This window comes from Mytilus trossulus, chromosome 7 (genome assembly GCF_036588685.1).
Source record: "Mytilus trossulus isolate FHL-02 chromosome 7, PNRI_Mtr1.1.1.hap1, whole genome shotgun sequence".
NCBI lineage: Eukaryota > Metazoa > Mollusca > Bivalvia > Mytilida > Mytilidae > Mytilus > Mytilus trossulus.
In genome coordinates, this window is record NC_086379.1 from 43,764,993 (window position 1) to 43,909,171 (window position 144,179).

At 31.9% G+C, this 144,179-nt stretch overlaps 1 protein-coding gene across 2 annotated transcripts; it reads right to left on the bottom strand.

Moving 5' to 3' along the window:
- Window positions 1-26,088: 26,088 nt before the first annotated feature.
- On the bottom strand, window positions 26,089-89,648 carry LOC134725121 (QRFP-like peptide receptor). 2 transcript variants are annotated; one of them, XM_063588674.1, is made up of 6 exons: window positions 88,690-89,648; window positions 42,887-43,332; window positions 42,239-42,340; window positions 37,201-37,309; window positions 29,561-29,658; window positions 26,089-26,634 (listed from the first exon to the last, which is right to left on the bottom strand). In XM_063588674.1, the coding sequence occupies exons 1-6, from the start codon at window positions 89,123-89,125 to the stop codon at window positions 26,533-26,535; spliced, it is 1,293 nt and encodes a 430-aa protein (XP_063444744.1). In that variant the 5' UTR covers window positions 89,126-89,648; the 3' UTR covers window positions 26,089-26,532. The 2 variants fall into 2 exon arrangements, with proteins under 2 accessions (XP_063444744.1, XP_063444745.1); XM_063588675.1 differs by having other exon boundaries at window positions 26,505-26,634; window positions 29,537-29,658.
- Window positions 89,649-144,179: the final 54,531 nt, after the last annotated feature.

Below are 144,179 nucleotides of genomic sequence, written 5' to 3' on the forward strand. Positions count from 1 at the left end.
CAAGTTTATAGTTGTAAAGGACATACCGATAGGTAATTATTTTGGAAATTAAATATTGTAACTTATTACCATAAATAACCACATGTAGGGAAATTCTACTGAACCTGTCGGAACAACTAAAATCATCTGGTGTTTGCTGAGGATCGTATTGATCGGTGTTCAATCTGACCATGTAGGAGTTTGTATACTGTCTTCTTATTTCAGCCATGTTTTTTTTTAGTTCCATCGACATGCGTTTTGATTGTGATTCGACAACCACCGCTTCTCTATGAAAGAAATTTAATAGCAAATTTTGAACAAGACAGCCAAACGACAAGGAAAAGACTTTAATATGAATAAAATTAAGGGTAGATGTCTTTGACGCTTCAGAATCTACGCCATTTTTGACATATCTTCCTTTATTTTAAGAGGTGTTTTTTTTTCTCTCTCATTTAGTTATTTTTCAATATTTTTGTCAAATTAAAAAGAAGGTCCTTAATCACATAGCACAATCAAAAGAATGGATAACAACTGTCATATGCCTGACTATGTACAGGCATGTTCTTATGTAGAACAAAGTGGAATGAACCTGGTTTATACTGTAGCTTGCTAAACATCTCACTTATATGACAGCCGCATCAAATTTCAGTATGTTGACAACGATGCGTAAACATAACAAACAGACATAATAGGTAAAAATATCAAAAATACAGCAGTCAACATTGTGTTATAAGTGTAGGGACCAAATTTATGTTTAAAGACAGCTGTTGTTGGATTGCTGTTCAATTTCAGTCTTATCCACACCTTTCTACATTGTGCCTTAAGGTGCAATATCTACATTTTTTTAATAAATAATTAGTCATATTCCAAACTTTTATAGTGGTAAAAAAGGGACGAAAGATACCAGAGGAACAGTCAAACTCATAAATCGAAAATAAACTGAAAACGCCATGGCTAAAAATGAAAAAAGACAAACAATCTATCACTTGTCTTTCTTTCACTTTTGGCCATGGCGTTGTCAGTTTATTTTCGATTTATGAGTTTGACTGTCCCTTTGGTATCTTTCTCAGTTTTCAATTATTTTGTTTGGATCATTACTGCAGTTCGGCCGCTCTTATTCTGTTTGTTTTCCCTTTCATTGTTAAATTTAGGTATAATTATAGTTTTTAATAAAAGAACATTTATAATAGTTCATGTTTTAACCCAAATATTCATTTGAACGTCTTCAATATCACTGGGGTAAAGCTGATGACCGTAACTGCATTCACGGTCATCCCAAGATGTCGGATGAAAAATTAGGTCAGTTTTTTTATTGTCTGTTAAGGTGTTTCTACATCATTTTCTTTACAAAGCATACTTTGATACGATGTAAATTTATAAAAGATTCACACGGAAGTCACAAATCTCTACCGAGGAACGTGTATAAAACGGGAATTCGGATTTGAAAAATTCGCTAGGATGACCGTAAATTGTAATCGAGATGACCGTAACAGGATTAGCAATTCATAACAAGGCTGACCGTAATTGGTTAAAAGATGACCGTAAATTAATAAGGATGACCGTAATTTATAAAGAATGACTAAATTTAAAAGGATAACCGTCAATTGAAAGTAAAATCCATATTTGTATGCATTGTTTTTTGTTGAGTTTGTCGCAATAGGGGCTCGGTTAGTTCTTTTTAACTATTTGGCGTATTTAGAGTTTATATGAAAATGATAGTAAATAGTATAATCGATGTTGTGAGTAGTTTTGATTTAAATGGACACTATAGACAATAGACACCTGCAAACAATAGGTGATTTTAACTGTGATACTGAGTGGAGCGTATCAAATGAAACTCGTATGTCTGTTTATTTTGCTATCTTCTGCATATTTAAAAAAAAATGCAACTCAAAACCCAGGAAAGTTAGCTTTTTTTTCTCAAACATAGACTTTAAATAACTTTTACATATCTAAAGGTCCTGCCATGCTTTAAGGTTTATGTACCCTTCTGTAGCCATTTTTGTACGATTTGTTTGAACATCAATTGTATCAAAACTACAGATATAATGAATAATAGATACAGTCCATTTTAAACATATACTAGGGGAAAACTTGATGCAAAGCATTATTATTTACTGTTGCCTAGCATTTAATAGAAAAAGAGTACTTTGTGGCAAATAAACCAAGATTTTTATAGAAAATCCACAGCCTTAAATAAAAAGATTTTTGTTATAAAATTTGAAACATAGATTACTCACTTGCTTTTCTATGATGTGCTTGTGTTTATTTTTTACAAAAAGTTCTAACCAACCTGTAAATTTCAAAATACCTCGTGTAGAGTAACTAAATTCGAGCGCACCCTAAAAAGTGTACTTGATTTGGTCGATATTTTTATTTGTTCTAACCAATAACTACATTAATAAACTTGTTTTAAGATAATCAATGCTAGTACTGCATGCAATAATTCTATATCTATCGGTCATCAAATTGCCAAATATGATAGAACAAGGATAAAAGCTGTGGATTTTCTATAAAATTTCCATATGTTTAGCATTGAAGCAACACGAAGGGTACATAATCCTTAATACTTTCCTAGATGCATCAGTTTGTCTGTTCTCTTAATAGAAATGTGTCTGTAAAAATGGCCATATTTTTCAATTCATTCAGATGAACCTTAAACATTATGAATATCCGGTAATTGAGCCCATGTGTATGGGTCCAGAGGAGCAGAATAAAATCTTGATTTGTCTTGATATATAAAAAAACCAATTCTGTTTTCTGTTTGTACAATTTACAAGGCTCCCCTTTGAAATTCGCTATTCCTACAAGACTATTTTAGGATCTATTTTGCTGGAGCTCACCTTAACTAGTTTGGTCGGAGTATTTTAAAAACATGTTTTTCTAAATTCATATTTGGGTTATAACATGTATAACCTTTTCCTAACATCATTTTAAGTTTTGTGACTTCAGCTCCGAAATGTACGGACCGATATGCAGTATGACCAGTGTTTTCATCAAAAACTTTCTTCCTAAAACTAAATGTTTGTGGACCAACATGATTGTCTATAATGTGTATTAAAATGCTGTCTACATTAGATGAGGTGAACTTGCAAGTGGAAAATTGATAACTGAAATTAAAAAAAAAACAACATCTGCAATGGTAGTTGAAACGATATAAATAAATGGCTGTACATCCTTTGCCTTTTTGGCATTTTTAAAAAGCTGTATTTATTATATAAAATTAATAGGAATCTCAGAAATCAAAAATCTTTTGGCTTGTAGTTGGATGCTACATATGACGAACCATGTATTTGAAGCACGTCTTATTTTTGTCTACCTTTATGACAATGTTGTCTTATTAATACGTCTTACCCAAACACGATTAACTATTTGAAACAAAAAAGGTAATACAAATACGGATATTTCTTAGAAATGACGGTTATACTTTGAAAGTTACGGTCATCCTTTATAAATTACGGTCATCCTTTCGAAATTACGGTCATCATTTTACCAATCACGGTCATCCTTATTATATGTTACGGTCATCTTGAAAATATTTTAAAGATGATTTACGGTCATCTTAGCAAATTTTTCAAATCCAATTTCCCGTTCTATACACGTTCCTCGGTAGAGATTTGTGACTTCCGTGTGAATCTTTTATAAATTAACATCGTACCAATGTATGCTTTGTAAAGAAAATGATGTAGAAACACCTTAACAGACAGTACAAATACTGACCTAATTTTTCGTCCGACATCTTGGGATGACCGTGAATGCAGTTACGGTCATCAGCTTTACCCCAGTGAATATAGCTTTTACACTTATATGTTTATCTTTTGTTAAAATCAGCTGACCCATCATTTTCAGTTTGAGATTATTTTTAGCGTAGGAATAAATATTACTAGTTTCAGAAAAAAAAATTAGGTTAATCAGATTATATTAACGCGTTGTGCTATGTATGAAGTATAGGTTTCAAATTCATTTTGGAAATTCAGTAATTGTTAAATTTAATTGTTAAATTCTCTGTCTATTTTGGAAGGTTTGAATTGTTTTTTATGACTTCTTTTCGATAGCAAATCATGGATTTACGTATAAATTAAGGATAACTACGTTATGTAAAGTATGAAGAGACCATATATTTACAAAAATGAAACTGAAGGGCGACATATACATTTGCTAAGACATATACAGAAAGTAGTGTTCTCATACTGAAAAAGGGTCACTCATCTTTTCCCTTCGGTATGTATATAATAGCACACAAATTGTCTCCATTTACATTTATTTCAACTGTACAAAAATAAAACCAAAACCAGACTTGATGTCTTTACCGGACAATTTTGGACAATAAGGACACATTAAGGAATGAACATGTTTGAAAGTCAGGTTTTTATTGTAGCTTTTATGTTGTACTAGTATACCACTCTGGAAACAAGTTTAATCCTGCAACATTATGTATGTGCTTCTCTATCCTTTATGTTCTCCTATTTATTTGGATTGAAGTCCTGTAATGGATTGCTGTCATTTTAAAGTTATATTTAATTGGTTATCAAAGGTACCAGGATTTTGATATAGTACGCCATACGCGCGTTTCGTCTACATTAGACTTATCAGTGATGCTCATATCAAAATATTTATAAAGCCAAACAAGTACAAGGTTGAAGAGCATTGAGGATCCAAAATAAAAAAAATCCTAAGTTTTTTCAAAAAAATCAACGTCTTGTAAACGGGAAGTTTATAAAAATGACCACATAATTGATATTCATGTCAACACCGAAGTGTTGACTTCTGGGCTGGTGATACCCTCGGAGGACAAAAACGTCCACCAGCAGTGGCATCGACCAAGTGGTGTAAATAGTTATGAAAGGTACCAGGATTATAATTTAGTACGCCACACGCGCGTTTCGTCTACATAAGACTCATCAGTGAAGCTCATATCAAAATATTTATAAAGCCAAACAAGTACAAAATTGAAGAGCATTGAAGAACATCGTCATCAAAGCGGGAGGTTTGGCATGCCGCAAAACCAGGTTTCATCCACCATTTTTTTCTTTAAATGTCCTGTATTAAGTTCGGAAAATGGCAACTGTTAAATTATAGTCCGTTTCAGTGTGTGGTACTATTTTAATGGTGTGTTTCTGTTGTGTCGTAGTTCTCTTATATTTGGTGTGTTTTCTTCAGTTTTAGTTTGTAACCCGGATTTGGTTTTTTCTCGATCGACCTATGAATTTCGAACAGCGGTATGCTACTATTGCCTTTATGATTTTTATCATAGGTAGCTTACCAAGTCAGGGAAATGGTCATTGTAATATATTAGTTCGTTTCTATGTGTGTTACATTTTAATGTTGTGTCGTAGTTATCTTATATTTGATGCGTTTCCATCAGTTTTAGTTTGTAACCCGGATTTGTTTTTCTCTCAATCGATTTATGAATTTTGAACAGCGGTATACTACTGTTGCCTTCAAGGATAGCTTGTAATAATCTAAAACCAATTTGCTTTATTGATATTCATTTTAGATGACCTTTGCATTAGCAAGAGGAAACACATGTGGTTTCCTGCCAAACCCATACCTTTCTTTTTATTTTGACTACTGTCTTTATATTTGTTTTAACAATGTCTAATAGGAAACATATATTACATTATTGTAGTATTTTTCCTCGGAGTCGATACATATGAAATGTCTTTTAAAATGGTTTATTACTACAATATTGTCTTTTTGTCCATTTTGTTTTGTTTTCTATGGCATACACAGCTCAATTGTTTGAATTTGCGTTTGAATATCCATGTGGAATCTAATGAAATTTCGTTCTAGATAAAGTTTAGTCACCGGTAGTTCGTCCATCTATATTGTTTTGTTAAACTATGTATACTATATATAATATTCTTGTAGAAATTATTCTGCAGAAAGACTTGATTTTGTTTTATTGTTAAATTATGAGATTCAATGTAATCAATATGTAATCACATGTATAAAATTGAACTAATTGTACTGCTCAAAATATTGGGCGTCAAAATTGACAATAAAAAACTTTGTATTGTAATGTATTGTGTCTCTCTTGTCTTTTTTTATAATTGACAGAAAACAGGTTGCAGCTGCCTGATGATTACTAAAGCACCTCATAGATACTTTTTTAAATATGAAATATAATTCATTTAAGAAGTTCATGAGTAAAGTGTAATAAAACAATTGTTGGTGGTATAAATAAAACAGATTAATGTAATAATGCCCCACTTATAGAGATCGGATAGGTATACTTTACATGGTTGTGGTCGGATAATCAATATAACTGACGAATAGTGACATGGAAAACGTATACTCGAAAAAGTTTTACCATCTCCCTTGATATACTAATTAGTTATCAAAAGTACCAGGATTATAATTTTATACGCCAGACGCGCGTTTCGTCTACATAAGACTCATCAGTGACGCTCAGATCAAAATAGTTAAAAAGCCAAACAAATACAAAGTTGAAGAGCATTGAGGACGTTTTTCATATGATAAAAAACATAAGAAACCATATGTCCTGAAACACATGGTGTTCATATGTTGCACAAAAGATAAGAAAATCACATGAAGTTCATACACAGAGGAAAAAGTGATCAGTTTATTGGAGTTTCTTATCGACAACATATTTGTAGAATTCGGTGGTAGACTTTTTCAACGAATTGTCGGCATTCCGATGGAAACGGACTGTGCTTCTGTCCTTGTCGACCTTTTCTTATTTTCGTTTTTGATTGGTTTCCATTGATATATCCCCAAGAACTAGGAATTAAAGAAACAGACACGGCTTCATCTGCAGAATTTTGAATTTGACATACACGGTCATCTCAGTACAAGAATCTATAAGAAAACGAGACGATTTAAATTTTGAAATTTTCAATATCCCCAACCTCAGTAGCTTTATACCAACTTTTTCTGCATATGGTTAATAGATTTCACAACTTATTTTTTATGAAGACCTTGCAACACCAATCAGACTTTGAAAAACGTCTCCAGTGTCTAAGCAGAAAGTTGATGAAACGGGAGTATGTCAAAGTAAGTTTCGTCCTTCTAAAAAAACATTCAACAGAAAGGTATTAAGACCTTGTTGATAAATACTCCGAATACACTCCACAAATGATACACAATGGTCTCCAAATATAGTTTCTTTGTACTCGCGCTGTTTGTCATCTTAATAACGTGGCTCTATATTTATACATCCCGTAAAATTATAACGCAATAAGGACTGTGTACCCTAATTTTTGACATTTTTACCTTTTATGTTTTTAGTTTCGTTCACACATCGTTGTCAATGTAATGGAATTTGATGCGACTGTAGAAAAAGTGAGCGATTTAACTAGTTGTAATACAAGGCTTAATACACCATTTTCACATAAGAAAATGTTTGTACTAATTCAGAAATATGACCGTTATTATATATCCGATGTGATCAGTCGTTTTTGATGTGTTTTGTTATTTGATTTTGCCATGTGGTTTAAGGAGTTTACGATTTGATTTTCTTTTAAGTTCATTTTTTGGTGATTTTACTTTTAAGCTTATGATATTGCCATTTGTTTTGGACTTTCCTTCCTTAGTTTTCCTCGGAGTTTCGTATTTCTGTGATTTTACATTTTTCATGTCTTTCATATGGAAACCCCATGTTGCAATTTTTTCTGTGAAGAAGTATTGAAATTTTAAGAAATAAGACAAAACCAAATAAATAGGATATTGCAAAAATATTTACACTTGCGTCATCCCTACGATCTAAACTTATTCATACAATGAAAAGTGTATCAAAATTAAAACATACACTTTTGAAAAATTTAGGTGTGACGTTTCAGAATTTTCTAATGATGTACACTATCGTAGGTATGCTTGAATAGAACAAATTCAACTGAACACGCTGTTTGACTTGCACAAATGTACGAGAGTTTGAATATCCAGCTGGTATCCTTCGCCTCATTTTAATTATGAAATGTTAACATGTCACTCGATAGCTTTAATATTTATACTTTTGAAAGACCAAATCAACAACAACGATCGATTGATTGTTTGTTGGTTCCTTAAAGATATCACATGAACCGATACTCAATAGGAAAAGAATTTTTCTCTTGGAACAGGCCACCTTTTGACTACAATTTCATCACAATTTAAACACGCTACATCTAATAAACTTCACCATATTGACATAATGTAGCTGCGTACATGTACATCTAGCAAGGGTTATACAGTTGCGGACGGATTTAAAACTTTTCATCTCAGGGGAACCCTCTGACTAACCTGAGGGGGGACCGCTCCAGTCATGCTTCACTGATTCCCTTTATAATCAACCAAATTTTTCCCACAAAAGGGGGGACGCCCCTTCCCCCTGGATCCGCATATGGCTGATCATAAGACCTGATTGATTGTTTGTTGGTTCCTTAAAGATATCACATGAACCCCTGTGATACTCAATAGGGAAAGAATTTTTCTCTTGGAACAGGCCACCTTTTGACTACAATTTCATCACAATTTCAACACGCTACATCTAATAAACTTCACCATATTGACCTAATGTGGCTGCGTACTTGTACATCTAGCACAGTGAAATTGACGGTCCACTTAAGCAAGGGTTATACAGTTGCGGAAGGGGGACGGCTGCAGTCATGCTTCAATGATTCCCTATATCATCAACCAAATTCATCCCACAAAAGGGGGCGCCCTTTCCCCCCTGGATCCGCCTATGGCTGATCATATGACCTGTAATGCTAAACGGACGTCCCACTTTGGCAAAGGTTATTCTTCTGGTCAGAGGACCTGCAGTGACAGTCCTTAATTCTCGAAAATGTAGGCACAACTGTCTTTTTTGAGGTCGAATGCTACATAGATTTTTACCTTCTTGTAAATACAATGTATATGTATCGTTAATACATCAATGGCTTTCACAAGTTCAGATTTGATGCATAATATTATTCAAAATGAGATTCTGACGTGCAACATTTATTAAGTATTATTTTAATTTGTTAGCTATTTACTCATTATAATTCTTTTAAAAAACTGACCAGTTCAGCTTTTTAACGCTCATTTATGTTTAAAATGTATTTGCAAGAAGAGCACATGACGATAAACTATATAGAGCAACACTACAATATTAATGGAAATTAATAATTGTAAACCTTTTGGTTTAAACCACCGAATTAATTTGTTGTGCCTAACAAACTAAGTGTGTTTTTTTTCTCTCTCCACTCTTAAGGTATTTTACAGATCCCGACACAGATCCCGACATCAATAACCAGTCAGCATATACATTTTTTTTCTCACTTAAAAGGTTTTTTTCCTATCCCCCCCCCCCCCCCCCCCCCCAAAAAAAAAGAAAGAACTATCAGCGTATACTAAATTGTACAATAATTCCTACCTTATACTGAACATATCAATATTTCAGGGAGTAATATATTCAAACGTAAAATAACACAAATACTGAACTTTGACGAAAATTGAAAGTCCCTAATCAAATGGCATAATCGAACGCTCAAACGATTCATGACTTGTGCAGGCATTTTTTATGTAGGAAACAGTGGATTGAACCTGGTTTATACATGTATCTAGCTAACGCTCTCATTTTAATGACAAATCTCTTCAAAAAATACAGCAGCTAACATTGTGTTCTAATTTTAATCACTATATAAACCATGATAGTACAATAATATAATAACGGGGTTTTAAGTACAGAGCCATGTAATATAAATGTCACAAAGAAATATTAAAAGGCACATAAACAAAGCACATAGCAAATATGAAAGACTAACATCAAACATTCTACAATTGCACAATAACGGGATTTGTAAGTACAGAGCCACGCTATATAAATATCGAAGTAACAACAAAAGACATATAGACAAAGCACATAGACTAAAATGAAGGACAAAGAATACCAGAATCTCATAAGCAATAATGACCGGATGTACAAGTACCACAAGTATCGTAATCACAATTATAACAAAAGTACTGAGACTGAATGGTTAGATTTACACTGACTCTCACGTAGAATTGCGTGTTTGACATCAGAAGGTAAACTTCACATTTGTATGCCCCATTTATGGGCATTATGTTTTCTGGTCTGTTGGTCCGGTCGTTCGTCCGTTCGTCCCGCTTCAGGTTAAAGTTTTTGGTCGAGGTAGTTTTTGATGAAGTTGAAGTCCAATCAACTTGAAACTCTGTACACATGTTCCTAATGAGATGATCTTTCTAGTTTAAATGCTTAACTATAAATTTTGCTATAGAATATGATAGTGCAGATGGGGCATCCGTGTACTATGAAGACATTCTTGTTTTATATTTATATTGATATATTGCAATTACCATCAACAATTCAAACAAACACAAATATGTTCTATTATCATTTTTATATTCTTGCATTCAGGAATTGAATAACCTTGGTATTCTATATGCATTCTGCTTTACAAAGAAACTGTGTTATATTTCAAATGCTTATTTATAGCATAAAGCTTTTAACGCCTAAGTGTCACCCATTAAACATGTTCGAGTTCAGGGAAAATATAATGTTGTTCATATCACAATAAAGTAATTACTTGAGCGATCTCAGCGTGTTTATTTTTGAAATAAAATATTGTCAAGGTTGATTGTGCAGAAGGAAAAAAATGTCATCAGATTATCTCCCGAGGAACTTCTTTGTCAATTGCAGTGCTTTGAATTTATAGTTACACAAATTTTTAAGCTTAATGTTTGGATTTAAACTAATTAATTTTTGACGAAGATACAAAATACTGAATCACTGTTTATGATATGCACTGGTCTATTGTCAACATGTTTCTGTCAAAAATTGATAATTATAGGTTTCATAACGACTTAGAATGGAATATCGCCTAAAAAAAACCGCATGTTATTAAATTTCAATATAATACTAAACGAGTTGATATCGAGCGATATCCAATATCCACAATTTATTCAACCTTTCCCTCTTATGGTCAACACTATCAATGTGTGAATTAAACATTCCACCAAATCATGAATAAATGAAGGCAACAGTAACATACCGCTTTTCGAAATTCATAAATCGATTGAGAAATTCGGTTACAAACTAGAACTGAGGGAAACACACACTGAATACAAGAGGAGAACTACGACACATTGAAATGTAACACACACGGAAGCTAACTATAATATTACAAAAGTTAATTTCCTGACTAGGAACAGGACATTTGTTGCATGCCAAACCTCCCGCTTTTATGGCAATGTTACATATAACATTAAAATGACAACATTACATGACAGGACTACAATACAAATAAATTGGACAACATGTAAGACAGAAAAACACACCAATAAAAGCTAACAAAAGGTACCAGGTTTAAAATTTAATACGTCAGACGCGCATATTTTAAAGGATTATGCAAAATATATAGTCTTTGGCATATTCCTGTATGAAGTCATATCTCTGAACGTCATGTGCCTTTTCCGGTGTCAATCTTTAAAATCAGTCATTTTAAAGACTTTTTGTATGCTTCATAGTGTAATAAAATAGAACAAAAGGATAATTGTCTGTTTAAATGTTTAAGTATTTTCTATATTATTGAGGAACTCACATATTTCCGTTGCTATAAACGAAATGTACATCGCCTTAACCAATGATCTAAAAATCTTCTAACTTCAAAGTCGGTAATGGTTTTATTTTCTCCAATTTTGATGAGAAAAAATATAACAGATTTCCCTCTTACCTTGATGTTGTAAAATTGTGTTTACGCGATATGATTTTCAATTCGATTTTAAACAGATTTGAGCATGTATTTTTATTTTTCTAAACGCCATAACTTGATTATATATACGGCATGTAGTCGGCAATTATCTTATAAAAAAATGAACAAATATAATTGAATTAATGATTGGTGATAGGCAAATGAATTTTAAACAGAGGCTCAATATAGCCTCTAATCGGCCATCTGATTCGCGTCTGGCGTATTCAATCATAATGTTGGAACCATTGATATCTTTATTGCAGAAACTATTTATACCACATGGGTCGATGCCACTGCTGGTAAACGTTTCGTCCCCGATCGAGATATCAACAGCCCAGTAGTCAGCACTTCAGTGTTGACATGAATATCAATTATATAGTCATTTTTATAAATTTTCTGTAACAAAACTAAATTTTTCGAATAACTAAGGAGAACTCAGAAGTAGATTACCTAAGCCGTATTTTGCACAACTTTTTAGGAATTTTAAGTTCTTCATGCTCTTCAAAAAAACTCATCATAGATACCAGGACTTAATTTAGAATATACGCCATACGCAACTTTGTATTTGTTTGGCTTTATAACCTTTTTGATCTGAGCGTCACAGATGAGTCTTATGTAGACCAAACGCGCGGCTGGCGTATTCAATTAAAATCCTGGTACCTTTAGATCTGATAACTATAAACATAAGCCAAGAAAATTGTAAAAAAACCACTTTCAAACTGAAAAATTGACAACTGAAAAACTAAATAAACATTGTCATTGTCTAATGAATGTCAAAAACCGTTTACAAGGAATTTTCACCAAAGTATGGTTCCGTCTTGCCCAGTTGTTTCAATCAAGAAGACTGACTATATGTGAAATGTGGAAAGACGGATGACGGTGAAAAATAGTAGTAATAGTTCGCATGACGTTTTGGGGACAGGTGAACCCGGGTCCGTTCACCCTAAAAAAACGTTCGCACCCTTTCACTTTCGCAACTTTTTTATTGATTTTTTCAAAGACTAAATAGTAAATAAACTCATCATAGATACCAGGACTAAATTTAGTATATACGCCAGACGCGTTTCGTGTACAAAAGACTCATCAGTGACGCTCGAATTCAAAAAGTAAGACAGTCTGTATTAAATAATTTTGTAATGGAGTTTTAACCCCTTGAGTGCCAGGAATGTTTTTTATTACCCCCTTGGGTGGCAAAAATCGGCCCAACAAAAAGTTTTTTCGTGTCAATGTGATTCACGTTATTTTTATACAACGTCATAAACGTTAATGGAATCAATGTGTTCTGTGGACGGGCATTTCTTAAAACCAGGAGACAGATAAAAGACAAGAGTTCACTTGTTCACGATTTAAACATGCAAACAGATATCTGACTGTTCGAAAAAATATGCGTGTTTGTTTTTATAATTTCTTCGGTTTAGATTGTGTACTTCCGAATCATTTTGAGTTCTCAGGGAAGGACCGTTTAACTTAGAAAACATATTTTATTTAATTTATCGGAACATCAATGGCCTTTGCATTTATGGTATAATGTAGCTTTTTTTCTCGTTTAGCTTTTCAATAATTAAAAAGAGGAGTTGAATCTCTAGCTCGCATCCTGATTGGTCCAAACGCACCTCCTTGAAACGGCATATCTCGCTCTGCCTCGGGTGGAAACAAAAAAATCAAATTGGTTAATCCCCCGGGGCGGCCATTTTTTTTACAGCATCGGTTGACGTAGTTTTGGCTATGACGCCACATTCTTTGTGACGTTATACCAAATTCAAAATTTAGGCTGTCGATCTTTGACACTCAAAGGAAACATAACAAGATCGACCAAAGCGGCTCTCCACATAGGAGGTTAACTCAATCTTAATCATGTTTTGGTTAGGGTATATCTATAAATATTTTTTATAATTGTTTTAAAATGAAATGACCATCTGACGGGTTTTTTTTTGTGTTGAAGTCTTAATGGTATTTTGGAAAGTGAATTGTTCTCCTCACACCAAGCTAAGTACATGCAGTATTTACATCAGATTAAGTTTAACAACAATCAAGTTTTCCAAGCACAAAACAATAATACCATTTAGCTGTGAAAAATACCACTTAGCAATTAATAAACATAATTAACATAAAATAATTAATCATCAAATAAATAAACAGAAAGCATCTAACAATTCCTCAATTATTATTCAGGAAATTAAAAAAAAAACATTTTGTATATATATATAAAAAAAAACTCTGATATTGATTCAACTGGAATTTGAATAAAAATTGAATGCGAACATGCGAGGTGCAAAAATGAATTTGGCGCGAACGAACCTGATACCGGGACAGGTGAACTAAGAAATAGAACTACAAGTATTTCCGTGACCGTCTCATCACACAAGTTATGTCATACTTTTAAAATCATTATTACGCCATGAATTAATGAACATCACGTCACTTTTCATCATTTTCAAATACGAAAAGTTACAATATGAAAAGTATGAAGAAGAGAACCCTGAGAAACATTATTGCTGCTATTGCCGCTAAAAAACGAACAATGTTGGGAACATAGTTTTGTGCTGTTGTGCTTTGCATAATGTTTCACGTCTAGAAGCTCAGACGGCAAATGATGCAGAGAATGAACAGGATATTGGAACAGGGCTATTGAAAGTTACTCATGGAGGAAGTCGTTACTATGTCAATGAAACAAATTCGAAGAATTAAAAGAGTACTTTTGTACTATATGACAGGTTCATGGCAATGAAATGCTGTAATATAGATAAAAATATATTTCATAAATTTCTTTAATGATATCTTTGCCATTAAACGGGAAGACCTCATTTTGTGTATCGCTTCTCTTCTCTTCCTTCCACAATATAAATTTATCATTATGCCTCAATGTCTTGAAGGTTATTTGCATAGTCGCATTTGTTAATCGGACGGTCTTTTAATCTCTCTCTCTCTCTCTCTCGAGCATTGGTTTCTTAGGGGTTGAGATAGTGGTTTCCATCTAAGTATTGAGTGTAGCAAAGATTTTAGAATTGGCTATTATTCATTAGATACTAATACATATCTCTTGGCACTTGCTGGGCTTGACGAGGTACTTTTGGGATTGAATACGAGTTTCTTGGTGCTGAGAAGAAATTTGGTATTGCTGGTAAAGGTTTAAAATTTTGAATTCACAACCAAAATTTTAAATGTTACTGCCATGACAAAGGTGGTGTTCCAAAATATTTTCTGAAAAATGTATCATTGAAATGTTCTTCAGGTGTATTCAGTGTGTCAATTGTTTTTCGTTAAAGCAAATCAGGTTTATGACCATAGACATTTGTTTTCTCTAAGAAAGTATGGAACTTGTGGATACATTTGTTGTTACAGAACAAAGTGACAAATCTTTTAAGCTTTCAATAAAATTGAGAATGGAAATGGGAATGTGTCATAGAGACAACAACCCGACCAAATAAAAAAACAACAGCAGAAGGTCACCAACAGGTCTACAATGTAGCGAGAAATTCCCGCACCCGGAGGCGTCCTTCAGCTGACCCCTAAACAAATATATACTAGTTCACTGTCATTTTCAAAACATCTTCGTTATTTGAAGACAACAGCAACAGTAGTATACCGTTGTTCAAAAGTCATAAATCGATATATAGAATTCAAATCTAAGTTACAAACTAAAACCGAGGGAAACACATCATCTATACATGTTAGAATACAACGAAACAGAAACACTGAAATGTAACAAAAAAACAAACGACAATGCAACACACACAGAATCGGACTTATAGATTATAACTGTCATGTTCCTGACTTGATACAGGATATTTCAAGAGACATTTTTGGGGTTGAACCCGGTTTTGTGGCTAGAAAAACCTCGCGCAATGTTAATTATACCACTCCATTACAACATTACATGACAGGAATACAGTACATTTAAACATGATAAATGCAAGAACATAACTTGTCATTATGGACAGAAAAATACACAAGTAAACAATACAATAGTATTTCGACATGCTAACCACAGATAAACAACGAACATGTACGGGATTTATAAGAACAGAGCAATGTCATATTTAACAAAGAAACAAAAATAAGGCTTATAGACCAAAGCACACCGGCAAAAATGAAAAACATTAATACAAGCGTAATCTTCAATTATGGTAATACTTGTCACATATTAAAATTATATAATGCAACGGGATTATTGTTCCCTAGTTCCTGAGTGTATTTCAACGGTGTACCAATACTTCTGAAAAGAGATTTAACAAATAATTCGAATGGAATTGTTTCTGCAGATTTATTGAGATCAGAAAGCATACTAAAACAGTTATTTATCGTCTCTTTTTCGTTTTCAATTTTTCCAGCTGAGTAACCGCTATTAGAGAAATGCATAAAATTACAGAATTATCCTACATAAAGTTTTAACAAGTTTATTTGTATAAATTCATTCCCTGGAAACCCGAGTCTTAAATACAAAGAGCATTGACAGGTTATTGACACAAGTACTTCTGTATGTAAAAAAAGTAAAACAGCATGCAAATGGTTTTTATTCTCCGCATGATTAGTAACAACTTTTGATTGAAAAAATCGGGTCATACAGATGATTAGAATGAAAAAAAAGTCTTGAGTCCAATGTTTCCCCGTTAATTATTGAATTGGTACCATCGAAAAAAAATGAATATTAACTTTCGCGCGAGAACAAATTCGGACTCCGACCCCCCCCCCCCCCCCCCCCCCCTTTTTACGTAAAAATGACTTTCTTAAAGGAGCAACCACTTTACGTTAATTATTGAATTGGTACCATCGAAAAAAAAAATGAATATTAACTTTAAAGTAAAGTGGTTGCTCCTTTAAGAAAGTCATTTTGGATGATTTGCAGTAGTTTAAAGATGTTTCGACTACGCACTAAAAATGTAGGCTGCATCAGCGTGCTTATAGACAAAGAAAAAGAATTGCGATGTTAAGGATCACTATATTCTATCTTTTCTGTTTGTTTCAAATGGTATTGTTTCTACAAGCTTGTTTTTTTTTTGGCAAAAGGAGAGGGTGATATATTATTTTTTTATTTCTAATTGTATTTAAACGGATCTGAGATTCTAAACAAACAAACAATTAACCTCACCCTTTTTCAGTAATGCATTTATGAGTGAATCGTTGTTTGAGTAAAGACCAGTGGCAAATATTTCTGTCAATGTGTACGTCCAGTCGATTCGGGAAGACCTTTTCTGAGGAATTATGTGTACGGCAATGATAGTGGATGAGTTTTGATAAGGGGTTAATAAGGCTTCGTAAAGTGTTTTATAACAAATAAATATATCAAGTTCAAACAAATATTTCTGTATTAATTATATCTTAATTAATAAGTGTTATAAGTATCAATTTCATATGAAAATCGTTTCTTTTTTACATATAAATGGAAAAATTACAGTTCGGAATGTCTAGTTTTGTGTACATTCAATCTACACAAGGCCTACATCGACTATCGACTGCATGTAGACAAAACATGATTTAAACTACATGTAAACATAGAGTTTTATCAATGGGAACGTAATTATGTTTAGTTTATGTGTGAGTTACACTAACACAACACCGAGTTTAGGTCAATGTGAACACGACCTTAAATTGTATATACATCAAAATTTAGGTAAACTGCACTTCATGTCCTAATAGATCAACAACAATGTTCGACGATAAGCAAAATAGTACTATATATGGCAAGTTTTGATTAATAATTCAGGATTATGGGACTTTCACATTGAAAATCAACGGCCTCCCTCTAATACTCTTTATATTTGACAACTTAATGTTATGCTGAAGTGCATGCAGTGCTTTCAATGATTTCCCTAAAAACAATTGTATAAATTCAGATAATGGTTTATAAAACAAATATGAATGCCACCTGAAGTAAACCGTTAAGCTCAACTTGAGGGACTCAGCACGAGGTTGTTTATGATTTGTTGTAAAAAAAAAAGGGACGAAAGATACCAAAGGGACAGTCAAACTCATAAATCTAAAACAAACTGACAACGCCATTGCTAAAAATTAAAAAGACAAACAGAAAAACAATAGTACACATGACACAACGTAGAAAACTAAAGAATAAACGACACGAACCCCAACAAAAACTAGGGGTGATCTCAGGTGCTTCGGAATGGTAAGCAAATAAGGAGCAACGATTTGAAGTTATAGAAAGGTGAGATTATGTTATGTCCGAGAAAGAACATTGGTTTTAGTTTTTCGACGTTATCAATCAAATAATTTTTATTAAAGTTTTACACTAAGGTATGGGGAAAATCAGAATTCAGAATCTTTTGTTTTGTCATCAATTTGTCCGTCATATTTTATCATCAAATTTTATCCGCCATTGAGACAACTCTCCATTGGAGACCAAATGACACAAACATTTACTATATCAACAATGAGCAAAGCCCATACCACATAAAAAAAGTAGTTTATGTGCCAAAAAAACCCCAACATTTCCGTATTATTTTAAAGGTGTGTAGATAATTTGCAAATTTGCCACGCAATCCAAATATTCTGTTTAATACAATAAAATATATATCGTCACTGATTGATGTCCCCCCTTTGTATATTGAAAAGTAAAAATCACAAACATACTAAACTCCGAGGAAAACTCAATCGTTAAGTCCCTTAATTTCAGTCTATAAATTTACAAAACAGTTAATATCTTTTATATTGCAAAAAGGTATTTGGATAGCATCATTACTATTAAGGTACGATAGTTTGGGTTACTATTGCTATCAAGGTACATGTATGCAAAGTAAAATTAAGTAAGATACCAGGACTAAATTTAGTAAAAACGCCAGACGCGCGTTTCGTCTACAAAAGACTCATCAGTGACGCTCGAATCCAAAAAAGTAAAAAATGCCAAATCAAGTACGAAGTTGAAGAGCATTGAGAACCAAAATTCCTTAAAGTTTTGCCAAATACAGCTAAGGCAATAGAACTATGGCAAATCCTGGTGTTTTTTCTGGCCGGCAGTTGAATCCTAGCCAAAGCTGGAAGTCCGTATTGGCTGTTAGGGAAGAACAAGTACTTAGTCACGTCTGGTCAGAATGGGGACGTTAAATCCTATACCTTGTGTAAACATTTGTATTCTATAGCTATTTCGAATACATTAATATGATGTTTAATATGATATAAATTGTTTATTGTGTACATAGATATAAGAAGATGAGGTATGAGTGTCGATAAGACGAGTTGAACTCTCCATCCAATGTCAAAGTAGATCATTATAGGTCTAAACACGTACGTATACACCGAACGGCAATCTATAAAGCCCCCCTAAAAAATAATAATAAAATAAATAAAAGTGTTAAACCATTCGAACGGGAAAACCAACGGTCTAATCTAGATTATAAACGAGAAACACGTATGAACTATATCAACGAACGACAACTACTGAAAATAGTATGTGTTCTGTCTTGGTTATATGACTTCAACCACTAGGACCTAAATTTGCATTTCATTAACAAACAAATAAAGATATTAATTGGTCAAATGGGTAAGGCAAATTAACGAAGAGATTAAGTGTAGTTTATATATAGAGATCACCAGATAGTTCAAGGTGGTGGCCAATTTTGTACCTTAGAGGAAACACATTGTTGACAGATAGAAAAAAAGGGGGTGAAGAAGTCGCATTGATTGTTCATTTTTATCTGTTAGAAAGCATGAATTTTTCCACTTTTGAACACCAATGTGTCCTGCAGTTGCATATTGTGGAATATTCATTTTCATTCTTTTTAGGGCAAAAACTGAAAACAACACGTTTAACAATTTCTTGCGACCGATGCGATTTTCTGGATTTACTTTCATCAGGAACGCCTAAAGCCAAACATTTGAAATCCGAAGATGTATAAGTACCGAACCCGTTGAAGAGCTATATGTCAAAAACACCTATAATAAATAGCCAAATTCATCTAAAGCCAACTTTGCCTTAGGGAGTTGAAACTTTAGTGTATCAATAATTTTTAAATTTATATACGGACACTTTTACTAAAGTTTGGTAAATCGTGTCAGTACCGAAATACTGACTACTGAGCTGATGATACCCTCGGGGACTGATAGCCAACCAGCAGAGTTTATTATTAATAGCTCATACAAGCCCCATAAGACCAAATGGTCTCTAAATGAATCTAAAATGAAAACCAGCAGTACGACTGCAACACACGTCGGCATTTAAAAGGAAAACACAAAAGATAAGCTTGCACTGGATTGTTGGCATATGATAAGCAATTAACAAGGGTTCAAGTATATCAATAATTTGATAAAAATTAAATGCTACGATGTCGAATTATCAATTGGCAACTACTTGTATAATAATTACCTATTGTTCAGAGAGATGCTTTCGAAAAGTTAAGTTTCATCAATGTATTTCAAGCATTTACGTGAAAGATATAGATTACATTCTCCTGCAATTGGGTGTCTTACTATACAGAAACTGCCCTACAAATATATTACTCGGCTATAAATCGGAGTAACAGCTCGCTATGGCTCGCATTGCACCTGTTTTATTTCCCTAAACCAAGGTATACCTCCTTCATCAAGATTGCACTTGTGAGTTTTAAAAAAAAACAATACATGGCTTGGAGCGCTCAGAAGGTGAAGCGATTACACCCGTCAATCAAACTGAAACCATGCTCTATGTAAATGGAGTAATCAAGCTTATTAAAATAAAGCCGACAACAAGTAGTTCGTTCGCTGAATTTACATAAATGACTGTTCAAATGTAATGTGTTGCTGTCAAATATCCATTTTATGTTGTATGTCATGTAGTGCAATGGGATTATGTAAATGGAATTAGAAATAAAGAAATTGATCTTTAAAAGATAGTAATTGGTCCCTAGATTTGTGGTAATAATCTTAAATCCATATAGGCTTTAGAATACGAATGAACATTTGATCAAACTATATGACAAAGGAAAAAAGTCTGCAATAAAGACGTCTTTGGATAAACTTTAATCAAGTTTGAGACTCAATAAGACACATCTTCAAAGTGTAAATGTATCATTTCGTATAATCAGTTTTAAACAGTTTGAAAAAATTTCAATATAAATTCTAAACATGCTTTCATCAGATTAAGTAGGTCTGCGGTCATTTTTTTATAGTCCGTCAAAGGAATAGGATTAATTAATCGATTAAATCGTTAAAGTGAACGATCACGAATTTGCTTTGTCTGAAGTGCTTTCATGCAATATTTATTATTCGGAATAGACGCATTTTCAAAGCGCAAGAAATTTAAGTCAACACAGTTATTTCGTAGTCTTTTATGGCTGACTAAGCGGTATGGTGTTTTTTTATTGTTGAAGACCGTACGGTTACCTAAAATTGTTAATTTCTGTGTCATTTTGGTCTCTTGTGGACAGTTGTCTCATTGACAATCATACCACATCTTCTTTTTTATATGCACAGGGTAATTCCATATAAAAGTTAAACTAAACGTTAGAAAATAGCTTAGGTTGTCTACGAACAAGTTTGTATGATCGTTTTTTACATTCCGAGTACTTAACGCGAACAGAAAGTTCGAGAACCGGAAACTCAAATGTTTCTTTTTGTAATCTATAAGCCACATATTAACAGGAAAACTTTGATCAACTCAGAAGTAGAATATTGTGTTCAGATAAAGTGTCATTTTTCTGGTAAACTGCAAATGCACGAACACCCTTAATTCTCAAACGGGGTTTAAATGTTAACCCCGCCACATTATTTATGTATGTGCCTGTCCCATGTCGGGAGCCTGTATCTGTGGTTGTCGTTTGTTTATGTGTTATATAAAATTGAGAATGGAAATGGGGAATGTGTCAAAGAGACAACAACCCGACCATATAACAGACAACAACAGAAGGTCGCCAACAGGTTTTCAATGCAGCGAGAAATTCCAGCAACCGGAGACGTCCTTCAGCTGGCCCCTAAACAAATATATATACTAGTTCAGTATTAATGAACGCCATACAAAACTCCAAATTGTACACAAGAAACTAAAATTAAAAATAATAGACTGACAAAGGCTAGAGGCTTGATGCTCTTGACTTGGGACAGGCGCAACAATGCGGCGGGGTTAAACATGTTTATGATAGCTCAACCCTCTCTCTATACCTCTAGCCAATGTAGAGAAGTAAATGCATAACAGTAACGCACATTAAAATTCATTCCGATTCTGATGTCAGAAGATGTAACCAAAGAAAATAAACAAAATGCATATAATACATAAATAACAACAGCATACTAGCAGTTAACTGGCGCGCCAGCCTTCAGTTAAACTGATTGAAAGATTATATCACGCACAATCCTTCCCGTTAGAGGAAACATAACCCGTGTCATGCCAACAACTGTTTTTTTAAATAAATCTTTTACATTGTCATAACGGGGCCTTTTATAGCGGACTTTGCGGTATGTGCTCTTGTTGAAAGAATTTAAAAAATTTAAGTATTGAGTTCGACATTAGTGATTTATGAATTAATTGGATAGACCTAGGGAAGAATTCGTAATAGTCTGTATTTATGAATTAACGAACTAAGTGTTTACAATGTATGACTCGCGTTGGCAACCCAACGTAATCTTGAGATCAATATTTTGTTTTAGTAATGTATATTTGTGAGAGGAAGATCTTTATCATTTTTGATGTTGGTGCAGTTTTGTTATTCAAGTTTTATAAATCACAAAATGACATCCACAATGAAGAAATTATGACCTGAAGATCTTCTGCAGTTGCCTAAGTCTGCTTTCAACATACAAATTCCATGGAAACAAGGTTTGTTTTATGTAGTCGTTAAGTTTCTCAACATATGTTCAAAAAGCGAAGATACCTTCAGTTTGTATCATTAAGTTGTTCGAATACCAAAGTAGCTCTGGATGCAATTGAATTTAGATATAGGGGATAATTAATAACATTATTTTTGTTTTCGCTCCAGCAGCAGTTAAGAGTAGTATCTTTTACAGAGATATAGATCCAAGCATAGCCAAACATCAAGATATCTAGAACTGAATATTTATCTTGATACTACTGGAATCCACAAGCTTTATAGGACTACGAATATTTTGAAATCATCACCGGTGAGGATGTGCATAGATTTCTGTTATTCATAAATGTAAAAGTCAGAAAGAGCGCCCAAAAGTGAAGAAGGTGACTGATGGTTTGAGATGACCAACAAGACAGATTTTACTGCTTTCAGGTTGGAAATGTGTTATGCACAAACTAGCGCCGCAGGCTATTTCATTGTGCAATTTAGCGGCACAGGCCAAATGAAAGTACAAAAAAGTTTCTAGTCAGTAATCATCTTACATATTCTTGTTGTCTTTGTTGATTTGAAGACGGGAATGTGGACGTTAAATACTTCAAAATCGACGAAAAGCAATACATTTCTTCAAAATATACTTGGCTTGAATTGATGAAGACATGCGAGAACCGGCTAGAATACGAAAAACAGTTGACATGCACTTTTAAAGCTACGAGAATATAGTTATAGAATCATTCCCACTGAGAAAATAACAATAAGACCAATTCTGTTAATGATTTAGTTAACGTGTTAGTTCATTTAGTTTTCTAACATTGTTGTCTATTTTAATACTTATTGAGAAATAGTAACCAATTCTGATAATGTAGCACTTGCTTAGTTATTGCAGACCGTTCCATAAAGGCAACAGTAGTAAACCGATGTTCAAAACTCATACATCGATAGACGAAAACAAATACCTTTATTTAAGCGTAGACTTGCAACTAAGCATCATGAAGCCATGATTCTCGTATTACATTGATTGTGGATAACGTGATACTTCATTCGTATGTCGATCCAATTTTTAGTGATACTAAAGGTAAAAGTTCCAAGCAAGATTGTTTATTTTTGCGACATTAGGAAAAATGATAGCCAAGTTTGTCTCAAGTTAATATCGAGGTGTGTCATTGCTTAGTAATATTTCATTCTTGATTTCTCCTGTATTTACTCCTTTGAACCAAAATATTGGTTGCTTATCAAATTATGGTGTCTTAAATGTCATTGACGTTATCACTGCTAACCGCTTCATTATTTGGTGCTGTTAATAATTTTGCCTTAACGATTCATATGGGAACCAACTGTGCTTAAGTCCTGGGTGACTTTTTTAAATTTGCAGGAATCCATTTTCCTTCAAAGACTTACAAGACAAAACCAAGAAGCCCGTAGAGAATGGACCATGTTTGCATTTATAGCTAAAATAACGAGGTCCAATTTGTCAGCCGTCATTGGATCAAAAAGACAAATCAAAGAATTCAACTTTATATATAGCTAAGATAGGACAATGGTGTTGATTCAAAATTACACCACTAGACTCTTTTGTTTTCCACATAGTTAATATTGTCAAAAATTAACAAGTTGCGAATCAAAACCGATACCGATACCAATAGTATATTAATCTGTTTCTATTACCTTATATGTACGTTCCGCATCTGACAGGCGCACCACCAAACGGTGTATTTATGATTCTGCTGTATACACGGTGAAAATCACAGGGTTGACACTACTCAATTCAATCATTGTCACATTGTTTTCTTTTGTAGTATTTTAATCAGTATGACTTTCTAAGATGACAATACGAAAACTAAAAATCTGGACTTAATATAAGGCGTATAGGTACAGTTTTTAATTTGGGTAGCCGGCATGACGTAAAATAGCGAATCGAAGAATTCAACTTTATTTATAACTAATATAGAACAATGCTGTTAATTAAAAAAAAATCCATTGCAGGCCCTTTTGTTTTCCAAATAACTTATATTACCAATAATTGGTAGGTTCCATGTCGACGGGTTCAAACAAAAAGATTTTTAAAGCAGAGAAAACTGTACATCTTATAATCGGCATGACTTCACCAGATGACAATACCAATACTAAAATAAGGCATACCCATAGTTATATACTTTAATTCAGTCACGGACCTGCAATATTATAGGTGTGTTTTAGTACTATATATATTTAGTACAGTACCAGTATATTGATGATGTTTTTTTCTAAAAAAAGAAAATCCAAACTTTTCTGAATGGGTGCCATTAACCGTTTCGCAGATGATATTGATATGTTTCTTATGTCGTAGCTACAATCCACCTACCTTTTCGATCACCACGAATGTGATCTACCGAATTAGACTTTTTAGCGGGTTTGTAATAACATTAGCACCACGACGGGTGCCACATGTAGACCAGGATCTGCTTACCTTGCCGGAGCACCCGAGTGCACCCCCAGTTTTTTGTAGAGTTCGTATTGCGTAGTCTGAAGTTTTATTTGTTGTGTTTTGTCTTTTTTTTTTAGCCATGACGTTGTCAGTTTATTTTCGATCTATGAGTTTGACTGTCTCTCTGGTATTTTTCACCACTATTTTAAGACATTCTATCCGAATTTGGCAAAAATCTCTGTATCAGATTCTTTTATGTCAACCGAGACTGTTTCAATTTAGAATTTTTCCTTCATCTTTGCAGCAGTATACCAACTTAGTAAACCTTACTAAACTCGAACGAAATCTAATTATGACAGATAATACCCTTTCTCTAATTCTATGGAAATTTATCCCTTTTCGAACCCATTGTATAAAAAAATTTAATCAACGTGTGGTTGCTGGTGATCTCAGAAGATCATTGGTTGATTTTTAGGGTCATGACCTTTTTGGCTGACTGGATGAACCAAAATAAGATAACAGGTGTTAATGAAATTGACAACTTCGTGCAATGTGAAAGGCACTCGAAGGGGATTTTCGGTAAACAAAAAAAGAAAATGTCTTTTTAATCATTAGAGAAACAGATTCTTACATAGTTACTCGTGGATTATCGGATTTATCCAATCGAGATAGTTAAATTATCAATTTTAAAGTTCGAGCCGCCTCGGCGAGTACTTTAAAATTTATAATTTAACTATCGAGAAGATAATCCACTGGTATCAATGTAAGAATCTATATTTATCTGTCATTTTATCAAGAAAGTGTATTTACCATTTTTTTAATTGGCGTCTTGGTCAATTTACTATAAAATCAAACTAAGATTACCGATAGTACTTTCAACACAGCGGTAGAGTAAATAACCGCACACTGAGACGGGCTATATTTATAAACAACTTTCACATAACAAAATAAAAATGGAGGGAAAACTATAAGAGGAACACTGAATTGCAACTAAAACAAACCCCAACATTCACAGAAAGGAACTATTGGATGACAACTGCCATATTCCTTATAAAATACACAAACTTAAAGTCAAACATTTACCAGACAGTCTACGAAAGCAACGCAAACAACTTTTTAATCGAATCATGATAGACTAGACGTGCAAGACAGAAACTGTTTCTTGCATTGAAATTGTTTATACATTACTAAAATGACGATCTACAGTACAAATAACAGTCATTTATCATCTGTCGAGAAAAACAACTCGTAAAATGTTATTAACATATATTTACAACATATATTCCAGAAACATCTACATAACAAAACGTATAGAAATTTACAATATGTAAAATTAAATATTTCCGATACCTCAATGCATGTGGTAATGCCGAAAAACTTATATACAATTACATGTATGCTATAAAATGGCATAACACCTCTTAAAATACATTTTGAATTTTCGCTTGTTTGTCTGGGAGTAATCAACATTTTGTTACGATCCAAAATTGAAAAGCACATTCTATTTACAGGTCTCACTTTGTTATCATATTGTCAAAATGCAGCTTGCAAACAATCTGTTTCGATTTTTATTGGCATCATTAAAATATGCAACGTATTATTTGACTTCAATGTAGTATTTCACTCCTGTAATGATCTTCAATGAATGTCACAAGTGAATCGGCATGTACTTTTTATTTTAAAACTTTTTTGCGATTACCTAAAGGGTTCTGTTTCCATAACATACATGTAGCTACGTTGCAACTGTCATTTTTTTATGGTCTCGACTTTCATGGAAATTATTTCGTATTAATGAAGTCTCCTGGACTGACAACTTTTTCTTTTTGTTGAATATCTGAAAAGAAAATATCAAAATGTATATTTGTCAATAAAACATTAGAAGTATAATAAACATACAGTTACTAACATAAATGAACTAGGATAAGTATAATGAACATATTCTAAATTAAGCCCTTTTCTTTTGGTTTTAAATTCAACATTGTTTAAAGCATCAGAAAAGAAAACGGGTAGATTTTTTCAAAAGAAAGAAACATTCGTTAGGTCACATGACTAAAGATAGCGCAATACGAACTCTCCCTTTTCGAAAAGAATAAGCAATATTCTCCCTATCTACACACAAATATCAATACTGGGTTTGAATATGCAGCACCAAGTTGATTTTATTACCACGGCATAATTACGTAGAATTTATTTGTTTTTAAACCATTGAATGCATTTAGGGGTCAATCCTCAATAGGTATAGACAATGGAACCTAATATTCATTAACATGAAAGTATCCATCTTTCAAAAAAGTGTATCGCACAAGTCTGTCAAATATGAATGAGATGAGGTTGATCGACATAATTCAATGTTTTATCTCAGATTGATCCTTAGATCTGGAGAATCACGAGTTTATTTAAAATGTGTAAATAGGGATGCATACTGAGTGGTTATTTTTCTGTGTAGTGACAATTCATTTAAAGCGTCTATTTTCTTTTACTTTTATGGTGTTGCATTTTTCTTTTGCAATTTGTTTTTATTGTCCCTTGATAAATTTGATTTTGTACTATTATATCTTTATTGTCATCCAACGCAAAGACAGGTCTCTGTAGATACATTTATTGGAAAAAAACATAAATCAACAAGGTCGAAGACATCTCCATCAATTGTTTTCGAAGAAGAATATGATCAAGTTACGACATAGACAAAAAGTTGTCTGAAACCGCATATTGTTTCGTAATTGTGTCGATAATTTTGCTGCAGAAGTACATTATATGAATTATGAAGTTTAAATTATGACGCATCATGCTGTTATATATCAGAGAGTGCATGTAGCACTGATTTGTTTGGGGGAAAGCAAAAGAACTTAAATAAGTCAATGTACAAGTGTTAAACTAAATAATAAGGCCATAAAGAGACGACGTAGTAGTTAAGACGTTTATGGCAACCATTTAAATATATTAAATGAATGTATTTCTGTATAATGATCAGTGTAAATAAGTTGGAAGCAAAATATGATTCGGGTTTTCGCTGCTTAAGGAGTTGGAAATATTATGACAGGTGGCATATGTGGAGCAGGATCTGCCTACCCTTAAAATGCACACGAGAACAACAACGGATTTCGGAGCGGTTCGTGTTGCTCAATCTGTATTTTGCTATGTTGTGTGTTGTATAATTTAATGTTATTTATCCCATTTTTTGCCTGGGTGTTGTCGGTTCATTTTCGATTAGTGACCTTGCATTTTCCTTTAGTATATTTCCCCCATCTTTATAAACATGCTGCTTAAAAAGATCAAATAAAAATTATATTTCAAATCAACTAAAAACAAAAACGAACTGATTATAATAGGTATGAAAATTTAAAGAATATTAAAGCAAGAGCATCAGAGAGAAATACACATTCACAAAAGGCATACTTTAGCCAAAGAAAAATTATTTAAGAAAAATATGACATATTAAAAGTTTTTACATAATCACCTGTATAGCCAGTTTCTGATCACAGAATACTAAATAGAAATTATTGTCACATGCAAATTTCTAAACAATTGAAATATAAATAATCGGGCAGTTATTTTTTTCTAAATTAAGTATTTTAATTGAAATATATTCCGAAGTCGAGTTTTTATTTGAAATAACCTTTAGGTTAAAAAATAAAAGAAAAAAATGCTGCAGATTATTTATATTTGAATTGTTTAGAAATTTGACACACTTAGCGTAATATAAAGTTCCACTTTCTATTAAATATTTGAAAATTAGGTTTACTTGTTCAATGTTAGAATAAAACAGAGACATTATATATTGTCCTTTTTGGTTAGTTTGATGATAATGCCATGCTTCGCACACACTTATTTCTATTTAGTATTCTATGATCAGAGACTGGCTATACAAGTGATTATGTAATAATTTTTAATATGTCATTTTTATTTTAATTATATAAGAGCAGACATTTTTTCTCCAATACAGACTGGTGAAAAAGGATTTCTGTAAAGGCAATTATTTTTATGCTAAACGTGACATTATGTTTTTCGTCCGGACCGTCTGTCACGCTTCAGGGTAAATTTTTTGATGAATTGAAGTCCAATCAACCTTAAACATAGTTCCCTATAATATAATCGTTTTAATTCAAATGCCAAATTTAGAGTTTTGACCCTACTGAACGTAGAAAAGATGGTGCAAGTTGAGCATCCGTGTACTATGGGCATATTCTCGTTTGTTTGTTTTTTATGCCCCACCTATGATGTCGGAGGGGCATAATGTATTCTGGTCTGTGCTTTCGTTCCTCTGTCCGTTTGTCTCACTTCGGGTTGAAGGTTTTGGTCAAGGTAATGTTTGATGAAGTGGAAAGTCAAATCAACTTGAAACTTAGAACACAAGTTTACTATTATATGAACTTTAAATGCCAAATTCGATTTTAAATTGGTTAAATAAGTAATCTCTGAAGTCGCAAATCATTGAAGTGTGTCAATTTGTTCGCTTGAACATACAATATAGAAAGTAATATCAGAAGTAAAAAGAAAAGAGTGACTTAACGGCATACAATTATCATTCATATATTTTGAGTCTATAATAAACCACGATTTTTCAATATGTGCGCGTTTGGTGTATTAAATTATAATCCGGGTACCTTTGATAAAAAAAATCAAGAATAAGGGAAATGTTTCTCACAATACAAAAGACTTCAAGCAGGAAACGTTTATACAAGTTGGTATTATAACAACAGTGTAATTGCATGCCTTGTTTTTTCTACAATATGAACCTTCAAAATGACAATCCATCATACTTTTGAGGTTGCTGTTAAAGTTGTGCTTCTGAACGAATCTATTCTTGCAATTGCCGTCCATCTCGGTTTCTTATAACATCCACACATTGATTTGATTCCTGCAAATACAATTAAAGCATTGTTTATCGATACAACTAAATTAAAACTTTTGTTTAAATTAAGAACTTCTCTGAAACAACATAAAACTGTTAAAACGACATTTATTTGTTTATTGTTACAATGTACAATAAATACATCAGTAAATATTATCTGGAATCTAATCTCTATTTTTCATTTTCATTTTATTTGTGTTACATCGTGGCAAATATCGTCCCATTGGGGAAGCCGTCATTTTAAGTGTTGACATAGAGAAATGTACTATGTAAATCTACAATTTATTATTTTATCGTTTATAATACCTCTCATAAGTAGCTTCAATAAAACAAGCGTTCATAAAAGTAAACATTTATCCCTAAAAGTTTATATTGTAAGGGATCACCGATTTGTTTTTTTTTTGTATACAATAAAACACTGATATATATTTAGAAAAAAAAACCCAACAGAGCGACAAATCAAACGGACAATTTTATCGAAATATGAAAGCAAAACTTGATAAATTCTCGAGCGTTGGTAGCTTTTTTTCAAAATTTTCAAGAAAAAAATAAACCAACGGCAATCACTCTCCTACATTTTTGTTTTTGTCTTCTTGGACTTTTGCGTTCAGAAGCAATATAATAGTGGCCGTCAATTTGCTTATGAATGTGAATATTATTTATTGTGTCAAATTAATATTTCAATTTAGAAGTTGGGACATTTTAGCATACATATGTCATTTGTGATGTCACCACATAGTGTTTGGTTAACATATAGAATTTTCATAACAGAGTAGAAAAGACAATTTTATAGCGCGCTCAAGTGATAAAATTACGTGAACGTTCGTCTGTAACGCTCACTTGTCATATAGTACGGTTGCTGTTCATGAAGAGTAGATAATTGACGCAATATGTGCGTCTAAATATTCATGTTAATATCAGGATTGTCACCATTAGAGACACATTGTCACAAGTTTCAATTTCTAAACAGAATAGCATGAAAATATGAAGCATTAAAAAGATAGTAATACGGCATATTAGAGAGAGTATTAAGATTTCAACATATTGAACAGATAAAAACACCAATTATATGTTACCGTCATTACATTAACTAATTGTTTAAAGGTAATTAACTAATTATAAAAGAGAAACTTGAAAATAACATTAAATATTAATGGTTATTCGATTCAGACGATTTAATAACTGTTTGCTTGTAACACGATTAAAAACTTATCGTTTCATTAGCGACAAAGTTAATATTCGAATTATAAATGCGATAAAAATCTAAAGCATTAGGTCGGTTTGGATATTGTAAGCTAAGCTCAAAAGTAAATTGTGATTATTGTACTCGTCTGCTTTTTCATTCTAATTAATTACAAAAAAGGAGGTATCGTGAATTTAAATAAATGAGTATACTAACTAAAATTAATTTGAACATCATACCATACATGTAATACGAAAGCAACCGCAGGTCAAAAAAAATTCAGAAGACATCGAGTGGCTAACATATTGTCCTTATAAATAAAATGAAAAGTTTATAAAAATGCTCTTTACTTTAATTATGTCGAATTAATCATATGTGCTATTTGTACTTTCGGTTCGGTCGATCGAAATTTAATTCGACATGATTGTTCGAGTCAAATAACGTTTTGTTTTTATAGTGATTAAGCTATAACAGAATGTTGACTGCTGTTCCCCTATATCTGACATTTTTCCTGTTGTTTCTTTTTTGTTTTGTTCACACATCGTTGTCAATATGATGGAATTTGATTCGACTGTCATACAAGTAAAAGGTTTAGCAAGCTTTTAAACCAAGTTTATTCACCATTTGTGAACATAAGAAAATGCCTGTACCAATCCAGGAATAGGACGGTTTTTATCCATTCGTTTGAGCTGTTGTCATTTGATTAGAAACTTTCCTTTTTGAATTTCTCTCTGAGTTTCGTCTTTTTTTCTTTTTTTTTCATATTGTCAAACAAAATATTATTTTTCACTGATTATGTGCCTGGCCCATTAAGCTTTTGAAAACTGAAGGAATCATCAGTAGATCAAGTCAATCTTTGTGTTTAACAAAACAAATGAGATGAATACATTTTATTTTATTTTTTTCAAGAAGGCTTTTCTCCCATTTAATCGTGTTCGTATGATCTGTCACTTGTTCAAAATTTGCATACAGCAGACGTAAAAACACAAACAACATGACAATTGTAATTTAAGTTTAAATCGTTGATTATTCTTCCTGGTTGCAAAACTATAAATATGTTTTTGCCGACCGAATTGTCACTCAGTAGTAATCACCGCATGAAAGTGATCCTCTTAAAATCACATACAATCAATTCAAAATTTGCATTATATCTGTTTACATAAGCATGTTGGTTTTGTTTAATAGTTTCCTAAAAGCACTATACGCAAAATGCAATGCACTCTTACGGCAAAATCCATTCCTTACGTTATTTCTAAATGATAGACAAACATCTATTTAAAACGTTTCTATCTGAACGATTTTTAATGCCGGCCTTATTATATAATTCAGAAAATATTTGATATTAAATTGCAGTTACAAATACATAAGTTCCATACAAGCATCACTACTTCGGAATAGCACGAGTTTCTAACTTGAAAACACTATCAAATACAAACAAATATACCAAGTCGACTAAAATGAAATGGTACAATCAATATGCTAACTATGTTAAAAATTCATACACTCTGTTGAGGCACATCCGAAGTTTTTTTTTACATTTTAAAAACTTAAATTAGATAACATACACTCCTGATACCTATAGGCCAGGATAACGAATGTATTTCTTATAGACGTTCATTTAACCCACTGGTATTCTTGACAAATATTTTCGCCGACGAGAAAAAATAAAGATACATCTCTTTAACCTGTTTAATACGAAGATGAATATGTAATTTATTAACGATACTAGGGTAAATATTGTGTAAGCCGTACGTTCGTATACTCATCAGTGACCCTAGATTCTAAAAAAAAGTTAAAACAGCCAAATTAAGAATAAACATTTGAATATTATTTTTCACGTTAATGTTTAAAATCCTGAAATCTTATTTAAACGTTATAGTTCATTCTGCTGTGTGTATTTTAAAACTACATTTTCTGTATCCCCTTTTCACGTGGATGTTTATTTATATAACCCTTACAACCAAACTGACTGCATAGCAGAGGTCAAGATTACCATATCAATATACAAAAGTCAACAACTTATTTCACACTTTTCACCCTAAAGGGCGACTTGGAAATAGAAATATGGTCACTTGGTCTTCTTCCGACTGTCAGTAAAACCATGCCAAAGTTGGGCGTCCGTTTTGTTGTGCGGTCCGAATGGGGACGTTAAATCCGATGCCTCACATAAAGAGACTGTCCCGCTCTTTGCACGTTATTAATCCTTGCAACATCTCTTTGAGGGGTTCCTAGGTGGCCTGTTGTAAGCCAAAGTGTATTTCATGTCTCCATCCAATATACTCTCATTTGGTAGTCAAAATTTCCACGATCATCATCCCGGATGGCCTCTATTACAACACTTACTTGTTGTATTTATTGTTTACTTGTTCTCGTCTTGAACATGTATGAAATACTTGCCACTGGACGTTAAGCAACCAACAATCAATCAAGTTTATGTTACAAACGATGAAACAACAGTTTTTCAGTTATGCAAGTGAACACTTTTTAAGTTCACATTTAGATAAACCATTTATTACCGAAGAAGCAAAACATATAGAGAAATGAGATTTAACAAAGCAGTAGCCGTTCTATGGAATGATTTACCAAGTGGTATACGGAACATCCATTATGTGACCGCTTTTTAGAAACTTCTGAAAACTCATTTATTCAGACATGCTTTTTCATAGTTTTTAAAATATTTTATATCACTGTAATTTTTGAATTTTAAAGCACATATTTTTCATTTTTTTATTCGAATTTTTATGCAAATACTTTTGAATATTCAACTTCTTTTAATTTGAACGGGTTGAATGTCTCCTTTATTTTACCATTCCAATTTTTATAAAAAAAAATGTTGATCAATAAATTTAAAAGTATATTTTTATATGCCCTTTTATTTGTAAATATTTGTTTAAGAATCTCATACATGTAACATAGCCTTTCATATTTTATTGTTTAAGTACCAGTTACCATGGTTACATAAGTGAATGAATATGTTGTAAAGCGCTTACTTTTGATAGTATACATTTGTATAAATACTATACAAAAATAAAAACAAATTTTGTTTTGGACTGGTAGAGACTATGATATGAGTCTTGCATTTAAATGATATTATAGATAAATTTAAAGATTAAACTTTAACAATGATTTTTAGAATGATACATTTGTGTGTGCATTATTTGGGGCTTTGTTTATATCGACGGACATCAAATATCCTAATAATTCTCATTTGTTTGAAATGAGTTTGAAATTTGATTTCCTTATTCAAGGAGTGTTGCTACGAAGGTGCTTCTTAATTACACCTAAATAAAGAGAACATCAGTATACCGCTGTTCGAAGACTAAACATGTACCCAAAACCATATGGTGAAGCGTATTTAATAGATTCCATATACTCCGCAATAACAGTTCAGCATATAGGACAATAGAGAATACTAATCATGAAATCTAACTAAACAATTGACATATCAGTAACAGATGTTGTTTAAATACTGCGTGTTTTATATAACCAATCATTGTTACAATACAGAGATTGATAATGCCTCTAACAGCGCAGAATTCCCTGGCTATATATGTATATCGTTTTGATTCGATCATACTGATTACCTTTTGTTACAATAGTGCATATCAATAATGTTCGTATACAGCAGTTGAGTAAGTTAAGAATATGTTAGAAATATTCTTGATGTTAAAACGTAGTACTATATCCAGCTAATGCACGGAGCAGGGGAGAAAGTAAGCTGTAATAACATACTGACGTATAAAATCATTACTCTTCAGGTCTTTTTGTGGAAAATCTAAAATTTGTTAACCAGCCTTCTTATAGTAATAAATAAATGGACAAACCATTTACAAAACGAATTGAGCTGCTAAAACTGAAAAGAACAAACGTATAGTCAGACCAAGACAAGGAACCCAAGCTATTTATGCGTTTTGTTATTTGATTTTGCCATGTGATTACGGACTTTCCAAATAGATTTTCCTCTGAGTTCAGTATTTTTGTGATTTTCTTTTTTCAAGAGGCATTCATTACGAAGAACAAATAATGATGAACTACTGTAGAAAAGTCACAAAAAGTTGCATCATTGAAATTTTTCCAATGAAATCATGGCATTGAAGACAATTTTTATTAGAAAGAAAACATTTTATTTAAGGACGAGAATTTAACCGGACACTTTTATAACATTACTTTTACATTTTTCAATGAAAGATAATACTAATACTTCCTTCTTACATAATTTATAATAACTTGTGGGGGATAAATTACTTTGCTCATTCGTTCATTTTGAAATAATATTAGTCAGAGGGTTTTTTTTGCAATAAAAAAATGAAAACCAATCGAAAATGGTCGATTTATCTATTTCAGAACATGATATAGTATTAAAACGTCAAAAGGTTGTGTCCGTACGTCCTGGATAACAAAACGAAATCACACAACAACAATAGAATATTGATCTTAAGATATTATTTACCTCTTATAAATAAGATCAATAAAGTATCAAGACGAAAGTGGGTGATACTACTAAAAAGCTGTGGTTCAACTATCTTGTTCTTGTGTATTGTTAACATTGCGTCCCGTTCTGTTTTTACAGAATTAACCTCTCCTGATAAGAAATATAGGCGAAGGAAATTTCCTAAACTGTAGACAGATTTGCTTTCGTAAATTCAACATATTTATCGCAAGTATATCTAGAAACAATCCAAGCGCTGTCAAAAGGATAGCAAACCGAATTTTTCCTTCATGTATAAAATAAATGTCACTGTTAACTCAATCAAAGGCCATAATTAATGAACGACTAATTATGAATATACGAAATCAATCTTAACGTCAATTGTGTGATGAGAAATAACTTTTCCAAATTTGGAGTGTCGTGAGTGATTGTGTTTATCGAACAGAAACCACATATACATAGCACTACTAATTTTCTTTCACTCAAGTACATAACTCTAGAAAGGATATAATGAAAGTTGTTTATATTGAATCCAACCTTCATTTTTACATCTAGGAATTTGCAAATCATTCATTAAATATTTCTTAAGTGGTTGTACATATGCAACTAGTGCCGCCGGCTGTACTTCGCTTAATTTATATCCGTTAGAAAACTCACTTTTATTTGCACACCGACAATAGGTGTAAGATCTGCTTACTCTTCCGGAGCACCTGCGATCACCCCCAGTTCGTGGTGTGGTTCGTGTTGCTAGTATTCTTTAGTTTTATATGTTGTGTCAGGTGTACTCTTGTTTGTTTTTTTTTCTTTTTAAGCCATGGCGTTGTCAGTTTATTTCCGATTTATGAGTTTGACAGTCCCTCTGGTATCTTTCGTCCCTCTTTTGTAACTTAAGAACTAGTAAATGTAGAAAATGCTAATGTTGGGTCAATATATATTTCAAACGTTGAGTTCAAATACAAATTACATGTTCAAATTTACATGTTTATGAAACTCTCGAAAACGTCATTGAGTTGGGTCTTACCAAACTAATATACATGATTGTAAAGAAAATAGTATCTGCAAACCCAATACTTTTTTGTAATTCTCTGTATCGTTAATAATAGAGGGGCGAAAGATACAGCCAAATCATAAATTGAAAATCAATTGACAACGCCATGGACAAAAAATTAAAAAGACGAATAGAAAAATAATAGTACACAAGACACAATATAGAAAACTAAAGAATAAGCAACACGAACCCCACCAAAAACATAAACACTGTTCTCTTACAAGCACTTTAATTTGTCATCTGAACAGTTTATGAGTGTTATGTATGTGAAACGCGCGTTTAGCGTTTCTAATTGAATTTTGATTGAAAAACTAATGCTAATGTTAAAATTAAGCAACAGTTATTGAATTATTGGCCTTATGAAATGCACAATTAATATCAGTGCAACGAGAATGACAACTAATACATGTTTTAGTTTTGAAAAAAAAAAATACCAACGCTAACCCGAGTTTATTTGTGCATTTGGTATGTTCCGTTTATATAAATATAAGACTCATCCATTTTAAAAACTAAAGATAGATACTAGCTTGTCAAAGAAATGTTAGATAATTTCCCATGAGAACGTCATTTGAGATTTCCATTAGAATGTTCTCTAGCTTAACATCATTATTTGTGAAATATTACCGCAGCAGACTAATATATATAATTGTTTTCCAACGAAAATAGTATAACGACTGAAAAAAATCTACCGTTGATATCAGTGTGACGAAATTTAGTGAAATAATATTAGTTTCTGGATTATCAACATTTTAAATCTTAGACTAAATTTATAATCTGAATAAATCTTTTTATATTGAAATGCGTGTTGGTTTTTTTTCCAGCAGCATAGATAAAGATATTTTGCTCGTAAATTTGAACTAATTGAAAATTAAAAATAACTTGACTTACCTTTCCTAAAATTTTCATTAAAACCTGCATAAATAATCGGATTGATAGCACTGTTTGAGAAAGCCAATGTTCTGGCTAGGAAATAAAAAGTGTCGTACCATTCCCCCATCTGTAATCAAAAAATAAAATATAATAAATGTGTAAATCAAGTGATCTTTCTTATTACATAAACACAGTTTTAAGAATGAAAATAGCTTCTAAAATGAGCTAGATATGTACGAGTTTGTCAGTATAGGGAGGGGAGGGTACCCAGTATGTCACATAGCCCAACAACACTATTAGAGACCGGTTAGGCTAGGACATTCTCCACCTTGGTTATAGTACCAACGGTAGAGGTAGACATTGCCTTTATTATTATTAAATCATCAACAACACTTATGTCACTTGAGTTTGTCAGCATAGGCTGGCCAAACTAGAAGATTACCAACGTGAGTCATAGTAGTGGTCGACATTTAACATTGACCATCTTCGACATTACACCTTTAATAAAACCTCTTTTGCCAAAACAATTTCAACATACCATAGGATAAAGTTCAGTTTTTCTGCTTCCATCTTCTCTAGCCAAGTGTGACGATCCGATACCCTTCACTCCACCCTTGGCGGATTGAGATGAAAATTTCGGAGACTTAAGGTAATAATTTCTTTTGACAGCATTTGTAACTGGCTCTAATAAAATAAGCACCTTTAAGATGAGAACGTGTAAAAAGTTTAAATAAACAATCTTCCCGTTACCCCCGAAATATAGAACAATATCTGATTACAATTTTAAAATTCTTACTGAACTTATTAAATAAAGTTTATGGGTATGTTTTTCGCGCAAATGTTAGAATATAAACATATATTTTCGGTGCCTACTTTATTAAATGTGTTAAAAAAAACAAGACAATTTAAAACCTCTACTTTGAAGAGTGTTCAAGTGCTGCCACTACAAATTTAATCCTGGTATCTATTTTGAGTTCACCAACCGGTAGACGGTGCAGCATTGTAATCACAACTATTGGCTTACTCTAAGGGGTGGAGAGGAGAGGAGTGGGTCGACTTTTGGCTAGCCAAGATTTTCTAAGTTAGAAAATATCTTTTCTGTAAATGAAGCATTAGCAACAGACACTCATCTGCGGGATATACTTCCCTTCAATACCATCTGACACTTTCATTTAAATGACAACAGGATCTTTCAGATAGCTGTTATGTCGATCAACGCCAGAACTTGTATAGATGCTATGAACAATGCTGTTGAGGTCATCTCATTTTCCTAGATCATCAATTATGTCTTTTATTCAAATTTCAATTCAATTTCATTATGAATGTAAAATTCATCAACATCTTCTTTCAGGACCAATTGTCTCTATTGTGCTGTCAATGTAACCTTTAAAGCATCCATGTTTTACGAACATTTTGAAATACAAGCAGATAAATGCTCCATACGTAGTGATGTCTGTCTGTGTTGGGCATAGTCCTGTGGTCATGACAACAAATAATTTCCATCTATCTGTCATCTCCGTTGCTGTTTCTGTGATATCACGGAAATTAAGATATCTATGATTGTCTAGTACAAGTTTCGTAAATTTCCCCCTAAGTTGATCCAATTATACATAATCTTATATATTGGACATTCAACGACGAAACTTCAGGGGCAGTTGTTGATATTCACTGGAGTTACAATATATGATTTATCATACCAGTTTTCTCTTTTTGTTTCAGAGTGCAGAAATTTGTGTTTTTTTGCATTGCAGGAATATCATGAAGTCTTGACAAACAGGAAGTTAGGACTGGTAAATGTCATAGTAGAAATAAAAACCAATATTCAAATCCCTTGTGTATGTCAAGTTTATTTAATAAATCGATGTCTTGCTTCGAGATATATGTTAGGAACTGTGTTACGTCCTTTTCAAATTAATCTGGGATTTCATTTACTTGGTAGGTTTTGTTTTAAGTAAGGTTAGGGATATCTAAAAATGTTATAAAGGATTCCAGTGGTTTTCTTGCTTTTTCAAAAGAGTTGTAAAAGTTTGTTTCGTTGAAGACTTTCGCCTTACCAAAATCTTTTACCATTCCATATGATTTATTGTTATTTTCATTTTCATGAACTAGAAATAAGGCATTCCTTTAAAGCCGGAGTCAGTTTTTTGGAGAATGTACTGGCATAGCATATTTGACACTAAGTGGATGTTTTGCTAAATGTGTCATTTCCAAAGATGATGGAATGGATTATGTGTGCTGTATGGTGCCCACGTGTTGTTCATTTACCACTCTGTAAGTTCGTAATCCTGAATATGTTTGATTTTCCCCAAGTAAATATTCTTAAAACCCTAGAAACTAAAAGATTGACAGTTTCCATCTTCAATACTGAAGAATGATCTAAAGTATTCAAACCTTCCGAAAGATTCTTTAAAGTATGTTGTGAATGAAACACACATTTGTCAATGAATTGTATTGATCATATAAGGTAAATGTTTTACCAGTTTTTCTCACACCTTATCGTATTTTTATTCTTCCGATGGCTATCAATAGTCTCTGGTATCGAAGTAGACAAACAATAAGTTGATGAAGCATTGGCCGTTGCTAGAAAATGTTGGAATCTTCATATTGGAGAATTAAACTGTCAGTTATTGAGGAATTGTCATAACTAATACCAATTTTTTTATTATTTGTTATGTTTTGAGATAGTACCTATGTGTTTAAATGCGTAAATCATTTATAAGTGCAGGAGAGTTACCGTGATGCACAATTTTCACCGGTACACTTTATCTTGGTTCCACTCAATATATCTCAAGAGATTGATAGGCGGATCTACTATAATTGGTGTTCTGACTCCCTATTCTGTTATTTTTAGCTCACCTGGCCCGAAGGGCCAAGTGAGCTTTTCTCATCACTTGGCGTCCGTCGTCGTCCGTCGTCGTCGTCCGTCGTCGTCCGTCGTCGTCCTGCGTTAACTTTTACAAAAATCTTCTCCTCTGAAACTACTGGGCCAAATTTAACCAAACTTGGCCACAATCATCATTGGGGTATCTAGTTTAAAAATTGTGTCCGGTGACCCCGCCAACTAACCAAGATGGCCGCCATGGCTATAAATAGAACATAGGGGTAAAATGCAGTTTTTGGCTTATAACTCAAAAACCAAAGCATTTAGGGCAAATCTGACATGGGGTAATATTGTTAATCAGGTTAAGATCTATCTGCCCTGAAATTTTCAGATGAATCTGACATTCCATTGTTAGGTTGCTGCCCCTGAATTGGTAATTTTAAGGAAATTTTGTTGTGTTTGGTTATTATCTTGAATATTATTTCAGATAGAGATAAACTGTAAAAAGCAATAATGTTCAGCAAAGTAAGATCTACAAATAAGTCAACATGACCAAAATGATCAGTTGACCACTTTAGGAGTTATTGCCCTTTATAGTCAATTTTTAACCATTTTTCGTAAATCTTAGTAATCTTTTAGAAAAATCTTCTCCTCTGAAACTGCTAGGCCAAATTATTTGAAACTTGGCCACAATCATCATTGTGGTATCTAGTTTAAAAATTGTGTCCGGTGACCCCGCCAACTAACCAAGATGACCGCCATGGCTATAAATAGAATATAGGGGTAAAATGCAGTTTTTGGCTTATAACTCAAAAACCAAAGCATTTAGAGAAAATCTGACATGAAGTAAAATTGTTAATCAGGTCAAGATCTATCTGCCCTGAAATTTTCAGATGAATTGGACAACCTGTTTTTGGGTTGCGGCCCCTGAATTGGTAATTTTAAGGAAATTTTGCTGTTTTATATTGAATATTATTATAGATATAGGTAAACTGTAAACAGCAATAATGTTCAGCAAAGTAAGATCTACAAATAAGTCAACATGAACGAAATGGTCAATTGACCCCTGTAGGAGTTATTGACCTTTGTAGTCAATTTTCAATCTGCTTCCTTTGTTTAATATTCACATAGACCAAGGTGAGCGACACAGGCTCTTTAGAGCCTCTAGTTGTTAATGTATCGAACTAGAGAAATATTCAAGTCAGGCCAGCCGTCTTTAGTTAATTTTGACTTTGTGATATACCAAAGTACTCTTATCATCCTTTGGTGACAAACTCGAACGGGAAGTGCTATGGTCAATTTCGAATGCAATTTTTATCTTTTCCTTAGTCATTATTTCCAACATGGAGAATCTCGTTTTTCTTGTTTTCGCCAGCTGGAAGAAGTTAATTTGAAATACAGGATATCTCCTCCTACTTCTAACCTTTGGTGAAAAACTCGTACGGGTCTAGGGCATAATTGATATGAGCCATTTCAAATACAATGTTAACCTCTACCTTTATCATAATTGGTTCACTTTAGGATCAAAAATTTATAATGTAATGAATGTTAGATGTTCAAGGTCAATGAACCATAAAGAGGGGAAATGCCAATTGATCTACATGCTAAAACGTATACAACTTGATACTAAATATGATTGACCTACCACTAGTGGTTCCCTATACATTGACCATTTCAAAATTAAAACTTCAAAACTGAGCAAATGTATCCGGGTCAATAGACCATGACTCAGGACAGTATCAATTTATCTCCAAGGAAATGAGGTATCCTTTTACTTATACATCTGCATACCAAATAAGTTAACATCTCTTGTTTATACCAATTATCATTGGCCTACCAATATAGTGATCATAAGCTGACCTTATCAAAATTTCATACAAACATAAGTTGCTGCCGCAAGCAACACACGCTACAGTTTTGCTTTTTGGACTTCAGAGAGGCAAGACATAAACTAATTCGCTGCAGTAAAAACAAACGATGAGAACTTCGGACATTTTATTTTGGTATCAGAACTGTGGTCTGTTTGTCCTTTTCATATTTAGCCATTGCGTTGTCAGTTTATTTACGATTTATGAGTTTCACTGTCCCTCTGGTATCTTTCGTCCCTCTTTTACTACCTTTCAATAAGGTATCTTTTGCATATTTTTTAAGAGACGAAAAGACAAAGATTCGTCTTTGGAGCTAGTGTGACAGTACTCAGTTGTTTGTAGTAATTTAATAATATATTGTATTTACCATTTTTGGATCAGATCTGTACTCTGAGTAAAGTATAGATATTTGAAGAGGAAACCAACAAACAGAGAAAACGGTCAGTATAAGGATTAACATAATCACAACCTGTAAAGCAAAAAAAACATATAAATTCAAAAAAATTTAGCAAGGTCGATTTTCAGTAAGCTTAATTAAATTAAAAACATGAAGTTTTCAATGAAATGACAATTTAGAAATCAAAAGATATGGGATGATTACCAATGAAAAACTTTCCATCAGAGATCAAATAACGTAGATTCCATCAACTATATCCGTTCGACCTTCATCACGGTCTAATGCATGTACCAAACAATAAACAAAAACAAATATGATATGCAACAATAAGCTTACTTTAAACTTGAACTGTGTTGATGTTTCTGTTCAAAAAGTAATATTGATATGAAGTGTTAAAATAAGGATTTGGCCTGATAACCAATGAGGTGCCTCTCAACCAGATACCAAATGACATAAGTCGTCGTAAGATTTCAACGATCAGCAAAATTTATACTGCATAGCAAGCATAAAAGTTCCGAAGAGACACAATTAAAACAAGAAAAGTAATATAAAGCCCTCTCGTGTAGCCTTAAATAATTCCATATGACATATTTCTTTAAAAATACATTATCAATATACCTTGCGTTTCATTTTCATTTGTCCACTAACGTCGTGTGTTAGTCTCTCTCCTGGTATCTGATTGAGCCACAAAGTTCTAATGATGCCACAATAAGCACCTATCATAGCAACGATAGGGAATATAAATAAAATGAGGCAGATAATAGTATAATACGTCATTCTTGCTGGTCTGTGAAATGCTATTGTAGGCTCTGGTGTACCCTGTAGAGCACCTATTGACCAATCGTCATCGCACCATAACTCTACGTGATCTTTCCAATGTCTTTCATATAGCCGTCTAAACAGCACCATTGGTAAAGCTACTGTTATTGAAAACACCCAAATCACAATAAGTGAATATTTCGCACTTCGTTCAATGATATGTGCTTTCATGGCATACACTATACCAAAGAATCTGTCATAGGCCACCAAGGTTAAGGAAAGTATACTTGACACAACTGAGGTTACTGAAAAAAACAAAGAAAAATCAAAAATCATTTTACAATGGGATAAACTTGGTAAAATGAGGTCACTGAAAAACAAGATACATTTGTATACACATTTGACACAATAAAATGTAATTTGAATATTGCAATGTCGATGCAAGATAAAGAACCGTCAAAAAATAAGGAAACATCGTTAAGTTTGTCGGATATACATATTACATGTACATATATATATTATTTCTTTGATATCCGCTTTCATACACTCTGTGGTTAAACACGAAAGACTATTATAATCAATTGTTAAAGTCATATGAAAACTCAAATCAAAAAAAAATATGCATATGTTAAAATGGTTAATTTTCATTATAAAACTTGTGCAGATATACTTTTTTCTGAAGAAAATTCTTTAATTTGTCCACATTTAGAAGAAGTTTACTTTTTTAATTGCTTGCTTCCAGGAAGCAATTCGCCCGACATATTTTCGATATGCAAGTGACCTCAGCTTGACACTTCTCGTAAAAATCCTGTGATCGCAATACGCATGGATCTGTCATTTTAATAAACTATTATCTGATTTTACATATTATACACTTAATTAGTGTACATGCTTCTTTGTTGATTGTTTACTATAAGTTGAGTTAACGTTGGCTATAAACACGACAATTAAGTAGTGCCATATTGTCACACAATAACAAATAGAGATGAAAAAATTTTTCAATTACGATTATGTTTGTGTAAAAAATTAAAAAGTTGTGCACAGAAGACTTAGTTTATGATATATACATGCATTTGTTCAAGAATTAGATAAACATTATTATTCACAAGTCACTTCTTTTATATAATTTTAAGATGGTAATCGGTTCACAAAATTGTATCATAATTTGCATTATTTCTAGGTAGTTCAAATGTCGAAATATAATTTCAAGTTATGAATAGTTGAATTAAGTATATGGTTAGTAAGTACGTAGTTATCCTTAGTGGTATAATTGCTCCGGAAATATTTCATTCAAAAATATACATTAACTGATCAAATCAAATTATGCAAAACATAACTTCGACGGATTTCATTCCCGTTTTAATTACTGAAATAGAACACAATTTAAAGAATTCATTTCTGTCAGTGATTTTAATACTTTTTAAAACCTTAAAGGGGCATTAGCTGCATAAAAATATAAATAAAAGTAAGATTTTGTTGGTTCAAACATTAATGAAATTGAAATAGTGCTATAATAATTTGCTTTTAGCCGCCAATATGGTTTCAATTTTATCAAATTAATCTACGAAACATTGATGATGAATTATTCACTTGCAAGTTGATAATTCGACCTCATTGAATCCGTATTCATGTGTACAAAGCTCTGATTCCTTTGCGCATTTTTGGCTTCACAGTTTATTCGTCTTGGTTTATAGCTCGTAATATTTTGGTAAGCTTTGAATTTTCTTGCAAATTCTTTTATCTGTAACTTTGAATTCGAACTGTTTGCACTTTGCGTAACTGGAGAGCATGTACTTTCAAACGTATTATATAATGTATATGTACCAAATAAACTGTATATCAAGTTATAAAAACACAAATATTAGTTATTAAATATCTCTTGTAAGAAAGTTTGGCACCCCCGTATATTGATATTGAATGTTAACTGAAGACAGCTGAACAGAAGTGGTAAGCATGATTTCCCCTAACATCCTTCTAATTGATATATATTATATACAAAGTATATTCTTCATGGATTATTTTATTATAAACAAGAAAGCCAGTGGATTTCACAAACATATTCCTAAATTCGTGTTTTACACATTAAAGCTATCTTTAAATATGTAATATTGTATCATATTGGAAAGGGACATGTCCACCTTAAGTTAAAGAGAATTTAGAAAGATATGCATGGATATGTATAGTAACATGAGTAATGTCTTATTAAAACCAAAATTTGTTTTTAAACAAGAATGAACAATTTTTATTGTCAATTCAAAATACACATTTTGGTAAAAAATACAAGTTCCAATTTAACTACCGTAAAAAGTTATAGAATCATTTATAATCCAAAGTTACTTTTCGTGTGTACCAAGTTGTTATATTAAAGTGACAATCTGTCTTTACCCAAGTTGAACCTTTTGGTGTCCAAGGGAGGCTACGATACTATTTATTTGAAATTTGTTGTTTTAAAAGTTTGAATATATATTTTAAAATTTATTTAAATTGAAGTTTGTATAATTTCGGTTTCAAATATATTTTAACCACGAGCATCACTGATGACACATGTATTGTCGAAATGAATATCTTGGGTATAAATGATATTCATTGTTTGTAATTACGCATAGGACAAAGGATTTTATTCAGTGAAGATTAATCAAAAGTTTTTCATCTACAGTGTCAAATATCATATGTTTGTACTTGTTATCATCATAGAGTTTATAAGTATGTTTGTCAGTTAAACGGTTCTTGGTTCTTATTTTGATATTACTACTCCCAAGGTTTTCTTCATCTGTCGGATTTCAAAAACTAATCAAAAACGCACTTCTTGTAAAATAATAGGATTAATGCAGCATTTTAGTAGCATTTTAGTAAAATAATCTACAGGAAATGATGTATATTTCTTTCAAAGAATTATTATGTTTGCTATGAAAATTATTTTGATATCAAAGATAATTGGAATATTGTAGGTAAACTAATGTTAATTGATATATGAACGTTTTTGTCACGTCTTCTAATTTATAAATGTAGTTCGTCAGAGGCGCTGTTCTTTAACAAACACATAAATTTAAAAGCCAAGAATGATTCAGACTTATAAGGAGCCATATGAACTATAAGAACCTAAACCAATAGTAGTAAATTTCTATATCAGACTTTTGCAAGATATTATGTTTTCTCGTGATGTGTTTTTTTTCTTTTAATGTTGTTCTTAGGCTAATTTCTGCTCTTTCGTTTTGTTTTTTGTCTCTGACAGATTCCTCATTTCCATTTTCAATTTTAATATAAATAGTGAAAACAAAAACCAGTTTAATTTCGAAAAGTTCATATGTCATTGTTCTATGTAACTCCATTAAACTGCATTAAAATTTTCAGTTTGCATTTAACTGCTAAATACTGTTAGTTCAATTGTCTAAGCTACCACCAATGTGGACACAATAAAATCACCGACGTACTATTATTTTGGGATGATCCTAATATACAGTAAAATAACGAAAATACCGAACTTCAAGAAAGGTGAATTCAAAACAGAAAGTGCTTATCAGATGGCAAAATCAAAAATTTAACGCATCAGACGAATGGATGATAACTGCCATAGTTCTGATTTGGTACAGACATAGTCTATGTAGCAAATGGTGGATTAAACCTGTTGAATAGCTGGCTAAACTTTTGAAAGTCGCATAAAATTACATGTGTGCGCAAAACCAAACAGACATTTATATATGATGCTGATAAAAACAAGGTAGAAAATGAAAAAATTCAATGAAATTAAATTTTATATGTATCTATTAGATAAACTCATCATTGATACCAGGATTGAATTTTGTATTTACGCCAGCCGCTTGTTTCGTTTACAAAAGACTCATCAGTGACGCTTGAATCCAAAAAGTAAAAAAGGCCAAATAATGTACGAAGTTGAAGAGCATTGAGGACCAAAATTCCTAAACGTTTTGCCAAATACATCTTAAGTAATCTGTTCCTGAGGTAAAAAAGCTTTAGGCAAAGATTTGAAGTTAAACACATCTCCATTCATCTTTCCTGAATAAACATTCAAATAATGATATACACATATTGTAGAGTATATGGTACGATATGGGTAACAGTAAAAACTATAACACGAGAGAAACGGTTTGAAATCGAGATTTCAGACCAAATAGTTCACAAAAGTCATCATATTTTTTTAAATAATTAAAAGCTGTTTATTAAAGAAAAATGATAACAAAACCGTGTAAATGTATATAATAAAATGCCTGTACCAAGTCAGAAATATTACAGTTGTTGTCTATTTGTTTGATGTTTTTTATATATCATTTAGTTTTGCCGTTTCATAAGGGACTGTCCGTTTTGAATTTTCAGTATTTTTTGTGATTTTACTTTTTTTGTAATCTTGTGCATCGGGAAGTTACGTCTGTTGTCAAATTAAATTTTAATTGTGTTATCATATGTGTCAATCTGATCATTTGAGACAGTCTTTTATTTATTCTAGGATGCCTTGAACATGGACAAAAATCCATTACTTAACAGAGAACTGGTTTCCTCTTGAATAAAGATATAACAGATTTAAAAATGCATCCGAATCGCTGACCGAAAATTTCTTTACTTAATGCGACATTTAAACGATTACGACAGTAATGCATTGCATTAAAGTCAATTCAAGCATAATTAGATTCTATCTTTTAATGTTTATGCAGATTTGAAATATTTCCTAAGCAGTTATAAAACTATAAGTTTACTTAATTACCACTGTATTAAGTTCAGCTATTCACAACATGAAATTGTGGTTCGTCGTTTTGAACAACTGGGAATAAGCCATATCCTTAATAATTAGAAAAGAAAATTAAATTAAAGAACTGTTAATTAGGAAATTCCTGCTTGCATTTATAACTTGTCAAAGATGGGCAAAAAGTAAAATTACAACAAAACTGAACTCAATAGGAAAATTCAAAAAGAAAAGTTACAAATTAAATAGCAAACACAAAAGCTCAAATACATCAAACGAAGTAACAACATTTGTCATATTTCTGACTTGGTACATGCATTTTCTAATATATATTGGTTGATAAAGTCTGGTTGTATAGCTAGCTAAACCTCTCACTTGTATGACAGTCATGTAAAATTATATTATATAGACAATGATGTGTGAACAAAAACAGACATTATACAGCAGTCAACGTGGTGTTATTGTCTTAATCACTATAAAAACAAGCAGATATATAATCAAAATTTAACATGACACAAAACGGGATGCATAAGTACAGCGACACGTTACATGCAAGAAAGAAACACAGAGAGGCACGCAGACACAGCACATGAACAATAGACACACAATAGAGATAAGCAAGTCCGTGGAAATGCTGCATACGGATTGTTCTTAAAATATTTATTATTCGAACTTTGTTTTTTTTCAAAACATATTCTGTCACAATTCACGCAATAAGAAAGACATCGTAAAAAAAGTATAAATGAAAATACAACTTTAAGCAAGGATTACAAATATGTATATCGTTTTTTATTACGTTATGATGTTTTATACAAAAGATTTGTTTACTGTTAATGTTTAAACAAAGACTTATTGTTTCTATAGTGTCAACATTTTCTGAAATACATAGAAGCTGAGGGTTTTAAGTAAGCTTTTGATAACAAGTTTGTCAGTTCGATGGTACTGAAGCATTTGGTTTTAAAATAATGCTCTTAAGTTTCCGTCATCTGTCAGAAACTGTCGGATGTCAACGACTTAATCTTTATGAGCGCAATTCTTGTAAAATAATAGGATTAATACTGAGCTTTCAAAACAAGAAATATTTCATACAGTCTTAATTTTCAAAGAATATTATTTTATCCGATAAACCTCAAAGGTGGCTGTGTTATAGTAGCAATATGCTTATCTCTATTCCTGTTTTGAAGACACCATTATAGTGTATATACAAACATTCTGCGGATAGCATAACTTTGGGCTACCTCGTAAACAAATTTGGATATGCGAACCAGATCACACTATCAGAAAAAATTTAAATCACAAAAATACTGAACTTAGAGGAAAATCAATTCGGAAAGTCCATAATCACATGGCAAAATCAAATAACAAAACGCATCAAAAACGAATGGACAAGAATTGTTATATTCCTGACTTGGTACAGTCATTTTCAAATGTAGAAAACGATTTGTAGTTTCCAAATATCGGGAGAACCTGATGTTTATCTTGAAAAAAATAAGGTTGCAGACACAATTTATCAATCGTTTATTCGCTGCGAAAAGTAATAATATTGCCGTCTGATGATGCAGTACGTTAACGCTGTGGTGAGCATACCGTATATAACAAGAACACTCTTTGGAAGTCGTTTTCTCTAATCATTGAAGGAACCATTCCTAATGAGGTTAAGAAAAACAAACAAATTGACATTGACAAGCCCTTATTTTTAAGTATGTAATCAATTAGGACACTTTAAAACATAACGACAAAAAAGTTCCTTATGACGTTAAAACATTTTAAAGGCAGATGCTAGCCTCGGTTTGGAGTCTGTGATAAATAAGATGGTAATGGCCGTAAGCTGTCGATATTTTTTCTTGTTTTCAATTTATAAGCTTCGTTTGTTTCTGTTATATAATATTTCAAAAGAAGTAAACATTTGCTCCTTGTCAAGATTTTAATGGGTAAATTGTTTCGTTGTGTTGATTATTAAATTAATATAAAACATGCATTTAAAAGCATGACTCCTGATTAAAGTTGTGTGAGCCTTTTCTAGTTTCACTAAAATTTCTAGAAAAAATGTTTTGCCATAACATATAGACCTTGATGATTGAAATATCTTCTGTTACATTGATTTTTCATTTTACTTTTAACGGCAACATAAAGTAATTTATCGTATATAAAAATTTGATTAAGTATGAGGTAGCTGTAAAAGATCGACATATATCAATGTATACTTAGTAGTTCAAATTGGAATTCGGTCGGATCAATAATAATGTCAAAAACAGAAGTCCATTACAGGGCTAACATAGATAGGAACTGAATGGTCTTCTAAAAGAAATTGGAACTCTTATATTATTGAAATGCATTAAATAAAGGCAGCAGTAGTATACCGCTGTTCAAAACTCATAAATCCATGGACAAAAAACAAAATCTGGGTAACAAACTAGAACCGAGGGAAACGCATTAAATATAAGAACTACGACACAACACTGAAATGTAACACACACAGAAACGGACCAAGCATCAGACAAAATCCCATGAGAATAACAAATATAACATCAAAAGTTGTAATTTCGATATCTACTTCAACAAATTTTAATAACCGTATTTAGAATTGGACTTTTATCTGGTAAGATCCAAAATATTACTGAAAACTGCATTTAGTTATCAGACATTTTATGATACGATTTACTAAGGATTTTAATAGATTGGATAAATATGTTTATATGCATGTTTCAAATTATATTAGATTAAGTTGTGTGAAAAACCAATAAAAAGAAATACAATTATCTATCAATACAATAGTCCATTCTAAATCAGGTGAAAACATTTTAAAAAGCAGAAAATTTTCTCGAATATCCTTCGTAAATGATTTATCTGCCATAGATCATAAAAGAGGGGCGAAAAGTACCAGAGGGACATTCATACTCATCGATCGAAAATAAACTGACAGCGCCTTGGCTAAAGGGGAAAGCATTCGCTAATATCATGCCTATTGCACCTTATTTTAGAAACCAACACGGAATAAAAAAAAAACAAATAGAAGTACATTTTACTAAGTATAAATCAGCATTCTTATTCTAAAGGTTGATATTGGAATGCTGTTTGTACTAGGACGATTCAGGGTACATAACTCTGATTGTACTGTAATAAAGATATCATCATTCGGCCTTCAACCGATAGTTAAGTATAAACAGCAGTCAGCTATAATATAAGAACCCGAAATGACAAAATGTATAACAATTAAAACGAGAAAACTGACGGCATAAATATGTACAAAATAATGAACGAAAAACAAATATGTAACAAAGCAACAACAAAAAACCACTGATCGACAGGCTACTCCCTGATTTTGGACAAACACATACAAAATTGAAGTCCATGGAAGTAAGGTACTTTTGATATATATGAAATAATTTGAAAGGGTATATAAGAGTTCTGAGTTGTGTTAATACTGTGTCTAAGAGCTGTTAAACAGAAGAAATTATAGCGGTACAAGTTTTTAAAAAAGTTTTAAGGTGGGTTTTTTTTACAAGTCTGCAGTTTTCATGATCATAGCGAAAAAAACATGTAATTTTGATTATTGAATGCTTCTTTCGGTAATCTCAAAGGGTTGTAAAAGCGTTGATCTTGCGCACATGTACTTCGTTCAACGCTTTTACATCCTAATGAATTTGCAAAAAGAAGCATTCAATTTTTAATAGTAACTTGTATACTCAAATCTTAAATGTCGTTGCATATGTAGCTACAGTGTAAACAAAAGCATTATGCATGTATCTATAATAGGTTGAAAGTTAATATACAATTCACAGGTTTAATAAATGTTCTTTTTATGAAAAAACAGAAGACAGATGGGTTCTATATTCCAGCGCTTTCATCTTTGTGTATAGACTCTAGATGTGTCCATCAATCATTTATCCCAAAAGCCATTAGTGTTTCGTATACACCAATGTACAAAGGCAATGACTGTCGTAAACGAGGAAGAATATATATAACGACACATTCAAACCGGTTCTTTGATTGATCAAATGTATATTTCATTTATTACGGAAAGTACATTAGAACATAAAACGTTATACAGAATTATTTCTGTTGAAACTTTCTTGATCTATTTGACTGTTATGTTTTTTTGCAAATCATATTTTGATCCATTACATATTCTAGACAAACACAGCAATTAGATAATGTAGTAGTACACATCAACCGTATTGATAAAATGATTTCTTTTTCAAGAATCCTTTTATAGCACATGATATTTAACTTCATATGTCTTTAAGACATATATTTTAAAATTGAGAAATATAGCTATTTTAAATTGTGTCAAGACAAAAGTCTCTTACATCATCGCCAATACCTACTTTTTTTTAAACTGTAATTATTGTAAATGCATGTTTATGAAAAAGTGAAAAGGTGGTATTTCTAATTTTCAATTTTATTTTACAATTGAAAAAAATGTAGCTATCTTAAATTGCGTCAAGACGAAACTCTCACATCATCGCGATTTTTTTTTTTTTTTTTTTTTTTTTTTATATATATATTCATTTAAATGCATGTTAATTAAAGAGTAAAAAGGTTTTATTTCTAATTTTCAATTTAATTTTACTTAAGTAGACACATTTATTTATAAATTATACTTTATCAGGACATGCGACCTGGTTATTTGTCCAATCCCTTTGAAGTAATTACGTAATGTAAGATGCAATTGAACCGTATACATAATAATTAAGTAAACGTCTCTTCAATTCTCATTAGTCTAAATACACCTTAGAAATTGGAACGAGACTACGCTCTTCTAATTAATATTTTATTTATTACAGTTGAAGAAAGGGCATCTTTAATCATTATATCTTTTGAGTGTTTTCAACAGTAAACTGTTATTTAATTAAGATAATAGAGAATTGTAAGGAGAACGAGTTGGCTAAGTGTATTTCTATTGAAAATATGATTTTAATATGTTTATTGGAAGTAAATACTAGTAGAGTTTTCATACATTTGTTTTATCTGTGTAAACATGCAACTGATCGTTAGGAATATGACAGTTGTAATCCATTCGTTTGATGTGTTTGAGATTTTGCCATTTGAGTAAGGACTTCAATTTCCTTATGAATTTTCCTCGGAGTTCAGTATTTTTGTGATTTTACTTTTTATACATGATTGTATATATTATATGTGTTATCTTAGTACAACGTTCTGAAATGTGAAAAGTTGTCACACCAAATTTTCCTGTTTATACATTGACATTTGTAAAACCACCCACCATCTTGTTACAAAATCAGAGTGTTGTGACATAATGTCGCAAAACAGCCGTTTAAGAATCAATTATATAGGCAAAATATAAAACTACATTTATGCAAGATAGTACAAAAGACTAACAGGTCAGATCTAGCCACTCTTGATCATGAACATGTGCATTCAAATAAGCTCATACTGCATATTTGACATGTTTGCAGAAAAAAATAGAGACTTGCGCAGCGCAAACACCAACGAAACCGGGCAATATCCTATGATCAGGAATGGAAAGTATATCCTGCTCTATGGCACTTAGAAACATATAGGTGCGTGTCGTTAGCACTTTAATTTGTATCATACATTTATGTTTACTGATTGGATACCTATATACAATATTGGGTCAATGTCAGAAAAATATATACTTTTTTGTAGAAGGATGAGAAACTGGGGAAAGGTTCTACCGAGCCTAAGGCTACCCCAGTTTTGTGCCGATTACAAAAAAGTTTATATTTTTATGACATTGACTTAATATTGTTTTAAACTTGAATTAATAAATTAAGACATGTAGCTAATTAAATTGGAACAAAAATTTCAAACTTATTTTCATCCCTGAATGAACCCCTAACTTTGGAAAAAGTGTTCCATGATGAAATTGACATTGCACAAAATATAGCTTTAAATAAGTTTGTTACTATATTTAGTAAATAAACAAATGACAATGCTAGTTGCAGTATAAAACAAACTATACAGTATGTATATCTATTTTAGTTTCCAATAAAATTTCACTATGCTACATTTTTAGAAATCAGAACATTAGGTTTGTCCATGGGGTAGACTGCGTTTGACACTGTGCATGATTAAACTAGGAATAAGTGGGCTTCTGAAAGATAAAAATGAGTTTACTAGCATTTAATAAAATAGTTTCCACTGAAAAATAAAAGTATATGAAAGCAATCAAATGGAGTAGTTATTGCTAAACTGTTTATACGTAAATTTCGTAATTTGATTTTAAAAGAATGTAAGCTTCAAACTGATATAAAAACCACTTAACGGAAGATTGTATAATACGAATTCGAACACGCAAACCTGTTAAAAAGTTTTCAATACTAAGATTAAATTAAATTTTCTTATACGTCTGCGTCGAATTTGACAAAGACTAATTTGTTTTAATTCTCTGCATAGTGTTGCACAGTAAATAACTAGTTTAAAATGATTGGATGCATTCAAATAGAGAAAACTATTTAACCATTAAAAGAGAAATAATTAATTTAAATTAGACAAACCGGAAGTGACAGAAATTGATGCCAATGATACAAAACAGAGATCCAAATAAATGTAAAACGAACAAATAGGAAAGGCACTTTGAAGAGAAGCAACACAAGTTTTTTATATTTTTCACTAATAAAGTGGTAAAAGTGATAGAAAGCTTGATTTTTAAGAACTTTAATTATCATTGAAAGTAATAAACTACAATGTATATCCTGAAAGTACAAGAGAACCAAGCGGAATTTGACCTTTTATTTTTATGAAAATTTAAACCAAAAACGCACTTTAGAAGGTATGATTCTGAAAATACATGAAATGATAACATAAAAATAACCAAAAATACTAATGTTTAAAAATCGACCAGAAGATTGCTACAAAAGGTACAATCACAAACCGATGTCAGAGATTTACAGAAAAGTAAAGAAAATATTTGAAATATGCCAATCTATAACTGTAACACATTGAGCAAATGAACAGACAAGTTCATTATAAACTATGATTGCAACTTAAAGTTCATACATTGAATTGTTAAAAACAGGGGAAAAAATGAACATGAAATACTTGTCACTGATCATTATGCAAGCAATAGTCAACAAATCTATCATCAGAATGACTGAATTTCAAATCTTTAAAAAACGTAATTATACTTTATAGGTTTAAAGAAAAAATCTCATCGTTTCTGCTTTTATCAAATAGTTGATAACCAGAGTTGTGGTGGAACAACGGCCGGTCAAGAGAAACAGTACTAACATTACAACATAATTGTGTATTTTCAAGATAAAGCATGACAACGCAAAAACATAAGGACTCAGAACTTGAAATAACTAGAGGCTCTAAAGAGCCTGTGTCGCTCACCTTGGTCTATGTGAATATTATACAAAGGAAGCAGATGGATTCATGACAAATTGTGTTTTGGTGATGGTGATATGTTTGTACAACTTACTTTACTGAACATTCTTGCTGCTTACAATTATCATCATCTATAATGAACTTGGCCCAGTAGTTTCTGTGGAAAATTTTACCGGTAGTAAAAATTTACAAATTTTATGAAAATTGTTTAAAATTGACTATAAAGAACAAAAACTCCTTAGGGGGTCAATTGACCATTTTAGTCATGTTGACTTATTTGTAAATCTTACTTTGCTGAACATGATTGCTGTTTACAGTTTATCTCTATCTATGATAATATTCAAGATAATAACCAAAAACAGCAAAACTTCCTTAAAATTACCAATTCAGGGGCAGCAACCCAACAACGGGTTCTCTGATTCATCTGAAAACTTCAGGGCAGATACATCTTGACCTGAATAACAATTTTACCACATGACAAATTTGCTCTAAATGCTTTGGTTTTTGAGTTAAAAGCCAAAAACTGTGTTTTACCCCTATGTTCTATTTTTAGCCATGGTGGCCATCTTGGTTGGTTTGGCGGATCACGCCACACATTTATTAAACTAGATACCACAAAGATGATTGTGGCCAAGTTTGGTTTAATTTGGCCCAGTAGTTTCAGAGGAGAAGATTTTTGTAAAAGTTAAGGACGACAGACGACGACGACGGACGCCAGATGACGGACGACGGACGCCAAGTGGTGAGAAAAGCTCACTTAGCCCTTTGGGCCAGGTGAGCTAAAAAAGGAGATATGTTTCGTCGGAAATACATTAAAGAAATACATTTCGTAGCCGTCGTAAGTGAATACAATACACATGTTACGAAACGTATGAATCCAGTAGCATACCATACCACCCTTAGATATCAAAGTCACACATACAAACAGTCTCATGTCACTGGGTCACATTTGAAAACAATGAAATTCACCTATCAAGTTTGAAACATTTTCAAAGAAGCTTTAAGTTACATTACACTTGAGGTAGCAGATCGTTTTTTTTTACCTCGTTGGTAATTTATTATTACAGTATCTAAAGTGCAACGTTAACTTTGATGTCAACAGGTCTCAAAAAGTGAACATATATTAGTTCTAATACCGATGCACAGGATTGTCAATCTATTACGTCCATGGCACTAAAAAAACAAATAAATTACAATTACGTGATAGCTGAGAATTCCTGATCTCTTTTTTATTACCAAACATTATCAATTCTTTGAGGAAAGACTTTTTAAATTGATTTATTTTCTTAGTACGTCTTTTTGAAGATGTTGTAATTTACATATCATCTAATAATCTCGCACTGATTGTTAATTCTCTACGTACCAAGTCAACTATTAATTGAGAACATCAAATGATTTTAATGATATCTTGAAAATTTATAAAATTAGAGACTCTTGTGCAAATCAATATGATTTCCAAATAATCGTAAGAAAAGGATTGCTCATCTGCAGCTGTCAATGATGAGATGTTTGAAAAAAGGGTTATCAATAATAATTATATAGAATTATTTTCATAACAGCGTGGACAAGACCATTTCTTGACGTTCTCAGATTATCAATTGAGTAGGTCAGATTAGGTGAACGTTCATCTGTAAATCCCAGTTGTCCTATCGTACGTGTTATAGATATTTAAACTGTGGGGTGGCCAAATGTCTATATCTAATACTACGAATAACTAGCAGAGGACTAAACCTTGAGTGCTGATTTAAATGTTGAATACTAGTTCAAATCTCCTTTTTTCTTCTCGTGCACCAACAAGTACTTTACTCTTTTAATCACACTGGAAAGCCTCTAACAGACGGAGTGAGCGTTAAATCACTGTTATCGATATCCGATGACAAACAAGTTAAAGGTATATGATTCAGTATAATTACCAACATAAGTATTGCGGTTGTCCACGCTGTTATGAAAATGATTCAATATATATGTATCAACTTTTGTTTGTTCACCCATACATTTTTTCATTAAGTTTCTTAGAAAAAGGAATTGAGAGTCATGTGCATTTACAAGTACAATAAAAATTGAGAATGGAAATGGGGAGTGTGTCAAAGAGACAACAACCCCACCAGAGAGCAGAAAACAGCCGTAGGCCACCAATTATGTGTCTTCAACGCAGACAGAAAATCCTACACCCGGAGGCGGTCTTTCAAATTGGCTAACCCTAATAAAAAGTGTGTATTAGTTTGAACAGAAGTGAAAATGGACGTCACACATAACTAAAGTGTCTTTCAAAGCTGACAAAATTCAGGAATCAAATCGAAATGTGTTCTTATATCCACAAATTATCTCCGATGTACATTTTAAAAGACAATCAACTTAAGTACATCTTTTATTTATCATTTTTGCGTGCTCTCATACTAATATGTCGCGTTAAATTGTTAAATCTTTTAGAAATACTTTAAACCCACTTGTTTAATCTCATCAAATAAATAACCTTAAATTCCCATGAAGTACAACGTACAGATACAAGGAACGTAAATGAGATTTTCTTGTAGTCCGTTTTTATTTAATTTGTTGACATGAACTGCTGTCTTCATTTTGTGTCGTTTTGCTTTTGTCTCTCTTCATTTAATTCAGCAAATTTTTATTGATTTCTTTAAGTTATCACAGATTTTCATTTAGAACTCGCTGGGTTTTTTTACAATGCTGATGTATTGTAAAAAGTTCACACGCGTACAAATTTTGAACGAAACGTTGAAAGTATTTTAAGTTTGAATAAAAAAAGAAGATGTGATATGATTGCCAATTAGACAACTCTCCACAAGAGTCCAAAATGACACAGAAGTTAAGGACTAAAGGTCACCGTACGGCCTTCAACCATGAGCAAAGCACATACCGCATAGTCAGCTATTAAAGGTCCAAAAATGACAATGTCAAACAATTCAAACGAGAAAATGAACGGCCTAATTTATGTACAAAAACTGATTGAAAAAACAAAAGGTAACACAAAAACAAAGTTTAACGACAACCACTGAATAACAGGCTCCTGACTTGCGACAGACACAAACATAGAGAATGTGTCCCTAACCTGTGACAGTGGTGAACCAGTACAACATAAGAACGAACTATAAAAATCAGTTGAAAAAGACTTAACTCATCGGATGGATAAAAATAGAAATACTACATAAACAAGTGGACGTGGCCGGGTTCTAGTACATCCCAACAACATTTTCATTCTCACTCTTGTCGCTGATAATGTAATTTCTATTTTGTTGAATGCAGCTGTGTGATCCTTGTTGGTCAATTAGCTCATTAAGGTTCCACGTGAATATATACCTCTCTAGCTTTTAATGTTAGATTTGAAAGTTATGTTAGAAGTTAAATCTATAAGAAAACAAAACACTCCTCGTAGACGCACAACATTTATAAAGACATAATTTATGTCATTTTCATTTGATAGAGTTTCTGATTAACACGTGGTATGCTTTCAAATGAGACTACTCTCCACCAGAGTCCAAATGACGTAGAAGCTTAGCAACTATTATAGCAAACAATACTGCCTTCAACAATAGATATAACCACGTCCGCAAGCTTTAACAGGTTCCGAAATAACAAATGCATTACTAAAACAATTCAAACAAGAAAACTATGATCTGACTTATATATGAAGCAAAAATAAATATAGTATACAGCAACAAACCACAACTATTGTACAAAGAGGCTCTTGCATTGTGACAGGAGCATACATGATTTGCAGACTAGGGAAAATTTAACGGTTGACATATATATTGCAAAGACATTGAAAACTTGATTTGCGTGTACCTGATACAGTTTGTTAACCCTAAAAAGTACTATTGTGTATTTTCGTTGCTGTGTCGTTGACATTTCTTTAAATTTACAATATCGAAAATAATCATTATATAGTCCCATACTGGCTTCTTTCTGCAGATTGGGTTCTACTGGAAAAAGGGCGGGAGAGTTTGAATTTTATGAGTAAAGAAAAGACGATACCTTGATAGGCCACACTTTTGACTTTCAAAAGATCACTTACAGACCATTAAATGGTTGTTTGCAGATATTTCCAACGACATAAAGGATGAAACGTTCAATTTCCTGCGGATTTAAAGTGTAAGTTATTCTGTGACGTCACAGACTTTAATAAGAATTTAAATACAACTTTAATAAGGTGGGTTTAGAAAAGGAGGTTTTGAAGCTAATTTTGTCTATTGTATGGAGATAATTTTTTTTTTATATAAATTTCATACAAAATTATTTTAAAGATTTCCATTCAATAAAACTTAAGCACTTGTCACCGTTAAATGAATAATTTCTCATTATTTGCATGCTGCAAATTTTAGCAAAACTACTTTGACATACATGTATCTCATTTTCTGTTTCGTGACCTCAAGGTGCATGCAAAAAACAAAAAAATAAAAATAAAAAAATAATATTAAAAATGGTAATAGTACCAAATTCTACATTCTAGGAGAAAAAACCGTTGAAAAGACAGCACAGGCTATATACTAAGCCTTAAGTGATTTACTTGTTGAAATTGAAATATTAGTTTTTTTGTCCGCATATGGCATCACTACACTGTTCTTGACCTCTGTCTAGCAGTCAGATAGATAACGTATAACCCTTTAGATAGGAATGTGTCACGTCTCTACTGAAGCAAACGGTTTACTTTTATTCTGGGAATTGCTATGTTTTCTGGAGTCTTTGTCTTTTAATAGAGCTCAACTGACATATGTCAGAAACAACGAGAAAATGATCTTTCTTATTGTAAGCAGACAGCGAGAATCTTGAAGTAAGTGATTAGTTAATGGTTTTCTTTAACAGACGAGTGTAATTCCTTTCAGTGTACATACTCAAGAGGTCAGCTTTGATGATGTCGTGTGATGAACAAGAACTATTATAATGTAAAAGAGAGCGATATCATCGTGGATATTCTTTTTATACATGTCTAATTATGAGAGTCTAGATGAAGTCTTTCAATTCTGTATTCTTTAGTATGTAAAGCCCTTGTTTATGTATTCTTATAATTTTTACCCATCATTCGTTATTCCTTATATTAGTGCTAACTCTATTTTTCTCTGCTCTTAAGTTGTTAAGCATATTTTTCTCTATTCTTTTTTATTTGTTCCATTATTCTTTATTATTAAATAATACGAGTAAAACAGCCCTAATACTATTTAAACGGCATGTGTCATACTGGTGACGTCGTCCTGGTCATATAAATCTCGTGATCTATATGGATTTTCAGCCCGGTCCAATATTTCCAACACAGACTGGAAATAAATCCTGAATTACATGTACCAGTAAATATATATTGTGCATGTTATTCAGGACTCATTGCCAGTCCGTATTGGAAATATTTGCCCTATAGTTACATTTGATGTATGTAATACAGCATTCAGAACAAGTCTGTATTGAAAAAGATGGATATTTAATAAAAGGCTGTTTCTGTATTGGCATTGGTATAGATTCTCTCAGTCTGTCAGCTGTATTGGCCCTCGACCCTATGTGTCTCGAGAGCCAATACAGCAAATTAAACCTTGAATCTATACCAGCCTCAATACAGACACAGCCAGTTTATAACACTATAGAATTGGTCCTATATTATCTTGCCTGTTAACCCAATCTCGACCCTCAATTATCAGTGTATTATATTGTGTTTAGAGCTATAGAACGTGATGCAAAATATATGATACATTCTCAATATATCTTTCGTGCTTTTTTCCACTTATATTTAATGCTTTTATTTACAGTGTGTATATACATGCGCTTAAAGCTATTACATCTTTTCTTTGATTTCAATACTAAATAAAACAATTTTTATGACCAAGATTTTTAATGAAGTGTTGAAAATACTTCAAACGTTAGAATATAAGCACCACATGTTCAGAAAATGCATACACAGTAAACATAGGATACTGTAACCATCAACATATGTTAATAATAGTGCATTATTTTCAATACACAATTACAAAATGTTCATCTTCTAGTACTAAGACATATCCAGGCAAAAGCAGCATCTAAAAAGTAGCAGTAAAACAAACACAAACCTAATGTTCGTATCTTTATTTAAGCTTAGCATATTGTATACAAATTTAGCAGATACGTTCTGGTATAAGGCTAACTCTCTAATCCTACTCAGTGCTTGGGTCCCATAAAAGTAGTTTAATTGAAGGCCATATAAGATCATATAACAATTTGTAAAATATCTAATTTTCTATGGTTTAATTTTGTCGTTGGATGGCTGCCTCATGGACATTTTTCATCTTGAATAATATACAATTATTCATATTTGAGTATAACTTTGTTCATGCACCGACTTTCAAAAATGTTCACATTCTAAACATATCATATACATGTTACACCAATTATGTGTCTTCAACGCAGACAGAAAATCCTGCACCCGGAGGCGGTCTTTGGGTAACCCTAATAAAAAGTGTGTACTAGTTTGAACTGAAGTGAAAATGGACGTCACACAAAACTAAAGTGTCTTTCAAAGCTAACAAAATTCAGGAATCAAATCGAAATGTGTTCTTATATCCACAAAATATCTCCGATGTACATTTTAACTGACAATCAACTTTTAAAAGTACATGTTTTATTTATCATTATTGCGTGCTCTCATACTAATATGTCGCGTTAAATTGTTAAATCTTTTTGTAATACTTGAAACCCACTTGTTTTATCTCATCAAATAAATAACCTTAAATTCCCATAAGGGAGCTACCATTTGATTTTTATGGGGGGGGGGGGGGGGGGGGCAGAATGAAAAATTTTGTCCTGCCTTTATTTTTTACTGTAATCTCTGTCCTACCTTTTTATTTTTCACTCTGTTCGGTCCTGCCTTTTTTTTTTAGTTTATCCTGACTTTTTTTACCTAAATTGTCGTCCTGACTTTTTTTTTTTGCAAGTGTCTCATCCTGATTTTTTTTTTACTCAAAACTCCTGTCCTGCCTATATTTTTCAAATTTCATCCTAGTCCCCCCATAAAAATCAAATGGTAGCTCCCTAAAGTACAACGTACTGATACAAGGAACGTAAATGAGATTTTCTTGTAGTCCATTTTCATTTGATTTGTTGACATGAACTGCTGTCTTCATTTTGTGTCGTTTTGTTTTTGTCTCTCTTCAATTAATTCAGAAAATATTTATTGATTCTTTAAGTTCTCACAGATTTTCATTTAGAACTCGCTGGGTTTTTTCCAATGCTAATATACCGTAAAAAGTTCACACGCGTACAAATTTTGAACGAAACGTTGAATGCATTTTAAGTTTATATAACAAAAGAAGATGTGGTATGATTGCCAATAAGAAAACTCTCCACAAGAGTCCAAAATGACACAGAAATTAACAACTATAGGTCACTGTACCGGTTTCAACTATGAGCAAAGCCCATACCGCATTTGCCAACGTAAAACAATTCAAACGAGAAAACTAACGGCCTAATTTATGTACAAAAACTGAAAAATAAATATGTAACACATTAACAAAGTTTAACGACAACCACTGAACAACAGGCTCCTGACTTGCAACAGGCACATACATAGAGAATGGGACAGTGGTGAACCAGTACAACATAAGAACGAACTATAAAAATCAGTTGAAAAAGACATAACTCATCAGATGGATAAAAATAGAAATACTACACATACAAGTGGACGTGACCGGGTACTTGTACATCCCAACAACATATTTATTCTTGTCGCTGATAAACGTCATTACTATTTTGTTGAATACAGCTGTGTGATCTCTTATTGTTCATTTATCTCCTTAAGGTTCCACGTACATGAATGTATACCTGTCTAGCTTCTAATGTTAGATTTAAAAGTTATGTCAGAAGGTAAATCCAGAAAAAAAACACCTCGTAGATGCAAAAAATGTATAAAGACATAATAAGCGTTATTTCATTTCATATAGTTATTGATTACCATGTTGTATGCTTTCAAATAAGACAACTCTCCACCAGATTCCAAACGTAGAAGGTTAGCAACTATTAATGCATACAATGCTGCCTTCAACAATAAGCAAAACCACTTCCGCAAGCTTTCCCAGGCTCAGAAATTACAAATGTATTACTAAAACAATTCAAACAAGAAAACTATGGTCTGACTTATATATGAAGCAAAAATAAATATAGTATACATCAACAAACCACAACTACTGAGTTGCATAGAGGCTCTTGCCTTGTGACAGGAGCATACATGACATGCAGACTAGGGAAAATTTAACGGTAGACGTATATATTGCAAAGACATTGCAAACTTGATTTGCGTTTACCTGTTACAGTTTGTTAACCCTAAAAAGTACAATTGTGTATTTTCGTTGCTGTATCGTTGACATTTCTTTAATTTTCAATATTGAAAATAATCATTATAGTCCCATACTGGCTTCTTTCTGCAGATGGGGTTCTATTGGAAAGGGGGCGGGAGAGTTTGAATCTTATGAGTAAGAAAAGACGATACCTTTGGTAGAGGCCACACTTTTGTGTCACGTCACAGACTTTTATAAGAATTTGAATACAACTTTAATAAGTAATTGAAAGGAGTAGGTCCGGTAAGAGCCGATTTTGGCCTCAAATGTCAGGTCCATCTAACGAAGGATTTTGGACACTTTTTAAACACTTAAGTGTCTATTTCAATTGAATTGATTAGTGTTTGTGAAAGATTTAAACTGAGTGGGTCATTAAAATTGCTCCGATTCAAGCTTAAATATGAAAAATCTATCAAATATGCCAAATAACGTCACTTTTCAGATGTTTTTTTTTGTCAAAAATGAAGGTGGCCGCATCCGTGTTCATCCTCAACCTTTGAATATGTTATGTATTATCATCAAATACAACTTACATTTCAATATTATGAATGAACACGAATGCGGCCACTTTCATTTCAGACGGAAACCGTCTAAAATTTAACGAAAATGCTCAAATTGTGAAGATTTCAGTAATTTAGCATGACTTAATGATGCCAGTACCCGATATATGTACATTGTATTGTCAAAAAATCCTATTTTATGTAGCAGAAGCATTCTACTTTCAAATAAATAAATAAAAGATAACAAATTCAGAATTTTGAAAAATTGCTATATTTTAGTGCCAAAAAGGGGTCTTACTGAACCTACTCTTTTCTTTGAAATCAGCATATCGGTTTATAAGAAAAAATCTATGGGCTGTGTTTAGAGAAAGGAGGTTTTGAAGCAAATTTTGTCTATTGTATGGAGATATTTTTTATAAAAATTTCATACAAAAATATTTTAAAGATTTCATTCAATAAAACTTAACCAATTGTCGAATTATTATTTGAAAATAAATAATTGAAAGCTAAATGAATAATTGTCTCATTATTTGCATGCTGCAAATTTTAGCAAAACTACTTTGAAATACATGTATCTCATTTTCTGTTTCGTGACCTCAACGTGCATGTCAAAAACGACAACAAATATTTTTTTTTTATTAAAAATGGTAACAGTACCAAATTCTACATTCTAGGAGAAAAAAACCGTTGAAAGACAGCACAGGCTATACTAAGCCAAATGTATTTACTTGTTGAAATTGAAATATTAGTTTTTTTGTCCGCATATGGCATCACTACACTGTTCTTGACCTCTGTCTAGCAGTCAGATAGATAACGTATAACTCTTTAGATAGGAATGTGTCACGTCTCTACTGATGCAAACGGTTTACTCTTGTTCTGGGAATTGCTATGTTTTCTGGAGTCTTTGTCTTTTAATAGAGCTCAACTGACACATGTCAGAAACAACGAGAAAATGATCTTTCTTATTGTAAGCAGACAGCGAGAATCTTGAAGTAAGTGATTAGTTAATGATTTTATATTTAACAGTGTAATTCCTTTCAGTGTACATACTCAAGAGGTCAGCTTTGATGATGTCGTGTGATGGACAAGAACTATTATAATGTAAAAGAGAGCGATATCATCGTGGATATTCTTTTTATACATGTCTAATTATGAGAGTCTAGATGGGGTCTTTTAATTCTATATTCTTTAATATGTAAGCACTTGTTATGTATTCTTATAGTTTTTAACCATCATTCGTTATTCCTTATGTTAGTGCTAATACTTTTTTTCTCTGCTCTTATATAAGTTGTTAAGCATATTTTTCTCTATTAATTTTTATTTGTTCCATTATTCTTTATTATTAAATAATACGAGTAAAACGGCATGTGTCATACTGGTGACGTCGTCCTGGTCATATAAATCTCATGATCTACAACATGTATATTGCTTTTCGGTCCGGTCTAATATTTTCAACACGAACTGACAATAAATCCTGAATTACATGTAAACATATATTGTAAAATTGAGAATGGAAATGGGGAATGTGTCAAAGGGACAACAACCCGACCAAATAAAAAACAACAGCAGAAGGTTTCCAACATGTGCATGTAATTCAGGATGCATTGCCAGGCCGTATTGGAAGTATTGGCCCTATACTGTATTTACATTTGATGTATGCATATATATGTAATACAACATTCAGAACAAGTCTCTATTGAAAAAGATGGATATTTAATAAAAAGTGTTATAAACAGGCTGTTTCTGTATTGGCACTGGTATAGATTCTCTCAGTCTTTCAGCTGAACGTGATGCAAAATATATGATACATTCTCAATATATCTTTCGTGCTTTTTTCCACTTATATTTAATGCTTTTATTTACAGTGTGTTTATCCATGCGCTTAAAGCTATTACATCTTTTCTTTGATTTCAATACTAAATAAAACAATTGTTATGACCAAGATTTTAAATGAAGTGTTGAAAATACTTCAAACGTTAGAAAATAAGCTCCATATGTTCAGAAAATACGTACACAGTAAACATTGGATACTGTAATCATCAACATATGTAAATAATAGTGCATTATTTTCAATACACAATTACAAAATGTATATCTTCTAGTACTAAGACATATCCAGGCAAAAGCAGCATCTAAAAGGTAGCAGTAAAACAGACACAAACCTAATGTTCGTATCTTTTTAAAGCTTGGCATATTGTACACACATTAAGTAGATACCTTCTGGTATAAGGCTAAATTTCTGATAGTACTCAGTGCTTGGTCCCACAAAAGTAGTTTAATTGTAGGCCATATAGCAAATCGTAAAATGTCTAATTTTCTAAGGTTTAATTTTGTCGTTGGATGCCTCGTTGACATTTTTCATCTTGAATAATATACAATTATTCATATTTGAGTATAACTTTGTTCACCGACTTTCAAAAATTATCACATTCTATAAAACATATCATATAGTGAACAAAACGTAAAAAAAAACAGATAAGCTTTTCGTCTTCCATAGACTTAGCAGTGACGCTCGAAAAAAAAGTTATAGAAATTCAAAATAACGAATGGTATTGAAGAGCACTAACATACGTCTTACAATGTAAATAACATTATTATAGTATAAATATGTCCTATATCTTACCTAATCTTTGTAGCTTCACAAAATTAAAGGCCTCAATCTAGAATTATTAGATTACAAGATATTCGAAAATGCTGAATAAGAATATTTTTAGCATATTAATTATGATCATAGATTGTTTGTACTCTATTAAGCTATCTGAATCTGGTAACTTCCGACTCAGAAATATTATTGTGTGTAAACAATAGAATTGAATTCTATTGTCATCTAGCATTTCCTATCAGAGTTCTTTACTCTTGAAGTAATTGCTAAATCGTTTAACAGGAAGTATAATTACAGTAATAGATTAGGAATATTTGTACAGTTCAGTAGTTAATATATAGATTTCAAAGCATCATTTGCATTTGATCCCAAACATTGTGTCCTCTCTAAATTGAATTAAATGAGGTGACAAATCCCATCATACCATCGAAACTGTGTTTTTTTTCATTACCATGTTTAATACATTAATCCTTCTGAAGATTTTCAACGGTTGTCTTATATCAGTACATTATGGTGCAATCGATTTGTTTCCAACATAAGATTATGCTAGTCTATCAAGTAACTTTACAGTCAGTCCACTATGGTTTTTTTTTTGTTTTATGTATTTGGTATTTGTTGACGCGAAGTCTAGGCCCACACCTAACAGCAAGCTACCAAGGGCCCCAAAAAATGACTAGTGTAAAACTATTCAAACATGAAAAACAACGGTCAAACGAGAAACACGTATGAACCAATGAACATCAGGTTTCTTACTTAGGACATGAGGTGCAAACAAATGAAATGTAAATATAATAATCAATAAACGTAATATATCATGTTTATTGAAGTTAAAAGTGAAAATAACTGTCATCCAACTGGCACCATTAGCATCAAATTTCAAAAGGCACTAAATGTCAAGGGTTCGGGTTTATAATATGTTGACATTGTTTTCTATATGATAAGCAATTGGAGCTGAGTTCATCACTTATATAGTGTAACATTTATCACCTGGATGGAGAGTTATCTCATTGGCACTCATGACACATTTTCTGATATCTATCACTGTTTTGTTTCTTAAACCGTTTAATATGTTATTTGTCACTTGAGGAGAAAGTGACTTGCCTGAAATGATTATAATACACATAGGTTTCAATAACATACTACTAATTGGTATGTATCGAATATAATATCTAAAATGTATGATAGAAACCATTATGATATCATACCATATTTATCTTGTTTTGGGAGTAGGGTATGCGAGTAAATCTGTGTTTGCAATTTGAAAAACTATGAGGAACGCAAATTTATTTTTAATGAAACAGAAATACTGATCTACAGATTCTTAAACATTCGACCCCTGGCGTCTTTGGTTTTATGCATCTAATAATAAACTAACGTACAACATTGTTCTCTACATATCTTAGTACCATTATTTATATGTAATTTCTAAAAGCTGTGTCTTCACATATTTTATATATCCTTGAAACAGAAAGTTTCAGACCAACTTGTTTTAATTTTGCATATATGTAGTGTATCATGTGCCTACAATTTGTTTTGTAAATCTAAGGAACAATTCTGATAAATCGATAAGTGTTGTTGAATTATTGTGACATATTGGTATTCAATTGGTAGCTTTAGGCTTTCCTGAGTTCAGAAGGTTAATTCTAATAATGTGGCTGTCAAATACAGTATCAGGGCCTTCCACGTATTTTGCTTACTCAACTTTTTCAGATTAATCTGGATTTGTAATTAAAAAAACACCTTCAGCAAACGTATTGCTTTACATGCTTTCTTTCTTATGTTTACTCATTTAGTATTCTTTTGGATCTTCCAATTGTATTACAGTTTACAGAACAATGTATTTGATATATAATTAATTGGAGAAAGTATGCAAAGGAGATAGTATAATGAGGCCACTACCGAACCCTTAAAATTAAGTTATGATAATTTTATTGATGAATTAATAAATTTAACCTACATGTATGACTTAATTTGGATATTGTAGTATAGAAACGTCACTTAAGATGTCAACAGTATTTTTTCAATTTAAATTATTTGAACTTTAATTGTCATTTTACTTAGTATACGCATATGTTTTTTTTTTTGTTTGTTTTTTTTACAAATTTAGAAATAACACAAGGACTAATCCAAAATATATCTCATTTACTTGAACAGCCGTCAGTGTCTTGTTACTCTTGTACATGTACATGTATAAGCTATTGTTTTGCAAAATATCTTTATGGTTTGGGTCTTGGCTCTTATACAATGACAAGATCACAAAAACAGGCTAGGATCAAATGCAAAATGTTTGAAGCCCTGAGGAAAATATGTAAGACACCTGACTTAAGAAATGTGAAGTTTGTTATCTAATAGATTTTGAATACATCGTAATGTTCGAATTCAAGGAGCCATTAGGGGGCCTTATGATTGAAGTATCCTTGATTACTTGTACACTAGTAGTTAACAGAGTGCAGTATTTACAATATTCGCTTTAATAACTCTGTCGTAAGACAAATGCTTAACCTAGATAAATTGAAAACACCTCAGTATGAAGCATCGGCCAGATCAACATTACTGAACAAACCTATAATACATTTTATTTTTTAGAGAAAAAAATCTGATCTTAAATAAATATATAAAAAATTATGTTAAACAAGGCACTGTTCGTTGTGAAAACTCAACAAATCAATTAATTCGTATATATTAAAACAAAGGCTTGAAGATATAAATTAAGAAACCAAAAAACATTAGTCTAGTAAGAATACTTAATTTACAACACCATGTATACAAAGAAAATTGACGAAAGTAATACAACGATTTAAAAAAACACTTCATAACTAACTCAATATTGAGAAACGCAACTCAACTAAATAAAGTATTAAAACCATGATAAATTTCTTGGCGCTAAACTGAACCATGTAAAATCGCACATTTCTCAACCATGTCAAATTTTCATTGTAATCTTTACTCGCGTTAATTTTCAATAATGACAATTCAAATATAGAAGGTTTGACGTAACATATTGGCTCAAACATCAGACGGTTTTGCTTATTAGTTAAGACCTTGTAAAACTAATCGGAATAATAATTACTAGAATTATTCACGACCCGCTGCACCAAATCATAAGAAAAAGAGAATATACTACATTTGGTTTACTTTAACAAACTGCGACTTGGATGGAGAATTGTACCATTGGCACTCATACCACATCTTCTTATATCTATTGGAGAAAATAACTTTGATCCAAAATTTAAAAAAAATCGCATTTACATGACCGTATTTGCTAAACATTTTTGCTGCCTTGTGGTTGTTTTGAACTGTTTTGATAATGAAAAAGCCTTAAATGTTGATTAAATGTCAATCAAAGTTTCCAGCATGTTATCTTTTTGGAACTATGATGGAAACGAAAGTTAACGTATTCTTTTAATTTCTGTAACGTAGAAAACATATTGGCCTTGAGCGTACGTTAACTGTAATAAGATAAATGTTAAGATATCAAATATTTTTTTCAAGATGAGTTTTTTTTCGCTTAGTTGTACTGCAAGTCACTGTGATAGAATGTAACTTTTTGCACTTTTGTTTCCTTGGGCAATGATAAAAGAAGTATTTCATTTCAGGGCATAAAATTATCTACCAAAAAGATAAAGTACGATATTTTAATATTCATTCATGGACAGTACAATAAGTTTATAGCATGAAAACTTGAATGCAGTGCTTTTTAGATCTTCACGAAGAATTGGTCGTTAACAAGCGACATATTTATGTTTACAATGATTAAACATGGCTATGAATTTTATTATCTTAACGTAAAAATTGTTTCGAGACGTAGATTAAGGACAACAGTACCGATACTTGCATAACAGATAAGGTTTAGGCTGATATGAATTCCCTTGCGGTTCTGTTTCCAAGCATCTAATGGGCTGTTTTCTAAGATTTGAGATACTTAGTACAATTTCGTATTCATTTACAGAGAAGATAACGTAACGCGCTCGAACATTTATTCCATTCAATGTTTGATAGCCCAAGGTAAGATGTTCATCATCACGTGGTATGCGTTGGTGTTCAATTAGTCATTTCGTTCATTCATATTTTTCGATATTCCAAAAACCCTACATAATGTGTTTTAACCATTTCAGATAATCTTTTTTTTAAATTAAGGTAACACGATACCGAATGGCATATCTCCCGATTTCCAAACTTTTTCGCATACGCATTCTTTGCACCGAGTTACATCGAAATATGTAATAAAAAATGGGGTTCACCATTTTTGTTTTCTTGGTATTTTCATTTGAAAACGTCGATTTTGGCGACAAATTTACTTAGGTATATAGGGGAAATGCCTGTTTTTTGGCTAACCTTTATAGATTTTCCAATGGATGGCTATGTTCTTATATACGGAGAACAACAAAAAACTAACATAATATTCAGAATTACAAACTGAATTCATACATGTATAGAAAATCATATGTCACTATCCTTGTTTTTGAGATAAATGGCTTCAAAATTGATTGATACCCTTTGAATTTGACCGAAAACGTGTGACGTTATTGAATACAGAATGTAACGTTATTCTCCGCAAAATGTGTTGGGATCTGAAGGGTGTTTATTTTATTTTCGTTTCCCCTGTCAGGTTTCCGTAGATTTCCTAGTTATATGAGATTCTACTGATGAAATTTATTTCGTCCTGCACATAGAAATTTCACTAACATGAATTTAACATTAATCTCGTCTGATTTTTACACTTAACGAGCATAATACAGTCATATTTTTTTTAAATGCGAGTGAAAATAACATGATTTTTTTTACGTGTGATTCATTTGAATTACTGAGGTTTTAATGACAATGGTGGTGTCATTGCTACATCCATGCAGAAAAATAGTACTTTAGAAATTTGATTCAGTTAACAGTGATATAATTGCTCTGTTTTTGATGGTTGTTTAACGTTCAGTGGCAAATAGTTCATGCATGATAAATAAAATAACAAAACTCAAAGAAAAATTCAAAACTTATATTCTTGACCTGCTACGTACATTTGTACATTAATATAGTGTGCTTTGCGTGGTATAAATGTGTTGTTCAGCAAGTCGGACACACATTGCAAACTGTATACAAAATTTCACTATTAGTTTAACAGTCTGTCATTTGTGGAAAATTATTTTATAAAACAAATCTTGAGATCATATATACATTCTTTATAAGTAAAACAAACTGCGAAACATAAAAGCTCAAACTTGAAATTCCACATGTAGGAGATGATACCCGGAGTCTGTACTCTGCGGGCCTTTAGAATTTTTCAAAATGCCTAATCAAGTAACCTGTCATGAACAACAAAAAAAAAAGAAAATCCGGACGATATGCGCACCTTTAAAAACAGGTACATAATTTAAACCTGAAGCAAAAAGACTATCAAGTGTGAGATTGACGGTCGAATTTACACGGGTGAAACAATATGATGTGGCGTGCTCTATTAGTTTCAAGTGACGATTTTGAATTGTAGGATTGATTGCTGGTAACTTTACGTCCAGTGGCAAATATTTTATGCATGTTCAAGACGCAGTTTATAAAAAAATAATACATCCCGCATAGCCAAATGGACGCCTCACTTTGGAAGCATTTAATTGCCGGTCGGAAGAAGACCAAGTGACCATATTTTATCCCTATTAACCCAAGGCCTTAGGGTAATTTCTAGGCTATAAACAAAATATAAAATTATGTGCAATATACATTGTCAGATTTATAAAAGGTTTTTACACTCGCTACGAAACAAGTGGAAAGCTCGGCGAGTCTCGCTTTCCATCCTGTTTCTAAAGCTCATGCTAATACATTTTATACTAGTATTACAATAATATCAAATGGTTGCTGCCTAAGTATGTGAGCAATATGTCCCTCAGGGCCTAAAAATTCTCTTTCAGTCGTGTTGTCTCCGAACTTGTACATGTACATTATTTCTACCTCAAATCACACAAAAACACCACACTGCCACCAAATACACGTGCAAGCGTAATTAACACGAAAATAAAATCTAAAGGATTTCAAGATCTAGCTATTTCAGTCTCTATTTTCCGTTTGAATAATAATTAGTCAGTCGTTTGATTGTAAATTTGGAGAGAAAAAATTTGTAACGAAACCAGACTGACTATAGCCAGTCCCGACTATCAACTTGCGTTTTGTGACATATTGGGGATGGCTTTAATCAGACTGTAACAGGACCTGCTTTTTCATTTTATTTTTGCCGAATCAAGTTCCCATGTATTTCTCAGCCTACGTTAACTTTTTCAGGCTTTATCCCTATGTTGCTGTTTATCCCGTGTAGACTTGGTCTATAGGATTACAAATCTAGCACTTTTTTTTCAAAAATTTCCGAAACTATATCGGATTTACTCTGTACAGAACAATGAGTTTCAGAGACTTTTTATACTGGAACATAGAGAAAGATACTCGGCAAAATAACCAAGTAAACCACTTTCTTAACATTCCATACAAACAAACTATTTTTGTATGAGTTGCAAAGACTGCTTGTATTGTGCATTATCGCCTAAATTCTATCCGTATTCTCATCCAGATAAATTTCTTTTTTTCCATTTTGCCCGAGCGGTGTTTTTGACGACCATTTTAACACGAATTAATAGATGTACCAACCATTCCCCGTGTTTTTTACACATCATCCTAAGTTTCTATAGATTAGATTTCTACTTTCAAAACAAAATTTCATGGGAATACGGCGTTCATCATGAAAAAGTATCTATTGCAGACATATACCAAGAATAAAGACCTGTGATAAAACTCTGTCTGTTATATGTAGATAAATCGTTCAGATGCTTTAATTTTAAAGAAACAGAATATGTAAAAGTAAAGTAATACATTTTTAAAAATTAACAATGAGAAGTATAAAAAAAATTATTAACATTTTCTTCATCGGTCAGGCCATAAGTCAGGGCAGAGTCGATGTTGGTAAGGTCAAGTTTTCTAACTCTTTGATTATTGTTTTTTAAATGATCCCTTTCTTATATCTCTATATTTTATGTCAGAATCTTCTTTGACATCAGATTTGAAGTCGATCCTTCAAAGAAAAGAAAGTTATAAACAATTTACATCGGTCAGGACATTAGTCACGGGAAAGATGTAGATGTTCAGGTCAAGTTTTCTTTTTTTTTTTCTTGTATTATTGCATTAAATGTTTTAATCTGCCATGGAATTGAATTTGAAGTCTATCTAGTCAATAATAAAAAAATAAAAAACGCTGGTTCATAGCTGTCAGGACATAAAAAGTTTCAAAATCAATTTGGTCAGGGCAAGTTTTCTAACTCTTATATCATGTTTTTCATTATTCCCTTTTATTTATTAAATATAAGTTCTCATCTTGCTTGGTTCCAAATTTCAAGTTATAATCCTTCAATAAGAAAATAGGTATTTAACATTTTCATTTCTGTCAGGACATTGTCAGGTTGTCAGGACATTAGTCAAACTCCGTACAGTAATCGTTTCCGTTCCGGAACTACTTTCCTTTACTCCATCAAGTATCCAGAAAAAGTTACCATAAAAAATGTCACATAAATACCCAATATTTTTTTTATAATTTTATCAGTTTGTGATTGCAAAACCTGATGCATCGGCTTGTATGACATTATGTGTGAACGTTATTCGATAACGTCAGGAACGATAACTCGTGGCGTAACATCATTCGGTATCGTGTTACCTTAATTAAGTAACCACTAATCAAACAACAAACAATATATAAAAATGTCGAAAATATAAAAAAATAAACAGATTGTATAATTGATTTAATAGGTCCTTCTTGTCCAGTGGCAAATATGTGATACATATTTTAGACGAGTTCAAATCAAAGAAAATGTCCCCATTCCGACCGTATAATGTATACATCTAGCAAATTTAAACATGGATTAACTGCCGGACATTATAAGAAGTCCAGGAAAGACCATGTTTCTATATCCCTAGTCAAATATAGGGGGTCGTGATTTTTGCTTTTACAAATACTTAAGAAATGGAGTTGCATTTTCAAAAATGAGCTATTCTTTGGGTGACCTATAGCCAGCCCCATATTCATCGCAAACTTCAACGTTTGTCTTTAATATTCAATTATAACGGATCTTTTGAATTAGTTAAACTTGAGAACTTTTTATTGATACAAAATCGTAAATGATTGAAACATTGATTTCTGGACATGCTCTAGGCATTTGATATCCTCCTTGATCAAATGATTTAATAATTAATTAATTTTATGGATGTGGTGATTTTTTTTACATTGCAGTATTTGTGCTAAAAACAATTTAAATATGCCAGTTATATGGACCAGTATTTACCATGGGAAACGATTCAATATTTCTGTTTATACATATAAAAAAAGATGTTGTGTGATTGCCAATGAGACAAGTTTTCACAATATACTAAATGACACAGAACTTTATGGGTCACCGTACGGCCTTTTTTAATTAGCAAAGTCTATATCGCATGGTCAGCTATAAAAGACCATACATTGATAAATGCAAAACAATTCAAACAACAAAACTAGCTGTCTAATTTATGTAAAAAAAATACCGAATAGCACATATGTAACAGAGCAACAAACGACAGCACTGAATTACAGATTCCTGACTTGGGACGGAACATACAATAAAATGTGCATAGAGAATATGGCGAGGTTAAACATGTAAGCGGGACACCCCAACCCTAACCCCTTAACCTGGGACAATGATGTAACAGTACAACTTTAGAATGAACAGTTTGATAACTTATTTCTAATCTTCGGATTGAGATCCATGGCAGGCCTCGACAATAACGCTTGTCCGATTGTCCGGTACCAGAGGGAAAAAAGGTCGGACAAGTAAAAGCTGTATCAAGCTTGTCCGTCGGGACAAGTACAAAATTTGATTTGCAGAAAATAAATTTAATTCAACTTTGATGAACAAAGTAATTATAAACAAAAAACAAGAAAACAAATATTAATTTGACATGTTTCTGTATTCTGTTTATTCAAATGCAAAGCCTTTTTCTTCAACATGTTTACTTGCGATCGATAATTTTTAACTGGTTCTTTGTCAGGTACTTTTTAACAGGTAAAACTAAAAGGTATACTATTCTCTGGAAACCAGTCTTAATAATCCGAATCAATGATGCGCTTTGTAGATAAGGTAACTTTATAGGACAGTTCGTCACCTCAGAGGATTCAGCTTCAAGTTTAATAGACAGTTTGGCACCGTAGGAGACATATTTAAAAGACATGATTGATAGACAGTTTGGCAAGACAGGAGACATTTCGGGACCAAGACAAAACTGTACCTCATTTTGCTACCTTATTCTGTTCCTTATAATAAATACCATACTGGTATTTTTTTTTATTTACCATAAAATTAACAAAATCATATTTGATTATAAGTAGAAAAAAACAATACTTGCAATATGGTGACCTGTAGTTGTTAATTTCTGTTTCATTTGGTCTCTTGCAGAGAGTTGTCTCATCGGCAATCAGACCTTACATGTATGATGGCTAAACCTTCCTCTTGTTGTTGATTGCATTTTAATAAGCTTTTTTTTTAACTTAAAAAAAACAGGATACAAATCCAATGAGTGTATATTGGCCTATGAGATGGTGCCTCATGTGTAGAGTCTGATGAGACTGGCATTGATGAAAACTAGAACCTAATTCCTGTGACATGACTACTTTGAATTCGCAGTTGTACTTGACTCATATTTTTGAAAAGTATTTCAAAAGAAATAAATCAAATTCTGTTATATCGTTTAATTTCGTTTTGCTCCTTTAATCAACTAAAAATGTAAAAAGGTTATTTTTAATAGAAATTTTTTGGACAAATAGCAAATTCATGTGGACATGTAAATTTTGGTATGTACTTGTCCTACAGGACAAGTTGAAAAAAAGTTAGTGTAGAGGCCTGCATGTAATATCTTTAATTCTTTATATTCTAGATGTAGAAATAAGTAAAATGTTGATAATTAAAGAGTAGTAACCAATTGAAACAAAGTAGAGTTTCTAAATGCATATCTAGTTATACAATTTTTATAATATAGGGAAAATATTTTAAATCACAAATTACAAGACACAGAAGATAATTAATGCAAATAGTTGAACGAAAACAAGTTTTGCTGAAAACAAATTGTGAAAATCCATTTTTTTTTCTTTTGAAGTGTTTGAAAGCTAAATGATTATGACGCATTTAGCCACCTGATTAAAACCATGTTTATTCTTATATCGGCTGTTAGCAAATTATATATATGTCGAGCTCATTTTTTAGATTCTTTCGTAAACAAATTATGTATAAAATTATGGCATTATGATTTGTATAGTTACAAAATGAAAGAGCATTATTCTTCATTACCGATAAAATGTTCTTTAATTAAGACATTGAACTTGGAAACAGAGAAAAATGTTCTTGATAAGAAACATATTACATTCTGCACAATTAGGTTACGAAATTGGCCACATGTGATAGGACTGCAATTTATGTCTTGATGGCTTTTTTTCTCCCACTGATCAAGATGCACTGACTATAATTATTATTTATTGTCTGATTTATTTGGTGCTCGCATTTTTATTCACTCTGATAAGGTGTATTGGAAAATTTCGAACAGAAGATTAGTTTAATATCTTATCTCGGAACGTTAAGATAAAAAAAAGTAACACAACCCGATTCCGCCTTACACCAATCTTGCATATATCTCTTGCATGAAGGGGATTGAACTTTCATATATTTTAGAAACACGTTCTTGCCCATGATTAAAAAAAAAGAATTAATTATATTAAAATTGAAAATGAACATTGGGAATGTGTCAAAGACAACAACCCGACCAAAGAAAAAAACAACAGCAAAAGGACACCAACAGGTCTTCAATGTAGCGAGAATTTCCCGCACGGAATGCGTTTCAATTACTGAATTATATTCATTTACTGTAAATAAAGGCAACAGTAGTATACCGCTGTTCAAAACTCATAAATCCATGGACAAAAAACAAAATCGGGGTTACAAACCAAAACCGAGCGAAACGCATTAAATATAAGAGGAGAACAACGACACAACACCGAAACGCAACACACACAGAAACAGACCAATCATCAGACAAAACACCACGAGAATAACAAATGTAACATGAAAACTAAATACATGAATTTGGGATAGACAAGTACCGTGCCACGTCTTATCTCAATATCTCAAAAATAAGTGAAAACACAAACGACTCAACGTTAAAATGCAACACAAAAAGAAACGAACAATATTATAACAATGACCATCTTCCTGACTTGGTACAGGACACTTTTAAAGGGGAATAAAAGTGGTGGGTTGAACCTGGTTTTAAGGCATGCCAAACCTCGCACTTTAATGGCAAAGTTAAATACAACATTGAAATGACAACAAAATATTACAGGACTACAATACAAATAAATAGGAGAACATATTAGACACAGAAAAACATGATTAATAGATTACAAAAAGCATCAGGTTTAAAATTCAATACGCCAAAAACGCGCCATGTCCACACAAGACTCACCAGTGACGCCCAGATATAAAAGATCGAAAGTGAAAAAAGTACAAAGTTGTAAAGCACTGAAGATCAAAAGTTGAAAAGGTTTCGCAAAATACGGCATTGTTTGGTGTCTTCCTCGAATGCCAACATTTTATATGTTACCTATTCCTTGAATGCCAACAAAAATATTTCAATAGATGTTTGTATAAGAACAATAGGTGTTTTTATAACTATTTAAATGATTTTATAAGTATTAAAGGTCACCGTATTAAACTGTAAAACTTAATCAGAGAACTTGATAAAATTGCAACATTTAATCACTTTTTGATAAGAAAATATAGAAGATTTTGGGGTTAAAAGTATCATGAATTCTATAGATTTAAGAAAATAAAAATATTTTCACTACTTTTTATTAAAATAAATATTTTGGGAATGGAAATATTTCTTAACATAAGACATATTTAAAAAAAGAAAAAAAGAAATTGTAGTAAAATACAATTATTTCAAACTAAAGATTTTATCTTCTAAATCCATATCATATTGAATATTTTATTAGTAAATATAAACTTTTTTTTAACTTTTTTGATTGAACAATAATTTGTTAAATTTTAAACTTGTAATAGACTGTCAAATGAAAATGGCTTGTATAAAATATTCAACAATATTCACATTTGAAGATTTAAAGTGCTTTTTGTCAATCTGCTTATCTGTTTACTTTAATATGTTATATAAAATTGAGAATGGAAATGGGGAATGTGTCAAAGAGACAACAACCCGACCAAATAAAAAAAAACAACAGCAGAAGGTCACCAACAGGTCTTCAATGTAGCGAGAAATGCCCGCATCCGGAGGCGTCCTTAAGGTAGCAATACACAGTTAGGAGTTTACAGTTAGGAGTTTAGTTTCGCATTTTGGCCCCTGTGGATTTTTCAAATAGGAAAGTTATTGTGTAATAAAATTCATTTTTAGACAGCTGAGTGCTAATTTAGCCTTCAAAGATGGTTTATAAGAGCATCAAGATTATTTTTTACATGTTTTATGGGCTGTTTTCTGTTTGACAATCCGTATTTTCATAGCTAGACCGGCCATCGGTCCAGAAATTAATGTAATGTTTACAAACACTTTTTTTCTACACGAAGTTTTTGACGCAATTTTCAGTACAAAAAAATGAGATGAAAGACATATGATTTTCATTAGATTTGCTGAATGATATATGTACACAGTTTCCGAAAAGGTATTACTTCAAGCGATTGAAATTCTACTTTTAGCCAAATTTGGGGGAAATATGTGACATCTTTTCCCCCCTTTTTGCAATATTTAATAACAAATAAATGCAGATTGTTGCCATGGATACACCCAAAAGAAATTATATTTAACCATTTTATATACTGGATATAAAATCTATGGAAGATTCTGATTACATACATATGCTCAGATATGACACAAACAGTAAGCTTGATATTGCAAGAAAGCAATGAAAAGGGGATGGTAAAATTTATAAGGGCAAATTTTAATATTTTTTCCTAACTGTTTATTGCTACCTAAGCTGGCCCCAAAACAAATATATACCGGTACTAGTTCAGGTGTAATGAACGCCATACTAATTTTCAAATTGTACACAAGAAACCAAAATTAAAATAATACAAGACTAACAAAGGCCAGAGGCTCCTGACTTGTATATATATGTAGTGTTTTCTGTGTTTTCTGTCTGCAAACAAAATTATTATTCAAAAAGTTCTTCTTTTTATGCTATGAAAAAAGTATGAGAATATACAAAGTTCTGAGAAATTCCATCAAATAAAATAGGAGAAAATTACAGCACACAAACCTATAGAAATATTGAAAAAAGTCCAAAGACCTAGTGATGCAACAATTTCAAAGTTTAGAGAAGAGCATATTGGTTCAAGCAGTTGAATGAATTTTCAACATTTTTACAAACATGAAAATTAATGTGATTTAACTACCTGGAATTTACCTCTCTGTTTAATTAGAATGATTGTTTTGAAAAGCATCCACTTTTGTTGTGATAACTATTGCACCTATTCCTCGAATGCCAACATGATTTTACAGGTAAATTGTCGGTAGATCAAAGGATGTTGGCATTCAAGGAATAAACCCATTGTTTTTATGCCCGGGATAAGAAATTCTTATTGTAAATGAGTGCTTCGGATTTTTGCACTCTACGCATCAGTACTTAGGAACTATGATGACTTTCGTGTGTTTAATTTTTAGCGCAACGGAAATTTGTTTATTAACCCAATTGCACTCGAAAGAATTCGTATTCCATGTTTACATATTTCGCTTGAATTACGGAAGATTTATTATTGAAGTTTCAGGGACTACTTCGACAACATTTTACTCGTATTATGTGGCAATTAACTAATCCAAAAGACATGGAAAATGGCAAACTGATCTTCTATCGTCGTGAGAAGTACGGTAACTTTTAATTTGTGTATTGCCTCTTTGTAGAATTTGAATGAATAAATTATGTATTAAGCAATATCGCTGATTTAGTAAACATTATTTTAGAAGCCCGATTACGGGTGTGGAATTTTCTCGCTTCATTGAAGACAAATTCTTGGTGGCCTTGTTTTGTTTCAGTTCTTTGGTGGGGTTTCTCTTTGACATAGTCCCTGTTTCTATTATCCTAGCAAAAAAAAAATGTATCAAATACATCTTTTAGTATTAATATAGTGCTTCATACAAAATGTACTTCGGTCAACGCTTTACACGTGCACACAAATACAGTCATTCTTAATTGATATTTTATGATTTCCAATGAAAATGAATAACCGACATTTCCCAGTTTTTATAAAAAAAAAACCAGAATGATTTTATATTTGGCTGAAACTTAATTATGGCGGGTTGTACCGTATAAACCATTTTCATATCTCCTTCCTTATTGACAATACTTTAAATTTTATATCCATTGAGCATGTCATTTTTTGTCAATTATTAAAAACGAGTAGGGGTTACTTGGCACGACATCGCGTGTAACTCCATGCTTGTAATTGTAAGACTTGTTTTCGTTCTAAGAAAATCATGAAACATAGAAAACCATTATTAAACATTTAACATCAATGCAAAACTTTCCAATACTAAAATCGAACTAGGAACTATTTTTATTTTATGTCGAAGGTACGAAACACAGGATTTCAAGTCATTTCAATGCAGTAGTACATGTACAATGTAGCTTAGTGCATACTTGCATATTAAATTAAAGGATGTGGCATGGTTGTCAAAGAGTCAATTCTTCACCAGAGACCAAAAGTACTAGAAGGTTAACAGGTTACCGTACGGTCCTTGAGCAAAACCATTAGCGCACAACAAGAGTATATTTTTTTCTGTTCGAGCACGTGACACTTGATAAACTGTCATATGAGTAACTATTGATTGTCTTATTTCGTGACACACTCGAATAAAGACAACTAAACATCATTGCTATAATGAATCTTTACCCACAAGTTGTCATCATACATTGCATTCAGATCTTGAAATTTAAATATCTTACAAAAAATGCATTTGCTAAATTCTTCGTCTTAACGTTTTGTTATAATTGTTGATATGTCAGACAGATTAAATTCCTTTTTTGCACTGATACAGAAATACATGTAAATAAATCATTAATACGTGTTGTTATGTTATCGTTAACAAAAATACATTTTGTTATTTTTCTTCGTCCTAATTTATGTTATAATTGTTGTTGTGTCAGACAGATTATTATTCCTTTTTTGCACTGATACAAAAATACATGTAAATACATTTTTATATCATTAATACGTGTCGTTGTGTTTTCCATTCTCAATTTTATCTTTAACAAATTAGAATTTGAGTAAGAAAACACTATTATTGCATTAAGGAGACTCAAGTAATTTGTCTTGAATTACATATTACGTACCAAATCGGAATTTCATTAGTTTGCAGGCAAGTATACCAGGAAGCTAGTAAAATTGAAGTGCAAATTTTATTTTTGACAACGTCCGGATAAAATCTTGGATTACGTGATATTTATCCAATTTTATAGAAATTGTAGCGCTGTGACAGTATTGATGAATTCTTAGTCAGAACAACATTATGACCCTTAATATATTTTTTAAAACCTTCCCTCCCCCCCCCAAAAAAAACCCCACAAAGTAACAACAAAAAACATCATACCTCTTTACTTATCTAGACTTTAAACCACTTGTTTTCTTCAATTAACTGAACTTTTAATCTCATCAAACGAACTTGGTCATTTCATTGTGCATGGCATTTTTTATTTTTATTTTGGAGCGGATCATATGTTTTTCATTTCGATAGAATAACTAACTTGTTTTTTTCATGTTGTTATCAAAGTTCTGTATTATACTTCAGTGCACGTGGGGTGTTTCGGATAATGTCGACATACATAGATATAGGAAGATGTGATGTGAGTGCCAATGAGACAACTCTCCATCCAAATAACAATTTAAAAAAAAAGTAAACCATTATAGGTCAATGTACGGCCTTCAACACGGAGCCTTGGCTCACACCGAACAACAAGCTATAAAGGGCCCCAAAATAACAAGTGTAAAACCATTCAAACGGGAAAAACAACGGTCGAATCTATATATGAAAAAAACAAGAAACGAGAAACACGTATAAATTACATAAACAAACGACAACTACTGTACATTAAATTCTTGACTTAGGACAGGTGCCAACATTTGCAGCGGGATTAAACGTTTTAATGGTACCAAACCTTCTCCCTTTTTCTGAAACAATAGCATTACATCACAACATAGAAAAACACACGATAAAATATCAATTGGCAGGCTTAAATCAATCAAAAAACGTAAGTTAATACACTATGAACGAGTAAATACATGTATATTTGATATCAGAGTATTTGAAGATTAAATTTGTTCTATTTTTTTTTCTTCTGTTATACGAGTATATTTGGTCGACTTAAAACTTCGTCCAGGTTTTATAATGTATACTGGTACATGTACATCAATCCGTTCGCAATCTTATTTAAATATAGATCTCTAATTTCACTATCCTCAGTCATACCATCTTAAAAAGACGCGCACGAGATTTGCTATAGATCTGATTTTACTCAGAATGCACAGCACAACACTGTGCCCATATACAGTGTTATTTTATGTCGTTACTGTCATACAAAGTATTTTTCTGAAGTACCCGTTGTACCTAGCAAGTCTGTTTACCGCCCACTTTACCCTATACAAATTGACGTAAAAAGTGTGGTAGACAACAGGCTGCTGTTACTTTTCTGATAAATTACATTCAAGAATATCAAGACATCCGGAATTATTATATGCAGATTAATGGTTAAAAAATTAAGTAAACATAAAGAAAAAAAGATTGAAAGATTAGATAAAGCAAGACTGGACAGAGATCACTAATACAATATAAATCTATTAGACAAAAAGGAAGGGTTTTTGATCTTGCACAGTCGACTGTCAGACGGAATTACAGAAATATCGTCATAAAACACACGCACCTTGACTATTGTAAAGAAAGTTACAAACAACCTATGTATCATCATACTTATGATATAAATCATGTTTAATTCTACATTATACAAGTAAAAAAAAAGAGGAGAACAATCCTTCTGCTGTAAACACAATAAACGCATTTCCTTTCACAAACCTTAAAAAGTTAGTTAGTTTCAAATTACCATTTGTAATTTTTCTTATTTATTCAGTTTGACGTTGTTTTACTTGCCACGATAGCACTGTATATATTTGGTTTCAGACCTTCGGCGCCTTTTCTCAATTGTCGAGTCAAATTAACAATTCACTTAGAATTTACTTAATATGATTAATACAAAAAAATGCAGTGAAGATATGTTTTTCCCTAATGTGTACTTTTCGTATTTGCAGATTATGTTGACAAAGTGTTTGTTTTGTCTGATTATAACGGAATGAGGAACGGAGTCGAGACGGAGTCGAGACGGAACTAGACTTACTTTAACTAATTGCGGCACAGGTAAAAGAAAAAACAATACGAAAGAAGTTGTTTTCCATTTTTAAATGATTAAATTCCCTTTTTTTTTTAAAGAGACCATATTGAACAAACATATCTCACAACACGTGGTATTTTTTATGCTATTTTGATATCTAAATCCACAGTAGAACCAATATAAACTGACTTTTAACGCAATGTTTGGCAAAGCGATCCAAAGTTGTCTTGCTGGCTTTATTAATAACCAGGACATTTATCTTTAATATCCAATACATGACGTAGTTTCACTCATCATCACGTAGGTGTCACTTACTAAAAGTAAACCATGTCAATTCTCAGTCCAAGTGAAGGGAACAATACAGCCTTACGTACAGATCATTAATGTGGTACTTTTATATTTTTCAACTTTTAAATAAAGTAATCTCTAAACAGACATCATTTTTTGGTTATTGATAAATAATAAGGAGATGTGATATGATTGCAAACGAAACATCTAACCATCAAAGTTCAAATGAACTGGATGTGAGCAATTATAATAGGCAACCGAAAGGTCTTCAAAACTGCTAAAAACCTATACCTCATTTTCGACTATAAACAGCACCTATATGGATAGTATGAAATATTTCAATTGAAAAACAAAATTAATGGCCATTGTTAAAGGCCGTACGGTGACCTATAGTTGTTAATTTCTGTGTCAATTTGTCTCTTGTGGAGAGTTGTCTCATTTGACAATCATACCACATCTTCTTTTTTATATATAATAACTCATAACAGTTTACGAAATAGAAATATGACAGACATGAATCAACAACAACCACTCAATTACATGCTTCTGAGTTTGGGACTGGCACATACAGACTGTAGCGGTGTTTAACATATTTGAAGCACAAGCATCCTTTAACCAACAACAGTGTTTGTTATGTCCCGAAACAAAGTAAAAGTTCATGCATGTTGAGGACGAGAACAATTAACGATACATATAATCTTGAGGTCTAATTATAGGGTTTGACGGGGAGTACAGGCGGGAAATTTGAGCTGCCATTTGAAATTAAGGTAAAATGGATAGAAAACAAACTTATTCTATGAAAAAAGGTTATCAGTACGAACCCCTGAATTATTCTCGATATTAAGTTTCATAAAATGATGATTTTTTTTCCGGTCATAAAGTATTTGTCATAACATCTGAATTTTAGAAACAGCAAAATTAAAAAAAAAACACTTTACAATAGAATAGAGTATTTACAGAGAGATGTCTCCAATAAACATGTACATGGGTCGTTGCTTCAAAGATACGACATACATGTATTTACAATGTAAAAAAGGAATTCATCTCATGTGTTGCACATTTTCGTTCTCACTTAGTTAATAGATGGGACGTAAGTCTAACTGAATCTGGTATACATTTTATTTGGAAATATGTTATCAACACAGTAGCCCAACTTAGAATTACTCATCTTTGTACGGATACTATAGTCAAACGATAATGCAAGCCTATGTTCATTCTTCTTTAGAAGAGAGGGGGGACAGGGGTAAGGGAGACAGGGAGAAAGGGGATAGAAGAACGGAGAAAGGGGTGGGAGAAAGGAGAAAGGGGTAGGAGAAAGGAGAGGAAGGCTGGGAGAAAGGAGAAAAAGTTGGAGAAAAAAAAAATATCTCTCTTTTTTCCGGAAAATTAAAAAAAAAAAATAAGGAGAAGAGGGATAGGAGAAAGGAGAAGAGGGGTAGGAGAAAGGAGAAGAGGGGTGGGAGAAGGGAGAAGGGTACCCCCTGTCCCCCCATCAGAAGACCCTATACGAAGTCTCATAAATAAAGGAACCAGTCTACATGAAGAGAATCACAGTAACTAAGCATATTCAACAAGAGATTTTTCTTACGAAGTAAAAGAATCATTAGTTTTACAACCTAAAATTTTAAATAAGAAATAGATTATTGTATCGGTTCATACATTTTGTAGGTCAGAGATAAAAATAAAGGCCTCTCATAAAATCAAATTATTGCAATCTAATACAAATATCGCAATTTTTTATGTCTTGGTTTGCTTGATACCAATCAGTGCACAAATAATGAAGTCTCCATATAGAATTGACGTCATCTTTATTTTTCTATAATATAATTATCTAAACCTCGATGCCTGACAATATAATGGTTTCGATAAATCTGTTTTCTTTTTATTTGAAATCAGATGAGACGTAACTCATATGTTCATATGTAATTTTATTTGGTATATATTTTCGCAGGGGAATACGGTCGATGAAAGATAAAAAAAAAAAAACATCTTCTCATGTATATTGTTATCCTTATGTCGTAACAACAACCCCTTCCCTTTTTATGAATGTGACCTATTATCAAATAAGACTATTTAACGGGTTTGTTAATATGTAATCCGTGCCTTATCCCAGGCATAGATTACTTTAGCCGTATTTGTCACAACTTTTTGGAATTTTGGATCCTCAATGCTCTTCAACTTTGTTCTTTTTTGGCTTTATAAATATTTTGATATGAGCGTCTCTGATGAGTCTTATGTAGACGAAACGAGCGTCTGGCGTACCAAATTATAATCCTGGTACCTTTGATAACTATTTGTTATAAATTGAGCAACACGACGGTGCCACATGTGGATCAGGATATTCTTACTCTTCTAGAGCGATCATCACCAGTTTTTGGTGGGGTTTGTGTTGCGTAGTCTTTAGTTTCCTATGTTGTGTCATTTGTACTATTATTTGTTTGTTTGTCTTTTTCATTTTTAGCCATGGCGTTGTCAGTTTATTTTCGATCTACGAGTTTGAGTGTCCCTCTGGCAGCTTTCGCACTTGTATATTACTGAACTGCGTTGTACTAACGGGTGCAATATGTTTAGAAGGATATGCTTACCCTTCCGGATTACCTGGGATCACCGTCGATATTTTTTTGTTTGCGGTGTTCATATGCGTTTTGACATCCTATTTTTGTTTTGTCCGCCTCTCTGTGTACATGGCATGGTGATAAAGTATACAAAATCCATGGAATTATCTCAACATACAGTAAAACCAATTATTATAAAGAAGAAGTTTGTCTGCTAATCGAAAAAAAATCTTCAATATAACCATATTACAAGTAGATGTCCGAATATAAATGTATACATATTTTTTATATATATATCTGACTTCAGACGCAATATTTGTTAAGTAAAAATTAATTTAGAAGGGAAGATCATGCAATAAAAGTTATTCTCATATGATCTTAGATAGACGAGCACGCGATCTGAGACAGATCTGATTTTTTTTTCAGATTGTACATTTCAAAACTTGGTCCATATAAGACAGGGTATATATGACTTCAGACGAAAGTAAAAATTATATAAATGTAAATGGAAGATCATGCAATAAAAGTCGGTTAATTGAGAGCGCCCACCTCGATAAATTGGCATTAAAGAATAAAAATAAACAGTTGTGTTAATTTATCTAGAATTAATTAACCTATCTCAGAATGCATGCAGTTGCTGTAGTTCAAAGTACTTAAACTACTGATACATAGATTATGCTTTGATGTACAATCTGACAAAGTTATGAGTACAAAGTTTTTTAGACGAAATATTTGCGGTTGTTTAATTCTTGTTTTAAATTTATTACTTTGTTTTTATTTTTTACACATCGTAAGATTGAATTAAAATATAAAACATAACATTCGATGGCAATTTTAATGCTATATAACCACAAAAAATGACTACTTAGTTTGTTCAAGCATTATTTTCATCATTTTAGAACAATACGTGATATTGGCAATTAGGAGGAAGTGTACATTTCATTGACAAGTAAAGATATGTACCCAAATGTGTTGTATAAATCACGAGTAGTTCTGCAATTCTGTATTAATTTAACACAATGTTTTTATGTTTAACATATTAAAGCACTATATAACAAAACATTCGATAGCAATTTTAATAATAATTCTATATAACAGGGAAAAATTACTAAAAGTTTGTTCATATATTATACTGATTTTTCATGTAAGAAACACCCTCCGTGCTATGGGCAGGTTTGGGGGAAAATATCAATATAAATGCAATGTAAAATCATATATACACCAACTGTCTTGTAAAAAAACACGAGTAGTAATGCCTTCTGTTATAAGAAATTGAGCCAAAACAATTGGTCATTACAAGAATCTTTTTGTTTTATAAACTCCAGGGGAATTGTTTGTACAAACCAGAGTATCGCAACTGTCAGGGGAAGAAACTAACACTAAAGGAAACGTAGCTTTTTAAATACTTCTGAAGAAAAAATAACATTTCAGTTAAAAAAAAAACCGCTGTTTTTGAAAACGCTGTCATTCGGTCCGTTGATTTTTATAGTCTTTTATGATCTTGTCAGGTTTACTGAATGGACTTTCCCTCTCTGAGTTGAACCTGATTTTTGATTATTTTGTTTTTACATTAAGGTTATTATTGTGACTGTAGGAATCTTGTGTAATAGATAATTTACTGTTGCTGAAAAAGTTAGTGAAACTTATCAATGGTAGAATAACGAAATTACCGAACTCCGAGGAAAATTCAAAAATGAAAGTCCTCAAGCAAATGGCAAAATCAAAAATTAAAACAATACAAACGAATTGATACTAAATGTCGTATTTATGACTAGGTACAGGCATTTGCTTATGAAGAAATGGGTAAAATAGACCAGATTTTACAGCTAGCTAAACATCTCACTTTTATGACAGTATAATTCTATTATATTGACAACACGATGTGTGAACAAAACAAATAGACATAATAAGTAAAAATGTCAACAATCAAAATACGTGAACTACCTTGAAACATTAATTATTGCAATTTGTTATCTGTGACTTACCTTGAGCAAAACTGTTAACTTTACAGAAAAAAGATCCGAGTATCCATCCCTCTGATAAATCGCTTACAAGGTTTACCCAAGTACAGGACAATGTTACTAATAAATCTGAAGCCGCTAAATTCACAATATAATAATTAGTAGTTGTCCTCATCCGTTTGTTTTTCGCAACAACTAGAATTATAAGAATATTTCCAATAACGGATACCAGTATCATTAAGGAATATACAAATATTTTCAAACTTGCTTCCCATAACGGAACTTTTCGGAATTCTTTAGGATACGGATGTAGACGCGAATCTAAAATGTCCATCGTCGTCCTTTCGAAGGACATTGTACTAGTTCCAAAAAAGTTAGTATCCAAAGAATAGTTGGAAACATTTGTTTCGAATCCGCTCATTTTGATGGACGAAGAAAATAATAGTTCTGTTTCATTCATTCTTCCACCTGTTGGCCTTATTCAGTAGGCACATCTTAAAAAACGCAATAATTAATTACACTTCAAAAAAGTTTCTTAATATTATCAACGAAAATCTGACAGTTAAAGAATTCAAACTGATTGAAGTTCATCTATTTGATGAAACAGTTTATGAAACTGCTGAATCGTAAAAGTTGTATTACAGTCAAATGTGTGAAGAATTTTTCCAATAAAACTATTATCCAAACCTTACGATTTCTAAGTGGGAAAAGATTGATGTCACCACATAACCCATAAACAATACAAGTCGACAATTTGCCATAAGTGAACCATCGATCTACCAATTATTTTATCCAATCTGAAATGATCTATTAACAGATCATATACATACAACTTAACGGGACACCATCCTTTTGCTGTATCTAGAATAAGTATTATATTCTTAAATAATTTCCGGTTTCTTCTGCCATATTCTTCATAGAGTCTTATTATGCACAATAGTTTCTGTTTTTGTTTAATTATCTGAAAGTAAATTGAACTGCTTGATTGTCTGTAGGTAATAAAAAGTTAATTAACATGTACAGAATTATTTATGAAATGAAATGAAAGAAACAATAGATAATGAGATAAAATATTAAAGTAGCATCGTCCCGGTCTTGCCAAGTCTCAACAGAAAGTAAAGTACATTTTTACTTAATAATCAGTTTTATAATTTGTCATAAATGTATAACTATTATTTTTCAATACATTTATATTTTATGATTTAAAGGTTTGCCACTAATGTCTAATTTCAATGTATGTTAGAAGTATATTTTAGAATTTTGGAATTTTGCGTCCTCAATGCTCTTCAACTTTTTACTTGTTTGACATTATAACTGTTTTGATCTGAGCGTTACTGATGAGTCTTATGTGGACGAAACGCGCGTCTGGGGTATTAATTTATAATTCTGATACCTTTGATAATTAATTAAGCTGCTTCAGTCCTCCGATTCATTTTTTTTAATCTTGCCTCCCCTCCCTCTCTGGTATTCAGATCTATAACTATCTGACAAGTAGATGTTATTATTTTGGCATGTTTGAGTTAAGATATATTTTATTTTGCTATCAATGGAAAGAAAAATAAACTGTAAAAATATAAATATATCCGCGCATTGCTTATATTGTCTGTGATTTATGCTATTTGTACCCATCTGGTTATCCTCATTGCATGTCTGTTCTATTCCAGTTCAGAATAATAATAAACAAACATTCAGTTTGTTTAATTTGAAACTCATCCTTATGATAATTTGTTTGATACAACTGTGCTAAGATAAACATAATAGCGACTTTTACATTTTTGTACCTGCAGCTATTATTCTTACTGATAACAAAATTCCACAGGAAATATCAGAAATATTATAAAAGATTTTACGGTATAGAAAATTGAACGGCGTTACATTAACACATTAGTGGTATTAATTAAAGCGAACGTTTTAATTGAGTGTATTGCCATTCGCTACGTAACGTTAAGTACCTAGATAAAATGTTTTTAATAAGCTCCACAGCAACCACTAAAATTGCATTACTGTGTTAACAATGAAAAAGGTTTTGTTTTCAAACTTATGATAGGAAAGCTGTCGGATAATTTGTTACTCGACGGTTTTATTCTAAAGAAAAATAATTTCATTTCAATTTTTTTATTAGTAACCTATATATAGTTATCAAAGGTACCAGGATTATAATTTAGTACGCCAGACGCGCGTTTCGCCTACATAAGACTCATCAGTGACGCTCGTATCAAAATATTTATAAAGCCAAACAAATACAAAGTTGAAGAGCATTGAGGATCTAAAATTCCAAAAAGTTGTGCCAAATACGGCTAAGGTAATCTATGCCTGGAATAAGAAAATCCTTAGTTTTTCGTAAAATTCAATGTTTTGTAAACAGGAAATTTATAAAAATGACCACATTATTGATATTCATGTCAACACCGAAATGTTGACTACTGGGTTGGTGATACCCTCGGGGACGAAACGTCCACCAGCAGTGGCATCGACCCAGTGGTGTAAATAGTTATCAAAGGTACCAGGATTATAATTTAGTACGCCAGACGCGCGTTTCGTCTACATAAGACTCATCAGTGACGCTTGTATCAAAATATTTATAAAGCTAAACAAATACAAAGTTGAAGAGCATTGAGGATCTAAAATTCTAAAAAGTTGTGCCAAATACGGCTAAGGTAATCTATGCCTGGGATAAGAAAATCCTTAGTTTTTCGTAAAATTCAATGTTTTGTAAACAGGAAATTCATAAAAATGACCACATTATTGATATTCATGTCAACACCGAAATGTTGACTACTGGGCTGGTGATACCCTCGGGGACGAAACGTCCACCAGCAGTGGCATCGACCTAGTGGTGTAAATAGTTATCAAAGGTACCAGGATTATAATTTAGTACGCCAGACGCGCGTTTTGTCTACATAAGGCTCATCAGTGACGCTCGTATCAAAATATTTATAAAGCTAAACAAATACAAAGTTGAAGAGCATTGAGGATCTAAAATTCCAAAAAGTTGTGCCAAATACGGCTAAGGTAATCTATGCCTGGGATAAGAAAATCCTTAGTTTTTCGTAAAATTCAATGTTTTGTAAACAGGAAATTTATAAAAATGACCACATTATTGATATTCATGTCAACACCGAAATGTTGACTTCTGGGCTGGTGATACCTTCGGGGACGAAACGTCCACCAGCAGTGGCATCGACCCAGTGGTGTAAATACCTGATATATAGGTCACAATTACAATAAAAATGTACATTAAATTTCAAATTTTAATCAAATATGCAGCTGTATTTGAGTATTTAGTATCGAATATATACCAAACTCCAAACAAATCAAAGCGTTGACCCGGGGTCAGCCCTGGACTTATATCTCGTTTCACCAGTAAAAAACTTGCTGAATTTGGGTGTCCATTTTTGATTGCAAGATGAATTAATAAGTAGCTTCGTCTTCTTAAACGCGCACGCAACATTAGATAATTGCGTTTGATCGTGTCACTCTCTATTTTCTAGGTTTAGCTAGCTATAAAACCACGTTCAATCCTACAAATTTCTACATAAGAAAATGCCTGTACCAAGTTTGGCATATGATAGTTGTTATCCATTCGATTTATGTGTTTTAACTTTTGATTTTGACATTTGATTAGGTACTTTCAGTTTTGTAATTTCCGCGGAGTTCAGTATTTTTGCGATTTCACATTTTTTGCATGTTTAAGAACCTTTGCAACAGCTCTCGGACAGTTTCTTGTGGTTGTAAGGCAATCTTATTACCCTATCCATCATTACTCTCTGTGTCCAGTGCTATCTAAACTACTCTCCTTTTATTCCGGTCGGCCTACCATACAAAACCTACATAATGTATTATTTCCTTTAAATTTAGTCGTGTCCTGAAATTACATAAAAAATTTCCGCTGGACGTTAGGAGAGCAACAGTCGATCAGATTCAGTGCTAAATATTGTTAGCTGAGACAAGTTTTGATTTAAAAAAAAAAAAAGGGTGCATCTACTTCACTAAATGAGGAACCTATTTTTGATTGTCGCTCCTCCGTCTTTCGGATAGAATTAATCAGCGACTTTGTCATGATGGTAGCACGACAACTGAATTTTGTGTTCCTTCTAAACGATTATTCATCTTTGGTCAGTTTGGTAAATGATTCGGGTTCAAACAAATTGATTCTATCTGATCCTGTCTGTCTGAACCATCCGTATGTATTGAATATATTCTATTCCCATTGACTTTTTCATAATGCTGCTTTTTAAAATTGGTCTTATAACAAAATGTGTCCTTAAAAAAAATCGTCAGTACATTTTCCCTATAAATAAACGGCAACAGTTATATACCGCTGTTTAACGTCGTAAATCGATTGAGAGAAAACAAATCCGGGTTACAAACTAAAACCGATGGGTACACATTAACTATAAGAGGAAAACAACGAAACAACAGAATACTGAAGTGCAACAAAAACAAAACAACAATGCAAGATACATAGAAACGAACAAATAGTTTACAACTGGCATTTCAAAATCTTTAGGGACCTTAGCTTACTTATATATTTCATATTGTATAAATCTTGATCAAGGACGTATAAAACATGTGATAAAATAAAAGAAACTAATCACAGTTGTTTGAAATTAAATGCCAAATATCTCATCTTAGAAATAAAAAAGTAAATGTGTGCTTGGACTTGCTTCTATATGAACACAGGATAAATTGTCTAGCAAACAGTATGTTTGATGTGGACATTGAAATATCATACCCCTCATCTTACAAACATATTGGCCGGACGTAGTAATTACCATCTTATTAACATCGTGACTTCATCCGATGACAATACGAGTACTACAAATACCACCGCTAACATAAAACGTTCTGTGATTTAATTGGTGTTTTAGTATTTATTATTAAGCTGTTCGTACTAAATTTTAAGTGTTTCGACTAATGGTAGATATATTTAAGAATCAATAAGGTTTAAATAAAGTGCGGAAAGATAAAAGTATCACGAGGAATTATCTATGAAATTACATGACTTTGTTTAAAAAAATCATTTTTGACATCTTGTGTAAAATATAAGCAGAATATACTGATGGTGAATCGTTAAAATGTCTCATACTTTTACATATGAAGTTGTCATCTGATTTGGTCCCATTGCCGATTGTGAAATTTCAAACATGGCGAGCGATGCCTGAATATCATGTTGACTGCAGTACCCCTTTTTTTGACAATTTGTTCCTATTATGACCGCGGTTATTTTTCGTTATCAATTGCAATATGAAAGAATTGTCTGCAACTATCATGTAAATAAGAGGTTAAGCTAGCTTTAAAACATTTCTACATGTATGAAATGGCCTGTACCAAGTCAGGAATATGACAGTTGTTATCCATTCGTTTGATGTGTTTTTGCTTTTGATTTTGCCAATTTGACTTACTTTTTTTGAATTGTCCTCGGAGTTCGTTTGTTTTGCTACTTTACTTTTAATAAACTTTTCATAAACTTTTCAGAAACTGGAAACCATATCGGTTCAGTCGATCTAGCTTTTTCTTGGAGTTCATTGTTTTCAATTGGCTATTATTTTTTGTCTTGACTTGTATGACCTTAATGATTTTATGGTATTTAAACAGAGGTATTCGCCATCCTTAATAATACGTTATCATAATCCCAGTTTTAAAAATACCAGGATGGGAGTGAAAACAGTCGAAATTGGATGCTTTACCAAATAAACGCATCGAGTTCTCATCCGGTGGCTGATTATGGATGTCCTGGGATGCATTTTCATACCTCATAATATTTCATTTTTACCGAGTAGCAGACATATAACAAAAACACATCAATAATACCAGGTTCATTTATAACTAAGACAAACGTGTGTTTAGTAAACATTTTATTCACCAGTTATGGAATTGTATGCGACTTTCAAACTAGTGAGAGGTCTAGCTAGCTATAAAGTCAGGTTTAATGCACCATTTTCTACATAAGAAATTCCGGTACCTAGTCAGGAATATGACAGTTGTTAAACTTTCTTTGGACGTGTTTGAGCTTATGATTTTGTCATTTGATTACGAACCTTCTGTTTTGGATTTTCCTATGAGTTCGGTATTTTTGATATTTGACTTTTTGGACAACATTCCAAATGGCAGATAAAAAACGAACTTAATGAGAACTGAACACAAAAACATCTTGGAAAGTGTTGCTTTATCTGGCTTGGTAATTGAAACGTTTGTACAGGGCAATGTTAAAATGACTTGAAATTAATAAATCGATGGTTTTTTAAAGTAATATCAGCACAAAAGGGCTGCTTTTAACAAAGATTTTCAAAACAGCACCATTAAAATATTGGTGAATGATCATATATCAAATGCATTAAATTAATAGTGCTGTTTTAATTTATTCATCGTTCTAAAGAATAAAAAAAGAATTCTTCATAAAAAAGATATGAAACTGTTCATAGTTTTTTTTATAAAGCTGGGTTGGGTATAACTGTGTTTCAACTGAAGGCAAAGTGACATGGCGCTGATAGAACATGACGATTATTTAATTTGAAAGAGTCACCAAAGAGATAGAGCTTATAATTTTGGTACAACAGACACGCGTTTCGTTTTCATCAGACTCATCATTTAGACTCGAATCTAACCATTTGGAAGGTCAAATCAAATACAAAGTTCAAATAGACTTAATAAACCAAAAACTGGAAAATTTGTGACTGATTCGTTGGGAAACTATTCTTGGATGTAAACACAAATCAATTAATTCACTTAAGCAAGACACGGACACTCTATATACCAACCATTTAAAAGGGAAGATAATGATTTTTTTAAATGATAATTTCAGTAGTTCTTCTGATATATATTTAGGTGAAGAGTTAGACTATGCTTGGAAATTGCAATTACAATACCTGTTCACTTAATAGTATCATCTGGGATTAGAAAAAAAAACCACCATAGAAGGGGGCAATTTGGTAATGGAAGAATAAAAGCATTACATCAAAACAAGCTATTATATTCTAGTTTAATTCATTCGACACCAGAGCTCAAATAAGTACAAATAGTTAAGATGGTTTGTGTCTTCACTGTATGTGTGAATAGAATATTATTGTAAGAGACAATGCATTTCAGAATAAAAAAACTGGTATTTGAATAAAAGATTATGCATGAAATACTTAACCAGGAAAATACATTTGTCTTTGATTAACAAATCGAAACGAATAAAAAGGACAGATATTATTTATTGGAAATAATTATTGTTATTCAAAATTTTTGATACAGTTTTATCAAGAATTTAGGTTACTGGAATTACGTTGCTAAACAATATGACCTATTTAAGCTCACCATAGATACCAGGATCACTAAATGATCAGTGTAATGCAGATATTATGTAGCAGTAACGAACGTTATATCTAAATAAATAAAACCAAATCATCTTGTGTTACAATGATTAAGAACAGAAAATGATTAAGTTGTCATTTTTCATGTCACAAATGGACGTTTTATAAACCAAAAAATAGCACTTCAGATCACCTCAAGTTTTTGAAGGGGCTCGTATTGCTTAATCGTTAGTTTTCTATGTTGTGTTTTGTGTACTTTTGTTTGTCTATTTTTATTTATTTTTTTCAAGCCATGGCATTGTCTGTTTATTTTCGACTTTTGAATGTCCTTTGGGAAAACTTCAAATGACAAGCAACATGTTTAACGTCATATTTGAGCCTTAACTGTTAATGGATCGAGAGTCGTACAATAACAATCAAAACCAAGGAGTAAACAAAGACTCAAAAAACCAAAGGACATTTACATCAACAGTTATAAATAATAATTAAGAAACAACACGAACTCCACTAAAAACCGGTAGTGACATCAGGTGTTCCGGAATGGTAAGCATTTCCTGCACCGTATACGGCACCGTCGTGTTATTTCTTTGTTCAGTTCGGTAATGATGGAAGGTTTTCATGACTAAGGAAGCATTTCATATATGATTTCTGACACACTTTTGTCATAATGGCCAATCAGCTCATGATGGCGACCGTAAAATTTCTTGAGTGATGACCTTAATTTGATTGATTCATAGCCCTGTCTTAGCAACTTTTGAGAAAGCAGTATTCCTCGTTCAACAAAATCAACGTACTTTGAGCTAGCTCTAGAGTAACGCATCAATTGAGACACATATACTCCATATACTAGTGTCGCTGGGATGTTGCTACACAGAACTGGAAAGTTGACTATAGGAAAATTAAAATCATCGCGTTTGTCATAAATTTTGGTACTCAACCTACCATCAGTAGTCATTCGAGAAAAAGGTCTAAATATGAAGCAGATTTATCTGTGTCGGTAGTATCTTTAATTTCATGTTTACTTTGATATATCAAATGTAAGTGATCACTGAATCTATTATTATTAAGAGACAATAAATCATCAATGTACCGAAAGTTGAAATTAAAAGACTAATTTCTTTTCTCTTTTCTGTCCAAGCCATTTGATAAATTCTGCTTCATAGAAATATAAAAACAAATCTGCAAGTAGAGGAACGCAATTGGTACCCATTGAAATTCCAATAGTCTGTTGGAGACCAAACCTCCAAATTCAACAGATATGTTGTCAATTACAAAGTCTATGGCAGATATATCCTCGTCGGTTTATTATTCTTTTCATACGTTTAAAGGACGTGTTGTAGTACGATCAGATTGTTTATAAATTTTACAAGAAGCTACCTTCATATGAAAAGAAGAGGTTGAAAAGTCTTTGCAACATGCAGCTTTAGCTCTATTAAAGAAAAAAAAACACAAAGTAAGGCCAAGAACTGAACATCGTAAGAATTATGTCAATATCTTGTGTGAATACAGTCCAGTCTAATGTTTTTCTCTTAAATGGATTTTATATTTTTCGATTTAGTTTTGCAATAATATTATTCAATTTAATTAGACGTTTAATGTTTCATTCCTTAGTAATGGTGTTAACTCTTCAGGCTTTTGACGTGCTTTGTCTATATTCCTTTTTTGTGCTTCTTTTTAACATTTTCTTTGTTATTATAATGATTAAGATTTTGAAACAATTTTGGCTACTGTACCACTTTGTTTTATATTTTTACCTGTTGTGTCTATTTGTTTTGTTTACACATCGTTGTCAAAATAACGGAATTGTATGCGACTGTCATACAAGTAAGAGGTTTAGCTACTTTAAAACCCAGGACTAATTCACAATTTTCTACATAATAATATTCCTGTACCAAGACCAGAAATATGAAAGCTGTTATCAATTTGTATGATGTATTTGAGCTAGTGATTTTGCAGTTTGTGTCTTTCCCTTTTGAATATGTCTCAAGAGTTTTTGTGATTTGACTTTTTATAAATTGTTGACGATATTTACTTGTGATGTTATACAGTAGTAAGATTATTGTATTTAAAATTCTAAAAAGTATAATATATTTTGTTTTCAATGTGTTTTCGTCCAGCCATTTTTTAAATAAGCTTGTCATCTCTATCTGTTAATACAGTTTGTCTACTTATTATTGCATTTTCCTTGAAGTTGTGTCTCAGGGTCAAAGCATCTTGAGACAAATGTGATGAAGTTAATTTCCTAGTCGTAAATTGCCTTTACTGATTGAGTCGTTATCACCTATAGCACAACGTTTGCTTTAACTGGTATTAAAGGAATAAAATATATGATTGCTTTCCTTATTTCCTAAACCATAGTTTTAAGTTGTAGGATCAAACATTCCATGAATGTCCATTGGTATCTGCCGCATTATTTTACAAGTCTGCCCTTCAGTCGAGCATTACCTCATTCCCTATTCATGTATCGTGTTAATAGATAAAGGAAGATGTGGTGTGAGTGCCAATGAGACAACTCTCCATCCAAATAACAATTTAGAAAGTAAACCATTATAGGTTAAAGTACGGCCTTCAACACGGAGCCTTGGCTCACACCGAACAACAAGCTATAAAGGGCCCCAAAATTACTAGTGTAAAACCATTCAAACGGGAAAACCAACGGTCTAATCTATATAAACAAAACGAGAAACGAGAAACACGTAAATATTACATAAACAAACGACAACTACTGTACATCAGATTCCTGACTTAGGACAGGTGCAAACATTTGCAGTTTGTTTAACAATGTTTAATTTACGGCTTCATTTTAATTTTAACTTTTTCTGTTTTGTAACACTTATTGATTTTTGTTGTTGATCATTAATTTTAAAATTTTGTCTTCTTTGAGATAGATTTAGATTCTAGAACTTCTGGGACAGCTATAAATATGTAACGTCACAGTTCCCAGATAGTACCGAGTATCCACATTGCATATATTCAACAAAAAATGCTGCAGAAATCTTACAAGTTTTATTTTAGGCTAAACAATTTGCATTATTCTGATTTGCCATTATACACGTCTTTCAATATAGGTTAATGTATTTTTTTAAAAATATACACAAAACGTTCACAATGTATGTCACCAGATGAAGCATTCACTTGGAAAAGTAAATCTATGGAAACATCACCATGTGATGCTCTCAAAAAGGTCATCTTTTAAAAATTATAAAATTAAGTATGTTACTGGCATTTTTTTCTTAATGAATAGTAAACGTTGTCTAAAATAAAAATCAAATTGTTATAAATATTTAAAGAAATAAAAAAAAAAAACAATTATAGGTAATAACTGTCAAAATAAATGCAGTTTTCTCAACTCCCATCTGGAATGTCGTACGAATTGAAAAGAATATGCATAATACCGTTTGTATTGACATCAGCAGCATCTACTTATATAGCAAATACATTTGTCCTTTATGAAGGCTAGGTGAAGGACCTATTCGACAAAGTCATGTTGTTTTGTTGTTACATATTCAAAATCTTCTTTCCATTCATAATAAAAAAAAATGTGTTTGTCAAAGAATATAAATTTGTGCATAGAAATGACATATGTATAACATCTATTTACGCCATTCATAATCAGAATTAATTGTTGTGATATTAAGAAGTGGCGTTATCAATAAACAGGAGAAAAAAGTTTTTTATTTGCTGTAGTAACTGAGTAACGATGTGGTGTCATTCTTAGTTTGTCAACTGATAATTGCTTTTCATGCAGCTGTCGAGTAATTTGTGGCAAAAGTACGGAATAAACAAAATTATGTTTGTTTTCAGAGAAAAAATCTACAAATCAATTATCTACATAACGGGCCCATTTCTTTTATCGTCATTTTATAAACATTGTAGCAGTTAAAATCGGTACAAACACTCTACGTTGCAGAGCAAGGCATTTTATAAGTAAGTTGCGTCTGAATCCGGCTAAAAAAACAACACCGATTAGTATTAATGAATGTTTTGTTAAAACATGTTCTGTTTTATGGAGTAATTTTTTTTGATTGGTAAAAACTTTGTTAACTGACAAGAAAACGTCTCAATTGATAACCAATTTTCAAACAAATGAATAGATCTTATATGTATTTTACAAAGCATAAACATTGATTTGAAATAAAGCTTCAAGTGACAATCTAGAAAAAAGGTGGGAAATCAAAAAGAAAAAGAAAAAAAACTGGCAAAATCAAAACCTGAAACACATATAACAATTGGAAACACTGGCATATTCTTAACTTGGGACAGGCATTTCTGTATGTAGAGAATGGTGGATAACACCTGTTGTCAAATCTTTTGAAGAGTATCTTCTGTTTCAAACGATAGTAATATTGAATGTGTATACAGTGAAAAAGAAAGTTAAATCACAAAAATACTGAACTCCGAGGAAAATTTAAATGGAAAGCCCCAAATCAAATGGCAAAATTAAAGGCTCAAACACATCAAACATATAGTTAACAACTGTCATAGTCCTGACGAAGATGCATGTTTGAATACTGAATAGGGCATTCAATATTTTTAAACAACAAGGTACAATTTATTATTATACGTAACATGACTAGAACTACCAAATCTACATCTCAATAACATTAAACACGCTGTTTTATATCATCTAAGAATGTGTCTTTTCAATGTTGTCTTTGAAATAACTTCCAACATGATAATTCATCAACATAATGTTTATTATGGTTTTTCTCCCACAGAAATTGTGTTATAAAGAAGAAATATTTTATGATAACAATCCTGTTTTACTTTGATTTTATGCATTAGTATTCATGTAGAACACAGCAAACAGGCTTAGTGCAGCTTTTGTTCTCTAAAAGAACACACAAGTTTTTGGTAATATTATCGACTTTATACAATTGTGTTGTTCCCCAAAGGAAGTAGGTTGGTGACTATATAGATATGAATTATAATTATTTGTTGTTAATACTAGAATTCATGACAGTTTTGTTCTATTGTTGTATTTCTAGTAATCCCTTTAATTTGACCCCCTCCTTTTCGCCTTATACGATGCAACTAAATTTGCACTTTTATGAGGAACATAACATGTGGCACATGTGAAGCATGATGTACTAAATCTGTTGGATCACATAAAATCAGCCTTTGTTTTTATGTGGGCTCCCTGTTGTTTATTCTTCATTTTCTACAGTGTAGACTTTATTGTCTTTATTTCATTTTTCGTGTATATCCATTGCGTTGTCTGTCTTAAACTTGGAAATTGAATATACCTTTGGTATCTTCCGGTTCATTTTGTCACTACTTTGATCCTTTCTCTTTTTCTCTTACTCGCGGTGGAATATTCAACGGTTAATTGTTACCTTTACAGTCAACCATATTTGTATGCATACATAGCAAGATAACATCACGTTAAAAGTAAAATCACAAGAATACCGAACGCCAAAGAAAATTCGAACGGAAAGTCCCTAATCAAATGGCAAAATCAAATACTCAAACAAATCAAACAAATGGACAAGAACTGTTATATTGTAGAAAATGAGGAATTAAACCATATATTCTGTAGTTTCATGTACTTGACTAACGGCATTGTCCTTCTGTCTCGTTTTTATTCGTCGATACTTCTTTGTTAATCTATAGTGTTGTAGAAATATAAGTACTTTTTTCTGTAATTGGATTTAGTTACGAAAATTTTATATCCACACATTTTATACATTTTATATGAGTAAACTATTTAAAATCTTATGTAATGTCAATTACTTTCAGTATCCACTGCATCCATGGCATAACACTTGTTTACGCCATACGTGCGCTTCGTTGAATAACGAATAAAATGTTAAAGTGGTACACTCAGTAAATAAATATACTGCACCAGGGACCGCTCATTTAAGGGAGAGCTTTCTGTATAACACTAAAGTCATATGCTCTTCTGATTGGTTTTTATGGCAGATGGATCAAAACTAGAGTTAAAAAATAAATAAAAAATAAATACTAAATGTACTAATTTTTTTTACTAAAGGGTTGAAAAGTAATGGGGATCATTATAGGAATTCAGCGAATCTACATTGTTTATAAACAAGGCCATGTGAATGCCCAACAATACCGCAGGACCCTATGTTTAGATAGGGCTACACTATTACTATCATGAATGTTATATGAAAATTTCCAATTTCTAAAGGTAAATCAGGTATAAATTTACTTCCATACATAGATTAGCATTTAAGTCAATGGGAGATTTTTTACTGAATTTACCACTATAAAGGCCGAATGAAATTGAAGAGAAATAGAGGACACCTTTTATTGGCTGTAAAGCATTCATAAATAATATGCTTAAACATGATGTTTATTTAGCTAAATATTTATCTAATGTTACGACAATTGGAACATTCTAACAATCGTCATATGGGAAACAGTTATTCCATAACAAAGAATGGCATTAATTCTTGTTGATATTCAGTTGCAAGATTCTATATTACAAAAGTTAAATACTACATTAAATTGGTGGTGATTACTTTAAAAGTGGTATAGCGGTTGACCTTGTATAATTTGTTGTTTAAGTGTTTATACTACGCTATACGAGGAATATTTCAATAGAGAAAATTACTTTTACATTGGCATTGGAAAAAAGGGAAACATAAATGATTAGCTATTTCATCAGATTTAACAACTATATTCATAAGGAGCTGCACTAAATTAAGGTTGCTTTTGTCACAATTTACTGTGTTACATTAGTTGCAATTTAAATGCCTTAGTAATTCATTTACATAATGCCATATAAATTGTTTATTAATTCTATACATGGCATAGAACTTCTTATTAAGCCTATGGTGACAACATATTGGGTTATTGAACTCTTGATATGTCAATAGCATGTAAATATTTGTTGTTACCGAAAGGCGAAATGAAAAACAATAATTTGAGAATGTAAAGTGTCAGATTGTATTGAAATAACTCATTAATGATACCTAGTTTTGTACGATTAACGCTATTTCTAGCGTTAATAAAACTAGCTTGACATTTTTTTTAATGAAGAAATCTGATAGTTCAAAAATTTAGACTCCTTTTGTCACAGCTAGCTCCTATATAATCAGCACACAACACTGTAATATAAGTATGCCCAATTGCTTGTACCACATTGTATACGATATATACATAGAAGTTGAGAGTTGAAATATTTATTATATATACGTTTATTCCTTTTCATGCATAAGTCGTTTAAAATGCACATCAGACCGTTTTGAATTTTCCTCGTTCTTTGCGATTTTATTTTTTACTATAAATATCGCCTTTTAGGTTTTGTATTCAGCCTGCATGTAAGACGCCATCACGAGTTGGTTGACCGTTATAGATACCGTTTCACAAATGATATCGGATATGTTCCTCACGACGTAACTACAATCCCCTTCCCTTTCATGAATATGACCTACCGAATAAGACTATTTACAGAATGTGTTATAACATAAGCAACACGACGGGTGTCACATGTGGAGCAGGATTTGCTTACCCTCCTGGAGCACCTGGGATCACCCCTAGCTTTAAATTGGGTTCGTGATGCTTATTCTTTCGTTTTCTATGTTGTGTCATGTGTTCTATTGTTTGTCTGTTTGTCCTCTTTCATTTTTTGCCAGGCTTTGTCAGTTTATTCTCGATTGATGAGTTTGACTGTCCCTCTGGTATCTATGTTTCCTCTTTTTTAAACAATTGTAAAGATAAGTGGTTTCTTATTTAAAGTATTGTCAAATATTAAGAGCTATTTGACACATTTTTATTCAAATTTCAGTTTATACTGTTTGATATACCATTGAAGACCTTACTTCCGAAATGGGGAGATACATTACTCATTTTTTTCAATATTTAATAGCAATCTGCCACTTTTAAAATTTAATATTGAGGGTTTTGTTGGTAAACATATTTGTACTCATCTTAATTTCATTTTTATTCTATCAACATATGGGATAAATGTACTTAATTATGTTTCCATATTATTTTTTTTGTACAAAACTCGGTCACTGGTTTTTAAAAGAAAAGAAAAAGCATGGGCGTACAGCCAAGCTAACATTGTGATCTAACGATAGTTCGTCTTTGAGAATATGAAAACTACGTTGCAATAGTTAACTTATTAATTTAAATGTCGGTCAATAAAAGACCCATTTTGAAAGATTACTAGAGTTGCAAATACCTTATATTAATTCCTTAATGTTGTGGCAAATATTGTATTAACCTGAAAGGTTGTGAAATTTAAAACACGCCAGACATTGTAAACTTTTTTTTAATACAAATTTAAATGATCACAATGCGGATAAATTTAAATGAAAGTATTGGTACTCGAAACCCAAAAAATCTACATTTTTATATAATAAAAACCACAACATTTGGTTGAATTAGCCTGATAGGCAAAATTGATTAAATAAAAATACACATTCCTTTCTTAAGTCTTCATTAGATGGTTACTTTTTACATTTTTTACTCTGTATCATGTGTGATGAGTATGTTGTTAATAATTTCTGGTAACATGTATAAAGGCTTTGGAGTAAACGAAATTTTCAGTGTTTACTGATTTTACATGTATACGCTATTTCTAAAATGAAATAAAGCTTTATAAAAAAAAGATAATGTTTGTATGGCACTGAGACAACACTCCACAAGAGACCAGATGACTTAGAAATTAACAACTTAACACTAAATGTCACCGTATGGCTTTAACCATGAGTACCATCCTTATCGCATAGTCAGCTTTATAAGGCCTCAAAATGAAGTAAGTTAAAGAGGGACGAAAGATACCAGAGTCAAACTCATCAATCGGAAATAAACTGACAACGCCTGGCTAAAAATGAAAGAAGACAAACAGACACACAATAAAACACATGACACAACATAGAAAACTAAATAATAAGCAACACTAACCCCAACAAAAACTAGGGGTGATCTCAGGTGCTCCGGAATGGTAAGCAGATCCTGCTCCACATGTTTTACCCGTCGTGTTGCTTATGTTTTAACAAATTCGGTAAATTATCTTATTCGGTAGGTCACATTCATGAAAGGGAATGGGATTGTGGTTTAAACAATTTAAACTTGAAACGAACGGCAGATTTGTGTACCAAAAAAATATTAACAGCAAAAAACGACAATCATAACACAGTTACATGTACGTGTTTTGCTCGATGTGAGCAAACTAAGATATTTACAAAGTAAATTAACTGCGTAGTATTAATACCATGAAAAGAATCCTGTAATGTAAAGAAATCAAATTAGCATCAGTAAATGTACTGAATGAGAGTTGTAACCTGGATATATTTTCTGTAATGACTGACATTAATTTAACTTAAAAGTTCAAACGTCATATCACAGTTACTGTGATTATGCCAGAAACTGTTTAGAACATAGATTTGAATGTGCTGATTCAATTATAAAGTGATTATTAACGTTTAACGTTAATTGTTACTGTATCCTTTAACCCCGTTAGATATAGACTTGAATATAATCTGCTTATAACATTATGAAAACTTTTTCTTTCGTCAAGTACGTTTGATACCATCCCTAGACACATTTATTAAGTTCTCTGTGTGAATTTATGAATTTTCGAAATTCAAAAGAAAGCAGCTTAAAAAAAGTACGACGTGGTTTCTTTTTCTTCAACTACAGAAGATTTTTTTTAATAATGGATCAGTTTTTAAGTTTTAATGGAACTTTCCGGTGCAAGTGCACTTTACCAAGATAATGTTTTACTGTTTATTAAAGACCCGGAGTCGGTGTGTATTTACATTTTATTCATTATCAGTTAGTGCATCCCACTGTCTCGTTTTCAAAATGTATTTCAATAGTTTTCCGTGTCATCGTGCAACCTTCAAACTTTCTTTAAGTATAAAACCCTCTGTTGCTTTGTTGCTGCAAAGTCTTCGTCCTGTTCTTGATTTTGGATATTTCTTTGTATTTTCTTAATCTTTTTTTATTCTATTTAACTCGTTGAATGATTGAACGTTTTGTCCAGTTATTTAGTTACTTTGATTTGGAAGGGTTTTGGTTATTACTGGTACGATCAATCTTTATGCTAGTATCTTTTTCGAACAATGTTCATTCTCAATTATAAACGAGTCGTCAAGTGGGATTTTTGTGAATGAAAGATCTTGAAATATATGATAAATGGAGATTTGTACACTTTTACAGGTTCAACAAGATCGTATCTTGTACCTGCTGCAAGTCATACGACATGGCACATGTATTTTTCGTTGGTTTTTTTTTATTATTAGTCTGTATAACGAAGGAGTTCGGTGTTGATGGTTCAGGCGGCCTGATCGATGTATTGCGTGGTATTTTGGCAATTAATGTGGTCCCTTTTTATATATTTTATGATGATCTCTTCTCTATTTTACAATAACAAGCTTTTTAAAGGACTGCTTTAAATTGAGAGTATATAGATAAAGAAACTAAAATAGCAGAGAGAAAAAACGGGTCCATGTGCTTGTTTTTGAAGAAATAAGCCATTGAAAATTTAATGGAAAACAATTCTCTCTTGATGTTTCTTATACTTAATATTGATGATTTTTCTTTAAAAAATGATGAAAAAATATCAACGATCTTTATCAGATTTTCAATGATGACATTTCAATCTATGTGTAATCAAATATTGAAAAGAAAAGTAGGTGGTGAGTGGACATACAGTCTAATAGTATTACGTATACATTGAAAAAAACAAAAAGGTTACGATTATGTGACAAAAATCAAAAATAAGTGCAGGGAACATCCTAAAGTTTTGTTTTCTCTACTTTCGTCAACACTACTACTACCAGATATTTTCTCGAATATGTTCTTTTATTCTAACGTATAAGTTCATTAAACTGGTATGATGAATGACATTGTCTCAAAAAAGGAAGTGATTCTGTTTATAAAGATAGACAAATGTGATTAGTTTATGTTTCTTTAGGGTGTGATTCCGATTTATCTCAACGTAAAAGTGTACTGTTCTTGCAATTCTATTTTAATAAGATTTTTGTTATTGTGAATGTTATTGTATATGCTCCCTATAGTGATTGTCGACACCGTATTGTAAGTATTGGCCTTAATATTTACGTCATCTAAATAAGAAAGTGTCAAGTATCCAAATTATATACTGCTCTGTTTTCCTGTATTATTATCGGAAGTTGATAACATTCTGTCCCGATACATCACATATGAATTAACGTCAGTGGCATGTTGTTCGAGCATAGTAATAATTGTGATAAACGATTATAGCATGGTTCTTAATCATATAAAATTACCGTCAGAGCAAGAAATTTTCATCTTCTTTCGTAATTGATAATAAAGGCCAATAATTTATAGAACAAATACGAAGCACAAAACTCTATCATACTACGTCTTCTTGTTTTTATAATTAAAGAGTCATTGTCAAATAATTACAAGTTTGCTCTAAGAAAAAGGGATTTTTCAGCGCATAATTTGAGTATGGGTATGTATCCGGGTATTATGAAAAGGGAGGAGATAAAGTCCTACGTTTTTCAATTAGTTTGATTTTTTTTATTATTATGATTTTTAAATTATGTAAGAATCTAAGATTAAAGCCTATTGCCAATATTATTAAATTATATTGGGTATTTTTTTTTTATATTTGATGTACCATGCATTTACCAATTATAAGAAAATACCAGTAGAAGAAATCAAATGCGGATGTAGAGCGAGTTTAATGATTGAAAATATTGTAATCTATATTTGTATCAAATTTATTTCAAGTCGTTGTAGAGTTTACTCCCTATTTGTTAATTAAAAAAAAATAATCAGTTATTGATATTTAAAATATAAAATAAGGATTGCCATAATACATAGTAAGAATATCAGCCGTTTTGAACAATTGAGACTTCTTTTTGTTTTGCTTAATATTATGCCACAAACAAAAATTAATAATGATTACTTATTCATTTCAAAACCAAAAGGTTTAGACGATACCCACGGGAGCAATCAAATACCATTAGTCTTAGAAAGAAACAATGAAAAAAAAACCTTTTTTTTTAATAAGTTTACTGAACTATCATTTCCAATAGCAATACAAGAAAAAATTTGACAATGAATCATTCCGGGTTTTTTTGTTTGATAAATTAGTGTACAAAGTTGTGAACTGAATGTTTTAACTGTTTAATGTATCATCCGCTTTGATTGATGTCGACATCAGTTGTTACATATAAAGCCGCAGATAAAAATTAATAATCAAACAAAAAAGGAAAATTTCAGAAAACTGAATTCAGATGAAAAAAAAAAATTCAAAAAGGAAAGTCACTTTTTAATTTAATGCCAAAATCAAAAGCTCAAACACATCAAACGCATGAATTTTCCTGACTTGGTACAGGTATTTTCCTATGTAGATAAAGGTGGATTAAACCTGTTTTTATAGCTAGCCAAACCACTCACTTGTAGAACTGTAACATTAAATTCCATTGTATTGACAATGATGTGTATACAAAACAAACAGGCATATGAGGAAATTGATAGAATATAACAGGGACCCAATCACATACCACATGTCGATGAAATAAACAAGAAAGTTGCCTACAAATTTCTTACGTTTTTGTTTTTTTCAATAATTTTATTAAACTGTTATAATCTTCAGCAATATACAAAAACCAATAAATTTGCAAGTGAATGTTTTTGATTTTGAAGTTTTCCCCTGTTTTCGTTAAACAGAAATGAAAATTGAATGTGGTAACTTTTTAATCTATAAAATATCAGTCGCTTTGACTGCTTTAGACATCATATTTCTGCTTCATATAATAGCGCATCAAAATAAAAGAATAATGTTTACTCCTTCATTTCAATGACAAGATGTTTAAATGCTTACTTTTTTATTGCAATGACCAAGGGTTTAAAGGCTACCATGACTGTTTCAAATTCCACAAGTAAAAATAAATTCTATGATACTTTTTTTTTGGTTTACTCGTAAGTTTATTGAACTGTTATGACCAACAGCAATACAATAAACTTTTGAGGGTGAATTTCTATTTCTTTTTCTTTCGGTATTGAGACTTGGGAATTGTATTGGTGTTTCAATAGTTCGTGTTTATTTGAAAATATTTGTTTTATTTTTTTCTATTACAAGTTTTCAATACATCAAGTACATATTTGTATTGGTGGAATATGATAAATGTCCATCGACACAAAAGTAATATAAAATGACTATCATACAATATTCTATATAGTATTATCCGAAATATTGTTAATAATGCAATCTTATCCATTATTTCGTCAACACAAACGAGATCTCTAGTCTCATATTTAAATTACATAGACGTTTGTTGTAAGTGTTTACGTCAAACGGCCTTGGACAGCTTAATAAAGGAAAAAGATGACTTATTCTGACAGAAATGATCTATCGACTAGTCCACGTATCTATCATTTAAAAAGCATCGTATTTGTTTTGATTTACAAAAATAGTCCAGGCATTTACTTGCTAAATTTTTTAAGGCAAAATGAAATACACTTGATATATGAGATAGCAACTTCACATCATATAAGATTAACGGACGGCCCCACAACAAGTATGATATTTTTGGCAGGAGGCTCCAAAGTTATAAGATAAGCTAATGATACATTTAATAGAAGAAAAGACTTATAATCTGCAACTATCCATAAATTCCTCACTAGTCAAAATACAGACATCTAAGAACATAACATCTTTTTTATGACCAAAATGCTGATTGTGTTAACCTGTTCATATAAGTAAAGTGAGTGAAACGGGGAACTGCCAATTTTGTGTGTTAATGCGTCTGCGCTTAAAGAAGTTATTATACTCGTTGACTATATATCATGTCATTACTTCATATTAAAATAATATATATGCAGAGACAAATACTAGCGAGGTTTATGACGAGAGATAGACTCGGCCACTAAGAACTAGTGTAAACAAACTTTACTTAAAAAAAGTTCTGTATGATAAAAGATCTCCAGAGAAAACACATTCAATTTAATCCCTTATGTCATCAGTTTCAGATTTACAATAATATTTACATGTATTAACAATAATAAGCTACAGACTCTTAAGAGGCTGTGTCGCATACTTAGTTCTATATGATTCATCTACAATGGTCACTCGCCAACACTCTCTGGTACTGTTAAATGATGTATTGCGAATATCACATTTATAGGGAGAAAACCTTGTTAATTGTGTAGGTTGGAAATATTAGTATGCTGGGGAGGAAAACTATGTTTGATTATATTACTAACCTACTTGTAAGTCCTTCATCTATAAAAGTTGAATTTATATCACGCAATCCAAGAGGAACCTATCATCCAGAAAATGTGGATCCCCTATTTACTATTCTTAATAAACGTGACAGTTCTTAATAATTATATCTTTTATAAAAAAAAGAAAAGAAGATGACATATGATTGCCAACTCTCAACAAGAGACAAAAATGACATAGAAATTAACAACTATATGTCATCGTACGGCCTTCAACAATGATCAAAGCCCATACCGCATAGTCAGCTATAAAAGGCCCCAAAATGACAATGTAAAAAAATCAAACGAGAAAACTCACGGCCTTATCTATATAAAAAATGAACGAAAAAATAATATGTAACACATAAACAAAAGACAATCACTGAAATTCAGGCTCCTGGCTTGGGACAGACAGATACATACATAATGTGGCGGGGTTAAACATGTTGGCGTTTGTTTTTGTTATACTTTAGCGTTTCTGTTGTTTTGCTCTCATAATTGATGTGTTTCCCTCGGGTTTAGTTTGCAACCCAGATTTGTGTTCTCTAAATCGATTTATGACTTTTAAGCAGCGGAATTTTACTATTGATTTTATGTACATACATCAATGTGAAAGTAACAATAACAAAAGATAAAAAAAGACAGAGGTCGGCAGGTTTTTTGAACGATTGACATGTATATATATGCCTTATGTCAAACTATAATGCTCCATGTCTATAAAATAACTGACAACAAATAAGTGGAACTAATATTTGTAATTATAAATGCATGAAATGCATGCATATATTTAAACTTCATGCCCCGAAATGACATAAATATTAGGGAAAACATTTTATTGCTGTACTGTCATCAGCAAAACATTATTTTTTTCAATCCTATGTTGCATCAAAAACTACAAGTCTATTACATTTTATAACCCACAATTAAGCTGGGAAGTGGTGTAACACACAGTTAACTACTTGGACGAAAATAGATATGCTTTGAAAAACACCTGCACGACTTCAGAAGACTTAAAAAGTTTTAATAATTATTGTATCATCTTCTAAATAATCACAATCCTAATATCAAATTTAAGTTCAACCTTCAAACAATTTATAATGATATATATGGACGAACTGAAGACATTTTTGAGTATTTCAAATTCAAAGAAGGTTATTTTGAAATAGTGTTATCTTGAAAGTATGACTTGTTTGCGTTGACAATGTTTGTATGTGAAACCCACATTTGGCTTCTATATATGTATTCAGCATTACATTGAGGAAATAATTTCTTGTGGATAATTTGATAGTGTAATATTAATACTATAGGAGACCAAATTTTGTATCGATTGAAGTTGAACTAATGGAAGAATCGTGTTTATATATCGACTTTAGAAATATAAGTCTACCATATAACTGGCAACGAATAGTATATATTCATTGTGAAAGTTGACGACGGATAGATTCCAATTGTCGTCCCGTCTCTTGTTTGCTTATGTGATTAACTGAGTCAGAATCATAAGTATTTGTTCTTAAACTAGCAACTCGACAGGTTGTCCCACATCGAGCAGGATCTGCATACCCTTCGGGAGTATCTTAGATCACCAAAGTGATGTAGGGTTTGTGTTCTTCTGTTTTTAGTGTTCTATGTTGTGTTCTATGAACTGGTGTGCTCCCATTTGTTTATATTTGGTCATTCCATTGTCAGTTTATTTTCGACTTATGAGTTGGGAACATCGTTGTTTGTACCTTTCTCCTCGTTTTGACAAATAATCAACCAGCAAATGTTTTTTGAAGATTTTAAAATAGTTTATGTTTTAAAGTAATATTTGTTTCGTTACCAGCTCACCCTGTTAACACTGAGACCTAGATCTTCTTATATTTTGTCCACTGTTAGCAAGGATGTTACTAGTATCAATTATGTATTCACGTAAAACATGGTGGTTAATAGTAAAATAAGAAATCATTGGAAATCAAAACAAAATTGGCACTTAATGATATCATTCGCCCCCTTAAGGAGCAAACGACGAGAACCGCAGCCTATATATCATTTGTGTAAAATTGGCCTTTTATGCTGCTATGCGAATAATTTCATGGAGTACCAACTTCAATTTTTTTACTGTCTGTATACCTCTAAGGAACATGCTATATTTTTTTATATTTTATTTTCACAAGCTTTTAGAGCAATTATTTCGGTAAATACAGAACATAAAACATTTTGTTTTTGCATGTTTATTTCTATTAAAACAGTTTAACAAATATTTTTTTACAAATCAATATTTAAAAATAATTATCGTTACCAGTAATGTTACCCGTATTGTTTAATAAATGACTTTCTCGACTCTGTCATAAGGAGAATTAATTTTTCTTGTGTGTTGGTTAACTGGTTATCACACTGCAGTTATAACATTGATCAACATTAAACATCAACCAACATGCAGATAGATATAATTTAATTTTGGATGTAACACGTCTTCTGATTGGCTGACGTTATTTTATTTACAGTGTATCAGCTCATAGACATAATTTTGACATGTGATTGTGACGTCATCAACAGTTTTGTGGTTTATTCCGGTTTAAAATGGAATTAGAATTAAAATATAAGAAATGACTGTAATAATTTCGACAACTATTCGAAATAACATAAACAATGTGATGATCACTTTAAAAAAACCTGTGTAGCGTCAACACTACATTTTTTATATAATTTCTTCAGACATTCCTTTAAAAGGAAGAATAAGAAAAAAGTTAAGATTTTTTTTTTAAATAGAATTAATAGATTAACATACGATATTCGCCAATCGTCTTCATGTGACTGAAGAGTCGTTCACTTGCATGTGTCTGTAAGGTTTCTTATTTAAATTTGTATTTCATATGATTGACAATCCTTCCACATCTCCTCATTCTTTTTATTAAATTTACAACCTTTTTCAACTTAACACATATTTGATCATTATTTGATAAAACTTGCATCATCTTGTTTTATTTATATAAATACTTGACACAAGTATACCCTCAATATTTAAAATGTTTAGAAGACCTAAAATGTACCAAGAAAGAAATTAATTTTGCTAACACAAATGATATTTATGTATCATGTTTTTGATAAAATTATGTAGAACAATTAAATAAGTAAACCTTGATCAGAAGAAAAAGTAAATCAAATCAAATCAAAATGTAAATTTTATTATTCATGAACAGAAATTGATAGTCCTTAATAGTGATACACAGTTAAGCCTGCCAATTGATATTTTATCGTGTGTTTTTTCTATAATGTGATGTTTTGCTATTGTTTCAGAAAAAGGGAGAAGGTTTGGTACCATTAAAACGTTTAATCCCGCTGCAAATGTTTTCACCTGTCCTAATCAGGATTCTGATGTACAGTAGTTGTCGTTTGTTTATGTAATTATACGTGTTTCTCGGTTTTTTTTAAATAGATTAGACCGTTGGTTTTCCCGTGTGAATGGTTTTACACTAGTAATTTTAGGGCCCTTTATAGCTTGTTGTTCGGTGTGAGCCAAGGCTCCGCTTTGAAGGCCATACATTTACCTATAATGGTTTACTTTTTTAAATTATTATTTGGATGAAGAGTTGTCTCATTGGCACTCACACCACATCTTCCAATATTTATAATACAATTAGAACTAGCAGTAAGATATACAAAAAGTGAACCGGGAAAGATTTTTTTTATTTCCCACTTAGAACTAAATATATGTTTGATTAGGCAAAGATATTGTCCTAAAATGCCAAAAGTAACCTTTCATGTAGCCTGTTGATCACATACGCACACATTCTTAACTCTAAAGCATCGACACTACATTGAATTATCTGCGGAAAATGTTTAAAACAGTATTTTATGTGTTTTGAATTGTGACTTTACCCGAAGGACCGTTCAAACCTTGACATTGCATATTACTTAAAATATTTTTTGAAAGAAAGATGCATCATTGACAAGCAGATTTTGATTGAAGGCTGTTTTGAATGGTGAAAACAGCTTTTGGGCATTCTTTCAGTTGAAAACATTACAGCTGACACATTGAAACTATGTTAAAGGTGAGTTTACAATTATCACATTCTACGTTCTTTATGTATTTTTAGGCCTGGTAAAGAATCCCTTATTCAAAACACGTGCCAGTACAGAATAACATTGTTATGATTATCCAGTGTTTAAGGGTATGCTTAAGTTTCATTTAAATTGGAGGCAAATTGTTAACTGAACATTTCTATTTGCTTTTAATTGATTAAACCAAAAAAGACTTAATACAGACATGTTAGTAAACAACTATAAGTGATTTATTTCTGTAGCAGTGATGTCTTTTCTGTGTTACCGTTATTGCGTGAACCTGCGATAAGGAAATATTGAATTAAATATATGTCAATTGTCTTTTTCTCTGTTTGGAAGCTGAAAATTACTAACCTCCATTTATTCGTTGTTAAGAAAAGGTAGAGGGCTTGATTTTAATCAACAGAAATTTACACAGGAACAGTCTGAACCAGACCAGTGGGGATTCTACTTCTTTAAAAGCATATCTACGTTACGCCGACTTATAATTTTTATTCTTGAAAATGGGAGCCATTGTCGATGTAATGACATACTAAAAAGGTATTTCGCTTGTAACTTTTTTGTTTTGTTTCAATACGTAATTAGTCATGTTGTTAGTTGAAACATATTTATTTATAGTGGATTGGGAAACAAGTTTTGCAACTTATATTAATCCCTTTCCACTTTGCGGGTGCGAGTGCTGCCTTGTAGCGGCATTAGCCTACTCTTTTTCGAAATCTACAAGGGTGTCTTAAACGTGCAAGAGATATGGCTCTCTCTTAACACGGGTCAGCCATTTATCGTCCCCTTCCGACGGACTATCATCGTTTCCTCAAGACCATACTCGCCAATGGTGTCAAGGGAGAGCCGAAAATCAGTCCCTGAAATTTTCATCCCAGACGGGAATCGAACCAGGAACATTTGTGTTAGTAGTCATGTTGTTATATAGAAATGTGACATAAATAAAGAAACAATGAATCTGATTCGAACTTGAGTATCAAATAGGTTTGCTTTATACGTTTTTAGGGTGAAATAGTCAACTCAAACATGCTTGAATGTAAAATGTTGTAGTCGATTATTGCATATTGTTGGTTGATTTTTCCTTAAGAAACAACATGAACTGCAATTATTAGCTTTAAAAAGAAAAATCGGTGACCTATATTTGTTTTTTATGTGTCATTTGGTCTCATGTGGTAAGTTGTCTCATTGGCATTCATACCACATCATCATTTTTATAAATCAGCGAGATTCGACCATTAGAAACAGTTGGAAAAACAGCCTTTTATAAATGTACAATTTTTTTTTAACTCTTTTGTGATCAACATCGTTTCAAATGTTTTCAATAGGTTATTGCAGGGTCTTTTATAGTTGACTGTGCGGTATGGGCTTTGCTCATTGTTGAAGGCCATACGGTGTCCTATAGTTGTTAATTTCTGTGTCATTTTGGTCTCTTGTATAGAGTTGTCTCATTGCTTATCATACCACATCTTTTTTTTACCTGAATTTTTTTTTTTAAATTTAAAAAAGCCTTGACTTTAGGTCAAATGAGGCACCGCATAATCAATTTGCCTTCAAGAAGATCAACTACGATTTTCATTCAAAACTTCACATAATTGGCAAACTAATAAAGATGATTAAAGAAATACACGTAAACAATTTTCAGATTGCATGTGACAGCTTGTCACCAAGTTACATCAATTCAGCATAAATGAATTTTTAAAAGTGCATATTACGCTTGTTGTAATTTCTATGCCAAAAGAACATTTTTGAATTAAGGTTAAAAAGTTGCGAAGGAATATCACGATTTATAACATTCAACTGATATGTATTTGAATGAAAGGATAATTCTGTATTATAACTGAGAGTTGTAGACGCTAATACCATTTGTTTGGAGAACCCACATGATGATTTAGAAATAACAAGGACAAAACTAAGCAGTAATTGATTTGAGATATTATCACTGCAGTTCTAAAATCTGGTTTAATTAGTTTATCGAGAACAAAAGGTTTTCATGAACTTGATTTTTTTTTAGCTGAGTACACACAATTCATGGTTAAAACGTAAATTCGTGAGGGTATGACAAGACTTGTTTATAAAACTAATTCAAGCACATTGTAACAAATATTTGAGCTGGACAATTTAAATAAATTGCAATCAAAATATAATATAAAATTAAATTAGTGTTTACACAAATGTTTGATATGTATAAATTGACATGTGATCGTACTTCTATTTGTTGTACAGTAAATCGGCTGGAGTACATGTAGGTTTAAGGCAAATGTGGACACTATGTATAAAAATTGTATAACACATTTAATACGATCTTTTATAAGTGATGGGGAATCATTCTGCCATAATGAATAATTGAAAAATAAGTTGACAAATTTTTTTTTTCCTAAATGAAATATTTATTGAAATTATATTAACTGACCATTATTTCAAATGAACTCTTTTAGATTTTGAAAAAAATAAATAAAAGATTTTAATCTGATTTGAAATTCGTCACAACAGAAACACAAGATCAAATGTAACACACACAGAAACGAACTATAATATAACAAAGGACATTTTAAGAACAAAATGGTGGTTGAACCTGGTTTTGTGGCATGCCAAACCTCCCGCTTTTATTGCAATGCTAAATATAACACTAAATTGACAACACTATATGACATGACTGCAAAACAAATAAATGGGAGAACATAAAGGACAGAGAAACACACGACTTATAGCTAACAAAAGGTACCATGTTTAAAATTTAATACGCCAGACGTGCGTTTCGTCAACACAAGAATAACCAGTGACGCTCAGAAGAAAAGAGTTCGAAAGCCAAAACAAGTACACATTAAGTTGAAGAGCACTGAAGACCAAAATTTAAAAAAAAGTTATGCTCAATTCGGCTATGGTTTTCTGCCTGAGAAAAGAACATCCTTATTATTTAGAATAATTCATACTTTTTGCAAACAGTAAATTTTATAAACTGACTATATGATAGATATACATGATAAAACCAAAGTGGTGACTAATTTCAGAATAAAAACGGATACACTACATAAAACAACATAATCCAACACATAAACATACACAGCCGAGTTGCCGCACAAAGTGACGTCACATTTGAAATTGTAAAAAAACACACAAAGAGACGTCACATTTGAATTTCTAAATATATTTCCCAAAATAAGATAGAATCAGGATTGATTCAAGATTAGATGTGTAATACTGATATTACATTTATTCCAATCAATGACAATTATAATACTTATTAAGATCAAATTGTGGTAGTAATTAGATAATTAATTGCATTATCTAACTATGTCGGTGTTTCTCCGTAAAATTATAATCCTGGTACCTTTCATAACTATTTATTCTGAATCAAACTTTAAACCAAATATATCGTATAAATTCCGTTGAACCAAACTAAAATCTAATAAATGAAGGGGATGATTAATTATCTTAGCCATAACACACAACATAACAGAAAAGACATTAAGACATTTGACAAAATCCGATGAGAATAACAAATATAACATCAAAACTAAATACATGAATTTGGAATAGAAAAGTACCGTGACACGTCTTATAGCAATGCGAATTCACACTCACAGTCACAATCGGGAATAAGTCACGTTCAGAAATTAAATACCAGACGAAGTAATGATAAACCACGATCTAGCACGAGGTAAAAATGTCCTTAGTTAGTTGGGACAAAGACATATCGTATGGATCAACTACTTTGTGATGGTGTCCGTAAAATTTACGGTGTTTCATTTTTAATCTGTCTTCCTCATAACTTTGATGGAGCAGTTTCTGCGTCTCTATATGAAGTCCGTATAGTGCGAACAAGCACCGGAATAACGTACCAAATGAGAGATATAAACACCATACGAAGGGAAGAGGGTATGTTACTGCTGAGACATGGGAAATTGATAATTGGGAAGTTGAAATCGTCCCGTTTATCATAGATTTTCGTATGAAGTCGTCAATCTGTGTCTATACAAAGGAAAAGATCAAGACAAGAAAAACAAACAGAAGTTATCACGATGAACAAGACGTTCTTTTCTGTATCAAATTTGTAAATCTAAAGTAATATTCCGGGTTTTATAAATACATTATTTTGTAGAGGACATTTGTTACACAATTTTAGCCTCTTTTGAAACGTCTGCAACGTGCATGCAAACTCAAACTGTCAAAAAAGGAAATACTATTTGAAGCAACAAAGTGATTTCATCATCTACATTATCAAAAAGTAAAGTAACAAAAAAAACTGAACTCCGAGGAAAATTGAAAATGGAGAGTCCCTATTCAAATGGCAAAATTAAACACTCAGACACATGAAACGAATGGACAGCAAATGTCATAAATCTAACTTTGTACAGGCATTTTCATATGTAGAAAATGATGGATTTAATAGCTACCCCGGAAATTCTGATTACTGCTATTGGAAACTCATCACAGTAATATGTACACTGCACATGGTGAACACAAGACTATAAAGTTATAACATGTGAGATGCTATCACCATGACCAAAGTCTGTCAAACCGTATGTTTCATCATTATGTGTAATCTTGTTAGTGTCTGTTAGTCGTTTTCTTCTATAAAAGCCATGTCATTATTATTTGATTTTCGCCTTATGAGTTTGAAGGTCCATTTGGTATCTTTGGAATAACTTTTTAAGAATATCCAAATTAGTGCTCAAAATTCAAATACTTTTGATTCCAAATAGAATACAACAGACAGCCTTACCAGGTTTGTGTCTCAATTGGCCTACCATGTAGCAGGGGAAACACACAAAATCAATAATACGATTTCTCGATTAATAGGTATTAAATTTGTTGGTAAGTAGTATGGCATGTACTTTTGAAAGATATTCGATGCTAAATCTCTTGCACTAAAATTCATTGTAAATTTCTTTCCAGTTAATAACCTTTATGTTGTACATGCTTGATTTGGTATTGACATATAATTCTTATAAGGACAGAGTAAAGAAGACATCCTTTAAAATAACATGCATGAATACATAAGTATATATCCCCCGTTATAGCAATATTTCAGAGCTTGTGTTTTATCAGTATTTCATTGATTGAGAGATGTTATTCAAACACTTCTAATTCGTTGAAAGGGAAGTAATCGGATTTATATTAATCACTTTCCAAAAATTATCTTCAATATAATGTGGTGATGGCGTTATGATCAGAACAATAAGCACAAAAAAATATATATAAATCTGACAAACCATTATAGCAAATTTATTCTGTTAGTATAAAAATAAGAAGCTTTGGTATGAATGATAACGAAACAACTATATTTTAACGACCCAATGATGAGAATTTACGTGACAACAAGTAAACGCCACCTTCAACAGATATCAAATATTAAAATATGTGTGTTCATCTTGAAAAGCTTAGCATGTTTGTCTTTTTAAATAAGAAAAGACGGTTTTTCGGGAAATGCTGCTAATACTTTTTGCAATCAGATTCCTGACAGGATCATTTGATTCAATAAAAAAACTAATGTTTGATAATTTTGTGTGAAAGTATAGTGAAGAGTGTCGAAAATGGTTTGTCAGCAGAAATGGGAAGGACATCAATAGCACGCAATGTATTGAAAATATTCAAATAGTTGTTCTTTTAATTTCAAAATTATTTATTAAAATATTCATTTTATAAATTTCACGTTACAAAAATTTGAAATTTTCGCAAAACTAAGGATTCTCTCATCCCAGGAATATATTACCATAGCCGTATTTGGCATAACTTTTTGGAATTTTGGTTCCTCAATGCCCGTCAACTTTGTTCTTGTTTGGCTTTATAACTATTTTGGTTTGAGCGACAATGATGAGCCTTATGTAACCGAAACGCGCGTCTGACGCATTAAATGTTATAATCCTTGCACATTTAATAAATATTATATATGCTTCGTTATAAAATCGAAAAATATATTCCTTATTTTAAAAAAATGTTAAAAACTTTCAAGTCTTACTGGAACCGGTCTTAACCATATTGTAAAAGAGGGGCGAAAGATACCAAAGGGACAGTCAAACTCATAAGTCGAAAATAAACTGACAACGGCATTGCTAAAAATTTAAAAGACAAACAGACAAACAATAGTACACATGACACAACATAGATAACTAAAGAATAAACAACACGAACCCTACCAGAGACTAGTACATGTGCCAATTAACGTACCTCTCTTTCAATGCAACTTTGAAGATAAATTAATGACTAACACAGTATTTGAAAACTGTGAAGCAAAATGATTCATTGTGTTACTGCTGGATATATATTTTTGAAGATCAAAATGTATAAGAAATAAGACATTGATTATTAAGAGTTATACTTCGTAAATTTTTATATTTTTAAATCCTAAATTCATTTTTACTCATAACTTTAATTTTCCCACACAAATAACATAAACGTTCAATTCAAAAACAGCGGAATGGCTAATGAAATTTTGGGAAATTTACTCAAGTTATTTTGTTACAAATAGTTTGAAAGACACATTTTTTAAAGTTGTAAGTTTACTGTCTATAAGGTATTGTACTAAGTTTAGATCCCACGTGAATTCAAATTTGAAAATATATGAAGATGGATACATGTACGGGAATTTTTATGCTATCTGGTTAACCAAAATTCTTCCAATTACGCTAAAGCACAAGCGTCGGGTTGAAATATCTGGATAAACAAAAAGACATGATATGAAATTAAGCAGATACTTTTGTCGTTAGATTCTGTCATAATAGTTTTCCGTCATTTTAAGCACGAATAAGGACGATTTTATTTTTTCTTGTTTGAGTTGTATTAGATTTGATCATGTCGGTGCCTGTTAAAGCTAACAATGCGGTATCAACGTTGACATACAAAAATAATTTTGTACTAGGATTATCTCCCTTGTATTACAATATTTATCACAAATTATTTTCAGGTTTTTTTTATATTTCAATTTAACATCAGTGACTTCACTGCAGCTCTGATTCTGTCCATCAAAGTCGTTTGCCAACTTACTTGATGACAAAGACATCAGTAAGCTTACTGTAGCGGTAAATAATCAAATCGATGCTGTTTAGGTCTGAATTTGACCATAGGGACGCCAGCTTCAGACCATCTTTCAATAAGATAAGACTATATGGTTACTGCATATAAATGATACATTAATCGTCATATAATTCTCAATAGGTGAAAGGTAATAATGACTACCTTGAATATACATTTAAAAAGTATGCCGATAATACATTTTCCTCCAATGCGTCTCCCATAGTAGCTTGGTCATTAAGTGTAATCTACGACAGTACTCTATTTAACGGGAAATAACTGATAACAGACTATTCTCACGAGAATTGAAAATAGCATTTTCACTTGTAAAAGTTTTAACTCCACCACAAATCTCCATTACACTGTCTGACAATTAGAGTAAACGTCAGCACCTAACATGATATCATGATACTTAGCCTTTGTTAAAGTAGACAATTGTATATATTGTTAGATAACCTTAATGAGACTTTATGTTTGTTTTGCATTGATTTTCTGATATTTGCATCTGTAATGTAGATAAGTCCTGACATCCAAATACGGATTTTGATTTTATGGAATTTTAGAAAAATGTAAAATTTTTAATTTGAATCATGCTTATTTTTTCCATTAAACAATTATCTCAACTCAATTACTATGAATTTAAAAACAGAAAAATGCGAAAAAAAAGTAATGAACCATGTTTAAGACATATCATTTTTGTGTAATCATTTTTCATCAACTGAAGGGTTGAAGTTTTCATTTTAACAAACTCATACTCTTTATAGAACTATAACACAATTAAGAACTAAACTCTTATCGTTGAAACAACGATTATAACTTTTGCCATAATAAAAAAGTTGCACCCAAATTAAGTTATCATGTGTCCTTCAATATATATTTGTCATATCCGTCTAAGAGGTAAACTTCCAAATTGATATGTTTTATTATTATATTGTAAAACATTGTTATTTTCATATTAAAATGATTTTAACAAAAATCCTATCGGATAAATGCACTATTCAACGTGCATTACGAATAAGTAGTTTAATTAATCAAACGAGTATTGCCAGAAAAGTCAACTTTTGGATTTTCTCATCCCATAAATAGATTACCTGCGCTGTATTTGACACAACGTTTTGGAATTTTGGGTCCTCAAGGCTCTTCAGTTTTGTACTTGTTTTGTGTTATAACTTTTGATCTAAGCGTTACGGGTGAGTCTTATGTAGACGAAACGTGTGTCTGGCGTATTTAATTATAATCCTGCTACCTTTGATAAGTTATAGATAATGCATATTTTAAGGTTTTTCTTGTCGTAGAACACACCAAGGGGTGACAGGATTGATCAAATGAAAGACCGACCGGAGGGAGGTCTTTCTTTGAACAATCCTGACACACCGAGGTGTGTTCTACGACAAGAAAAATCTTAAAATATGCATTATCTGACTTATATACCGTCAAAAAATATTAATTTTATAAAGATTTGTAAAACTAAGTATCCTTTTTTACCGACAACACTAAAGTGGGATATTACTTTCTAATGCGTTCAGGTTTAATACGCCCTGCGGCTCATTTAAAATGTGAAATAAAACTCACTAAATAATTCAGATATAAACCTTTTAAAAATTGTTATCCATACACAATAAAAATATTACTGTTACTGCATGAAGTAAGACACAAATGTATTGTTACCATCCGATAACGGTGTTTGACAAATACAAGACACATTGTAAGTTATTTATTGTATCACTTAGCTTATGGAAAAGGAGGAGGGGTATGTGTTTTTTTTTCGTTTAGTTATGTTATTTCTATCGCGGAAAAGTTGTTATTTATTTAACCATTTTACTTGAATCGAATGAAAAATTCAGAAAGATTGTCTTTCGAACAGCAATACATTTTATTAAAAGATAATCAGGATAAAAGTATATACCCTCCGCACCGACCCTTTCGTGTTATTCAATAGAATATAAGATTATTTTATTAGTTGATCATCTGATAGAGTAAAAGGTATACATAAATTTTAAAAAGTTACGAACTGACACGAACGAATATAAATACATGTAGGTCACAGTATGATTTCCTATTCAGTGTGTATCGTTCTGAACATGCATGAAATATTTGCCACTGGACGTTAAGCAATCAACCTATTTAGTTTGACTCAATAAGATTTTCAAAATCTTACACACGAATATGTTAAATCTGGATTTATTTTATGAAAGTCTACATTAAAATTCATCTGACCTATATGATAATGTTTCTTTATTATAGCGATAAATCAACAAAACTTCACGTTATTTGTTTCTAAAACTAAACTGCAGGTCGACAATGACGGTTTCTTTTACATCTATCGTCGGTTGAACTTTAGAAAATAAATATCCAAATCGGCACCAAAAAACTATTAGACGAATGGAATTTTGAAGTAAATCATAGATTGCATGTTAATCAAGGAAAATAATGACCTTACACAGGTCATTATTTTATGCCTTGGAGCATATACCATTGAAACATGGTATCGTCCGAGTTGATTCTGAAAAAGAATGACCTGACGTTCTGAAAGAAAATAGCTCCATATAGGTATATAACTATTGATATGCATCCTGTTAAATCTACTTGCTACCTGTATTTGTCAATTTGATATCTTCAAAGAAAAACTATTATTTTTAAGTTTTGGATTGCTGACATAAGGTATTTTAGGTCAATGAACCCTAATTGGTCATTGTCTTAAATATTAGTAAATCTGTGAATAATGCTCTGGCTGAAACTGAAGATCGAAAAAACATTCTGAAATATTACTGATTGAATTTATCACAATATGCAAACATTTGTGAACGTTCTTAAATTTGTCATTAAACCGGAAAATCTCCCATATTAAATCTATTTTATCTTTTTTTTTGGTAGAAAACTAGATGTTGTTTATAGGTAAATGTCCGTTATAATTTTCCTTAAATGTAAATATCATTTTGAAAAAGACCTTCTCAATAATCTAAGACCAAAACAAATTTCTTTATCTATAAACTTTTGTTCAAATGCCTCACATATTTATCGAATAAGAAACACTATAAAGAACAATCGCTAAAAGTTTCATGCTTTATGCAAATACTCAGACGAATATCTTTTTATCTACATTAGGTGTTCTGTAACTTTCCACAACAATATGATAAAAGAAAGACAAGTAGAACAAAAATGCTTTAAAATTGAATTCATGAAATAAAATGTATCATAATAAGTAACTTCCCCTAAGTATAAATCAATTAACTGGTCGCCAGTTGTTTTCAAATTGTACAAGATCACAGCGGATAAAAATAAGACCGATGTTGTGACCTGTAACGTTATTTTTTAGGCAGAACAATACTGCTTATGAAGCATGATAGTTTCAGGAATGCGAAACTAGATTTGTAGATTAAAGAAACTATGTAAACTATGTATATATTCAAGCTTTCCTTTGGAGAACGTTTGTTATCATAAAGTTATTACATAAATTATTTGCTTGCATTTTTATTTGACGACATCGTATGCAGAATTATCTTTCTTGATGTCAAAGATATGTTGATCTACAATGTACACTCTCTACATGTTACCTTACATAATGTACTGTGAAGAAACTACATATTCATGTTATAGCACGTTTGGTTGAGTAGTCTCAAATGCAGGCTACGGTGCAGGCGGTATTTCTATGATGTTGTAAAAGCAAGGATTTGGATCCAGTTGAGAGAAGGATATAAATGTGCGCACGTCAATGAGAAGGTTTGATTAGGCCCTTAATGGCAGCCTTTATTTAGTTTAGATTTGAAATTATGATTTATTGACCAATATCACAATAAATCAAAGCTAATACAGTGACTGCCACGATATTATAAAGTCAAGCGCGTGGTTCTAGGTTACGGAGGAACAAAAAAGTGCAAACGTAAATTTGTAGATTTAAGATTGTTGTGCGTAGGTTAGCACTAAATATAAATATTATTTCACGGCTCTCTATTGCTCCATGTACAGTCACATATTGAAATTACTTCAATAATTCTTAAGTTGTTTTTCATATCAACTTCTTTCTATAGTATAATCTTAATTGTATTTCAGTTTTAATCAATATGCTTTCGGTTTAAGTGTTTTGTCGATTACTTGTCTTTAATTAATTTTCCCAAAATACGGTATTTTAAAATGTTTTTAATTTAAACGATTGAGACCCTCCGTATCGTTTATATTGATTGGAATAAAGATGCTGATTACTTTATTTAAGCTAATGTAGCCGGTATCCAATATTGAACAATTTAAAACGATAATGTCATCGAATGTTTGAACACATTATTTTATTGTAATAATGATTATCTTCACTTAGTTGAAAAGGTTATCGTCCTGTTATTTTCAAAAACAAATTCAACGCTTATTTGAAGGTAAGAGTTTTGTTTGTATTAGATATATCATTCACAATTAGGAATATTCGCCCAACAATAGGAGCTTGTGTCCTTGCACGAACAAGTTATGACTTTTACTTGAAAATGTTCAGTTAATTAAGATATTTATATGTGTGCTAAAACAAAGTTTTCTACATTCCCTTCATGTGGTCAGAAAAAATATCAAGATGAATGAATCTGTACTGGAAGGGACGGACAGTGAAAGGAGACAGGATAGGTTAAATTTGTTCCAATTTAATTTTGTGTTTGTGCACACGGTTTTTGCCTTTATGTTGGTGCAATGCTATGCAGACTTTTAAAGTTCTTTGAAGCTATCTAAATGTGATTGTGTCTAATCAATCCCCATTCTGGTTTTTTTCTACATATTACATAGGACATTATAGTTTGGTTCAAGTAAATAGTTATTAAAGATACCAGGATTATAATTTGATACACCAGAGACGCGGTTCGTCTACATTAGACTCATTAGTGATGCTCTCAGATCAAAATAGTTATAAAGCCAAAGAATTACAAAGTTAAAGAGCATTGAGGACCCAAAATCCCCCAAAAGTATCAAAAACGGCTTAGATAATCTACTCCTAGGATAAAAAAAATCTTTAGTTTTTTTCAAAACATTCAGAGTTTTGTAATAGGTACAAAATTAATTTATAAAAATGACCATATAATTGATACTCATGTCAATACCGAAGTGCTGACTACAGGTCTTGTGATACCCTCAGGAATGAAACGTCCACCAGCAGTAGACCCAGTGGTAACCAGATAAATGCGACTAAATAACGTCACAAGAATTAAAGAGTTAAAATCTCGGCCTTTTACTGATGACTTTTCAGTAGTCAAGTTAAAGATGACGAACAAAAAAAAAATATTTTTCAAAGGGAAATATTTTTTTCTAGAGGGAGAAAGGAGAATCATACAATTCTGCCACAACCGTTTTTTTTTAATTCTGTACTAGATGTTAAATGTTTAATTAAAAAACATAGACAAAACATGTTTAACCCAAAATAAAAAAAAATAAGTGTTGAAGTTGAAATCAAATGTTGAATGTTTAAAATGAATATGAAATCAAAAATAAGACACAAAAAATGTTTATAAAAAAAAAAATAAGAAAAAAATGTTTATCAAAATGAATGTTGCATATTGAGCCAATTTTGCTTCGTTGTTATTTGGAAGTGTATATCATTGATGCCTAAGAATTATAAACGTATCAAAACTCTGAACGTAAACATCAATCCCATACTTTATGAATAAGTCTATCCATTGAATTGTATTATATGATGTTCCTTTCAGATATATAATGAAGTTTATTTTACAATTTAAAAATGGAAATTTCAACAGTTTTGAAATGATAAATGACGGAATAAATTGAAGCATAAATGTCAAGTGGAAAATAGAAAACTGTTTTCGTCTACCTCAGTGCAATCAGGTAATCTTGCGTTACGTGTACTATTTATTAATACAGACTACATTATATAAAAGGGTTCATATTCTCGAATGACAAAACTAAACCGATTGTATATTTATAAAATGGTTATGCAAATATTGTTTATATTTTAACTGCATTCAAGGCATTTGTTCATATCTATTTATCAAAAAACCATTTTGGACACGATTTCAGTATAATTATAATAGTTATGTTTGTCTGACAAATTGAGCCTTTATACCAACCAAACTGGTTACAAAACATGTGTTTATATATTGGACATTAATTCCACAATTAAAGGAATCACTCACTAACATACTTAACTAGTCGAATATGTTTGTGCCTGTAATATCGCAGTTTCACTAGGCCACGATCGCACTACGATGTGTGAAAAAAAATGCAGAATTTGATGAGATTAGTACGATCGGGTAGATCGCAGTAAGGTCGTTTCACGGTCGTGGTGAGGTCTTCAAAATCGTGATGAGCGTGTCCAACTTTGAACTTTTTCAAAACAATCGTGGTGAGGTCGTGAAATAAGGTCGTAGTAGAAGCGTATTGAGAGCGCACTAAGATCTTAGTAAGATCGCAAAGGTTGGTGTACCATCGTAGCGAGAGCGTAGAAAAAGTGTGATTCTATTCGGAGAGACTGCGCTGCGATCTCACAGCCACGTTTTTACGACCTCACTACGACCATCACTGTCTCACCGCGACCCAACTACGCTTCCACTACGATTATACTACGCTGTTCACAAACATAGTACGATTCCAGCACGCCCTTGCCGTCCTCATCACGCTATGAAAGGTTTTACACTATTCATGTTTTACGCACTTTATAGCTTGCTGTTTTGTTTTTTTGTTTAATTTTATAAATTGTTACTTGGGTTAAGAGTTGTCTAAAAAGCACTCATAACATATTTTCCTATATCTATTGACACATCTGTGTCATCTCTGCTACCGTTCACTGATGAAATATCGCCATTTTAGCTTTATGGACCAGCAATATGTTGAAATGTAGGTTGGATCGGTCGGTCCGACATCTCTGCTTGATCAGGATTGGTTACTATCAGAGCTCTCTTTTCTCCTACATTAGCCTCTACCACATCGTCCACGTGTTGTAGAAGATTTCTGTTGCATGCCTGTATTGTTTCCGAGAAATCTACGTATTATTCAGAAATAGAATGAATGGAACTGTATTGATATGGAACACAATGTTGACGTTATTGCTGAGAACGTAGTACAATCGGATAAGAACGTGATATAATCGCAGTAGAAACGTGGTAAGATCATGTTGCAATCGCATAACTCGTGGTATGGTCGTAGTGAGAACGTGATGGGCGTTGAAAGATCTTGATAAGCGTTGTTAGGTAGCAGAATAAGCGCGATGAGATCGTGGTATAATCGTAGCGGGCACGTTGTAGAAGCGTAATGAGGACGTAGTAGCATCATACCGAGACCTCACCACGATCTGAATTTATTTTAGTGGGACTGGGGCTTAAAACATATTTGTTTCGGTTTATTGTTTATTGGTATCATGCTTAGTTCTTTTATTTCAATTTTACACATTTTAAGATGTTTTTTCATTCAATAATAAAATTAACGGTACCAATTTTTTTGCACCAGATGCGCATTTCGACAACACATGTCTCTTCAGTGATGCTCGTGGCCAAAATATTTGAAATCCAAAGCCTATATAAAAGATAACATTTGTTCTAATGAGTGCAAGCAATCCATTTTTCACAATCAACTTGAATATAAGGATACCAGCGAAGTTAGAAGCTTGATGGTGCATTGTTTTCCTTCTAAATATTGGCACAGATATTCTTTAAAGATCTGAAATTTGATAAATGGAACAACTTCCATATTTCAATTGTCAACTTCCGTTTCCTACGACAAACGCACCATTTAGCCAATCGTTACCTTTTACATTTCTAAATCAATATTCGCTCGTGTATGTAACAATGTTTTAGATTTTAACGAGAGAAATTTATGTATTACTGGAAAATTATTACACCAGGGTTTTCAATATCACAAACTAGTCAAAATATTTACTAAATTTTATCATCGGTATAAAGACATCATTCGTAAATATAGCTCAACATGCAGACTTCTTATACGTTCAGGTATTTCACATCAAATTTTTTATGGAAATATTCTTTGTAATGCACAAAGGTGTCAGTATTCCCCTCAGAAACTTACAAAACCTTTGAAAAGACTTATCAAGAAGGGATATAATTACGATACTGTTGTCAAGTCATTAAAAATTGCATATTTTGGCGTTAATATTGAGTCACTGATAAGGTCTTTGAGTCAGAACTAAACACATTTATTATAAAAACAGTTGTTGGCATGACACGGGTTATGTTCTTTTCAAATATGTTATGATGGTATGATACTAAACCACTAACGGGAAGGATTGTGCCTGATGTTCATACGATGCAATCATAATCTTTCAGTCAGTTTAATTGAAGTCCGGAGCTGGCATGTCAGTTAACTGCTAGTAGTCTGTTGTTATTTATGTATTATTGTCATTTTGTTTATTTTCTTTGGTTACATCTTCTGAAATCAGACTCGGACTTCTCTTTAACTGAATTTTAATGTGCGTATTGTTATGCGTTTACTTTTCTACATTGGATAGAGGTATAGGGAGAGGGTTGAGATCTCACAAACATGTTTAACCTCGCCGCATTTTTGCGCCTATCCCAAGTCAGGAGACAATAGCCTTTGTTAGTCTTGTATTATTTTAATTTTAGTTTCTTGTGTACAATTCGGAAATTAGTATGGCGTTCATTATCACTGAACTAGTATATATTTGTTTAGGGGCCAGCTGAAGGACGCCTCCGGGTTCGGGAATTTCTCGCTACATTGAAGACCTGTTGGTGACCCTCTGCTGTTGTTTTTTTATTTGGTCGGGTTGTTGTCTCTTTGACACATTTCCCATTTCCATTTTCAATTTTATATGTGACGCGCGTGAAGGTTCACAATATTATAAATTCATTAACAGGAATGTCAAATATGGCTAAATAAAGGTACTATAGTATAATGCTTAGCGATTTTTAGGCGAATTTGAATCTGTTGTCGTACTTCCCTGGTTTTCTCAAGATTTGTATAAGCCAGTTGTTTTTATTTCTTAAATTAAGCTGTACTTCTGTCAATCAACTTTTATTTCAAAGAACTTTTTTTGACTCAATTGCTGATCAACTGAACTTGACATTTGAACAATTATCGAATCCTTCAATTTGACTACATCAGAACGGAAAGACTAAAGTGTTTAGAACTATCTATAATTCATGACGAGGAGCAAATTATTGATATTAAAATTCGGTAATTTGTTTCACGTCAACTTATTTTAGAGTTTGAATATTTATGAATTGACAAAGTGCTATTAGACGTCACTGATTTTTGTTTTTAAAAAAATTAATAAAAAGCAAATTTTCATTGAGCCAAACACTTTAAAATAGTAAAATTGGATTAAACCAGGGACTTATGATAGATAAAACGGTTGCTATCGTTTCACTTAATCACAAGGTTTCTCTTATAAGATATTGAATGCAAATAACGTTCGTATTAAATTCGTATTAAAATTTCTTAGGCCAAGAACACTGCTATTTTTAAAGTCTCAAAGTACGAAAAACAGAACTTGTGACTGAAAACACTGAGATTGGTGTAAGACATATTGCTTCTTTCAACAAGAGTAAATTTTGTAAAGAATACCGTTTGTCAGACGATATGACTGAAATACAAATTGCAATTTCAGTAATTTCTCTATGAAGAGATAATCGAAACATCAGAATCAATTATGATTATCTTGTACCAGCTTAAAATCATACGGGAACGAGTTAATACGAGGAATCATTACAGCCGTCAGAATCAGAGAGATTGCCAATCACGAGCGCCTGTCGTTTAAGTAAAAAAAAGAACAGCACCAAAGCCGATAAAGGAATTCACCAAAACTTGTCATTTGAACTCATAGATTGATTTTTCTAATTCATAATTCCAAATTTACAGAAATTTACTGAAGCTATGTCTGAAATGGTACCCAATTCCGAACATCAACATATTCAACTCGTCACGCGGCTCCCAACACGTGCTTCGAAATATACAATTTTCAGCAATAAACTGTTGGGTCTGAAATGTGTTTCCAATACTCTCTGCGTTTAATGGACGATTACCTCAATGATTTAAATTTTGAAGAACTTGCCTATGTTACTTGAATGACGTACACAGAAACATTTTTGAAAAAATTGGACGTTTTGAACGACATATTCCGATTAACAGGGTTGAAGTTAGATTCACAGAATAGTGAGTTTGCAAATGCATTTTTCTTTGGCATGAGTTATTAAATGAAAGTATTCGCTTTCCAAATGATTGTACCCGGGGTATACAGATTACACGGAATCTCAAAACAATCCAATAAACAATTCAAATTCTTATTGACATCTTTAGCTTGTTTAGAAAATTTATTCCTAAACTTAAGTGCGGTAATATCCACTTAATAGACTTTTGAAGAAAACAAACTAAGTTTTAGAAAACAATGAATTGATATCAACTAAAGGTCATAATATATTCTAGAATACATTGATACCCAATAGTGATATAATTTACAATTTTAGATTAGTCTTAATAATCATTCGATTAACACACATAATGTATTGACACTTCAGAAGCCATATATTTTAGATCTTACAAGCGTCAAATCTTACGGGAATCATTGACAAATTATTACAAGGAGTCATTAAATCCATAAATGAATCAGAAGCTCTGTGTCAATGCAGAGAACAAAAAACAACAGGAAAAAAAATTGATGTTACTGATTTAAGCCATCATTTATTCACGTAATTTTAAATTTACAGGAGGTTCTAGTACCTAAACGCATGTTTGAAATAATATCAAATTTTATAACATCTTCTGGTTTCTCTTGAGCATGTTTTCTTATAGAATACAACGCGATTCAACTTTCTCCATCGCTTCCAACATGTGATTTGGCTATATTTCAGTGATTAACGATGTGTTTGAAAACTGCCCTAATACTTTCAGCTTTATAAAGACATACTATTACATGATTAAAATTAAGAACTTGCCTCTGTTGTTTGAATGACGTGGTACTCTGCTCGGGAGCAATTTTAAAACCCTTAGACTACAACCGATTGCGATTAGCAGGTTTAACGGTAGAGACGGGAAAGTATCAGCTTCCAAACAAGAAAAGCATGTGTTTTAGAAATGAGCTATTAAAAAGATGAAATAAGCTTTCATAAAGACATTATTTAGAGTATGACAGATTACATGGCATCGAAAAACATTAAACAGCTACGTCGTCTTATTGGCATGTTAAAGAGGTTAAGGAAATGCATTCTTAAATAAAGTGCCGTAACTAATCCATTTAATAGACTTTTGACAAATCAGTTTTGAGAACAATGAATTGACTTCAAGATATCACCTTTAAAAGATAAGATCAGATAGGGTACATTAGTACCCAGCATGGATAATATTTCAAATAAAAGATTTGTTTAATCATCATTAGGTTTCAATGGTTCCTGAACTAATTAAGTCGTGATTTTAAATAAATCATTCGAACAATAAAGCGCATACTAGGCTTGACTAAATTAACTCAATAATCAGAGAAATTGTACAAAACTCGGCAATTAATGAGTGCATTTATCTGGTGGAAAAAAGGTTATGATTGCTATTTGGTTGCTTAGTGTCCTGTGACAAATATTTTATGCATATTCAGGACATTAACAAATTATGAATCAATACAATACGCTCATTGATGAAGGCCGTACGGTGACCTATAGTTGATAATTTCTGTGTCAGTTGGTCTCTTGTGGAGAGTTGTCTCATTGGCAATCATACCCCATCTTCTTTTTTTTTTTATATAAAATCATGAAATACAGGACTTTCTGAATGAAGGTCTGAGAATAATCGAATGCCACTGGACAATATATTGAAAATCAGACCACCCACTGACCCCTTACATAGTTGTTGCAAGGCTTACTAAGGTGTAGAAACCATTGTTCTCTCTATATATATGTAAGTGTTTAATGCACAACAAAAAACGACGCCCGTCTTTATCTAAACTCTCAATGTTTTAATACCAGTCAGGAGAAAGCCAAGAAAGACCATATTTTCATCAAGGCTATTGATTGCTTTTAAAATGTCCCTATAAACAAACTGAAACCTATCTTTATCATCACAATCTTATTTAAACGTGATATTAAACAAAAAGACTGATACGACAAAAAATGAACAAACCTGATTGCATCGTATTGGAATCGTTGATAAGGTTAGCGATTCAATACCTTTCATACCTCTATTAGCCGAAACTAAACACATACTTTCTCTTCGACTTATGCATTTTTAATGTATTCTAGATAACATTTCTCTCCTGAGTTGGACAATATGCTTCATTCCCTTTGTGAATACCCTTTTCTTTCTAGATTTCATTACGCTAAATAGCAAAATACAAAATTTGAAATTAGGGATTTCGACCGATATTAGGCACATTTTGATTGCCATTCATGCTTGCCTCAAATCTTTATCAGGAATCATCCTTACTTATTGACTGTAACAAAATAAGGTGTTCATGTTTTATTTTTATTGGAACATATGACTTTTGTGATTTTAGATATTTTTTAGATATATAGACATGTTCCTTTATTTTATGATTTTTTGCACCTACACACATTTATGGATATACAGGCCCTAATGAACGTATTTGTTTCCTCTTTTAAACTCTAAAAGATATGTCTTGTTTACTGATTGCAACGTTTCTCGGGTAACTACAGCTATAGTTCTAAGTAGTTCAATTCCTACGAAGTTTATTATTATCTACTTTTTTTTGTGTCGTAAAAAGGCTGTAAACACTTTGAAGATAGCTGTGATTACAGATGTGATACGGTTGGACCGGATGAGTATCGGGTGTATCTAATGAATATGTATAATCTAGACAAAATAACTAGTCGAACCGCTAACAATATTTGTGGCATATTTATGAAATATTTTTAGAATAATTTATGTCTGGGGAAACTTCTTATTTCACATATGCATATTCCGAATTAATTAGTTGTACTTATATCGTCGAAAAATTTCTTACAAGATTTTCCAATCTTTAAGATGTGATTTGCTTTGCATATAATTAGACATTCTTCACACAAAAAAACATAAAAAGAATACGACGTCATGATTGAATTAAACAGTAAACGAAATGCATATATAACAGCCAGTACCTAATAATAACCATGTATTTGAGACACTAAGAAGCGCGTTTTGCATGTGTCAAGATTTTAAGTATGAGTGTTCAGGTTATACCTTTAACTTGGGCAATGGTGTATTACCCCAACATGAAAGCAATTTTTTCAAACCAGGTGAAACGGTCGTGACTCGTTTGATTTGAATGGGAGGATACCAGTTTAAGAGTACATTCTTTTACTGATTATATTGTGAATGATAGGCTCAGATTTATTAGTCTATAGATTGATATTATGATTGTGATTATGAATTGCATGCATCGACAAGCGCATTAAGCATGTGTGTTCATTTTGTGATTAGTAAACTCAAACGTCATTGCAGTGGATATATTTATCATTAGATTTATATTAGATACCACTTAAATGGATCGGTCTAGACGGTAATTGCTGTTTCCTTTGTCAACATGATTGGCCTCGAGTCTTTCCAAATGCTACATACTTATTTGTGCAATTAGCACTACTTCATTAAAACGAAAAAAGGCATTAACACTTTGATATGTGTATACGCCCACCGTGCGAGGGCTGTATAGCCAGTCAAGGTCGTTAAAACTTCTATCATCATCGTGCTGTGAAATTATGGCCGTTTCTTCAACTTGAAACAAATCAAATGACAGTTATTTATACAAAAAATAAGGTTCTTAATCGATGACATCAAGCTTATTATATTTAAATTTCCCAGTCTTTGCTTTTGTTAATATTTTCTTGTTTTTTTGTTTTCTCTTTAAGTCATGATGTTGTCGGTTTATTTTTCGACTCCAAGTTTGAATGTCCTTTTGGTATTTTTTTTTCTAACTGCACAAAGTTGCAATCAAAATGATTTATCTTATCTGCGATACTAAAAAATTTCTTATCACTAAGGATAATAATTATATTGTTAACGATGCACGTTTCGTCGATTAACATCTCTGAAATATTTTTTTAAAGAATATGAAGGGAAAAAAATAAAATTTAAATAAAATCGTCAATAGTTGATATAGACGACAATGACCAAATACATTAACAAAACCAATATGATAAAACAGGGAGAACATTCCTTTATTTTATTTTACAGTTACATTTTAACTCATAAATGTTTTTATTTGTATGCGAGTACAGAAACACTGTTCTACTGGGCTTATCATGCCAACAGAGATTGACAGTTTGTCCATCATATCAAAACTGTAAAAGCACAAAAAATACGGAATTCTGAGGAAAATTCAAAAAGAAAAGTCCCTAATCAAATGGCAAAATCAATAGCTCCAACACATCAAACAAATTGATATTTGTCTTATTCCTGACTTGGTACAGAATTTTCTTAAGAAGAAAATAGTGCGTTACCCTGGCGTCAATGCTACCTTAACCTATCCCTTGAATAACAGTCGCATAAATTCCATTATGTTGACAACGATATGTGAACAAAACAAACGTACATAATAGATACAAAATAGGGTTACAGCAGTCAGCATTGTTAGTTTTTGTTGAAGTTGACCATGCTATGCAAAATGATGTGAAATACAGTATTTTGTGGTCAAACTTTATGATGATTTTTTTTACTTTTATTGCACCTTATAGATTACATCTACATATTATGTCACCATTGTTTTCCCTTATTAGCCCTTGTTGAAGTTGCATTTTTTCAACATTCAGCAGAATTTATCTTTGTTTTCATTAAAGAAAAACTTGACAGGAGTAACTTTTTTCTGTCCAGTACTACAGACAAAGTTTCACATAAAATTTCATCATTATATGAGATAATTACAATCACTGGAAAAGCCAGGAAAATGTTCACCCTTTTTTTTCCTGAATCAAAGCTTAAGTAACCATTTAACCTCAAGATGGTAAAATATGTTACAGAAACAACAAATGATAATAAAAAAAATGGTGCTTTTAATCACCCAAGAGTTCAGTTTATGACTCAGAATATTTTTTCATTGCCATGAAATGTAGGATTTAATTCGTAGAACTGTCAAATTCAAGGAAATTTTTTATATCATTTTTTTTGTATATTTAACGTTGAACCAATATAAAAGGGGAACCATTATGTACGTTATTGTTTTGGTATGAAATCTACGACTCATAATTAAATAGTTGAACAAGGTTCAACCCACCATTTTTTTTTATTATTTTTTTGTAAAATGCCCTGTATCAAGTCAGGAAAATGGCCATTGTTATATTATAGTTCGTTTCTGTGTTTGTTACATTTGAATGTTGTGTTTCTGTTGTGTCTTATATTTGATACGTTCCCTCAGTTTTTATTTGTAACCTGGATTTGTTTTTTCTCTGTCGATTTATGAATTCCGAACAGCGGTATACTAATTTTGCCTTTTTTTACCTTATTTTTCTTTTTAAAAAAAATATATGATGAATTTATTTATTTTTTGTCTATAAGTTTCTCTCTTAAATGTATTTGAACTATTTGCCACATGCTTGCAGGAAACAGAAAACGGACAAGTTGAAAATGCAATTAGTTTAAAAGCTAATGATGAAATTTCAGATTCAATTCTGATGAGTGACTGATTCTGTCGGAAACTCTCTGTCGTCACCGATCAGTTTATATCCGAATAAATGAAAATTGACGTCAATGAGTTTCCTTTTAATTAAGAAAGGTAATTTTGAACTAAACTTTGCAGATTTTAATTGAATTTGACTAAAACCTCCAGAAAAATGTGATGGGTAATTTGCTGGTTATTCACTGTTTTGCTTCGATAAATCAGCACATATGTATGTATCCAAGGACACAATACTTCTTTTTGTACTGTAAGTTAAAAATCTCAGAAAGTATTATTAAGATATGAAAAAAATAAGAACAAAACTTTAAAATTGCTTTTCTTTATAAAAACCAATTTACTCCATAAACAAGATCATACTTTCATATTATTCGTAACTGTGTCATTATCTTAATCAATATGCAAAAGTTTTAAAATGTAACTATTTGAAAAGGGGGCTCTTAATTGATTATAACCACATGTACGAGTATGTGAGAAAAATTGTTTTAATTGTAATTTGACAAATGCCTCATTTAGCAATTTAGAAAATAAATTTCTATTTGATTTAAAAAGACGAATATTTCTTTAGATTTTTAAAATCAGTTTTGCTCAACGAATTTACTTTATTTACGGAAGACAACTTTGAACAAATCTTTTCTGTTTCTAATAAAACTATTACAGATCCAAATTATATTCAGATACACCTATCCCGTCTTTTTTGTTTTTTCACTAAATTTTGTTAATATAACGGATGTACAAATTTCATTCAAGTTAAACGTTTAATTAGCTATTAAACAAGTTTAATCCATTTCATTTGGAAAATACTTGTACATATTCACGAATATACATTCTCAATTTGATATTCTTTTACCAACCTGTTTAGAAATAAAATAAATCATTTTTTGGAAATTTACCTATGATAATACTAACGTCACACACAAAAAAAAAACGTCACTTTATGAGACGTTCATGCATCCATGTTACACACAGTCAATGTTTCATTTATGGTTCCTGATATGCTATCTTTAATTCAAGGAGCGGGCAGCTGTTATCCTGAGGTTAACATGTTGTAGTGTACATTCGTATTATTTTTTAATTTATTTTTCTGTGTTTTGTGGTCCCTCGTTTGTCTGTTTGTATTTTTGTCACATAGTGATGTCATTTAAACGATATTATTAACATTGCTATGTACCAAGTCAGATATAAAGCAGTTGTTATCTTCAGATCATTTTTATATATGTTGTAGTTGGCTTCTGTTTAATTCAGTATGTATGTTGTTTCGTTGTTTTACTATTATAGCTGATGTGTTTCTCTCGGTTTTAAGTTTTAGGCTGTTTTAGATTTGTTTTTGTTAAATCGAATAATAACTAGTGAACAGCGGTATACTTCTGTTGCCTTTATATCTATCAAAAATTGACATTAATATAAAATCATTTAATGTACAATATCTGTTAGGCCCTTTGAATAAATTTAACATTTGCTTAAACATATCTTTTATTTTTATTTTGGTTTGTTAACACTCTGTAACTACAACTGTAAAAAGAAGTCGCTTATTTTCAGTGCTCATGAATTAGTACTATATCAGTGTGTTTCCTCTGAAGTGTTCTGGTGGACAAACACGATAACCAATTTTGGCTCCAAGAATGTGTAAAAGAAAAAAGAATTACAAAGAGCCATTTTAAATCACAAATTTAACAAAAGAGATAACACCATAGCAAAACAATATACACAACAAACAAAATTTCCAAAAATAACACAAAAAAATACGCGTGACCAAAGGGACATAAAATAAAATAACGAAATCCAACTCCAATCAACTCTTGCATACGATAAATGAAGCATTAGTTTCTTCATTTTTTTCATTATAAAATTGTAAAATTATAAAAGCATGTTTTATATCTCATGGCAGAACCGCAGCAATTAAATATTTAAAGGTTTTAATTTTACTCCAAAAGGTGCCCTGAAAATATAATACACGACGTCCGTCATGGTTTACTGATCATCTATAGCATTAACAGTACCAATTTTCCTGCACCAGATGCGCATTTCGACAATACATGTCTCTTCGGTGTTGCTCGTGGCCAAAATATTTGAGGTCCAAAGCTTATATCAAAGAGGAAGAGCTATGATCCAAAAGGTCCAAAAAGTATAGTCAAATCCGTGAAAGAAATCAGAGCTTTGCATGAGGGAGATACATTCCTTAATTTTTTAATAATTTCTAACATTTTGTATCAGCAAATTTTAATAACACAACAAATCCGTATTTTTATGCCAGTACCGAAGTTCTGGCTACTGGGCTGTTGATAGCCTCGGGACTATAAGTCCACCATCTGAGGCATCGACACAGTGGTAGTAATTACATTAAAGGTACAATTTTTCCTGCACCAGATGCGCATTTCGACAATACATGTCACTTCAGTGATGCTCGTATCATAGAAGAATATTATTTTTAAACCTAACACGTGCTTTCGAAACTCGTGACTTTAATTCTAAACTCCAGTCGTGCTTTCAAACGCTCGAATAAAAAAAATAAAAAAACATTTTTAGGTTGGGCTGTTGAAATCATTTGGAAAGTATTCTTCACAAGCAGTTGCATAAATTATTTCGTTGTAAAGACAAAAACCCGGTCAACATACCAATAAAATTGAGAATGGAAATGGGGAATGTGTCAAAGAGACAACAACCCGACCAAATAAAAAACAACAGCAGAAGGTCACCAACAGGTCTTCAATGTAGCGAGAAATTCCCGCACCCGGAGGCGTCCTTCAGCTGGCCCTTAACAAATATATACTAGTTCAGTGATAATGAACGCCATACTAATTTCCAAATTGTACACAAGAAACTAAAATTAATATAATACAAGACTAACAAAGGCCAGAGGCTTCTGACTTGGGACAGGCGCAAAAATGCGGCGGGGTCAAACATGTTGGTGAGATCTCAACCCTCCCCCTAACCTCTAACCAATGTAGAAAAGTAAACGCATAACAATACGCACATTAAAATTCAGTTCAAGAGAAGTCCGAGTCTGATGTTAGAAGATGTAACCAAAGAAAATAAACAAAATGACAATAATACATAAATAACAACAGACTACTAGCAGTTAACTGACATGTCAGCTCCAGACTTCAATTAAACTGACTGAAAGATTATGATTTCATCATATGAACATCAGGCACAATCCTTCCCGTTAGGGGTTTAGTATCATACCATCATAACATATATGAGCAGAACATAACCCGTGTCATGCCAACAACTGTTTTTAGAATAAATGTGTTTATTTCCGACGCAAAGACCTTATCAGTGACTCAATATTAACGCCAAAATATGCAATCTTTAATGACTTGACAAAAGTATCGTAATTATATCCCTTCTTAATAAGTCTATTCAAAGGTTTTGTAAGTTTCTGAGGTGAATACTGACACCTTTGTGCTTTATACAGAATATTTCCATAAAAAAATGGATGTGAAATACCTTAACGTGTAAGAAGTCTCCATGTTGAGCTATATTTACGAATGATGTCTTTATATCGATGATAAAATTTAGTAAATGTTTTGACTAGTTTGTGATATCGAAAACCCTGGTGTAATAATTTATCAGTAATACATAAATTTCTCTCGTTAAAATCTAAAACATTGTTACATACACGATCGAATCGTACAAGTTGAGATATATAAACACCGTAAGATGGTGACAAGGGAACGTCACCATCTAACAACGGATAATTAACAATAGGAAATGAAAAATCATCCCTTTTATCATAAATTTTAGTATTCAGCTTTCCGTTAGTGATATAGATATCAAGATCGAGGAAAGGGCAGTGGTCATTGTTAGTATTAGCTTTATTTAAAGTAAGTTCAGCAGGATAAATTTCATTAATATACAAACTGAAGTCGTCATTATTGAGAGCCAAAATATCATCCAAATATCTAAAAGTATTATTAAATTTGTTTATCAGATGTTGTTTTGATGGGTCTTTGCTTATTTTTGTCATAAATTGTAACTCATAACAATACAAAAAGAGGTCAATACATGTTTCAGTAGATGTGGTATAAGTCCCAATGAGACAACTCTCCATCCAAGTAAATTTGAACAGTAAATAAGTATAGGTCTGTGTCTGCAAAGCGGAGCAATCTATAAAAAAGCACGAAAAACTACTAGTTTTTTCACCATTCAAACAGGAAAACCAATGATCTAATCTATATAACAGAAAAATGAGAAGCACTAATGAACAAAATCAACAAACGACAACTACTTAACATCAGATTCTGAACTTAAGACAGTTGAAAACAAATGCCGCGGATAAAAATGTTTTGATATGTACCAACTTTTACCCTTATCTGAAACAATAGTGTAAAATAGTCAGTCAACATACCTAGTTTATAATTTTATACTACAGACTCATCAGTGACATATTTAAGATCAAAACTTGTATATTGAATTTTTTTTACTACATACTTTAATAGCATAGCCCGAACATTTGTTGAGAGCACGTGCATATATATATATATATGTGAAACGTAAAAAATACATGTATACTACTCTGAAATCGCCAGAAATTCATTGCCGAGCAGATAAATGATATATTTTTAATTATCTTTTCCATTTTTCTCAAGGAATATATATATACATGTGTTCATCATTACAGCGTTGTAGCTGAAACATGCCATTTAGACTGAGTGTAAGGCATGGTGAGTAACGCATGCATAACAGAAGACGCCTTCCCTATCAACAAACCCAGTCTAGATGCTTGATTTGTCTCTTCCTTATCCATTAAAGAATTTTGAAATTCGGTAAACTGCGGTCGCCTGAACACAATATTGACTGCTGTACTCCTATATATTTTTGACATGTTAAACTATTATGTCTGGTTTTTTTTTCAAACATCGTTGTCAATTTAATTAAATTTAATGCGACTGTAATCAAGACAGCGTTTAGCTAGCTACAAAATCACCATGTTCAGTTCCCAATTTTTCTACATAAGAAAAATGTTTGTACCATGTCAGGAATATGAGATTTGTTATCCATTTGCTAGGTGTGTTTGCGCTTTTCATTTCAACAACTAATACCATTAGTTATCTTTTTTTCATTTTTCTCGAGGAATATGGATCATCATTACAACTTAGTAGCTAAAACAAAAATAAAGGCAACAGTAGTATACCGCTGTTCAAAAATTCATAAGCCGATAGAGAAAAAAACAAATCCCGGTTACAAACTAAAAGTGAGGGAAACGTATCAAATGTTAGAGAACTACAGCACATCAGACACACAACACCGAAATATAACACACACAGAAACGTACTATAATGTAACAATGGCCATTTTCCTGACTTGGTACAGGGCATTTTATGAAAACATGGTGGGTTGTACCTGGTTTTGTGGCATGATAAACATCCCGCTTTAATAGCAGTGTTAGATATAACATTCAAATGACAACATTACACGACATGGTTACAATAAATAAACAGATAAATGGGAGAAAATATAGGACATAGCAACAAACGAATAATAGCCATCAAAAGGTAACAGGTTCGCAAAATATTTTTATACGCCAGACGCGCGCTACGTCCACACAAAACTATGCTCAGATGCCTATGATATCAACACACACTGTCTCGCTACTTATGTTTTGTTTGTAATCTTGATTTGCTTCTTCCTAATCAATTAACGAATTTTTAACATCTATGAACTAAGGTCATCTTAATTGATTCCCGTTAACAGATTCCAAAATAAAAAAATGTCGGATGTATCTGTTGAAAACAAACTGAATATTATGATAAACATTAGAAAATTCAAACGAAAAAAAAGGAGATGCATATTTCCTTGCAATAACCTGCAACCCAACTGTGTTTGCTTACTCTTATACAAATGTATAGCTATTAAAGAGAGGCGAAAGGTACTAGAGGGACATTTAAAATCCCAGATCGAAAACAAACTGACACCGCAATGGCTAAAAAGAAATAAACAGACAGACAATAGTGGTATACACTAGACACAACATAAAAAATCAAAGACGAAGCAACACGAACCCCGCCAAAACAAAGGGTAATCTCAGGTGCTTCGGAAAGGTAAGCAGATCCTGCTTCACCTGTTGCACCCGTCGTGTTGCTCATGTTATTACAAACCCGGTAATAGTCTATAAAAGGCGATTGTGCATTTATTGAAACATGGATTAAAGAGTCAAGAACTTTGAAGATCCAAAAGCAAACAAAATTTTGGTATTTATCAGACATCACAGTTTCACAATTATAGTTAGTTACTGAACAAATTTGCTAACAATATGACTGAAAGCATGTATTAACCTGAATTAAAATAAAAAATAAAAATAAAATACGTTATTGTTTTTATCTATCAAAATAAATTGGTTGTCAAAATGTAGCGGCTGATATATATTGTTTATTTGTTCATTAATACCCCCAGGTAAATACAACGAGTCCTTCTAAACAAGTGTTATTCTTTGCAGCTCTTTTGAGTTACCTTTTTGCATCAACATTGAAATACAGACTACTAAGGAATACGACAAATAAAGATCGACGATAACCAACTGCAAAAACAAGCTGAAGTAAATCCAGAATGGCGGTCGTTGTTCTCTTATATATGGTGTGTTTCCCCAGTTTTAGTTTGTAAACCCGATTTTATTTCTTTCTCAATCGATTTATGAATTTCGAACAGCGATATACAACTGTTGCCTTTACATACTTACACACATGGTTTTCATTTAAACTGATGAATACAACTCAAACTAGTTGTTTAAGATCCTATCAAAATGATAATAAAGTCAGAAAACAATAAATATACTTTATTAGTTCACAATTTGTCAAGATCAAATAGATAGGACAGGGTCTCATATAAAAAATCAGCACAACAATTTTATCATATGTAAAGAACAATATTTACATTGAAAGAATAGAAAGTTTGCAAGGATAAGTTGAGTAATGATTTCTGGTAGCAATACACAGTTAGAAGTTTAGTTTCGCATTATGGCCCCTGTGAATATTTTAAATATGAAAGTTTTTGTACAATAAAATTGATTTTTAGATAATTGAAGAATAATATAGCCTTCTTAGTGGGTTTATATGAACATTTAGATTGATTTTAACATGTTTTATAGGCCATTTCTATGATTGACAGTCCGTATTTTCCTATCCGTACCGTTCATAGGTCCATAAATTATTGTAATGTTTATCAACAAAGATTTTGCGCTCGATCTTTTCAATTCAATTTTATGGAAAAAGGAGCAGGAAAGCATATGATTTTTTTTGGACCACTTGATAGATATAAACCTATGGATTCAGGAAAGGTATCACTGTAATTCATTGAAATTTTCCTTTAGACCAAATTTTGGGGACTTTTGTGACATGTTCACCCCCCTTTTTTGCTATATTTTGTATCTAAGAAATGCAGATTGTTGCCATGGTTACACCCAAAAGGGATTATATTTCACCCTTATGACCATTAAAAATCAAATCTATGGAAGA

Coding starts and splice junctions, on each gene's coding strand:
- LOC134725121 (XM_063588674.1), bottom strand. CDS start 89,125: ATGAATGAAACAGAACTATTATTTTCTTCGTCCATCAAAATGAGCGGA. Junction 37,310..42,238: donor ACAGATCTGATCCAAAAATG/GTAAATACAATA, acceptor TTTTGATTACAG/ATGGGGGAATGGTACGACAC. Junction 29,659..37,200: donor TAATGAAAATTTTAGGAAAG/GTAAGTCAAGTT, acceptor TTGTATTTGCAG/GAATCAAATCAATGTGTGGA.